The 144,179-nt window shown below is 39.9% G+C and overlaps 2 protein-coding genes and 1 long non-coding RNA gene across 8 annotated transcripts; 2 read left to right on the top strand and 1 right to left on the bottom strand.

Annotated features, from left to right (window-relative positions):
* Window positions 1-276: 276 nt before the first annotated feature.
* Window positions 277-14,958, bottom strand: PAQR9 (progestin and adipoQ receptor family member 9). Its single transcript, XM_033212409.1, has 3 exons — window positions 13,470-14,958; window positions 3,868-3,927; window positions 277-1,684 (listed from the first exon to the last, which is right to left on the bottom strand). The coding sequence occupies exons 1-3, from the start codon at window positions 14,597-14,599 to the stop codon at window positions 1,657-1,659; spliced, it is 1,218 nt and encodes a 405-aa protein (XP_033068300.1). The 5' UTR covers window positions 14,600-14,958; the 3' UTR covers window positions 277-1,656.
* A 28,924-nt stretch (window positions 14,959-43,882) lies between these two features.
* On the top strand, window positions 43,883-49,577 carry LOC117084078. The gene is made up of 3 exons (XR_004437308.1): window positions 43,883-44,326; window positions 45,037-45,173; window positions 49,428-49,577. It is a non-coding gene; the product is annotated as an uncharacterized LOC117084078 (long non-coding RNA).
* Window positions 49,578-52,508: 2,931 nt separating this feature from the next.
* Window positions 52,509-129,532, top strand: U2SURP (U2 snRNP associated SURP domain containing). 6 transcript variants are annotated; one of them, XR_004437306.1, is made up of 29 exons: window positions 52,868-53,023; window positions 62,274-62,318; window positions 63,993-64,124; window positions 66,702-66,800; window positions 68,616-68,730; window positions 69,177-69,310; window positions 72,368-72,435; window positions 72,998-73,092; window positions 73,727-73,762; window positions 73,850-73,932; window positions 75,178-75,343; window positions 75,534-75,745; window positions 76,666-76,709; window positions 79,818-79,922; window positions 81,004-81,070; window positions 81,149-81,312; window positions 85,712-85,874; window positions 86,194-86,273; window positions 87,828-87,915; window positions 88,922-89,044; window positions 90,120-90,276; window positions 91,044-91,139; window positions 91,808-91,874; window positions 95,934-96,093; window positions 101,782-101,892; window positions 104,477-104,595; window positions 105,782-105,958; window positions 129,142-129,274; window positions 129,358-129,532. XR_004437306.1 is itself a non-coding variant. In XM_033212406.1 (28 exons), exons 1-28 carry the CDS (start codon window positions 52,979-52,981, stop codon window positions 129,152-129,154), a joined length of 2,964 nt encoding a protein of 987 aa, XP_033068297.1. In that variant the 5' UTR covers window positions 52,868-52,978; the 3' UTR covers window positions 129,155-129,532. The 6 variants fall into 6 exon arrangements, 5 of the variants coding, with proteins under 5 accessions (XP_033068299.1, XP_033068298.1, XP_033068297.1 ...); XM_033212406.1 differs by having other exon boundaries at window positions 129,142-129,532; XM_033212405.1 differs by lacking the exons at window positions 129,142-129,274; window positions 129,358-129,532 and adding an exon at window positions 107,136-111,076 and having other exon boundaries at window positions 52,869-53,023; window positions 73,727-73,759.
* The last annotated feature ends 14,647 nt before the right edge of the window (window positions 129,533-144,179 follow it).

Genomic DNA, 144,179 nt, shown 5'->3' with positions numbered 1-144,179 from the left:
CTGACCCTAAATCCCCTTACGTGTTTATGTGACAAATTGGCACCCGTATAATAACAAGCTTTACATTTGGCAAGACATAGGTAACACCAGAAATCAAAGTGAGGGGCTTCTGGCAGGATTTCATATCTGCTAGCTTTTATATTTGATGCTTTCTCTAGGAGCTTGGCAAAAAGAAAACACCAAAATCAAAAGTAAAAAATCAAATCAAAAGAAAAAAATCAAACCAAAATAAAGATAACAACAGGAGAGAACTGGGACACCATCTTCTTTTGTTTACTTATTACATGTATCTGTAGAATTATTTATTTCCTTAAACCCATTTCCTTTTGTACTTTATGACATTTCTGTGCAACTAAAGAATCTGAGAGAAAGCTAAACTGATATTTATAGATCCTACCCTCAAAACAGATAGATAGTGAGGTAGGGATGAACTAATGCAGTCAACCACTGAATTAATAAGAGCTGGAGTAAAAACTAGGCCATTAGTTTCACTCAGGTCATCTTGAGGTAGTAAAGTAGCTCTTAGAGAATTACATTTTGTACTAATAAATGTTCACTTCTGCCCACCTTTCAGTTTTCCACATATATTTTTACAACTGCAGAGGATCAAGATAGGGAGAATGGAAATTATGGGAGCAGGCAGGATGTGAAACCTTTTATTAATCCGATGGCTTAACATTTATTTATAAATTGCAAAGCTAATCAGTTTCCTTAAATCTTCCATTTCTTTTAGGAATTTTTCAGCTCTTAAGAAAAAAGATAAAAAAAAAAGAAAAAAGATTTTGGAGGTCAGAAACTGATAGTGGACTTCTGAGAAAGAGAAGAGAGAAAGAAATTATCAGTAATTCAAAAGTCTTGTCTCTATGTGGAATGTCATTTCCTTTCAAGCTGCAGTGTTTGAGTGGGTGTTTATTTGTTAATATCCTTCTGTTCCCCTCTCTGTTTCTTCTTTTTGTATTCCCATTAAGTGTAGGTTACACCTTTTGTAATTGCACCACGGTTCTTGAATATTCTCTTCTGCTTTTTTTCTAGTCTTTTTTTCTTTATTTTTCAGTTTTAGAAGTTTCTAGTGACATAGCCTCAAGCTCACTGATTCTTTGCTCAGCAGTGTCTAGCCTAGTAATGAGTCCATCAAAGCATTCTTCATGTCTGTCACAATGTTCTTGATTTCTAGCATTTATGCTTGATTCTTTCTCAGAACTTTCATCTCTTTGTACATTATCTGTTGGTTCTTGCATGTTGTTTATTTTTCCATTAGAATCTTTAGCATAATTATTTTAAATTCCCAACCTGATGTCATATCTGAGACTGTTCTCACGCTTGCTCTGTTTCTTCAAACTGCGTTTTTTGCCTTTTGGTAAACCTTGTAATTTTTTGTTGGAAACTAGTCATGATGTATAGGGAACAAAAAAACTTGGTACTGGTTCTTGCTGAAATTTCTTCTTGTGAGTTCCTGCTTTGTTAAATTGTGATTCTCTGTGTCTACCTGTTTGTCTCTCCAATTTTGGGGGCAGCAGTTTGCTCTGTGACTTCATGTCTCTGAGGAGAGTTGTTGATTTTTCTGTTCAGCTTTTTACTTGTTAGGATGGAGTGACAACTTCCAAGCTCCTTATGTCCCATACTGGAAACTCTAAGTCCTCAGTCAATATTTTTTCATTACAGGAAATGGGAAACTTTTGATGAACTTAAGGTGGGAAAAAGGAACAAAAAATAAAGAAATAATTTGTTGAAAGGCTATGGGGTAGCCCAGAGAATTACATGAAGACCTGTGCAGGCAAGTCATGGAGAATAAAGAATTGAGAGAAACTCTGGGCTTGCAGGGCTGCCTTGGATTGCAGTCCCACCAAGCTTCAGTAGGAGGGATTATTCTTCAAAGGAAAATCAGGGCACTGCTAGCAGAAGCAGAGGGATGCACCTTTGTCCAGGGAAAGAGGAAACCAAGCAACTGCTGAGATCCTGACTCACTCTAGCCATTCTCCACTGGGATGGAGGACCATGGTTAATTTTTTAGATCAAAGACTTACAGGATTCTCATCCAGTGTTAGAATTCTGAATATTATTTATATTTAGTGAATTTTTTATTAGGGGTTGAATTTTTACATGAACATTGTATAGATGACATTGATACATGAGAATATCATTTATTGTTCATAGGATTTATTTTATTTTATTTTTTAATTTTTTGTAAAGATGGGGTCTTGCTATATTGCCCAGGCTGGTGTCAAACTCCTAGCCTCAAGTGACCCTCCTGCTCGGCCTCCCAAAGTGCTGGGATTACAGGCATGAGCCACCAAACCCAGCCTGGATTTATTTTAGATTTTTTCACTTGACATATATTCTAAGTATCCGTATTGTGTCTCCCTTTACCCATTTTAAGTAAACATTATGGAAAAAAATTCCTAGGTAATTATTTTCCTAGTGTTTCTTTTTTTGCTTTGAAATAGAATCAAACTCTCTGAAGTAGCTGTCTGATTCAGAACCTGCTTTGTTTTGCCAAGGAAAATTAAAGATAAAAAATCCCAGTAGACTACTTGCCAATGATGGATTTGGGGAATAAAGAACATTCCTGATCACCATCCTTTTCTGCTTACCTGATATATCAGTTTGGGGTCAGTTGCAGACAACAGAATCTACTCAAGCTAGTTGGTGCTAAAGGGGATTTATTAGTAGGCATTGGTTGGCTTACAACTCACTAGAATTATTACAGTAGACTCAAGGTTGGGTTTTCTGAACAAGAATTAGAATGTCTCTAAATTGAGCAGGAAAGCTGACAGAAAGTGGCAGAACCAGGAAGCCACTGACCAAAGTCCTTTAACTATACCAGTATAGATGCTCTGTGTTCACTCTTTGAGAAGATTGATGTCAGGCATGAAAGTCAGTAGAGGAGATTGTAAAAGAGTAGTACAAGAGTCACAGAGGCCAAAGGAAGAGTGCTTCAAAGAGAACAGAATGGGAAAGAGGATCTCAGAAATGTCTATCCATCAACAAGGAGGCCGATGGATATCTTAGAAGAATCATTCTAGTGAACTTAATGACGCCAGAAAGCAGTGGGTAAAGGAGTGAGTGGGAGGTACAAAGACAAAGGCAGTGTGCACCACTCTTTCAAAAAAGCCTGGCTGTGAAAAAGAGAGGGGGGTGTTGTTAGAGTGTGACGTAGTGGGGAGAGGGTGATTTTTCTCATTTTAGAAGGTGGGAGAGACTAGTAGTACATTTTAAAATTCTTGTAGGAGGAATCCTATTGAGTAGAAGTAGTTGATGAACATACAGGAGAACAATGTGTAATGGATAGAGTATGGTTCTTGAAAAGGTGGGAAGTAGTAAGATCAGAGAGTTGAGGAGAGGGTGAGAGTGGTAGGGTCACATATTTGAAATATCTACAATAAAGAATGGGAGAGAGCAGTTCAGGCATCACATCAGGGTCACTGGGTAGCTTTGAGTCCTAATACAGCATATCTGTACTTAAAAAATGAAGTATCACAAATATCTAATAGGTAGATTATAAAATGTGAGACTGGATCAGTCATGGTGGGATGGGAGCTGTGCAAATCCCGTTATGTATGGCTGAGAAGTTAGCAAATTTTATGGATCTGTTAAGATACTTCTGATTACAAGACGTAAATATAACTTAAACTCAATTGTAAGATGAACGAAATGTATTGGTTCACATGGAAAAGTCCAAAGGTGTGTGGGCTTCAAGCACAGTTTGATCAAGGCTTCCTTTGTGAGTTACTTTTTTGGCCCCACTCTATGTTCTGGCTTTCTTCTTATCTTGTCTCCCCTCAGGATTACACTGTGACTGCTAGTAGCAGCCAGGGCTGAGGATTCTAGGAAAAAACAAGAAGGGTGGGGAGGGACAGGAAAAAATACCTGCCTTCTGCTACTTTTTGTTTCAATGCAATCTTCCACCATTTGTCCCCTTGGCAGGACCTAACAAAAAGCCAGAGGGCGAGAGAGCTGAGAATCAGCTCCAACACAGAGCAGATGAAGGGAAGTATGGGAACGTGAATCTAAAAGCAAACAAGCAGGTATTTGGCACAGGCTCAAGAGATACTAGACAGCCCAAATGGAGTGGCCCTCTTAGGAGTGGCCCTGGAGCAAGGTAGACAGAGATTCTCCCAGCACACAGAACCTGAAGAACTCATACCACTACCAGCTTGTGGAGGCCTTGTCCATCTTAGGCCATAGGAGATGATGGCTGCTGTGTATTGGTGGCACAGTGCGCCACTAGAAATGGTATGCCTCTCAGTTAGCCAATTCTCTGCCTTTCTACAGTGAGTTGGGGGTGGCTGAATGTTTTGTTTAGCCACATCCTGACCTGAATGAAGGGAATTCCCATCACATGGAGAACCTGAGTGCTGGAAGTTTGCTGCTGTTCTAAGTGAAGGCAGCTTTGGGTTGTCTTTGGGAAAGGGGGCAAGAGCACTTAGATGGTACAAATACAAGTTGTGTTACATTAAGGAAAGCACATATAAAAAAGAAGAGTGTGTGCTAGCCAGCTAGGGGCTGGGCTGTGGTTGCTATTGTTTTGGGCTGTTAGCATCGTTTTCTTCCCTCCTTCTCCAGATGCTCCAGAGCTTTAACAGGGACCCCACACTGGTAAGACACCTGGCTTGGAAAGCGCTTTATACAGTGTACATGGCCCAAACCGTCAGTCTCCCATAATCTTTGTCCACACACTCCTCAGGTGTGGGGATTATAGTGGAATGCCTGTGGACCAGAACGCCAATGGGTTGGATGAATCGGACAGTTGTTGCTTTTGTCTGCCCATCATTCCTTCCTGTGGGAACTAACCTCCAACCCCCATGTGGTTCCGGAAAGGGCTCAAATCACAGGCACCCATACCTTGTCTCTAGAGGAGTCCATGTGACCGCAGGTAGGCCAATCTGATGCTCTTTTCCGGGAATTTGAATCAGGGACAGACACAATAGGGCCAGGAAAAAGCTGACGATGGCTCATCTGGTGGCAGTACCCTGAAGCTAGTTCATCTGGTGGCAGAGCCCTGAAGAGGCAAGATTTACTCACCAGAATCTCTAGCACTGCCCTGCTCTCTTCCTTCCTGAGGCCTGGGTGGTCAGCTATGTGCTGGTCCCAGTGTTCCTCCTATAAACCTTTTCTTCCTTCATGAGAGTTTTCTGTTCCTGATAACCAAAAACTTCTGAAACAATAATCAACATGATTTAAAGACTTAGCCATCACCACAGAGCTTAAGAGTTGAAATTGGATCTCCCTTGCTGGGGTTATTTAGGACAGAGATACTGTAAGTTCACACATATCACCAAGGTTCTGGGACAAGGTTGTGTTGCACAGAAGCCCATGGACCCTATATGCTTTTGAAAAACAGAAAGGTGCAAGAAAACATTTCATATTAGAAGATATGATTTCAAAGTAACACATGAATTCTCTTCTTAATTTATCTAATATTGTAAAAAAGTAATATACTAAAGGTGCTTCTTCAGGGTAAACTAATGCTCTTGCCTTCTGCCTGCTGAATTTTATGAAAAGGGTAATGTTTTTTCTTATCTTGTTTATTAGTGTTATTAATATTTTACTGTTAATTTAGGAATACCTTGTTGCTGAAAGATAACTGTTAGACATGCAGATGCGTACGATCCTAAACACTGTGCTTACAAATAATTTATTCTTATTTCATACATTTGTTTTTCAGCAAAAATGCATAGTTATATTATTTACACAGAATTTCATATTCAAGACTGTAGTGAACAAATGTCTCAGGAAACCAAAATCATAGCAAATGATACAAAAGAAATGTGTCACATTATGTTTTAGCTACATGCACAGAACTGGCCAAAGTGATACCTATTTCTATAGATTATTTTATCACATAATGGAGAATTACGATTAAGTAATGCTTTTCTGTTAGAATATACCATTGATTTGAAACCACATGGTAGTCCATGCCTGGAAGCTCACATATCCTGAGAATGCCTCTCTTGCTAGCTAAATACAGTTCTTCAGGATGTAGGTAAGGACTGGAGTAAGGGTAGCCTAAAAAGAATGAATCTGGCAAGCAATAGGAAAAATTTCTTTATGCATGCATCAGTTTTACTCCCTTCTTTCTCCATCATCACCCTTAAATGAACTTAAAAACAAAAACAAAAAACAGACACATGAAGGTCTCTATTTGATCACTGTTAACTCTTCCCTCTGCCTCTGACCTGAGGAAAAAACGAGTAGAGCCCTTCAAGTATAATGCCCTTTACTGCAAAAGGGGACCTGCTTGGTTGTACATTCTTGCAAATCCAAGGACAGTCACCATATTTAAAACCTTAGTTTGGAAATGGATGAACCCCATAAAGCAGATGGTTAGAGAAGGCCTAAATACACATGGAATCCTTTTAGAAATCTTTTCTCTTCAAGCTGGACATGTGGAAAGTGAAGGCTTCAAGGGTAGTGAAAATGGCCTGGACGATGGCTGAAATGAAGAGAGTTCAGAGCAACCACATGCTCTATACAGATTAAAAAAAAACAAAGCAGCCACAGAATCCTCCCCCAGCCCTGAAACACAGAAAGCCTTTTCCTGGTCCATATAGTGATGGCATGGGGCTTATTCTTCTTTCTACTCTGAAGAAACAAGGGACAGAGTTCCAGGGTTGTACATTTTACTGGCTGTGTTACTCACCATGCTTATAAACTCATCAAAGTGAAAGGTGCCTCATCTCTTTATTGCCTTGGTACTCAGCTGATTGGTTAGAATAATTTTGTTCATAGCCTCCAGAAAAGAAAACCAGCCTGTTCAAAAAGTAGACCTTCTGTGCTAGGTTTTGCTGGGAGAGGGAATTTAATAAAGTTTCTAACCAGAATTTTTAAATTTAGCCATGAGACACACCTAAAACCTATCTCACGTGTTTTCTTCTTTTTTAAAAAATGATTTGTATCCTTCTTTAGACTATACATTATTTACATTTTTAAAGACCTACTAGGTCTTTGTCATTTGGGTAAGAGCTCAAGGTGATTAAACTCCCCAAATAAAGATGAGTCTTTCCAAAAAACTCTGGTTCTCACCTATGTGCTAAGGCCTGTTTTTACAAAAAATGTCTATTAGAAACTTTACAAATATAAAATTAAAATACTTCTTTAGAAAATTTTCCCATGAATTTTATTTTTGGCATCCAGCTTATTAAAAACAGATTATGCTTTCCAACTAGAGATGGAACTAAGAAGAAATGACATTGTGTCCCCACGCTTTATCTAGAAATAAGGGTTTATTTACATGGTGTCTTTCTTCAACATCATGGTGAACTGGGAGAAGCAGGGCCATCTTTACAGCATGGCCAAATGACCACCTGAAGACCCCCAATTCTGCCTTGAGTGCTTATTGTGTATTTTGGGTGGAGGTATAAGGCATGACGGAAAGGTGGCCTGTCACTTCTACACATTCGAGAATAATTTTGCACATTCAAGAAATTTTCCTTGAGAAATGCCATGTTTGGAATAGCTTTCAGAGATTGATTGAGAACAAAAGCATTAAAGTGAGTGCATTACATTTAGAAGCACAATACATTGGGAAACATTCTCAAAAGCTCAAAGAACAGGCTGTTTTTCCATTGAGCTAAATAGTAAATAAGTGTGTATACCGTTGCATATAGGTATATGTTCAGAGCTTTCAAAAGTCACATCCTGCCATAATTAACAGCTAAATGAGCATTCTTGGCCCCTGACCTATAAACAAACACTCTAATTCTGCAACTTGCTCAGAGATTCTTAAGAAGCCATTCTAGAACAAAAATGCCTACAAACTGATTAGAAATCTGCAAACCAGAAATGCAATACAGTTATCCTTTTAAAAATGACAACAGAAATTTGTATTTGCTTTTGGAAGAGTGATTAAGAAGAACTGATACCCATTTTCACAATTAAGAAATAATTATTCACAATATTGAAGAAGCTAAATCTTCAATAAGAAAACACGTGACCTCTCACAAAAGAATACAGTAGCGCCCAGTTTCAACCACTGAATGCTTCCTTTTTCGGTTTGTCTAGGCTTATTCGCTTTTTGTCAGGTGATATATGTCGGAGAATATTTGCAATCCTTCAAGAAAATGATTCAAAAGGTGATTTACAATTGGCTGGTTCTATCCCGTAATGCCTTTTTGCCTCTGTCCTAATTTTATGGAAACAAATTAAGGACATTAAGCCAGGAGATAAATGTACCACTCAAAATATACCTGGGCACTCGTGCTCAGGTCAAATGTTGCAAGATGTGGTTAAGCTGACAAACAGAATTCCTTGCCTGTCTACTTGAACACTAACACCCTGGGAGTTCAAATGCTTTTCTAAGGACAAAATTTAAAACTCAGGCTAACTGCACAGTTGAACCTGCTGCCCCATTCTTACTGTTTGACTCTAAGCCTCTTTGTTCTCCTCTTCCCATGCGTTCTTCTTATTTTTTTTTATCTGACACTTTTTAATGATTTCCTACAGATTAATGTTTTCTAAGACATATTTCATAAGTTACAACACAAAGACCCTAAAAGAGGAAAAATGGAGATCTAAGCATTTACCTTTTTTTTTTTTTTTTTTTTTTTGAGACGGAGTCTCCCTGTCGCCCAGGCTGGAGTGCAGTGGCCGGATCTCAGCTCACTGCAAGCTCCGCTTCCCGGGTTTACGCCATTCTCCTGCCTCAGCCTCCAGAGTAGCTGGGACTACAGGCGCCCGCCACTTCGCCCGGCTAGTTTTTTGTATTTTTTAATAGAGATGGGGTTTCACCGTGTTAGCCAGGATGGTCTCCATCTCCTGACCTCGTGATCCGCCTGTCTCGGCCTCCCAAAGTGCTGGGATTACAGGCTTGAGCCACCGCGCCCGGCCAGCATTTACCTTCTTATGTGTGTGGTTGGTTGGTTTTTTTTTATTACACTATATCAGACACTTGAAGACATCACAATTTAAGCACTTTGGATGATCCACTCTTCATAATAGTATGAATACTACCAATCTTCCAAGTTATTGTTATTAGTGTTTTCATAATAATAGTGATGTTTTTCAATTCTGTACATATGCCGACTATCCCCTCACCTGGATTGTACATTTACATTTTCAAGTTATTTTTAACAATAGGCCTGGGAGCAGACAGAAAAAGAAAAAAGAAAGAAATTGATTGCTGAGGAAGTCAGCATGTGAATAGAAATAAGATTCTATGGATTGCACTTATGCTAACAAAAAAGAGACCCAAACTCAGGGACTTATAGCATTCTGCCTACAGCCAAGGTCAGAGTTTGGTTCCTGGCCAGAGAGACTTTCTGTGGCTTCTCTGTTCCACCAGAAGACAAAAGGGTAATGGCTATAATACGGATGCGTCCTTGCCCAGTGTCTTACACACAGTAGGTGCTCAAAGATCATGAAAGGGATGATATGAGTACATGAATGAATAGCTCAAACAATGTGACAGAGTGAAGTCAGCAGTGGTCAACTTCAACAGTTGAAGAACAAGATGATAACAACCACTTTAAGTGGCTGATAACGTTTTGTTTGAGATATTTTGATCTAATTTCAAAGACAGCCGTATCTTACTTTGCTCAATTTTAAAGTTAGTCAATTAAGGGACTGTATCTATATCTGTTTTTTCCAATTAGTGTCTGTGTGCTTGGCCAGGCATTATAGCCATGCAAACTAGTAAACACAGTTGAGCACACAATGGTCTCTGCATTCTAATGCCAGTTTGAAAACTTAATCCTGTCACCTTGAACCAACTATAAAGCCTTGAAATGGAGATAACTCCTACCATACCCTGTCTCCTATTATAGCTTTGTGCGGATTAACTAATTAAAGTTATGAAGAGATGTAAAGATAAAAAATCTCTGTTTATTATTGCTATTAGTCCTCAGAGTTGGCACCAAATCAGGAAAAAACGATAAAAATCACCTCTGTCCCAAAATTTTGCATTCTTAGAAATGATTCCTACAAAGTATCACTATAAATTAGGCTAAATGGTTTTTTGACTGCAAGGACTTACAAGCTGGATTTATGAATGGAAATATGTGAAGGCCACTCTGTCCAGCTCTGTAGCCCCATACTTTCTCCCTGGACTATTTATAGAAAGTGTATGGCTAGTGGAAAAGTTCACATTTATTTTTACAAGCCAGTCATGACATGACCGAAGAACTCACTTCCTCTCTCTCAGAAGGTCATCCTCTTCACCTGAGCTGCAAGAAGGGCAGGGAAGAAAGGAACCCCATTAGCCAACTAAGTCAGTCTGAGTCAGCCCCAGAGACCAACCCACGGGGTGACAGGCACTGAAGTCAAACACCTTCATTTTCCAGGCATGACTCTATGGCGCTGCTCTTTGAGATGTCATCCAGATCATGACTAACAAGTAAAAATGAAACATATTACATAATATGCCTCAAAATTCTACTGCCAAAATAGGTTGTACATGGATAATGGAGTGAATTCTTATTTATAATTTGTCCTACATTTCAAACAGCTGAACACAATAAAGTAAAACTGAATTTTAATGTGGCAAAATGGAAAGTGTGAAAAATATTTTAAAATATATATTGTTCTTATTGCTGCATTACCTTGAAATATGTAATAAACTTGGATAGTTCCATGCAAATGGGGAGATTCAAAGTAAACATTTGCTTCTAAAACATCAAGAAATTTGATAAATTTAGTAAATAAACGTATAGTTTAACAAATCATCCCTGGTTTTGACTAGTGTATATGGTACCTATTTGCAAACATGGAGTGAAGCCAAACCAGTTTTCAACTAGAATGTCCTCTTGTCATTATTATATGTGGTCTACAAAATCTAACATGGAATGGGAAAGAACAGTGGATGAAGGAAAAGGCAAAGGGAAGAGGAAAGTGAGTTCTCATTCTCTCTGGGACATAGTGGGTGCTGAAACCTGCATGGCAAAAAGTGTGTCATCTCACTGTACTCATGCAGCATAATCACCTGAAAAATGATATGGGTATAATTTTATCCTTAAGTGGCCTCTGCTTAAGGTCAAAGACACAGGACAAGAAGAGAATTCTGTCTGTGGACCTGGAAGAACAACAAAAAATTAAAATGACAAATTTGGTGTTTTAGTTATTGTTCTCAAACTCATTAATCCTTTCTAGAAGTCTTCCTCCTGAAAGCTCCTTTTGAAATTGAGGTCCCATTTTACAAAAAAACTACATAATACGCTTCAACCTGTTTCTCTAGCTTCCAAACCAATGTTCTTTGGGGCTCTAGAAAAAACAATCACATACAAATAAATTTGCATGTGGAAATATCCTGATTTCCACAGTTGTCCTTGAATGCATGTACTGAATTAAGTTACAGCTGAGGAATAACATCTGTGGTAAGTACAAATTAGCCTCTGTAACCTAACAGGAATCTCCTTGCACTTCACAAAGGATGATACACTGACACTCATCAACAACTGTGCAAAGTGTATTTACAATCTCAATGAGAGGTTCTAAATTAAATATAGACATATATAAATTTAACTTCTACATGCAAAGTAACACACACAAGGATACCGGTTCCTCCAGGGAATTGTGCTGAGCTTCTCTGTTTACAGAGAAGTGATTAAAAGCATAAACAAAACCAGCAATTGTTTTAGAAGCGCCAGTCTACCAGTGCTGAGGTGTTCATCTACCTCATATGCATGATCTAAGTTATATCATAAAATCAAGATGCACCTGTGGGACATGATCATTCTGCCCAAGACCTTCAATCAGGTTGTGGAGATCAAGCCCAGGATGATCTGCCACTACCTGGGCAAGCTTTCCATCACCTACAAGCCAGTGAAGTAGAGCTGGGTGGGCATCATGGCCACTCACTCCTCCTGCTGAGCCAATAAAGGCACACATCTCCAAAACAAAACAAAACCAAAAAAACTCCCATTCAATGACTTATTTGGCTTCTAACAAAATGACCTACCGGAAGTGTGATAAGTATTTAAACAAGTCATCTCAGTGGTTTGTATTAATCTAGAGTGGTCATCTCAATTACAGGTTAGCATTTGTAAGAAATGTGTAAATAACATTGGCTAATCTGTTTGTTAGAAAGGATCTCACGGACACGTTCATAAGTGTTTCAAGGATTTAGGGTGACTGCCAATTATTTCCATAGTCTGGACCCAAATGAAACTTCAGCGTTTAACTGGGCAAGTGTAATCTTATTTAAACCCCAATTTTCAGTGACAACTCAATAATGCGCTCCTGCCTTTCATAATAAAACTGCCTCATTTATTCTTGGATGTTATATTTTTAATTTTAAGCAAGGATGGATGGCATCAGTCTGGAACTTCTCCCATGGCTGCATTAGGAACACATCTACATTAGCAGGCTGGCTCTTTGTCCTTGTAGGGAATACAAATGCTCTGCATGCTCCTGTAAACTACTTCCAGTCCTACCAAAAACTTGAAACCAACACCATCTTCTGCCCTCCTGGATGGACTATGAAACCTTGATTTGCAGTCAGGTAAGAAAAGCTTATTCTTACTACTCTCCCCATGTAAGAAACTGCGTTTGAGGACCAGTCATTTGGACATTGCTTCAAAAGGCACATTTATTCCAGTGGCAATTTAAATAAGTAGAGAAGGAAAGAAAAAGATTAAAAACAAAACAAACTAACAAAAACTGGATGGGTTTTGTGGAATACATTAGAGTAAACACAAATCTGGGGTCTATACAAACCACTCGAGCTCCTCACCAATAGTTTAACCAGAGTCCCTAAGGTAGAATAATTCACAGTTGTATCATGACACAGGCCTTCAGAAAACACTGTTTAAGAAAGTAGTTGAGAACTCTCAAGTAGCTTCCCCTGATGTCCAGTTCAAGTGTATGCAATGCAGAAGGCTGTGAAATTCAAAACTACGTGACAAAGAAAATTCAGTGCACATCACAGGCTTTGATAAATTATGAAAAATCAATGTATATATTACTATTTAAATAACATCTGAAAAACGTTTTGAAATAATTAATTTGTGTTCACATTCCATGCATTTCCTAGCAGGTTAAGCCCTGGGTTTGCGTCTTTGTGCCTGTTTCCTACAAAGCTCCATTCTTTTGACAAATCCAAGCATTCCTCAGACTGAAATAGAAGTTCCCAAGGATTCTATTTACCCTCTTTATTGTGTACCTGACCTTATAGGGGCTACTTCTTATTACCAACGGCACAGATGATCGGAAAAGCAAACTCTTTGGGGGCTTTATTTGGAATTTTACTCACTGCCTTTGAGAAATCCCTGGATGTCAAAGACATCACCTGAATTTTTTCCAAGGGCAAGAACCAATGACTATTTCCCTACCGCTTGAACACCCTTGCCAGCCTCCTTCAAAGCCTCCAGTGGGTTGGGATCCCTTTGTAGCAGTGAACTTTTTCCCTATGGTTTTGCAGCACCTTCCTTGAGCAAAGAAGAAAACACAATGAAACTTGAAAACAAACCAACAATAGCAACAACAGAAACTCCAAACAGATGGGCGAACCAGTAGTCTCCTCCAAGGCGGAGGCTCACTTTTTACTGCAGAATTCGGAGTTGTTTAGGAACTTCCTGATGACGAGCCCCAGGCAGACCACCAGCAGCAGCATGTAGCCCACAGTACCCGAGAAAGTGGGTGCAGCAGGCGGCGCCTGGAGGAACTGGCGCAGGCCCTCTTCTACGTAGTACACCTGGTCGTAGATGCTGAGGAAGGTGAAGATGTGGAAGAGCTGGTGGCTGTGGCCGATTATGTCGAAGAGACCCGGCTGGATGCGCTCGGGGATCTTGCTTACATTGAAGAAGGCGGCCACCACCAGCCAGAAGTAGCGGCGGTAGAAGTGCACGAAGAGTGTGGGGTTCTCCCCACGCAGGTCGAAGAGCCAGCTCTCGAGCATAATGGGGCAGGCCATGCTGAGCGGCATGACAAAGACGAAGGTGCGCAGCGCGAACGGGTAGGTACACCAGTCGGTACGGCTCTTGCAGCAGGCCACAGTGCAAGCCACCGCCAGCACGAAGGCCACGGGCAGCACCAGGGCACGGTAGGCGGCGATAAGGCGCGTGCAGTCCACGTGCCAGCCCAGGCGCTGCTGCACGTATGGAGTCATGACTCTGGCATCGAGCAAGCTGAGGCCGGGCAGCAGGTAGTAGTAGTAGGCCACCGTGCTGCCGAAGCCGTAGTAGCTGATGGACGCGTAGTCCAGGTAGAAGAAGGCGGCGCGCAGGCGCAGCGACAGGCAGCTGAACACGTGCGCCGTGCAGCTCATGGCGAAGGTCAACAGCACTCCCGACGCGTAGCACCACAGCGGCAGCAGCCACGGGTGGTGGAAGGGCACGTCGCCGCCGCTCAGGAAGAACAGACGGCAGAACTTGCTCAGGAACAGCAGCAGCGGGATGAAGTGCGTCCAGAAGTTAAGCGTCTCGTTGGTAGGCTTCAGCACCGAGGCTAGGCACTCCTGGGCCGTGCACGGCAGACGCCGGTAGCCTGACAGGATGAAGCACTCCACGAAGTCGTCGGGCACCTCGTCCCAGCGCAGCAGCGGCTTGGCAGACGCTGGGGGGTCCCGGGAGGCGGCAGAGTGGGCGTTCCGGGCGGCCCCCGAAGCTGCCGGGGCCGGGGCCGGTGGGCCCTTTGTGCCCGCGCCCCGGGGCTGCAGGCGCCGCGGCATGGTGCCCGGGGCTCGGCTAGGGCGCGCGCAGGCGACCTCTGGCGCCGGCTCCCGGGCGCTTGGCAGCCCCCGCGGGCCGCCGTCGGAGCCTTTGTGCCCGCGCCGGGGGCGTCGCTGCAGGTTTAGGAGAAGACCCGTGTCTCCAAGCAGCCGCTCCTAAAAATTAAATAAATCAATAAGATAATCAGTTAAAAGGCAGCGGTCGTAAAAGGCAGCGCTGCGACCGCCAGGAGCGCGGAGCGCGCGGGGCTCAGCGGCTTCCTCGCCAAGCCCCTGCTACCGGCGCGCGGCCGCCCGCGCTGCGGCAGCGGCGGCGGCGGCGCGGCTGACTGCGGCGGCGGCGCGGCGGCGGTGACTGGGCATCGCGCGGTGCGGGTGCCTCCGCCGCCGCCCCCGGAGCGGGAGGCGGGGATGTGCGAGCCGAGGCGCGGAGGGAGGGACGGGTACACCGAGTAAGGGCGGGGGCCTCCCAGGCTAGGGTTTCGCGGCCGCTTCGGGGGATAGAGTTGTCCCCTGTCTCGAGTTCCGTACCATCCCCCTCCTCGGGCCGCCGCAGCCCGGGCCGCCCCGTTAATGATTGATGCGGGGACCAAAGGCTGGTAGGCGACGCGGCGGCGCGCGCGCCGAGGGCCAGAATCGGCCCTGGGGTTCGAAACCCGACAGCCACGCGGGCATTCTGGAGGACACTGGGGAGCCGCGTTCGCGGGGGGCGGGGAGCTGCGGCTGCGGGGGGAGGGGAGGGCGTCCGAGCCGGGCAGGGCGGAGAGATGCGCCAGCTGTAATCTCCGGAGGTGGCCGGGGAGGGGGGCACTCCGGAAGTCTGTGGGCTTTAAGCCCGCGTCCGGATCGGGGCCGTGTCATTGTCAGCTACCTGGGGCTGCGCCTCTCGCTCCCTCTCTGGTCTTTGCGTGTGTGTTGGTGTGTGTGTGTGTCGGCCTCTCTACGCACTACTCGAAGCCTTAGTTGGTCTTCTTTCGTCTAGTGGACGCACTCAGGTGCGTCACCATCCTCCCATTTCCCTCGCCCTTGTCCTGTCCGAAAGAACCGTCCGCAAGCTGCTCTGTGGTAGCGCTCACCAGCCTTTCGAGCCGCAGCTAACCTATCTTCTTGTTCTTGTGTCTTTAACTAGGACTTTTATTTGGAACTGAGTCCGACAGCTCAGGACTGGCTGTTCAAACTCCACAATTTAATGAAAAATCTCAGATGACTCAGAAAACCTCTAACGATCTGAGGAATGTATTAAGGAATTCCAAAGTCAAAGGCTGATCGTGGAGGGCATTGATGAGGGGAGACTTCAGGTAGGAGGTGCATTCTAGCAGGAACTGAAGAGATTGAAGTCCAGTTGGTAGAAACAGGGAGGGGGTGGCTTGGATAAATCTTATGTATAATTAATCAGAAGTACCTGGCAGGCTAGGTTGGGTGGCTGGAGACCAGAAGAAAGGAACACCTGAATAATCAAAAGGGTTGTGATGCACTGCAGTGTGAAAATATGCCCTTGGGCCTTAAAGAAAGAGGCTTAAGGCCGGGCACAGTGGCTCACGCCTGTAATCCCAGCACACAGATCACGAGGTCAAAAGATTGAGACTATCCTGGCCAACATGGTGAAATCCCATCTCTACTAAAAATACAAAAGCATCAGCTGGGCGTGGTGGCGCACGCCTGTAGTCCCAGCTACTTGGGAGGCTGAGGCAGGAGAATAGCTTGAACCCAAGAGGCGGAGGTTGCAGTGAGCCGAGATCGCGCCACTGCACTCCAGCCTGGTGGCAGAGCTAGACTGCGAGACTCCGTCTCAAAAAAAAAAAAAAAAAAAAAAAGAAACGCTACTTTCATCACTACTGCACGTCCTCTAAGTAGGTTAAGGAAGATTTACTTAGTAGAGCGTCAAGATGGATTTAAGTTATGGATAAGAATTATTTATAACTAAGATATCATTCAGTATTATGAATGTCTGCAATTACTTAAGGATACTAGAAACAGTCTCTAGAAGTTTCAGCCTTCTCTCTGAAGTATATTTTCCCGTAGTAACTGATTCAGCAAGCTCTTACACAACTAGATCAAAGGTGCGCTTCAGTCTTCTGCCTTTCTGTACTGCCACACATTCCTGCCTAGTGGATTTTTAAGAAGTGAGATTTTGTTGTAGTAATTTAGCCAGTGTCTTATTTTAGTGTTTTCTGGTTTTCCGATGTTTGTAGCTTTGTTTTAAATTGAAATCTAATTTCCTTTTTTATCTGGACTAAGGACCCACGCCTATTTGTAAAAGTGATTAAATTTAGGCGTTTAAATGAAGTGTAGGAATGATAAACTTGAATCCAGGGCAGGCCCGAGCATTTTTTTTCATGTTCCCTTTGTTACTCCACAAACAACCAGAGCTGTCACATGTAAAAAATGTTGATCCTATAATAATTCTTATATTTGCCACACTCTTAGTTGCATAATCATTTCACTTACATAATCTAGAAAAATATAATAGAAGGTTCACTTCAAGCAAAATAGTGGAATTGACTAAGTATGCAAAAACTTGAGTTAGATAAAATATTAATCTTTATGACAAAAAATGGTGAGATTGACTCTAATATGTTCTTTTAAAAAATCAGTATTTTATAAAGTGAAAAAAAATTGTCATGTTAAGTCTTTCAAAAAGTCTTTGCGATATCTGCCTTTGTCCTTTCTCGTACATCTCCTACTCTCCCTGAGGCACAAAACCAGTTGATGCCATGGAGTGAGTGGTGTTCATGAAAGTTCACTGGTGCAAAGCCCAGACAGCTGTCCTTGCTATACCTTGACAAAGCTAAGTAAAAAGGAACTAAGGAAACAGCAAAACTGACCTAACTTATAAAGTAAAACAGCAATATGGCTTTTCCTTAATTGCTACCAATTTATAGAATTAATTTCTCTTACTTTTTAAATTGAGATATAAAAATGTGGCCCCCAAATCCTGCACAGGCTGTGTTTTGTCATTTGTTTTAGCTCCAGCAAACTGTCTCTTGTCAGTGGGAACCATGCTCACATCCTCTGGACTTGGCTAAACAGAAGCAATGAGCAGGGTGCCATTCCCTAAAGGTGCATTGGGAGATAAGGCATCTTTAAGGTAACCAGGACTGACTGCAACGTTTTTGACAGACAAGAATCACCAAGTTACACTGGAAAGCCATTGCTGGCATTTCGAGGCAAAAGCCAGCTAGTTCTGTCAGTTGAAATTAAATCAAGACCACAAATGTGGTGGTGTTAGTTCAGTGGAGGCTCTACATCCAGATGTTGAGGGGTCCTGGTTGCAAGATGCAGTCATGTGTCAGGACTGTAGCAAAAGGGATGAATGCTCTTTTCAATCTGGTTTGCTTTGGTAATGGTCTTATAGACCAACTACACGTTTTTGTTTCTTTCTACAGGAATAACATGAAGTATATGTAAAAATTACATAGCAAATTTGATGTTTAGTAAGGGCAATTAGCTATCTGTAAAACCAGCAGAAAAATATGCTGTGTTATTGGCTAATAATATACCTGTTTTTAGAGGAAATAATTTTTTCTAGTCTAATTTTTAGCCAAAAAACAACCAATAAAAGAAAGAAAAAGAAAAGAAGAAAGAGAGAAAGAAAAAGAAGGAAGGAAGGAGAGAGTCAAGGAAGGAAGGAGAGAGAGAGAGAAAGAAAAGAAAAAGAAAAAAGGAAGGAAGGAAGGAAACAAAGAAAGAACAGCACTATGGACCTAGTGCTTAATTGTATCCAAGATTCCATATTACGAGAACTCTGTAGGGTTCAGTCCCTCTCCTCAGAATATATAGTTTAAACTGGGCACTGTGGCTCACGCCTATAATCCCAGCACTTTGGGAGGCCACGGCAGGTGGATCATTTGAGGTCAGCAGTTCGGGACCAGCCTGGCCTACATGGCGAAACCCTGTCTCTACTAAAAATACAAAAATTAGCCGGGCGTGGTGGTGCGTACCTGTAGTCCCAGCTATTTGGGAGGCTGAGGCAGGAGAATCACTTGAATGTTGGAGGCAGAGGCTGCAGTGAGCCGTGATTGTGCCATTGTGCCACTGCACTTCAGCCTGGGCAACAAAGCAAGACTCTGTCTCAAAAAAAAAAAAAAATATATATATATATTTATTTATTTTTAATATATTTATGAATCTATTTATTTATATTTAATATATTTATATATTTATAAATATTTTAAAAATATTTATTTTTTTAATAAATATATATTATATATAGTTTAAACAAAGTGTTTCCCTTTTCCCCAAATGGGAAACAGCTGTGATCTGACAGGTCAGATATAGTCACTACCAAATCATAGATCTGAGCTTCCTAATTGTGGAACATCTTATGGCATCAGGTGTAACTGTAGCAACCTCTAATGACAAGTGCAATCAGAAAGCCAGGTACAGAAAGCCAGGTAGAGGGCTGGGAGAGAGCAGTGGGAGACTGAGTTATCTGGCACTGTGCCTGCCTGCTACTGATGGGGTTCCTGCCTGCTACTGACTGGGTGACAGGTATCTCTCTCTCTCTCTCTCTTTTTTTTGAGATGGAGTCTTGCCCTGTCACCCAGGCTGCAGTGCAGTGGTATGATCTTGGCTCACTGCAACCTCCACCCTCTGGGTCAAGCAATTCTCCTGCCTCAGCCTCCCTAGTAGCTGGGATTACAGCCACGTGCCACCATGCCTGGCTAATTTTTAAATTCTTAGTAGAGACGGGGTTTTACCATGTTGGCCAGGATGATCTCAAACTCCTGACCTCAGGTGATCCACCCACCTTGACCTTCCAAAGTGCTGGGATTGTAGACGTGAGCCACCACACCCAGCCAACAGGCATCTCTTTTGAAGAAAAGCTAAGGGAAACTTGTTGAGGATTCTTTTAGGTTTTTTTCTGGGGGGGGTTGGTTTTTTTGGTCTTTTAAGGCTTTATGGAGGGAGTGAAAATGCTACACTCCTCCCTCAGCAAATTCACCTGTTTTCTTCATGGGGTCTCTAAAGTGGCTGCACAAGACTAATGAAGGGGAAGAATAAAATATTATAACTTCTGTTTAAATAGATGTCATCCTTTTTCCATGCGCGTACTCTGTGAAGGTTTTATGATGCACTAATATGTAGTCCATGAAGATAATGTATAAATAATATGTTGGGACATGGGGGTGAACCAAAACACTTCACCTGTTAAGAATGTACGACCCAAACTGTTTGCTGACCTCCTCTTGATAGTTCATTGCTCTTGTTTGTCCAGCCTGCTTCCTTCCCCTTTCCCAGATCCAAGATGGATGACCCTTCCTGCCACTCAGGTGACTGGAAAGGGTGTTTGGGGTCACCATCTGTAGACCAACAGTCCCCAACCTCTGACCAGACCTGCCCAAGTGCCCAGGCCTTCAGCCCCTTCCACAGCTTCCTTGACCTAGGATGGTGGTCTCTGCTCTGGAGCTTTTTTCCCAGGTCTGCCCTTCCTGTTTCCTGACTGGCGCCTGTATCGTCTTCCTACAAAGGCCTTGTATTAACTTACTCTATTGAACCTAAATCAGAGTTACCTTTTAGGGAGGAGACTCATTTTATCATAGGCTGTTGCTTGCTTTTGATAGAGCCTTTTGGATAGCTTCCATTTAACTTGAGAAACACTTATGCAAGTGTGTCAGCTAGATTACTGAGTTCCTTCTCCCCATTATTTATCAACAGTTCTCCTTGAAACGAAGCAGTTTGCACATAGTAAGCACTTAACACATTGTGGCTGGGAAATCTTTTCAGTACTGTAAGGTTTTAAAAGGTTAGAACTTAGAGTCCTAGAACCTTAGAATAGGACTGCCACTTAATCCTTAAAGTCATCTAGTCCAACTCTCTTCCCATTCGTGATAATTGTTTTGGTTTATTGATAATATACTATATTCAGGTATTGTGATAGGAGTTTAAATATACTCAATTCTTAGAACATTCTTTGAAAGGTGAATGCACTAATCCAATTTTCAGACAAAAAACACAGAGGCTCCAAGAAGTTAAGCAGCTTGGGTGGCAGAACTGGAGTCAAACTTTATTCATTCCAAACCCCTTACTCTTTTCTTTATAGGGTGCTGCCTCCTGAGAAGCCGTTGTGTAGCCAGCCTTGACCGTGTCAAGAGACTTACTGTCTTACACAGCCTCCCCTTCTATCTTAAGATTTTTTCATTGTTGTTAGAAAACTTTGTAAATAATTAAATGAACATAACTGATAAGAAAAACACCCTGTTGCATCTTGGCCCAAAGCTCAGCTGTAAGTGTTATTGAGTTGAACCAATAAGATCTGGCTAGAAAGTCCCCAAAAATAGTGATACCAAATTAGGCATATGTACAGTACATGTGGAATGTGATGGCTGGACATTGATTAGGCACATTTATTAAAAGAACATCTTCCTCCAAACAAATAACAGCTGTGAATCCCCAGGGGGTTGCCATACCCTAGATCACTGCAAAGAGGCAAATAGAAAATTCTGTGATTTCCTAGATGGTCTTTGCACTTAGTACAATGATATTGATTATAGTAATTGATTAATACACAAAAGAAAGCATTCTGCTATGATGTTCTGCCTACTTAACACCAAGGAGAAGGCATCTCAGTCACTGGGCGCTGTTTGGCTCTTAAACTCACTTGCTGCTCTTTCCCTTTAGTTTTTTACTGTAATGATTTTCCTTTTCATTGCGATTCAATATCTGTCTGTTGAAAACATTTATGAACTTGATTGTCTAGGTGCCAATCTCTAAACTAATTGAAGGGTGTCATATCCTATATATATATAGATTTTTAAAGAGTATGTTTCAGTAATCTCACATCATATGTCCCTTTCATGTGAAAACCACTAGACTTTGGGGTTACCGATGAGTCTCCTCAGTGCACTTGTCATTTCTACCCAGTTAACAAGGATCATTTTTTTCTAGGAAGGTATTTACTCTTGTGGGCACCCACTGGCGTGGCATGAGTCCTTTGTATCTTGTGTTCTGCGAATTCCGTGGTCTAAATGCATTAGTATTGTTTCATTCTTGGTCCCTGCCTTGCTCCTCCAACCTCCCTCCCTCTCCCTACCAATCTCAACTCTAGATGCCCCATTCTCATACACACTTAACTCCCTGTCTGGAGGTAGTACTGGGTAGGAATTATTGAGTAAATCTATAGTAAGCATTCAGGAGACAGTGTCCAGCTTTTTTTTTTTAAGACGGAGTCTCACTTTGTCACCCAGGCTGGAATGCAGTGGCTCACTGCAACCTCTGCCTCCCATGCTCAAGCAATTCTCCTGCCTCAGCCTTCCCAGTAGCTGGGATCACAGGTGCCCACCATAACTAACCCAGCTTTTTATTTAATAAGCAGTAGTAAACACCAATTGTGTCCAAAGCTGATACTAGACGCTCAGGACGTGGAAGAGCAGAGAAGCATAACAAAGTTAGGTCAGACTCGCCCCTGTTCTCAGTTGCAGGGAAATGGATCCACAATGTTTAAATGCAACCATTGTGTGATTTTTTTTTAATTTGGTGCAGCCATTTTGAAACTAGGAACATTTTAATGCTGCACTAAACATTTAGCTTATGATGTTTTTACTTTTAACTAATGTGGTAGACAGACACTTGCACCCCATCCCTGACCTTAGCCCTACAGGGGTCAGGACTGGGGTGAGGGTAAAGCACCCTCTGGCAGGCAAACCATGTAGAACTAAGAGTCACGAGCCAACCACATTTGTTCATCTCTGGGAGAACCATCAGTCCTGAATAATTTGTTTGTCTGTCCTTTGGCTTGCATCTCACATTATCTGATTTCTTCTTTGCAGTAACTGCCTACTCTCACTTACTTGTGATTAACACATAGGTTTGGCTGCTGGAGAATGGAATGGCCACTTTTGCATTTTGGAGGCTTCCTGATTATACCAACCTTGTTTAATGGGGTGTATGTGGGGAGGGAAGGAAAATGGGAATGAAACAACTCTGTGGGCCACGATTCCATTCCATATTCCCAGCTCCAGAGTGCAGTGGAAATCTTCATGTATCATTTCTAACAGGTGCCTCAGCAGTGTACATACCTTATATCTATTGTCTTCAAACTCTTTTATAATAACCACTTAGAGGGACACAAACTAACCCAGGTCTGATAGATGTAAACGCAACACCACACAACACTTTGTTTCCTCAAATTATCAAAACAATTTTTGGGCTGGGTGTGGTGGCCCACCCCTGTAATCCCAAAACTCTGGGAGGCTGAAGTGAGAACATAGCAAGCCTGGGCAACATAGTTGTAAATGACCCCGTCTCCAGAAACAAATGTAAAAGCCAGGTGTGGTGGCACACATCTGTAGTCCCAGCTGTACAGGAGGCTGAGGTGGGAGGATCACTGGAACCTGGAGGTCAAGGCTACAGTGAGTCATGATTGCTCCAGGGGCTGCAGTGAGCCACGATTGCACCACTGCACTCCAGCCTGAGTGATGGAGTGAGACTTTGTCTCACAAAAAGAAAAAAAATTCAAATATCAAGCAATTGAACAATTACTTTCAGAGTAATCGCCAGCAATAGAGTTATAAAGCATTTTAAACAATTCATAAATAAAGTAGAAAATGAAAATCTCTTATAAAGAAAGGGATTAGGAATGGAGAAGGGGTGAGGAAAATCTGTTTTACTTGGGGTTTTTTGTTCATTTAAAAAATATCTGTGTTTTTATACACATGCTGGGCTCTTTTGACTTGGCTGCACAAAATGCCTGCCTCAGGAGAGACTAGCTAGCATGGGTGCAAATACAATAAAGGAAGGGATACAAAGGGGAAGGAGGAGAAAATTTATGTGTGAGACAAGCATGGAAATAGCCACTCGTAAGTTTCCAAATTGGAATGTTGTCGTCATTAGGGCTGATGTGGTTTTAAAATTCTACTTCAGCCTCATAGTTGATGGCAGAGAATTGTCCTCCTAATGGGGGATGGAGTGAGAGCCCAGCGAAGGAGCTGACTTTGAATTCTGTCCTGCATGACTGGAAGTGATTAGTTCAGATAAGAAAAGACTTTTTAAAGACTGAGATTGCTAATTACCACTCTCCCGCATTCTATCCTCTCTCCTCTCCACCAGCCTTCCCGCTGCTCCTCTTACTCCCAAGCATGTGGCACTAGGAGAGGCTTCCTGTGGCTGTGCACAGGCTGTCCCTTGTACAGCGGCCCAGCTGACGGGGCAGAGTGAGGCTGATAGGCAAACCACACTCTGCCGGCCACACTCTTAAACCCAGGCCTGGCTTGTCTGCTCAGAAGAAGGAGCGCCTTTGCTTGATTCCCTGATGGGCTGACAGCTGCCCCAGGGCCCTTGCATTTGCTGTTTCTCTCTACCTGCCTCTGCCTTGGAGGCTTTCCTCCGAGACCTTCCCCTTCATTCAGTTCTCTGCTCAGTCTCTCCACCTCTCAGAAAGGTTTGCTGCCCATCCTGTCCTAAACTGACAGCCCCTCACCTTGCCTCACTCTCTGCCTCCACACCCTGCTTTATTTTCTTCATTATTTTCATGATCTGAGTTTGTGTAATATGTGCTGTAATAGACAGCTACTCATTTCTTTCTTTCCTTCGGAAATATATGTTCTATGAGGGCAAGGCCTTTGCTTGCTGCTCCATCTCCAGCATCTAGCAGAGTGCCTGGCACTTAGTAGGCACTTAGTAAACATTTGTGGAATTATTAAAAGATCCCCCTCACTGCAAGCTTTCTAAGCCCAGAGTTAGGCTCAGCTCACACTATGTGTATTGACCCTGCTGGCAGAATCTTCTCTAATTAACTGACCTCCACAACCCAGAAATGCTAAACCAAAAATAGAAAACACAAAAGCTGTTGGCTGTGAACCTCAGTGACTAGGGCAGTGGTTTCTGCACTTCAGAATCAATCACTTGGATGGGGACCTTACAAACACAACAAAAATGATGGGTGCTGTATCCCCTGTCCCCACTCCTCTGAGTCTCTGGAATGAGGCATGTTGATTTGCTGGACTAGTAATTTATCCAGAAAGAAACAACATATAACATGGGCTATTACGATAGAAAAGGGTTTCAGTGCTTTGATTTGAATGTTAAAGGTCAATTCTAACAAAGTAGTTTGTATCAAAAAGAATTCCTCAAATCTCTTCTATTAATAGCATCAGTTAGCACCCCTGCAGCTCAGCAGAGTCTGTTTAGGATTCTGTCTCACCATGTTTTCACCTTAACTGAAATAGAAGCAAAAGTCAGTGCAGATATAGGGCCATACAGGTATCAAACATTTACACTCTTTGCCTGTGGGACTTTTGGAACTTTTGGAACTTAACAGATCCTTCTCCTGAAAGCGTTATTTGAAAATGCTTAGAATTTTGGGGGAAAAAAAAAAAAAAAAGCCGTAAGAGCTTTTAAGACCACTGCACACTAATTTTTGACCCACTGGTGAGAGTGCAGCTGCAGAGAGAAACTCTAGTTTGCACAGGGGCCCATGCCTACTCCTGGCACTAACACTTGGGATGGCCCATCTCACTGGCACACACATAGTCCCATGGCTGGCCCTGTTTGGGAAGAAGAACAGAAAGAGCAGCCAGGCCTCGGGGCTGCGCCAGGTTTGTTGCAGGCCTTCTCCACATGCCCTCCCTTGAACCTGGCAGCTCCTGTAGGTGCCAAGTGACCTGACAAGTCTCCCAGGGAGTGTGGAGTCTAGCCCAGTGCTGGCTGCAGACACTCAGGAAGGAAAAGAGCTCTGGGAAATGTGGGTACATGAGAGGTGGAGGAAGACTGGAGTTCAGCATCAATAACCAATGGGTGGAAGTTGAACTTCGAATGGCATCCTGCTTGATTGAGGCTGGATTTCATTTCACCTAATGTGCTCCGTAAGACACTTAGGAAAATATAGTCCTGTATTTTTAAGAGAGGTGGTTAGATATCTGTGTATGATGACACAGGAAGGTTGCACCTAGTGGTAGTTCCCGGGGAAAGAACAATTTATGCCTTATTGCCTCACCTTTTCAGGCGGCTTTTATTGCAAATGTAATGCTTCCTCTCATTTGCATTCAGTGTATTTTCTTCCGTGACAGAGCCCGTGATTAAATTATTTAGCCCTGAGTGCAAAAACTACGTCTGGATGTATTTCATCCTTCCATCCCTTTCCACAAATTCAGGGCTCCCCTAACCCTGTCCCAGGAGGACCGCCTTACTGCTAATCCTGTGCCCATGGTGGCAGCCAGTAACATTCCCACACTTTCTGCACATCATGTGGAAAAGTATTTGTATTACAGAGCTTAAAATTGCTACCTGAGAGCTGTATACATCAGAAAGGATTTTCTTTCCATGTGTGTAAGGAGTCCTGTGCTTGTTTCCTCCTGTGACAGCTGGGGAAGAATTACCTATGGTGGCTACCCTTGATACTTTCTCCTCTTCTCCTCTTGAAGGAATCATTGCCTAGAATTGTGTCATACTGGGATCTGGGACAGCCTAGCAGTGGACCCTGGGGTGAAATGGGAAAGGAGGACCTTTGGGGGCCCTTTTGCCCATTTCCTCAGCCCAGAGAATTGAAGAGTCTTGCTCAAGGTCACGCAGCCAGGCTTCTGACTCCCAGCCCAGTGCTTTCCCTGAGGCTTCACAGGGTGCACAGTTAGAGGTGGCTGAAAGAGCCCCAGCTTTGAATCAGATGGCTTGGGCTTGAAGTCTAACTTTGTCATAGACCAGCTGTGTGACTTTGGGCAAGTTGTTTAACCTCTCTGATCTGTAAAGAGAAACCATAATGCTTTCCTGCAAGGTTGTTGTGAAGATTGATGTACAGAAAGTGCCAGACAGGCTGGGCAGGGTGGCTCATGTCTATAATCCCAGCACTTTGGGAGGCCAAGGTGGGCGGATGACTTGACACCAGGAGTTTGGGACCAGCTTGTTCAACATGGTGAAACCCTGTCTCTGCTAAAAATACAAAAATTAACCAGGTGGTGGCACTTGCTTGTAGTCCCAGCTACTTGGGAGTCTGAGAATCACTTGGTGGAAGTTGCAGTGAGCTGAGATGATGCCACTGCACTCCAGCCTGGGCAGCAGGGCCACACTGTCTCAAAAGGTCTCAAAAAGAAAGGAAAAAGTGCCAAAGAATAGGTGTTAATAAAAGCCATTTCTATGCTGCCTTTACTCAATGATATCCAGCCAGGATGTCATAAAACACTGGCTTTAACAGGGTACAACTTTCAATGGTGTTTATTTTTTAATAGGGATCCTTGAAAATGAAAAGCCATTGAGATTTAAAGGGATGAATTTTAGTAATGGGGTGGATATAATCCAGTTACAGCTCCACCTGAAGGTGCTGGGAGGAAGCTCCTGTGGCAGAACAAAAAAGAGACAAGAGGCAAGCAGTCAGCCTCAAGTGTGGAGGGTGGCCATATCTAATGGGAAACATGGAGTGCATAGCAACCAGAAACTCAAAGTTGAGATGCATGCTTGGTCTCAATAAATGACGTCAGGGTGGTCTGTGAGGAGGTGATGGGGCTTCAGAACCTGATCTCATATTCAGGACCTGGAGAAGCTGGAGCAGAGGACAGACAGACAAATTCAAACATGCAGTCAACTGTTTCCGCGCTGCCCTTTTAAGTCTAGCAAGAATACCTTTTGTATGTTGAAATGTCAGTTGCCTTTTCTTATTTTCATAAGAGGGTGTTGTTTATTTTTTTAAATAAAGAATTTTTTGCCAGGCACGGTGGCTCATGCCTGTAATCCCAGCACTTTGGGAGGCCGAGGCGGGCGGATCACTTGAGGTCGGGAGTTCCAGACCAACCTGGCCAACTTGGTGATATCTCATCTTTACTAAAAATAGAAAAATTAGCCAGGTGTGGTGGCGTGCACCTGTAATCCTAGCTACTTGGGAGGCTGAGGCACGAGACTCGCTTGAATGCAGGAGGTGGAGGTTGCAGTGAGCCGAGATCATGCCACTGCACTGCAGACTGGGTGACAGAGGGAGACTCTGTCTCAAAAAAAAAGAATTTTTAGGGGAAAAAAGCTAATAAACTCTAAGTCCATTGATAATATTCTAGTTTATCCTCCAATTATTCTTAATATACCTACAGATGTTTCATAAAATTGTAATCCATGTGTGAATTCTATCTTATGTTCTGTTTTAAATGTAGATAGTTCCATGAGATAACATTGTATACGTCCTTTACATTTTTAATACCTTTAGGATGTTTAATACAGATCACATTATAGTTCTCCATTGGAGGTATTCGGGATGCTAAGAATTTATCATGATTATCAATTACATTATTATGATAATATCTTTGGATTTTTTTTTCTTTCAGGTTGTTTTCTTGACCTAAATTCTCCCAAATAGAATTACGAGATCAAATATATGGACAGTTTGGTGGCTCCTGTTATAATTAACAAATTTCTTTTCGGGGGGGAAAAAGAAAGACTGAGATGTTTCTCCTTACTGCATTGTCAACTCAAAGCCAGAGTAGGTCTCATACTCCCTATTCCATAAAGATTCATCAGATATGCATGGACCTCTGCCCTGGACCCTGGATACACACACTATCTGTGTGCATCAAGGTTATAGCAAGGCCTGCCTTGAGGCAGAGGCAAGCATCCGTGCTGGGCAAGCTGACTCATGCTGGCCTCAGCCCAAGGCTGACCTCAGCCCTAGAGAGAAGGCAGAGAGGAACTGCTGCTTCTCTTTCTGCTTGGAAAACGTGTGCCTTGTATAGTAGTACAGGGGAGCGGATGTAGAATTGAACTGGGAAAGGAATTTTCTTTGTGTAGCATTAGCAATTACTGAATATACTGTTAGTTTTTTTTCTATGGTAAAAGACTCTATTTAGTTCAGACGTATAGATAATCAGATTTGGAGATAACAATTTTGCTCTATTTTGCCATTCCAAAGGAAAGCAAATAAGTCAATCACAATTTTTGTGCAGCACTAACCTCATCCCACTAGTTTATAAGTTCCATGAGGGCAGGGCCCTGTCCTGTTGCGCTATCGTTCTATCCCCAGCACCTGGTACAGCGTATGGTGTGTGTGCAATACATATTTGTTAAATTAATAAATGAATGAATGTATTCCTAGAAATAGGAAACTTCCAATAAATGAAACAACCTAGTTCTTTCTCTCCAGGGGACTTTCAATCCAAGCTATACATACAGCTGTTTAAAACATAGTTGTCCCAGCGCGGTGGCTCATGCCTGTAATCCCAGCACTTTGGGAGGCCGAGGCGGGCGGATCACGAGGTCAGGAGATCAAGACCATCCTGGCTAACACGGTGAAACCCTGTCTCTACTAAAAATACAAAAAAAAACTAGCCGGGCGTGGTGGCGGGCGCCTGTAGTCCCAGCAACTCGGGAGGCTGAGGAAGGAGAATGGCGTAAACCCAGGAAGCGGAGCTTGCAGTGAGCTGAGATCGCGCCACGGCGCTCCAGCCTGGGCGACAGGGCGAGACTCCGTCTCAAAAAAAAAAAAAAAAAAAAAAAAAGCATAGTTAACAGTGATAACCCACCTTTTTTTTTAAGACGGAGTCTTGCTCTGTTGCCCAGGCTTGAGTACAGTGGCGTGATCTCGGCTCACTGAATGCTCTGCCTTCTGGGTTCACGCCTTTCTCCTGCCGCAGCCTCCTGAGTAGCTGGGACTACAGGTGCCCACCACCGTGCCCGGCTGATTTTTTTGTATTTTTAGTAGAGTCGGGGTTTCACCATGTTAGCCAGGATGGTCTCGATCTCCTGACTTCGTGATCCACCCGCCTTGGCCTCCCCAAGTGCTGGGATTACAGGTGTGAGCCACCGCGCTGGGCCTGACAACCCAACTTTTAACAGACTGTTAAAGTGAACATCAGCCACTTGAACAAAATTAAGCCCATGAATTCTCTTTTGAAATGAAACTTAATATTTTCTGGGAAATTACAGGATTGTTTTTTGAATTCAGCTGGTGCACTTGTCCCAGCTGAAGGAATGGAGACCTGATGAGTCAGTGATGCATCCAGGGCTCTATCTCCAAATGGTCTTCCATGAATTAATCATTAGACAGCAGGCAGTGCTCCACCCATGTTAACTTTCCATTTTCAAGATTATCTTTCACGTAACAAAATAATTTTTCTTCTAAAAATTCTCTTAAAATATGAAACTGTTGTATGAATAGGATGTATTTCCATTTCTAACTGGTTATTGTTAGTGTGTAGAGAAGCTGTTAGTTTTTGATATGTATCATGTATCGAGCCATTTTTTCAAATTCTTTCATTTTTTCTTGGTTGAATCTCTTGGTTTTCTAATTATACTCTCATATCATTTTTTAACACACTGCTGGATTTAGTTTGCTAATATTTTATTCAAAATTGTTTACTTCTATCTTTTTAAAATTTAATTTATTTTAATTATAGAAAGTAGAGATGGAGTTTTGCTGTGTTGCTCAGGCTGGTCTTGAACTCCTGGGCTCAAGCAGTCCTCCCACTTCAGCCTCCCAAAGTGCTGGGATTAAAGGTATGAGCCACGGCGCCTGGCCTACTTTGATCTTTATAAGTAAGATTGTTTTATCATTTTTGTGTTATGTATTTTGTGGTAGGTTTTGATATTAAGAACATGGCAAAATCATACAGTGAACTAAAGAGCTTTCTGTCTTTTTCCATGGTCTGGAATGGTTCAAGGAGCATAGGAATGATAACGTAGCTCTTATCAAGAATTGTAGTGTTCTGGGCGGGCGCGGTGGCTCAAGCCTGTAATCCCAGCACTTTGGGAGGCCGAGACGGGCGGATCACGAGGTCAGGAGATCGAGACCGTCCTGGCTAACACGGTGAAACCCCATCTCTACTAAAAACTACAAAAAACTAGCCAGGCGAGGTGGCGGGCACCTGTAATCCCAGCTACTCGGGAGGCTGAGGCAGGAGAATGGCGTAAACCCGGGAAGCGGAGCTTGCAGTGAGCTGAGATACGGCCACTGCACTCCAGCCTGGGTGACAGAGCGAGACTCCATCTCAAAAAAAAAAAAAAAAAAGAAAGAATTGTAGTGTTCTGTAACATTAGGAAATATATCAACACCATCTAGAATATTGCCAACTGATAATGTCATTATGACAATAGATGAAAAATAAAACAAAATTAAGTAGATTTTCAAATAAAAATCCCAAGTATAAGAACAGAAGAAAACTACTGAAACCTGTTAAAGACTATGAATTACAATCAGCAACATCATATGATGGCATGAAAAATTAAAGCTAGTGCCATTAAAATCAAGGACAAAGCTGGAATATCCACATTCATCACTATTATTCAATATCTTCTCTTCGCTTTAACTAATGTAATAAGACTTCCTTTCCATAAATTTAACAACTGGTGTAATTTTTGGAAAAAAGGATAAACTTTTTGCATTATACCTGGAAAATGTAAAAGACTTCACTAAAAGCAATGAGAACAATTAGATTTCAGCCCAATTGCTGAATACAAGATAAATATGCCCAAATTGTTAGCTTTCTTTTATATTAGCAATTGTCTAAATAGATATGGTGGGAAAGAACACATTTACAATAGTGACAGAATTATAAAATAACTTAGAACAAATTCAATGATAAAGGTACAAGAATTGTATTAAAAGAAAACTTTAATATCTTATTGAAGAACCGAATAAATAGAACATTACACCATATTCGTGGATAGAGAGATTTAATACATACATATCAATTCTTAAATTAACAAACACATTTAATGAAATCCAAGTCAAGACATGCAGATATATTTTCTTTGGACCTAGACAAATGATTTAAGTGTTTGTATGGAATAAAAATATGCAAAGGTTTATTGGACAAATTTAGAAGAGTAGTGAGGGAGCTCCTGCCTTACTGGAGAGAGAATAACACTTACTATAAAGCTACTAAAATCAAAACAATATAATTGCAACTCAACTGCAATAGAATCCAGAGACAGACTGATTGTATTTGAGAACTTGTATCATTGATGTAGTCTGGATATTCATTCCCATATTTGATCCCAATATTGCAGACGAGGCCTACTGGGAGATGTTTTGGGTCACAGGGGCAGATCCCTTATGAACGGTTTGATACTGTCTTCACAGTAATGAGTGAGTTCTTGCTCTGTTAGTTCTTGTAAGAAATGATTGTTAGAAAGAAGCTGGCCCCTACTCCTTCTCTCTTGCTTTCTGTCTCGCCGTGTGATATCTGCACATATTGGCTCCCCTTCACTTGCCACCATGAGCGAAAGCTTCCTGAAGCCCTTGCCAGAAGTAGATGCTGGCGCCATGCTTCTTGTAGAGCCTGCAGAACTGTGAGCCAAATAAATCTCTTTTCTTCATAGATTACCAAGCCTCAGGTATTCCTTTATAGCAACACAAATGGGCTAAGACAATCATGAAGTTTGTATTTCAATTAAGTGGAAAAGGATGTTTGTTAAATGCTGTTGGCATAATTAGCTGTTTGTATGAATATTTAGAAGAGTAAGGTCCAGTGTGAGATTGCTTGGGCTCACATCTCAGTTTTGTATCTTCGTAGCTTCAGAGTAGGTATATAATCTCAGTTTGCTGGAGACTTAGTCCACAGCAAGTGGACTAACAAACAGGCTTTCCTGTTGCTGGTGAGAGTTTGACCTGCCACAATCCTTGGGAAAGTTAAATCAGTAGATAAATCAATAAAATTAAACTTGCACTTTCCTTTTGAGCCAGCAGTTCCACTTTTGAAAATCCAGAAATAAAAAATTCCAACAATTAAAGGGTAGATGCATAAAGAAATTTCTTACAATTTTTGTTGTTGTTGTTGTTGTTGTACCTTTTTTTTGTAGACCACATGCTCAGGAAAAAAACCCACAAAATAATCTGAAGGGTTTTTGGTTTTGTTTTTTGAGATGTAGTTTTGTTCTTGTTGCCCAGGCTGGAGTGCAATGGCATGATCTCAGCTCACTGCAACCTCGGCTTCCTGGGTTCAAGCAATTCTCCTGCCTCAGCCTCCCGAGTAGCTGGGGATTACAGGTGCATGCCACCGTGCCCAGCTAATTTTTGTATTGAAGGGTTCTTAAATAAGGACATGGATGAACAAGTTATGGAATATTATATAACTCTACTAAATAATAAATTACATGTATATTTGTGGTGACCTTGAGTGACAAAAACCAGTTCCAGAATAGTGACATAACAGTTAACATTTATTGAGCAATTACACCATGCTAAGTCATTTAGATGTGATGTCCTTGTAAAACACTGTTGCAAGGGTTCTCTGTCAAGCTTCTCTGCATCCTCCTCCTGGGAAAATCCTGGGCTTTGGCTTTCTCTGCTTTGTTTTATCTGTCTTCCAGAAATGTATTGTCCATTGGTTGCTTTCTCTTCTGTTCTCTTTGATGTTGTAATTTTATCCACCCCTACCACTTTTAAAAATATCAGAAATATCTACACAGTGATGGTGTCTGGAACAACAGGGGGCAAATGTGTATGTTCGGTTCACTCTCTTGAGCCAGAAGGCTTTAATTTCATGTTGTTAAATAAGAAAGAGGGAAAAAACAGCCCTACATATGCATGCATTAATTTATATAGATTTGTATGAGGGAAGAGGAAGATATCAGAGGTAAATATGAGAGTTAACATTTGATTTGACACTAGGAAACCTATTGTCCTAGAGTGGAAAGCCCTGATGATTTTGTAAATGACATTGTTTCACTTATAATTATGGATAAAACCTGAATCAACAGGCACTCTGTCTTTTGTCATCATACTACTTTGTCAGTTTTGAATTATATACTCACAAAGGAGGCAGAGCCCCATAACTGCTAAAAACAAGTTATCTTAATTAAGGCATTCAAGCCAGATGAAGTCTTTTAACATCCCAATAGCTCAGACTAAATCATATTGTTTTAGGACTTGTCAGCTAGGGCTGCCATAACAAAGTACCATAGACTGGGTGGCTTAAACAACTGGTATTTATTTTCTCACAGTTCTAGGGCCTAGAAGTCCCAGATCAAAGTCTGGTTGGATTGGTTTCCAAGGAGGGTTCTCTCCCTGGCTTGCAGACAGCTGCCTTTTCACATGGCAGACAGAGGGAGCTCTGGGGTCTTTTCCTCATCTTATAAGAGCACCAGCTCTACTGCGTCAGAGCCCTACACATATGGCCTCATTTAAGCTTTATCACTTCCTCACAAGCTCTATTTTCAAATACAGCCACATGGGGATTAGAGCTTCATCATAGGAATTTTGTGGGGTACATCATTCAGTCCGTAGCAACTATTCCTCAGATTTTTATTTTAAATTTAAAAAAGACCTATCAAAAAAAGCCTGTAAGAAAAGGAAAAATAAGTTACATTTACGTACACCTTGGTGAAATTTAAATATACTGAAAGCATAAGGAGATAGAGTTTTAAAATCTCCTCTAAACATGTATATGTTTATAAATTTATTTTTGTTGCTTTTCTGCTATCCAGTGGAATAAGCTCATTAAAAGTCAGTGGAGCAGCATGTCCCATTATCAGCACACTAAACCACAGGATTAACGAATATTCTAGCAAAAGCAATCACATTTATTAATGTCCCCATGGAGCTGTGGTCTGAAACAAAAAACTTAACCATAATAATTTGGTATCCATTAATCAAATAAATGAATTCTTCCATCTACTATTCCTAGTCTATTTCAAATTTCCTGATAATAAAAGGGGGGAAAAGGGAAAAGAAATAATTTTGTTTATTTTTAAAAAGAATAACATTGGGGAAAGAATAAACCCAAAGGAGTGTAAACAATTAATTTACATTAGTTGGTAACTCATGATTTTGGCAAAACCACATGCAAGGAGCTAATGAACCCGTTGACTCCACTGATAACCACATTCTGTAGTTGGAGGAGGTAGTAGGAATTTAGAATCAAAATGATTGCCTGGAATGGCCGACAGGGGCACATGAAGACAGATGGTAAATAAAGGGGAAGGTTTTTTCCATTCATTCACCCAATATAATTATCTCCTTTTTACCAGTGCTAGGTGCTTTTCAAAAATGATCTCATTTAATCCTCTCACTAACCCTTACAGATGAAGAAATCGGATGAGAGGGAGAGGAGAGGAGGGAGGGCTGGGTTGGGGGGAAGGGAGAAAAAGAGAAGGACACACACACACACACACACACACAGAGAGAGAGAGAGAGAGACAGAGAGAGAGAGAGAGAGAGAGACAGAGAGAGAATTGACTTGACCAAAGGAACACAGCTTGCAAGTTGGGGAGCAGAGTCAGAAATGCAGAGCAATCTGACTTCAAAGCCTCTATTCTCTATTCCCTGTCACACTGTAGGTGGACTGTTGTTTATACCTGCAATTACTTGCTTAATCTCTGTATCCCTTCTTAGAGAGTAAGAGGGCAGAGGCTATGTCTGTCTTGTTGATTCTTGTGTCCATCATTTCACTCCGCAGACTCCTCTCAGTGGTCTCTGTTGGGAGCAGGACACTTCCTGTTACATTTACTTCCCATTTGGTGCAACCTGCTAAGGATTTATTCATTTCACCTCAGCCAGGCCGCTGGTGCCTGTTCTCAGATTGTCTGGTCTCCTGCCTCCACCCCTTCCCTTTAAACCATCTTCCATGCAGCAGCCAGTGGTCTTCTAACATGAAAATCAGATAATTTTGACCTTAGAATAAACTGCAAAACTTTACCATAGCCTCCATGCCCTATTCCAACCCCTGCCCCCACATCTGCCCTGAAGACTCTGACCTCCCCATCACTACTCCCTGGCTCTAGCCACAAAGGCTCCCTCCTGCTTCTCTCTCTGAGCTCTGTTCTACCTGAGAGCCTTTCCACCAGCTGCTTCCTTTGCTCTCTTCATTTTCTTTAATTATTCAAGAGAAATACATGCATAAGGAAGCACATATAAGAGAATTTATTGTAGCATTGCTTGTAATAAAACAGTTGAAAACAACCTTATGTCTTGTATCAGTAGGAGGGCCCTAGACACTTTGGGGTGTATTCTCTGTACCTGGGAATATTATGCAGCAGTTAAAAAGACCAAGATAGGCCAGGCACTGTGGCTCACATCTGTAATCCCAGCACTTTGAGAAGCTGAGGCAAGAGGATCACTTGAGGCCAGAAGTTTGAGACCAGCCTGGGCAACATAGCAAGACGCATCCCTACAAAAAAACTTAAAAATTAGCTGAATGTGGTGGCATGCGCCTGTAGTCCTAGCTACTGGGGATGCTGAGATGAGGACTGCTTGAGCTCAGGACTTTGAGATTGCAGTGAGCTATGATTGCACTACTACACTCCAGCCTGGGTGACAGAGCGAGACTCCATCTCTAAAACAAACAAAAAAGACCAAGATATGCACTGATGGAGTATAAATTGGCACAGCTCCTGTGGAAGGCAGTTTGGCAAAATCTATCCAAATTAGCTATTCAAATACCCTTTGATGGTGCAGTTTCCCTTTGGGGACTTTATGCTGCAGACGTATTTACATACATGGAAAGTAACATAGGCACGAGGTTCTTTATTATAGCACTGATTGTAATAGTAAACATTGGAAACAAACCAAGACTCCATTGACAGGGGTCTGGTTAAATTATAGTATAGCCATCAGGGGAATACAATGCCTCTGTAAAAAGGACAAAGATGCTCTAATAGATGTTCTGAAAGATGTGGAAAGGCACTTCAAGCTGCAGAACAGTGCCATAAAATATGCGTAAATTGTGTGCAGAATGGGGAAAAATAACCTATATTCATATTTGATGGAAATGCATGAAGAATAATTATTTGTCATAAGAAACAAATGATGGTGGTTACCTAGGAAACCAGTATGAGAACTGTGTAGACAAGGAACAGGAATGGGGAGGGAAACTTTTCATTGCACATCTTTTTATTCTTCTTCCAGTTTTAACCATATAAATGTATTACCCCCCATGCATACAGTGAGGAAGAGGTGGATCTGCATATACTAACATGAAAAGGTCTGCAAGACATATTGCTCAGAAAAGCAAGTAGCAGAACAGTGTGCACATGCTCAATTTATGTCTAGAAAAACAAGGGGGATGGGCTCAGAAGAAGGGCTTGAGAGGGGGTCCTGAAATGGTGGGGGTAGGATGGCCAACAGGGACTTCCCCTTTAGCTGCATGGTTCATTTTTTTTCCCCCCAAGAAGAATGTAGTATGCACTACTTGTTAATCACTTATTAAAAAAAGGAATAAAAAAGCTTTCTGGGGTTGGTATTGTCTGGCGATGACCAGATCAAGGTTCAGATCAACTCCCAGATTCTGGGAGTTGGTGACTGAAATGGAATGAAAGTGAGGTTGGAGTTCAGGATGTACAAGAAATGTTCCACCAGGCTGTTACCTAGATGTACACAGATGTTCAAAAGCCCCAGTGTGATGCTGGGAGCTGAGGTAAGACACTGAGGGGCAGCTCTGAAGGCTACAAATAATGAGGGGGAGCCTCTAGAATTCTTTATCAACTGAGGCAGCTCTATGACTTCTAGAAGGGATGGCTGGAGGTTCTAGAGCTGATCTGCATGGCAGGAGAGAGGACTTTTATTTGATAGTGCAAGACAAACAGTCCAGACTTGGACTGTCCAGTATAGTGGCCACTGGCTACATGCAGCTATTAAGCATTTAAATTTTACTAGTGCAACTGAAAAACTTAATTTTTAATTAAATGTAATTTAAATAGCTACATGTTTAATTATGTTTCTCATAGTCTCAGATCTAAACTGAAGTGCCTGAGGAACTGGGACTGGTAATAAGGGGTGTAGAAGAATAAGTGGTCTCTACTAGAAATGCCCAAAGGTTGCAGAGTGACCTTTGGATCCTAGGAGAGTGCCAGGATCCTATTGACATAACACGAGGAAAAGTGCTCCTGGGACAGACTGAATATATGAGGCAGAAGTGCTCCTGGGACAGACTGAATATATGTGGAGACAAGGATCTGACGCTTCCATTATTGCAGAAAGTTCAGTTAGACAGTGCAGGTCTAGCCACATGCTGCCGTTGAGCCCTTGAAATGTGGTTAGTCTGAACTGAGATGTGCTGTGAGTATAAATAAATATACAGTGGATTACAAAGACTTGGTATAAAAAGAGTGTAAAATATCTCGATAATTTTTAATACTGATTAGAAGTTGAAATGTTTTAGATATAGTGTATCTATGTATTTTATTTATATTACGACTGTTTCTACTTTTTAAAATATAGCTACCAGAAAACTTAAAATTATGTATGTGGCTCACGTTATATTCCTTTTGGACAGAGTTGATCTAAAAAAGTACAGGAAAAAGGTTGAGAGGGGCATCAGGTCAAAGCAGGGCTGAGGTTTATGAGGTTAAAAGGCATTTTGGAAATGATGGCCTCACATTTATACATTCTGGTCCCAGGTGGTATTTGGTCTTATCTCAGCTTGATGGGGAGAACTGTCATGGGCTCTGCCAAGGGACTAGGGTTCCAGCGCAGAAGGTGGTAGTATGGGCCTGGCCAGGTAGAGGGGTGGAGGAGTGATGCAGAGGGCCTTGTTATGAGGATAGTTCAGGACTTTCCCTGGATCTCTTTTCCCTCATTAAAATGTACTTCTCCCTCTGGTCTTAACTTGGCTAATAATACCTTAACATTTTAACCCTTTTTATAGTAAAGTTTGGCCTGATTAAGACAAGCCCTTCTCTTAAATGCATGAAAAGGTGCTTAACTTATAATAAGAGAAACATAAAGCAAATATAAGGACATACCATTCTTCACCTAGCAGATTGGCCAAGATTTAAAAAAGAAAAAAAAATCAGGTTCAAACGATGTGGGGCAAGGTATGGGAAAACAAGGGGTTGGGAATCTGATTGGCACAACCTTTATGGAAGACAAATTGGCAGTGTCTGTGACAACTTCAATTGTGTATATCCTCTGACTCAATCCCAGTATTTATCCTACAGATATACACAGTGCAAAATGATATATGTAAAAGGGCATCCATTGCAGGAGTGTTTACAAAAGTAAGAGACTGGAGTCAACTTAAATGTCAATTTATAGAGACTGATTAAATAAATTATGGGTATCATTTCAATCAAATTATAAAATAATATAACTTTAATAGCAGACAGCTGCTAACAATAATAAGCCAGGTCTCTGTGCAGATGTAGAAGGATCTCTAAATTATTGGTAAGTTTAGAAACAGAAAAAGAAAGTAACAACCATGTATGTAGCACACTGCCATTTCTGTGGGGGCAAAAAACTCAATATATTTGCCGACTTATATATTTGCAAATGTATCAATTTTTTTTGAAGGATGTATTCAGGAACAGTGGTAACTTCAAAGAAGGGCAAATGCATTGTAGGGAGAAGGCCGACTCTATCTCTCACTGTATACTTATTTTGTACCTTTTAAATTTTATGATATAAATATATTACCAACCGAATAAAATAAGACGTTTTAAAACTTCTCTTTATGTATGAATTTCCTCTTATCACAACTCCATGAGGTGTCTTTGCCTGCACTTCACGATACAGCTCTTCCTGTTGCTGCAACTGTTTTTGCTTCCTAGAGACTCAGAATTACTCTCTTTCCACTTAGTAACTGAAAAAAAAAATGTATTCATTTATATGATTGTCAACTACAGTATCTGGATTTACCAGTTTTTAGGTTTGAAGAATTATTTTTCCCTCTACTTTGTCTTTTTTTCATACTTAAATGTTTATCATCAAGTTCAAGAAAGTTTTTTTCTAAAATATTTACATTTAAAAAGCACATTTCGGCTGGGCATGGTGGCTCACGCCTGTAATCCCAGCTACTTGGGAGGCTGATGAAGGCAGGAGAATCACTTGAACCCAGGGCAGGCGGAGCCAGGGGGAGACGGAGGTTGCCGTGAGCCGACATCGCGCCATTGCACTCCAGCAAAAAAAAAAAAAAAAAAAAGAAAAGAAAAGAAAAAAGCAGAAAAGCACATTTCTCTTACTCTTTGACACTCTCTTGTAATACACATTTCAGTTACACAAACTTGAAAGACAACCAAGTGCAGTGTGCCCTCTAGTGGTTAAAGAAAATGATTTACAATCCACCTCTCCTGAGCCAAATACACAGATCAAATGTAATTTTTCAAAGTCTAGATTCAGTTATGTGGATAACTTAATTGGTTATTTCAGTGTGGCTTTTGTCCTCATATGAAACCATGGCATATGAAAAAAATGTTCATCTTATAAAATAATCATTTTTCTCTATTTGCAAAAACAAAATGTATTGACCTATTTGTCTGTTTGTTGAATAAACAATATATTAAAATAGACGAAAGAATGGGGAGTGAAAAGTAAATTTCCTCCCACCCCTGACCCTCAGAAGCTAAAGATGCCTTCCCTAGTGGCAAGCACAGTTGCCAGTTTTTAAAGAAATATATTGTGTATATGCATAAACAAATACACATTATATTAGCTATCTACCGTGATGTAGCAGATTACCCAGAACTTAGTGGCTCAAAACAAAAAACATTTATTATCTCACATTTTCTGTGGGTGAGGAATGCAGCAGCTTAGCTAGGCCCCCAGCGCTGGGGCTTTCCCAAGGATGTAGTCAAGCTGTCAACTGGTGCTACAGTCAGCTCATGTCTCAGCTCTGGAGGATCTGCTGTCAGGCTCACTCAGGGGGTTCTTGGCAGGATTTAGTTCCTCACACGTTGTTGGGCCGAGGGCCTCATTTCTTCAGTGGCTTTTGGCCTGAGGCTTCCCTCAGTTTCTTGTTACACTGTCCTCTCCATAGGACACCTCACAGCATGACAGTTGGCTTCATCAAGTGAATAAGAGAGAAGAGCCAGAAAAGGCAAGCAAGACTAGAAGCCAAAGTTTCTTGGTAATCTAATTTCGGAAGTGATATCCTATCACATTTGCTGTGTTCTGTTTGTTAGAAGCAAATTCCTGGGTTGAACCATACTCAAGGGGAGAGGATTAAATACGGGCATGGATACTAGGAGCAGGAGATCACTGGGGGCCATCTTAGAAGCTGCCTGCCACATAGTTGTGTAAGATATATCTATAGATGCCTTAAGAAAAAAAGGTTCTGTACTTGCTTTTGTCATGTGATAGCGTATCTTGGAGCAATTTCTAAGTCAGTACAGAAAGAGCTCCCTCATTCTTCTAACAGTGGCATGGCATTTCAGCCCCACCTCTACACAGAGCATTCTTCGGGCGTGCCATACCTTCTTAAAAGTCCCATATTGATGGATATTAAGGGCATTTTTGGTCTTTTGCTGCACACCTTCTTTACCTGTGTGAGAGTGCATCTAGAAGGTAAATTCCTACAAGTAGAATTGCTGGGTTAAAGGGTATGAGCACTTCACATTTTGATAGCTATGGCCAAATAGACATTCAAGGGAGGTTGTACCAATTTATTTTCCAACTATGAAGTATAAGAATTGTCTAGTTACCCACAGCTTCTTGAAGCATTTTCCCACAAGTTTTAATGAAAAAGAAAAAGATAAATCACAGGAGAAAAACTAAAATTCAAAGTCCAGTAAACCGGACAAATTGGAGTAATTAATTCTTATTAGCCAGAAATGGAACAAAGCTCTGATATCTGCATAATTTTGATCTGGACTTATCAGGGTATTTTCCTAGTTCAATATACAAATGAGAGGAGGGACCCTTTAGTTTAGGCCCAAGTATGCCTGGTGATCTCTTGTGGCTCCTGTCCCTACACTCTTAGATAATGTTTCCCCCCGAGAGTTGTGTGGCTTGCTTTCTTAACAGCATTCAATAGATAGCATATCAGATTCCAACTTCATCTGGAGGATATGCCACTAATAGATAGTGATATGGTTTGGTTTTGTGTCCCCACCCAAATCTCATCTCCAACTGTAATGCCCAAGTGTTGAGGGAGGGACCTGGTGGGAGGTGACTGGATTATGGGGAAGGTTTTCCCCATGCTGTTCTCATGATGGTGTGGGAGTTCTCACAAGAGCTGATGGTTTTAGAAGTGTTTGGAAATTCCCCCTTTGCAGCATTAATCTCTCACCTGGTGCCATGTAAGTTGTGCCTGCTTCCCCTTCTGCCATGATTGTAAGTTTCCTGAGGCCTCCCCAGCCATGTGGAACTATGAGTCAATTAAACCTCTTTCCTTTATAAATTACCCAGTGTCAGGGAAGTTATTTATAGCAGTGTGAAAACGAACTAAAACAGATAGCAAAGCAAGTTTACACTGATTAATTACTTACTTTTGAAAGTTTACAACTGTGGCCACTTTTGACTTTTTTTTTTTAACTGATGTTTCAGTCACTAGAAAAACAGAGAATGTTGGGGGTAAAAAGAAGTCTTATAACTCACACTTAGCTTAAATGCTGCAGCTTTCCCCCAAATTCTGGAATCCTTTCTACAATCAGTCAGCGTCTATGTGTTTTCACACATAAATACTCATTTCATTAAGGTAGATTGTTCCCTTGTTAAACAAGGAAAAAGCTTTAGAGTTTAAAAAATTATTTTGTACATTGGGTTGAAATAAAAAATCTGTTGCTCTCAGCCCACCTGCACCCATGTGAAATAAACAGCCATGTTGCTCACAAAAAAAAAACCAAAAACAAAAAACAAAAAAAAAACAAAAAAAAACAAAAAACCCCAAAAAAAACAAAAAAAATCTGTTGCTTTGTGTCTCTTTCCAAAGCTTTCTTCTCTAAGTGGTCACAAGGAAAAAGTCTTTGTTCCTTGTCAACAGCTCCCATAGCTTCCTCAGGTCTGCTCTTCTCCAGGAGGAGTATTTTTTCTTTTTTTGAGACAGGGTCTTGCTGTGTTGCCCAGGCTGGAATGCAGTGCTGTGATCATAGCTCACTGCAGCCTCAGACTCCTGGGCTTAAGTAATCCAGGAGGACGATTTTAATTGGCATCATTCCTCTTTCCCAAAAAGTAATTTTAAGATACACCACGACCGGGCACGGTGGTTCACGCCTGTAATCCCAGCACTTTGGGAGGCCAAGGCGGGCGGATCACAAGGTCAGGAGATCAAGACCATCCTGGCTAACAAGGTGAAACCGCAGATCTACTAAAAATACAAAAAATTAGCCGGGCGTGGTGGTGGGCTCCTGTAGTCCCAGCTACTGGGGAGACTGAGGCAGGAGAATGGGGTGAACCCGGGAGGTGGAGCTTGCAGTGAGCCAAGATCGCACCACTGCACTCCAGCCTGGGCAACAGAGCAAGACTCTGACTCAAAAAACAAAACAAAACAAAATAAATGAACCACAACACTAATTTTTCTCCTCTGAAGATACTGAAATGGAAAAAGTTCCCTTGTCCCCCTTGCAGGGCATGTGACGAGGGAGTGGCTCGTTTCTTCGGTGCCCCGCTGCTCAGATCTCTAGGGCAGCATACAGATATGCAGGTTATGGGGCTCTAACCCCATGGGAATGTCTAGGGGTGAATGTTTACAGCTCCTGAAGTCCCAATGTGCTACCCTGTGCTTTTTTAGTTTTGCCGCCTGTAGGCGGTTTGTGTTAACCAGTTCAATTAGACCCTCTACCTTGTTGCAAGGACAGAGGACTCTTTGTATCCTGGGTTCTTGTCTTGGTGTACCAGAATAATCGGATCACGCCTGGGCTTGGAGAATGAGTGCAAGGTTTTATTCAGTGGAGGCAGCTCTCAGCAGAAGGGGTAAGTTATAAGGGGAATGGAGTGGGAAGGTATTCCCTGGAGTCAGGCTGCTCTGTGGCCTGGGCTCTCCTCCCGTTGCCCCAGCCAAACTCCAGGCCGTTCTGCTTCTGCCAGTTGGTGGCATGCCGCTTCGTGTTGGTGCGTTCCTCTCAAAGTCCAGCCGCCTATGTGTTCCTCAGCTGATGTGCTTCTCTTGACATCCAGCTGCCTATGTGCCTTCCTGCTAGGGTCTTGGGGGTTTTTATAGGCACAGGATGGGGGAATGGTGGGGCCAAGGTGAGGTGGTCGTGGGAAATGCAATATTTGGACAGGAAAACAAAAATGCCTGTCCTCACCTAGGTCCGTGAGTACAGGTCCCGGGGATGAAGCCCTCACCAGGAACCTGCCCTTCCCTTCCCAGCACTTCCCTGCCCCTCTTCCATATCAATATTTCTGGGCCACTCCGCCTGCTGCCCTAGCAGGGATCCACTAGGCGAAGTCAGCTGGGCGCCTGAGTCCGGTGGGGACTTGGAGAACTTTTATAAGTCTAGCTGGAGGATTGTATATGCACCAATAAGCATTCTGTATCTAGCTCAGGGTTTGTGAATGCACCAATCAGCACTCCGTATCTAGATAATCTGGTGGGGACTTGGAGAACTTTTATGTCTAGCTAAAGGATTGTAAATGCACCAATCAGTACTCTGTGTCTAGCTCAAGGTTTGTAAACACACCAGTCAGCACCCTGCGTCTAGCTCAAGGTTTGTAAATGCACCCATCACTGCTCTGTATCTAGCTAATCTGGTGGGGACTTGGAGAACTTTTATGTCTCCCTCAAAGTTTATAAACACACCAGTCAGCACCCTGTCAAAACAGACCAATCAGCTCTCTGTAAAATGGGCCAATCAGCAGGATGTGGGTGGGGTCAGATAAGGGAATAAAACCAGGCTGTTGGAGCCAGCAGTAGCAACCCACTTGGGTCGCCTTCCAGGGTGTGGAGCCTTTGTTCTTTTGCTCTTTGCAATAAATCTTGCTGCTGCTCACTCTTTGGGTCCACGTTGCCTTCATGAGCTGTAACACTCCCTGTGGAGACCACGAATGCACAGGGATGGACGAACAACTCTGGACACACCACCCTTATGAACTGTAACACTAACCGCAAAGGTCTGCAGTTTCACGCCTGAAGCCAGTGAGACCACCAACCTACCAGAAGGAAGAAACCCCAGACACACTATGTTTAAGAACTGACACTAACCGTGAGGGTCCACAGCTTCATTCTTGAAGTAAGTGAGACCAAGAACCCACCAATTCCAGACACAGGTGCACAACAATGTGAATGTATTTAAAGCCACTGAACTGTACACTTAAAATTGCTAAAATGGTACATTTTAAGTTACATAAATTATCACAATGAGAAATTATAATGGCATATCAATCACAGCAGCATCTCCAAACATTTGAAAAGTAGTTGCATATGTATCTGAAATCTGTTATTCATACAATCGGACAGTTTTGCCCCACCGTTGAAATCTTCACTTATTCCACAGTGAGCTTCTGAGGGTCATTTGGACTTTCTTTGAGCACAACTGATTAGACCAAAAATGAGCGGTTAGCCACAGCTGGACTATTCAGAACCTTATCCTAAGAATTTGGAATTCGGTTTCAGAAACTTACTGTTAGTCTCTGTGTAGGGGTAAAGGTGAGGTAATATGGTTGGGAGTTATAGGGCAGTCATCTTTTTCCATGTTCATTTTTTATTCAACAAATACTTCTTTTTTGTCTACTCTGTGCTAGGCATTGTGCAACGTGCTGGGATTCAGTGGCATCCCTGACCTCCTGAAACAGAGCAAGCCTGACTGTAGAGAGATCTCTAAAGTTATTTCTCATATTTTTGTTAGACCTGATATTTTGCATACTGTTTTTTAGTAAATGAACAACACAGTATGCCATGATTTTTAAAAATTACATTTAAATTCCTCTCTATTTTTTTTAGCACGTTTTTCAGCACCAGAACAAGCGTAATTGCTCAAGGAAAGCTTGGTTGACAACAACAGGAAATTAGAGTCTGAATTGTAACAAATGTGACAAGAGCACCAAGATCACTGTGTGTTCACAGAAAATGTACCAAAGGTGGGTGTTTTGTTTACCAGTGGCAGCAGCGACACCACGTGGCAAAATAGTAAATGATGTCTGTAATTTCTATGCCTGCCTGCATAGAAATTACTCAATTGTTGAAGAGCAAAAAAAAAAAGCAAAAATTGGGCATGAAAGGGGATCTGTATTATTTCACAGTTGGTACTTGAAGGGAGACTTTTAAGTCTGTTTCAAATTAGCATAATTGGAATTTTCTTAAAGTGAGGTAACACTGTGCTAAGGTCTTCATCCTGCCCTCTCAGAAGTTAACCCCAGAGGTGAAATCTTGAGAGCTGGACAGACACTCCCAGTGGTTCTCGAGTATCCTTCATTAGGTCTTTCCTTTCTTCTCCCAAACCAATCTTCTCCTGTGTTTCCATAAAAGTGTTTTTGGTGCTGATTTCATTCATTAACAAATATTCATTGAGTACCTGCATGGTGCTTACTCTGTTCTAGGCATTGCAGATGCAGCAGTGAACAAATCAAACTAAAATTTCAGCCTGTACTTCTTAGAATCTTGTTGTGATACATCTGTCTCTTTTATTCCCTGCAAGCCGTTTGACAACAGGGACCTGTCTTATCCCATCCTCACTGGAACCACACCTTCTACCCATTGAATTCCCCAGTAACAATTTCAGAACTAAATTGATTAAAGATGACTATATTTACTAGGACCATTCCCAACTCAGTTCTCTGGTGGGATCAAAGCTGTGCCCTTTCAGCCAGAGACAAAATAAAAAAACAGAAACTTAATTATAGATCTCATGGTAAAGTGAATAATGGCCCTCCAAAGATGTCCATACCCTAATCCCCAGAACCTGCAAATATATTGCCTTACATGGCAAAGGGACTTTGCAGCTGTGATTAAGTTAAGGCTCTTGAGATGGAAGATTATCCTGGATTGTCATAGTAGAGCCAATGTAATCACAAGGGTCCTTATAAGAGGGAGGGAGCAGAGGTGGAGAAGAGATAAGGGTGGAGGCAAGCGTCAGAGAGAAGATACTGATGGAGGAGAAGGCCACAGACCAAGGAATGCAGGTGAATTCTAGAATCCGGGAAGGGGAAAGAAAAGGATTCTTCTTCAGAGACTCCAAAATGAACACAGGCCTGGTGGTACATTTTATGTTTCTGACCCCCAGAGCTGTAAGATAATACATCTGTGTTGCTATAAGCCACTAACTTTGTGATAATTTGTTACGGCAGCAATAGGAAACTATACAGATTTCTACCTGTCCTCCTCCTAATCTGTGTTCCACACTGCCCATTTTCACTGGTGTGCAGAGTGGGACATTTCTACTTTGTTCCCTTATTTTCCCAAGTCATGGAGATGTCCTGGTTTGTCTTGACAAAAGCCTCTAACAATGTTCCTCTAACAGGGCTGTCTGACCGTCTAACAGGGCATTCTTTGGTGTATCCTCACAGTCCCTGAGTTTTCTTAAGAGAATTTTAAATTCTATTCAGTTCCACAGTTAGCTAAAAAAAAAAAAAAAAAAAAAATATATATATATATATATAAAATTCAATGTACAACCCAAAAAGTTATCCTCATCCTCATAGAAATACTAAAAGCATCTCATTAGAGTCAGGAACAAGATGGCCAGGTGCGGTGGCTCATGCCTATAATCCTAGCACTTTGGGAGGCCGAGGTGGGCGGATCACAAGGTCAGGAGATGGAGATCTTCCTGGCTAACACAGTGAAACCTCATTTCTACTAAAAATACAAAGAATTAGCTGGTCATGGTGGCGGGCGCCTGTAATCCCAGCTGCTTGGGAAACTGAGGCAGGAGAATGGTGTGAACCTGGGAGGTGGAGCTTGCAGTGAGCCGAGATCGCCCCACTGCACTCCAGCCTGGGTGACAGTGAGACTGTGTCTCAAAAAACAAAAAAAAAAAGACAAGCATGTTCATTAGCCCCACACTTAACATTATTCTGGGGGTATTGGCTAATGTAATTATACAAGACAAAGTATAAAAATGGGAAAGGAGGAGGCAAACTGGCAATTATTTGCAAATATGATTGTATACCTGAAAGTTCAAGGGAATAAACTGAAAACCTATGTAAATAATAAAAGAATCCGGTAGACACGTTACACAACATTAATTTATCAATATAACAGCTTATTTAGGACATACATAAATACAAAAACTTGCTATATCCACAGTAACAACAGAAAAGACAAAATACCTAACAAAGTAACAGAAAATATACAAAGTTAATGTGAAGGAAATGGAACAAAACTTGAAAAAGAAGAAAGGTATGCCACGTTGTTTTGATAGAATCTTACCACTATAGCAATGTCAAAATAAAGCCTTATGTGTTTTAAGACCACTGTTACTAACAACTTCTGTTATTAACAGATGAAATTGATAAGGGAAAGTCTTCTTTCATTTTCTTTTCATAACTTCATTATCCACCCCGCCTTTAATATTACCTGGTCTTCTCTCATGCGTTTCAGTCAATATGGGGATATGTAGGCTTTGCACTGGCCAAAGCCAGGTCACAAGTTAAATCCACCTTTGGTGGTCCTTATCTTTGGTGGTCCAAGTCAAGCCCACCTTTGGGTTGCCTGGCCATGGCAAGAGAGAGCTCCCCAGATTTGCCGTGTGCTGGTTCTCACGACCTGCCACAGGCGCCTTGAGTCCTCCTTTATCTCTCTCTCTCTCTCTCACACACACACACTCTCAGGAACACTAATTTACATTTCCACAGTACGCCATCTGGACCCTCCTAGATTTTATTAACCTTGTTGATAAAATAATTCCTACACAGTAAAGGTTTCCTTCTCACTAGGATCATAGTTAGAATGGCAATTTCTGTATCTTCATCACGGTGCCAGTGTATTCTTGGGCTATATACTTTCTGACATTTTTTGTAGAGATGGAGTCTCACTTTGTTGCCCAGGCTGGAGTGCAGTGGCGCAATCTTGGCTCACTGCAACCTCTGCCGCCTGGGTTCAAGCAATTCTCCTGCCTCAGCCTCCTGAGTAGCTGAGACTACAGGTGCACGCCACCATGCCTAGCTAATTTATTTTGTATTTTAGTAGAGAAGGGGTTTCACATGTTGTCCAGGCTGGTCTCGAATTCATGAACTCAGGCAATCGGCCTGCCTTGGCCTCCCAAAGTGCTAGGATTACAGGTGTGAGCCACTGCGCCTGCCTGCCACTGCTAATTATTATTGTCAAAGGAATCTGTATATAATCAATAAGTGAGTTAGGTAATTTGTGTGTGTGTGTGTGTGTGTGTGTGTGTGTGTGTGAAAGGGGGAGCAGCTGGTGTTGCTACTGAAACCTTATTCATAACATTTACATTGTGAGGTGGGTGTGGGGCAGGCAGTCAAGTTCATCAGAAGGAATTTTCCATTCCACATTGACCACACCTCCGTGAAGGCTGTTTCCTAATTATTCCTAGAAGCAGCTAGGATCTCTCTTAGCAGAAGACATTAAGTCTGATTTTTAGTTGTCTCTCTTTTTATCTTCTTTCTTCAGAGCCTAGCACATAACTAGAAACTCAATAAATGCCAAAAAAGCAAATGGAGTGTCCCTTTTACCAACCTATATCCTGAAGCCCAGAGAGCAGGGAAAAGCTGTTTAAAACCTGTCTAGAATGAAAATGCCACCAAGTAGGAGCAGTTCATTGGCACAATACAGGAGGTTGTAGCTTTGGGGCAATCATTTTTTAAGGTCTCTATCTTTTAGCATGCACAGGTTCCACAGCTGTTTGTATTGTTAAATACTCTCTCCACTCCACTTTTTTCCTCCTTGAAGAAATCAAAACATTTTTGGTGGGGAGGTCTAAAAATTATTGTGAGCCCTAGGCATGAGCCTCCCGTACCTGACTAATAAGTCAGTTCTGGTTGGTGCCTGGGGGAACTGGTTGGTAATGTTTTGATCATCACCCCAGGTAAGAATTACACTGTACATCAGAACTAGAAAACTGAAACGCCTACAAGCAGGCTGGGTATGGGGAATTTGTCCACCGTGTATGATGAAGGGGTGGCTAAATTGGTGTGTATAGCTCCCTTCCCTAGAAGTCACTACAGGCTACCTCACCTGGATTGTCCCCCAGTGTTGCCAGACTTCCCCATTTTTCAAGAAAGGCTAGAAACCCTGAGTTTTATGTAAAATCTCTCTGTTTTAAAATGCTAGCTCAAATTTCAAAGAAAAAAATCTCCCTGAATGAATCAAACAAAACGTCTCAGTATTGCATATATATGGCACTACTTTGTAATTTCTCTTGAACGTATCTCCTGCAGGAAGAAGCCTTAAAAACAAATGGCAAATGTGTGGGCACCAGAGAATCAACATATCAGGAAGAGAGAAATGGCATGCTTTTAGTGTAATTGTAAAAAGGTAATACTAGTTGCAGTAAATTGCATGATTCTTACTGTTTATGTGTAGTCCCTTAGCACTAATAATTGTTAATCTATTCAGATTGCATAAAATTCCATTTGGATTATTTTCATGCCATTTCACTTTCCTGAATTTGTAATTTGAGTAATAGGGCCAGAATTTCATGTATCAAGAACTCTTGGTCATAATTGTGATGTTCAATTTTTTTTTTTTTTTTTCCTGAGATAGGGTCACTCTGTTGCCCAGACTGGAGTGCAATGGTAAGATTCCTATGCTCCAGTGATCCTCCCACCTCAGCCTCCTGTCTGGGACTAAAGATGTGTGCCACCACATCTGGCTGATTTTTAAATATTTTTTTGTAGAAATGAGGTTTTGCCCTGTTGCCCAGGCTGGTCTCGAACTCATGGGCTCAAGCCATCTGCCTGCCTTGATCTGCCCGCCTTAGCCTCCCAAAGTGCTAGGATTACAGGCCTGAGCCACCGCACCTGGTCATGATTTTGAAGTTTTAAAAGTGTACTTAACCCTTAATAAAGGCGTATGTATTATTTCTAGTCACATCACATTTGTCTGAGTTGTTTTGGGGCTTACAGTATAAAAAAGAAGTCTGCATTGTTTTTAATTCTTTAGGAGAATTTAGTAAAAATTATTTTAAAAATAAGTAGAACTTTGGGGATTTGCCTGAAAAGCTGCGTATATTCACTCTTTTTTATTATTATTATTATTATTATTTTTGGAGACGGAGTCTCGCTCTGTCGCCCAGGCTGGAGTGCAGTGGCGCCATCTCGGCTCACTGCAAGCTCCGCCTCCCGGGTTCACGCCATTCTCCTGCCTCAGCCTCCGGAGTAGCTGGGACTACAGGTGCCCGCCACCGAGCCCGGCTGATTTTTTGTATTTTTAGTAGAGACCGAGCCCGGCTGATTTTTTGTATTTTTAGTAGAGACGGGGTTTCACAGTGGTCTCGATCTCCTGTCCTTGTGATCCGCCCTCCTCGGCCTCCTAAAGTGCTGGGATTACAGGCGCATATATTCACTTTCTAGTGACAAAATCAGCCTGTGGCATTTTTAGAACACCACAAGGCATACCCAGTCCCACTTCTCCTCTTCATCTCAGCTGATGATTTCACTTTCTAATCCTATGCTGTAAACAGTTAAGATCTAGGCCGGGCGCGGTGGCTCACGCCTGTAAACCCAGCACTTTGGGAGGCCGAGGCGGGTGAATCAGGAGGTCAGGAGGTCAGGACGTGGAGACCATCCTGGCTAACATGGTGAAACCCCGTCTCTACTAAAAAATACAAAAAAATTAGCCGGGCGTGATGGTGGGTGCCTGTAATCCTAGCTACTCAGGAGGCTGAGGCAGGAGAATGGCGTGAACCCAGGAGGCGGAGCTTGCAGTGAGCCAAGATTGTGCCACTGCACTCCAGCCTGGGCGACAGAGCGAGACTCCTTCTCAAAAAGCAAAACAACAACAAAAAAACCAACAAAACAAAACCCAGTTAAGATCTAGTGTGCTGAGCTCTTCAAAGTGGGAAAGTATAGGTTCCTTGGAAACAGAAGAAGGGTCTCTCATTTAGGATTGGTGGGGAGGGAGGACCGTAAGCCTTCCTGGAGGAAGGGACATCTTCACCAAGAGTAGAATTGGATTATACTTCAATGAGAGGTCAGGGCAAGGTTGAGGGAAGAGGCCCAGAACTGAAAAAGTATGACAGAAGCCAGCACTGGAAGTAAATTCAATTGCGTTGGAGGGCGCAAGTCATTCTAATTTCATGTGTAGCACTTGTCAGTTTCTGACCATTTCTTGTTTACTGTCTGTTCTTCTACCCTCATACCCTAATACAGAATAGGAGGCCTGGCCTGCCGATTCCTTAGTGACTGGCACATAAGTCTGTTAATCTTTCCTGAGGGGCCAGCCTTGTGTCAGCTCCTGTTCTAAGTGCTTCCATCGCTCCCCACCCCCGCCATTCAACAAAATTCTACTTCTTCAGAGCTGGTTCAAATGCTTTATTCTCTATGACCACCCTCCCTCCCCCGCCCCGTCTCTTTTCCTCACTCTTACTTTCAGAATTAATTACTTCTGTCAGAGGTCCCTCAGCTATTGGTCCTTCCTTGCAGCATCAATTTAGTTATGCATAGTGTTAGTCTGCGGTTTCCTTGTCTCCTTTATTTCTCATTAAGTTTTAAAGCATATGAAGACAATACATGTTTATCTGTCTCTGTAAGCCCTACAACACTTTGGGCAGGCTTTTACACACAAAACAGGGCTCAAAAATATTTTGAATAAATGAATTAGGGAGAGGTCTACGAACGCCCTCCGCTCCCTCCCTAGTTCTCAGAACAATACTTTAAAATAAAAATCTGACCATTTCAACCTTGTTAAAGGCCGATCTTCATTCTGAGAATAGAATTCTAACTCCTAAGCACGATGGTGACAGGGCGCTGTGTGAACCTGCACCCACGCCCCGTCCAACCACGTCCCTCTCCACACCTGATCTAATGAAACGACTGCTTAAGGTGACCTGCAAGACCGGCTGTACTCATTTATGCCACAGGCTTTTACCTCAATTACTCCCTCTTTCTGGAATGTCCTTTCTTTCCTTGCCTGGCCTGATTCAGGCATAGTCTTCTCAAGCAAGCTTTCCTTCTTTGAATCTAGGTCCTGATTAATAACTTTTTAAAAAAGTATTAAGTACAGAAAATTTAATATGGTGCTCCCCCATTTATGTGATTAAAAATGAAAACAATACTAAAGTGTAAAATGTAATCTTTTAAAATGTCACACAACTTTACATGCATGCTAGATTTAGAATACCGTCTGTATTTACGATTTTCTCTTATTGACTGTCTCCACGCGCACCCACTCCGCAGACGCCCTTAACAGTGTCTACTGGATCACCCTCGGGTTGGGTCAAACGCTCCTCTTCTCGGCTTTTCGGGCGCAACCGTATGTCAACATTCACCATCTTAAGATGAGCAGACTGCAAGCGTGGGAGCTGCCGAAGTGGCGAGAACAGCGTTTCCGTCGATCGAGCGCCAGGCCACCAGTCAGCTCCAGTCCTATTTTGAGTTGAAGTAAAAGCTACTCCCTAGATGGCCAGTGCACGTCTTTAAAAAGCGGCTCCCTTCCCACAAAGGAAATACGACTGGTTCGCATCTCTCAAGGGTTGGCGTTGCGATAAGAGAGTGAAATATCAGCTGGCCCTGGACAACGAGATACTGTGAATTCCCGGACCCAATAACGTGACCAAACACCGTGACTCCCAGGAAAACTAGCGTAGGGAGGGCGGCTGAGGAAATTACTGACACCGGAAGTCACGTGAGCGGCTTCCCCCAAGGTCGCTATCTCGACAGTCGACTGTTCAGCCTTGCAGGCTCCTCTGGCGGGCTTCGCTGAGATCCGCTCTTTCGGTGCTCGACTCGCCCATGCTGCTGCTGCCGCCGAAGGAGGGGCAAAGCTCAAGATGGCGGACAAAACGCCAGGCGGATCTCAGAAGGCCAGTTCAAAGGTAATTTCTGACAAAATTTCGTAAGTCAGCAGATCTACCACTGTCGTCTGGGGCTCACAGACACTTCTGGCCTGTGAGAGGCGACTGGGATTGGGGTCTGCGTTCTGGTCGCGACGGTAGGCCCGGGCGCCGCCGCACCGTGGTGCGCAGGTTGAGAGGCCTGGTATCTCCCCTTATTCCCAGCCTGGATTCAGCTCGAAACTGGCGTGCCCAGGGGGTGGTGGCGTGAGTGCTTCGGCCCGCGCTTGGCGTTGGAGTGTAATCAGGAATTCAGATTGAGGTCCGAAGTCGTGAAAACGCTCTCCTGTATTTCAGCTTCCTGCGCCCTGAGGCCTCCAGACAGCGCCTGGGAGAGAGGCGGGAATCGCTTCCCGGTGCTTAAGTGCTGCTTTTTTCTCGGTTTTGGATCTCACTCACTTCCGGCCTCCCTCAGTTTCCCTCCAAGGAATAAATAATCTTTAGGGTCGCCAGCTGTGAGGGGAGGACCACTAGGGCAAAGACGCGAAGTGGGAAATGCAGAGGCGGGAGCAAGCTCTCCTTTGCAGTGCTTCATAGCCAAGGTTAATGTACACTCTACACGTGGTCTTTACCTTAAGGGGAAGTAAAAAGCACTTTTTAGGGTAGAGGACTCGTGGTCTCTTTCTTCATGTTGAAGAAACACAGTGAAAAGAGACGCCCCGTAGACTTTTAAGCTACATACGATTAGTAAATTGCATTTGTGTTTACAGGGAATTCTGTGCACGTATTGTGAAACCAGTGAGCTGTGGTAGTAGTTTAGCATTAGTAAGGTTGGGTTCTTAGTTGCCATCTTGGGCGGGACATTTAATCGTTGTTTGCTTTGGGTTTCTGGTCTCGAATATATTAATTGGTACTGCCACTAGGTAGTTAAACTTTCCGATGCTGATGCAAAAAGGTGTATAACACTTTTTCAGGTGCTAGGGGCTGTTACATCTTAAAGAGTGTGTGTGACTATTAATCGGTTATTAGAAAGTTAAATTTACGGTAAGAGAGAAGCTTGCTTTTACAGTTCTGAGAAACATCAACTCGTTTTCTACTTGCATTCTCTAATCCGACTGTTTATGCCACTTGGTGAATGATGTACACCAAAATAATTAGTTCATAATTAGTAATGGTCTTACCAGACATCCTTTAGTTACATTCAGACTTTGATAAGGGGCCAGTTTCGGCTGCTTTACAAGGTGTTATGTCAGTTTTTTTCCCTCCTCAGTACATTTCGTCTTCTCCCCCTCTTTGGGGGCGAGGGGAATACAGGGGTAACTCGCTCTACCAACTCTTCTCAACAGACTCATGACAAGAACATACCGTTAGGGAGCTATTGCTAAAGTTAGCTACATTCATAACAAGTCATGCATAAGCCTCACAATTTCTTTTTCTTCTCAAAATAATATTTTAAGTATTCCCTACTTGAGGTCTTGGATATATTGAAAACATTTCAATGTCTATGTTCAGGCTTCCTTCTGAAATAGTACTTTTCATGATTGTGAATGATGGCTGTTCCCTATAAATAAATTATTGGATTATCCAGTAATCTTTTCTGTTTATATTGCCTTAGATTATAATCTCTTGATGCTGTTAACAGATTTCTTACTGATGTCTGTAAAAGGAATCAGAATCTCTTAACTAATTTGGAGGCTGCATAATGTAGTGGGAAGATTATGAATTTTGTTAGCAAAAGAGATTTGGGTTTAAATCCTGACTTGGTCATTAATGAATTTGAGATAATATTAAGGCAGATTGCTTAAACTCTGGAGCCTCAATTTCCTCATTTGTAATGTAGATATAATTCTTTTTTTACAAGGTTGATATAAGGATTAAATGAGCTAGTGTCTATAAAGTACAACATAATAAATTTTAGTTTCTTTCCCCTCTCCTCTTTTGTTTTTAGTGGAAATAAGTTCTTAACTTTCAAAATGTCAGGATAAATTTTAATCCTGTGATTTGGAATCTAAGTCATCAGCCGTCATAATGACTGCCCAGATAGCTGCTTTTTATTTTATTTTATTTTATTTTTATTTTTGTGAAGAAGTCTCGCTCTGTCGCCCAGGCTGGAGTACTGTGGCACAGTCTCTGCTCATTGCAACCTCCGCCTCCCGGGTTCAAGTAATTCTCCTGCCTCAGCCTACTGAGTAGCTGGGAGTACAGGCGCCCGCTTCCACGCCCGGCTAATTTTTTGTATTTTAGTAGAGACGTGGTTTCACCATCTTGGCCAGGATGGTCTGGATCTCTTGACCTCGTGATCCACCCGCCTCGGCCTCCCAAAGTGCTGGGATGACAGGCGTGATTCACTGTGCCCAGCACTGCTTTTTATTTCTAACACAAAATTTGTTAGAGAAAGTGTGAGATCATTTTGGCTAATACTACAGTATTTGGAATTTCTAGCCTTTGATATCTGGTTTGATTTCCTTTCCCCTGGAAAGAACAGATGAGTGGCTTATGTTTTACAATACAGATGGAGTGAACAGATACTTCTGTTTCATGTTTCGTCGTTTTCTTTGGTAGTTAAATTCCTATTAATATGGATAGGGATGCTTATATTCTAGACATTGGGAAAATGGTAATTTTAAAATATACAGTATGGCAAAATTATTAACATTTCTTAATTATAAAAAGATTAGATTAGATAACCTCTACAGGTCTTCTAGTTGCTTTTTTTTTTTTTTTTTTTTTGAGACGGAGTCTTGCTCTGTCGCCCAGGCTGGAGTGCAGTGGCGCAATCTCAGCTCACTGTAATTACTCTGCCTCCCGGATTTGAGCGATTCTTCTGCCTCAGCCTCCCGAGTAGCTGGGACTACAGGCACCCGACTAATTTTTGTACATTTAATATTTTATTATTTGTATTTTTGTATTTTGTTTTTTAGTAGAGACGGGGTTTCATCTATTGGCCAGGCTGGTCTGTAACTCCTGACCTTGTGATCCTCCGGCCTCAGCCTCCCAAAGTGCGGGGATTACAGGCGTGAGCCACTGTTCCTGGCCTCTAGTTTTAAAATGATACTTTATGAATGTATACTTGAATGACTTACCTTTATTCATAATTGTCCCTAATGAAGAGACCCCTATGCACTTTAATTTTCTGTGTAATTTTGTGTGCTTTGCATTTTAGAGCCTGGCAGATGTAGACATTTAATAAATGTTCTAGAAATGAGCTAAAATTTTCCTGTGCATTTGTTTATCACTAGTCTAAAATATTGCTTGGCTGGGGAGGGGTGTTGACATTATGTTGTAGCTTTGATTTTGAGAGGAGAGCGAGCGAGTCTGTAATTGTTTGCTAATAAAATTGTTAAACATATTTTCTTATAATTTAATTTATAAAAAATTATTATTTTTGACTGTCAGTTGTTTACTTAGCAAAATTAGGATATGAAGAAAATTTAGTATTTTCTTTCCTTCTGCAATTTCCTGTGCTGGTAATATTGCTAATGTAATGGAATTGCGCGCCCTGCTATTTCACTCTGTGACTATGGCTTTTTTTTTCTTTTTTGCCGTGTCGCCAAAAATTAAGTTAGGTGAATGGATAAAACAGAAAAAACTACAGACTTTCTTGCACATCCAGTGCTGAATTGCTTTGGAAACTGTTTTGATTGACTGCCTTTGCTGATTAACAAAAAGTATCACTTTTAAGAAATAAGTAAAATGAGGATCTGTTCAAGGCTTGTGAACCTTAGGTATTTATTACTGCCAGTTTTCGTTTTTTGTGGTAACTGAAAGTTTATGAAAAAGTCCAAACAAAATACATACCTTGAAAATTAGGCTTTTCACAGTTTGCCAGTTTTAAACTGAATCTTTATTATGATATAGTTGTAACCTTATCTTAAAATATAAGGTAGTTTTTTTGGCAGAAGGTTTTGGTTTGGTGTGGAAGGTAGAACTGAACTTCCTTCTATTTTCTCGATTGATACTTTCTCGAAACTTGAACCTGCAGCACTGGTGTTAGAATATGCCTGTTGGTACGGTTTTAAAAATAATTCCTATCATTCTGGATTGAATTGATTGTTTTCTGAAAGTGCAGTTTTTATTTTCACTTTTTGTTTTTTAGTTCTGAAACTTTGTTTTCCTTGGAAAGAAAACCTTCTAAGAAAGATACCCATTTGCCTTACTGGGTATCATAGAGAGAAGAGCTCATTTAGTATGCAAGTTGAAGACATCTACCCCTCTACCCCCCACTCTTTTTTACAAGGAGCCATCATTTTTGGAATAAAAAGAAAAACTTGCTACAAGATATTAAAATCAAAAATAGTAATATTACAAACTATTTGCCTCTTATTCTAGTATAGGTAGTTTTAACATTTTATTGCACATCAGCCGTGAGCTGTATATTTTGCTGAAATAACGTTTTTGAAAGCAAGATACATTTGTCAGTAGCACTTGAGGCTAATGGTTGTGTTAGGCATCTATTCCCTGAGTTAAAGGTTTTCACAAGGCCCTTCCTCAGGTTAGATAAGCTATAGGTTATTCAGAGTATACTTAACAACTTTTCGTATAGTATTGGTAGTGTTTTGAGTAATTTAACAAATCATCTTAGGTTTGTTATTTAACTTTATTTACATAGTGCTTGTATTAATGATTTTGTGAATTTTTTTTTAAAGATGGATACCTTGATTTGGCTTGGATAGTGGTATTAAGCTAGGTAGCTGTGGTTAATGAGTGGACAGCCTAGTATGTTGACAGTGTGGAGTGTAATTTTGTTTGGTGGTAGGTACTTGTTCTGACAAATCAAGTATATTGAGACTCTGTCACTTGCCAGATCTTGTGCGTGATGTTGAGTTAGAAAATGGTAAATTAAGAATGTACCCATTTTTAGCAGTCGGGTGCGATGGCTCACGCCTGTAATCCCAGCACTTTGGGAGGCCGAGGTGGGTGGATCACCTGAGGTCGGTAGTTCAAGACTAGCCTGACCAACTAGTCAGGAGATGGAGAAACCCCGTCTCTGCTAAAAATACAAAATTAGCCAGGCCTGGTGGCGCATGCCTGTAATCCCAGCTATTATTAGGGAGGGTGAGACAGGAGAATCACTTGAACCTGGGAGGTGGAGGTTGCCATGAGAGCTGAGATTGCGCCATTGCGCTCCAGCCTGGGCAAAAAGAGCGAAACTCCGTCTCAAAAAAAAAAAAAAAAAAAATAGAATGTACCCATTTTTACCCATTTTTGAGGAGCATGCTGTCTAGTAGAAGAGAGTCAAGACAGTACAATTAAGGTGTTATTATGCTTCCTGCGGGAGAGATTGTTAAACTTGTGGAAATGAAAGTTGCTGCTCTTAGAGGGTGAGAGGAGAAACATGGGAGATTAGGAGACAGATACGAGAATGGAGAGCTCACTAGGCAGAATGGTGGTGTTGGAGGAATGTTGCTGTGGATAGCTTGCTAATTTGGAAACTCAGATGTGGGGCTTTCACTTGAAGTAAAATTGGAGCAGCTGGAAGAAAATTAGTTTTATTCTCAGCCAGCAAGCTATAGGGCAATAGGTAGTGTAGTTGGCTTCACTTTTATCCCCTTAGCAGCCGTCAGAATGATCTTTTTTTCTTTTTAGACTTTCTTGCTGTCCCTCCCCACATTTGTACTGTCTGGTTTCTCTGCTCCAAAATTTCTCTTGTGTATGCTACTTTATCGTCTCAAACTTCCCTTAGTCTTCCTTTTCATTTCTTGCTTTTGTGTCTTTTTTCTTTGCTTGCTTTCTTCCCTCCCGCCCCCCCAAGACAGGGTTCTTGCTTTGTTAGGCTGGTCTTAAACTCCTGGCCTGGAGCAGTCGTCCCATCTCAGCCTCCTGAGTAGCTGAGATTACGGGTGTGAGCCACTCCATCCAGCAGCTTTTGGGTCCTTTCATTTGGATAAGGTGCTGTAGGCTTCAGGAGATCTTTAAGCATCATTCGTTTGTGTTCTTCAGTTAACAATAAAAAGCCAAACTCAAGACAAATAATACAATTCAGTTCCAGGTTAAGAAGAGGGAGAGGCTCAGCTTCTGAAGTAGTGCTATATTTACTGTTTACCTTGACTGTTTGTTATCTTTAGAAGTTGATTATTCTTTTAAAAATTGTGTTAACTGCTGTTTGAACTGTTCTTAACCCTCAAAAAGTTCCGTGCTGAGTGCTGTTTGGCTATAGGTGTGTATCAATGGAAAATGTCTGGTTTGCAATAAATGTGATTAGTGACATCTTAAGCTAATTGAAATCAGCTGGTGCATTGTCCTACACCATGCTGTTATTGCTCTATTTGCAAATTTATCAAATTGTATTATTTTGAAAGCTGACAAAATTGTTACTTTTGAACTCATTTTTGTATTAGAGATTATTTTATTTGATGAATGGTTATGCAAGTGAGATGCTTAAAGATTATAGAGCTTCATCTTTTGATGACGACTTGGAGTCAGGGAAGAGTTAACTGTGTATGGAAATAGGCAGAATGTCTAGGTTCTTGTATCTTTTGTTTTTAAATCCTAGAAATGATTTGGATGTGATGGCATAAAAGACTAAAGAAAGGGTAGCACTTTCTTAGTTATTCTTTTGGATGCTTATTCTTTCTGGGTGAACTTTAGAATTGTTTTGGCAATTCCTTTGCCCCCTTGCAGGTATTCCCTTTGGAATTTAGAGCTGTTGAATGAGATTGTATTAAATAAAGAAATTTAGGTATCATTGACATTATCTTTATATTGAATTTTCCCATCCAGTAATATGAATCTTTTGGAAAGGTGACTTGAGTAACTGGATTTCTCCTAAAGTTTTTGTTTTTTCTTAACAAGGGTTATATACATTTATTAAATTGGTTTCTAGATGTTTTTATATTTTTTGTTGCTTTTATGATTAGGATGTTTTTGTTATCTAGCAAGTTAATACTGGTGTATTGGAAGGCAGTTGACTTGTTTTTGTTGTTATTGTTTGTTTTTGAGACGGAGTCTCACTCTGTTGCCTAGGCTGTAGTGCAGTGGCAGGATCTCGGCTCACTGCAAGCTCTGTCTCCCGGGTTCACGCAATTCTCCTGCCTCAGCGAGTAGCTGGGACTACAGGCGCCCGCCACCACGCCCGGCTAATTTTTGTTATTTTTGGTAGAGATGGGGTTTCACCAGATTTGGCCAGGATGGTCTCCATCTCTTGATACACCTGCCTCAGCCTCCCAAAGTGCTGGGATTACAGGTGTGAGTCACTGCGCCCGGCCCAGGCTGTTGATTTTTTTCAGTCCCTTCAGCCTCTTGCCTGAACTTCTTTTGTAAGAATGGTTGTTTATTCTTTTGGATTTTTAAATTTCTAGATATTTGTAAATTGATGAGTTTCAAGATATGTTTCAGAGTGTGTTTCATAGTTAATACTAAAAATTTTCTTCTTTTGTACCATCTTGACGTTTAAGAAAGATTAGCTGCAAGAAGAAAATGAAGGTGGACACAAAAGTTGGGGACAAAAAAACCATGGACAGAAAGAGTGAGATGGGGCCGGGTGCAGTCGCTCATGTCTGTGATCCTAGCACTTTCAGAGGCGAGCAGATCACCTGAGTCGCGAGTTCGAGACCATCCTGGCCAACATGGTGAAACCCTGTCTCTACTAAAAATACAAAAATTAACCAGGCATGGTGGCACGTGCCTATAATCCCAGCTACCCAGGAGGCTGAGGGAGGAGAATCACTGGAACCTGGGAGGCGGAGGCTCCAGTGAGCCAAGGTCCTGCCACTGTATTCCAGCCTGGTAGACAGAGTGAGACTCTGTCTGAAGAAAAAAAAGAAAAGAAAAAAAAAGAACAAAAGAAAGAATGAGATGGGAGGCGTCCCAGTACTTGGTTGTCCTGGGCTGATTTTTCTCTATGCTAATGTGCAATACAGTGGAGTTCAGAGGAGTAAATTGATTCAGTGCAAAATTCTTACCAGCTGTTCTTAGCCTTATGTATGGACAACATAAATAAAACAATACTGTATGGATCTATATTAATCTTCCTGATTTGCTTTTTTTAAAATAGCATACGAATCTTCAATTTTCTCTTAAAATATTTTGTCTTGTGCTTTATATGACATCTGGACTCGGAGTTGGGGTCAGGTGAGATATTTGTGATCTCAATGTTCTTGATTTCATTTGAACACTTAACACTTAAATATATAAATAAAAACAAGCAAAATTTCACTACCCTATACCCTCAAAAATAAAAACAGCTCAGTGACAGTTATATTTTGGATCCCCAAGTAAAAATTCTTGGAGAATCTTTCTTTCAGAAGGATAGCATATATTTAGTTAATAGCCTTACAGCTTGTCATCTCTGTCTTTACATGCGTAGTGAAAACAAATTATTGCATACCATGTATAATCTGATCAGTTAAGAAAAATTGAAGTTTTAACAGTAGACATTGCTGGCAGATACCATATGAACTCTTTCTCGTGCCACCAGGAAGCCTGTGTCATGCTATAGAATCATCTCCCTTAAAAGGAGTTGTAAATGGTGCCGTATTGAAATTTGATAATATTTTCTTGAACTTTCTGCAGAATTTGTACCTTTTTTTTTTGAGATGGAGTCTCGCTCTGTCACCCAGGCTGGAGTACAGTGGCACGATCTCGGCTCACTGCAAGCTCCGCCTCCTGGGTTCACGCCATTCTCCTGCCTCAGCCTCCCAAGTAGCTGGGACTACAGGTGCCTGCCACCACGCCCGGCTAATTTTTTGTATTTTTTAAGTAGAGACGTGGTTTCACCGTGTTAGCCAGGATGATCTCGATCTCCTGACCTGGTGATCCGCCCGCCTCAGCCTCCCAAAGTGCTGGGATTACAGGCGTGAGCTACCACGCCCGGCCAGAATTTGTACCTTTTAATAGACAGCAAGGATTTATATGTGGATTTCTTTATGTGGCTTTGGGTGGTTAGAGAAAGGGAGAGAGTTCTTGTACTGTGAACCAAGAAGTTGCTGGGCAGTACTGTGGCAGTAAATGATGCATCTATGATTAGGAAGAGCTTTTGCCTAAAACTTCTGTTGTATAAATGGTGGTTAGGTTTCCAGTGTATACTATAAAGAGGTAATTGTGCCTCATATATATCCCACTAGTGTTTGTATTATATTTTTGGAAATAAGCAGGCTGAATTTTAAAGAAATGACTTACACGTTTACTTTGTATCATAATCTTTTCCTAAGTCAGAGACTGCCTTTGCTCAGTTTAATTAACTGAGGAGAAATTGCCAGAAGTTAGGAAATACTAAGTTTGTATAACATGAGAGACATAGTTTGTTAGTGTAAGACATTTTTAAGTTATTGACTTTTATTTTTAATACTTGTAGACGAGATCATCAGATGTTCATTCATCTGGATCTTCAGATTCACATGTGAGTATAAAAGGCAATCTTTGTCTTTTTTCCTTTAAAATTTAATTTCTCCTCATATGGTTCCCTACATCAATGATTTTACTTCACAAATAAGTACAATTATATTGTGTGTGCTTTTTTTCCTTTTACTCTTTTTTTCTAGGTGCCTTCCTTTTTTTTATGTTCTACTTGCATAAGTTAGCCCTCTCAAGCCATGTTAGAAACCTAGTATGTATATTTCCTTATGATTTTTATTGTGTAAAAATCTGTACATACATACGTATATGTACTTACACTTTGACTATCGGAATGCATTATATACATGCTTTTCTCACTGCACAGAACATGTGTTGGAAATCCCTGCAGGTAAACTGTTATAACTCTAATCTGTTCTTTCTTAAGACATCATAATGTTCTATTGTGGGGAGGTGCAGTTGTTTGTTATTTGTTTGTTGATGGGCATTTATTTTTTGTTTAAAGCTTTCGAGTAACATTTTGGATAGATAATACTGCAATAAGTATTTTTTTATTTATGTTATTACAGCAGTGTTCAAAGTGTAGTCTGAAGACCCCTGGGAGTCAGAAGACCCCTGGGAGTCACTGAGAATCTCTGAGAAGGGTCTGTGAATTCAAAACTATTTTGTAATAATACTAAGGCGTTATTTATGCCTTTTTCACCATTTTGGCACTTGCACTAATGCAAATATAGCTGGAAGTGCAAAAGCATTCGGTGGGTAAACTGTTGGCACTTCAGCACAAATCAAGGCAATGACACCAGAATATACGTGTAGTCATTATATTCTTCCCCGGCAGGCACAATAATTTCACTTGAGAAACCAGCATAATTAGAAATAATTTTTACTGCTTGGTGAAGCAGTAAAAATTACTACTAGTTTACTACTTCATCAAGCAGTAAAAATTTACCATTGTCTTGATCTTTTGTATAGTTTGTCTTAATATTCTATGTGATAAAAAATACGTATAACACTTATGCTTACCAAAATGTGATGTTTGGTTGAGTTGAGAAATGAAACTAGTTGCTTTTTTCATGAAACACTAGTTTTACTTGGGAGTGACTGACAGGCAGACTATGGTGAATCAGACTTGGGGATTTTGGCAGACATTTTCTTGAAAATGAAGGTAATGAACCTGTTACTTCAAGGAAAACAACTGTTACCAATATAAAATTCAAGCTTGTGAGTTAGAGTTATTGAAAACTTCCCGTTCTTAAGAACTCTTTTACGCTGGGTGCAGTGACTCACACCTGTAATCCCAGCACTTTGGGAGGCTGAGGTGGGCGGATCACCAGGTTAGGCAATCGAGAACATCCTGGCTAACACGGTGAAACCCTGTCTCTACTTAAAATACAAAAAATTAGCCGGGCGTGGTGGCAGGCACCTGTAGTCCCAGCTACTTGGGAGGCTGAGGCAGGAGAATGGCGTGAACCTGGGAGGTGGAGCTTGCAGTGAGCCATGATCGTGCCACTGCACTCCAGTCTGGGCGACAGAGCGAGACTCTGTCTCAAAAAAAAAAAAGAACTCTTTTGATGAAATCAATGGTGATATTAAGGGATGTGATATTTTGATAATGTACAATGAAATTTGTGAATATCTGACATGGCTTATTTCTAGTTTTCAGTGCTGTATATGTATGTATGTGTGGTTTGTTTTTTCTCTTGTTTTGCTTTTCCTGAAGATGGATGCATCTGGACCTTCAGATAGTGATATGCCAAGTCGGACACGACCTAAGAGCCCAAGAAAACATAATTATAGGAATGAAAGTGCCCGTGAAAGCCTTTGTGATTCTCCTCATCAGAATCTCTCAAGAGTGAGTATAGATAAGATAAGGTAAAGATAGGAAAGGATAGTTAATGATGTTAATCTGTCCTTGATTGAATTTAGTGGTTGAATATTTGGTTTTGTATGTGTTTCATCTTACTCTATTTGAAAATAGCATTCTTTTTGTATTTGGGATAACAGTAAACTCATTTATGTAGGGACATCCTTTTAGCTCAAATGTGAGATATATTTCATTTTAGAGTTTTAAATTTTATTCAAAAAGCAAAGTGGTGTTTGGATTTAAAATGGTTAACTGTCAAGTTTATCTTTCCCCACTTATATCAAAAATTTATTGAACCAAGTACCAAATATCAGTTACTGGAAATGCACAGATCATTGAAACACTATTCTTGTTTCCAGAGAGCTTGTAGTCTCACTTTGGAAAGTAAACGGGAGCAGGTGCTATTCACTCTAATAAGTGCAGTGCCCAGGGTAATACAGGAACACAGAGAAGGAACTTCTTCACTTTAGATCTGTAAAGTGCTCTCAGGCTCTTTTAGACTTTTATTCTATGTGAAGTAATTTTTTCTTGTGGTTAAATTTGTCGCATAACACAGTCATCACCAGCCAGTATTAACTACTGATAACAAATTACTTTTCTTGTTTAATATTTCTAGGTATAAATATATTTTTACTTTGCCTAGATTTATTTTACAAGAACCCATTTTAAAATACCCTGTTTTGGCCGGGCGCGGTGGCTCAAGCCTGTAATCCCAGCACTTTGGGAGGCCGAGACGGGCGGATCACGACGTCAGGAGATCGAGACCATCCTGGCTAACACGGTGAAACCCCGTCTCTACTAAAAAATACAAAAAACTAGCCGGGCGAGGTGGCAGGCGCCTGTAGTCCCAGCTACTTGGGAGGCTGAGGCAGAGAATGGCGTAAGCCCGGGAGGCGGAGCTTGCAGTGAGCTGAGATCCGGCCACTGTACTCCAGCCTGGGCGACAGAGCGAGACTCCGTCTCAAAAAAAAAAAAAAAAAAAAAAAAAATACCCTGTTTTTAGTTACAAATTGTTTTCATTTCTGCAAAAATTCTGTAAGTAAACTTTTAAATGATTGCTTATATTGTTTATTTGAATAAATACTCCATAGTTTCCTTAGCCATATCTCTCTTGGGTGTCTGAATTTAGCCCTTAGGGTATAAATAAAATTTGAGCATGGTGATTTTTCCTTGGGTTTCATTTAATTCATATATAATCTTGCCACTTGTTAACTTTTGAAGTTGAAACCAGAGAGACCGAATGATGGCAAAACGATTTTCTATTTTGAGAAAATGTGTTTTGAATCTGCTCCTGAAACCCAATATTGACTTTTAGGTTATAAACTGCTTTATTTTTCTCAAAGGGATTTTAATTAACTGTAAAATAGCAGCAATGTTACTCTTCTATTCTGCATCTCCCAAAGGCAAGCCTATTTAATGACTAGGGAATTTAAAGTCTTAATTTTGTAATTGGTTAGCTTCTCATTTTAGTAGTGAGAGAAACCTTCAGATTTCAGTATTTTAGGTTGTATTTAATAAACATTTCCTACCTTTTAAGTTTATAAATCAAATGAGTAACTGATTGAACACAAAGGTCTACAGACGGCCGGGCGCGGTGGCTCAAGCCTGTAATCCCAGCACTTTGGGAGGCCGAGACGGGCGGATCACGAGGTCAGGAGATCGAGACCATCCTGGCTAACACGGTGAAACCCCGTCTCTACTAAAAAAATACAAAAAAAAATTAGCCGGGCGAGATGGCGGGCGCCTGTAGTCCCAGCTACTCGGGAGGCTGAGGCGAGAGAATGGCGTAAACCCAGGAGGCGGAGCTTGCAGTGAGCTGAGATCCGGCCACTGCACTCCAGCCTGGGCGACAGAGCGAGACTCCGTCTCAAAAAAAAAAAAAAAAAAAAAAGGTCTACAGACAGTATATTCAGGCTATATTTCAGAAGGAAGTTGCTTCTAAGTTGCATAAATGAAGACTTCATTAAAATACTGTTTTCTTATATTTAAAATTGATATAGTTTTACTTGAGCTGAAACTTTAAATATTGTAGGTGATATTTTAATCCCAGCAAAGAATGAAATTATGTTCATAAATATCTGTATTGATGAAGAATGAGGTAATTTACCAAATTATAAAAAAGAAGTTATTTATAATATGTAAAATGAGGGTTGTAGATGGTAAATTCCTGCCCGGGACCATGGAAATGTTTGCCTCCCTTTGCCTACTTCAGGATCTGTTTTCTGTCATTGCAACTTTCCCCCAGAAACATCTGTACTTTCCCTCCTCAAATGCTTTTATTCTTGTTCTAAGCATTAGTGTCTGTCTCTTTTTACCTTTTTTTAAAACATGCCTTTTGCATGTTTTTGACCTAGAGCTAATGAATGAAGACATTCTTTGATGAATACTTAACATCAGAGTCAAGTAAGATAGGCACCTGACATGTAGAGTAGCCCCAGCTTTTCTTTACAATGAAATTTTTTAAAATGGCAATCTATTCTGAAGACTTAGTTATCGGTTGATGTGTATTAAAGTTTTAGATAGCACTAAGAATGTATATGTAAAGGTATGCTTTTTATTTCTTAGCCTCTTCTGGAAAACAAACTTAAAGCGTTCAGTATTGGAAAAATGAGTACAGCTAAGCGAACTTTAAGTAAAAAGGAACAGGAAGAATTAAAGAAAAAGGTAATGTTGAAAATATATTTTGAATTATCCTTGGAAATGAATGTGTCTGAGTGTATTAGAGGAATGTTTCCTGAAGATTCTTAACCTCTAGGATATTCTCAGCTCCACCTCTGAGTCAAATCTGTAATACAACATATATTCCTAGAAGTTGAGCTTCTATCCTTGTTCCCTCACCCTGTTTCTTTTTTCTTTGTTATAGTTTTGGCTATTTTCTAATCTTCTTTTTGTTTAAGTAAAGTGTGTGTGTGTGTGTATGCACATTGTACCCATTCCCCTTAGATTAATGATAGTATGCTTTATACAGTATACTTTTTTCCAACTTGCTTTTGTAACTTAACATTATATCTCAGAAATTACCTCAAGTATATAGAAATACTCCTTATTGTTTTGCTATGGCTGTGTAGATATGCAATCATTTATTCAACTAAAATTCTATTGCGGGCATTTATGTTTTGTTCTTTTGTCATTACAAATAATGCTGTGAGGGATAATGTTATGCATATGTTTGGTTTTTTTGCTAGTGTTATCTTTGGGATATATTCTTATAGGTGAGATTTGGGATATGTTCTTATAAGTGAGATTACTGGGTTGAATGGTAAATGCATAAATATAGTTTTTCTATATTTGTCGTTGTCAAATTGCTCTCTGTGGGGGCAGTGACATTTTGCACCCCTGTCAGTAGTGTATGAATGAATGTTTCCCCATAGCACTGCCAGTAGAGGAGTTTTGCCAGTCTCCTGCATGAAAAATGGTATCTCAGTGTAGTTTTACATTTGGATTTCTCTCATTATGAGTAAAGTTTAACAGTTTTTCTTGTGTTTGTTTCTGTGAACTGTCTGCTCAATTTTTTTCTATAAGTTGTATTAACACTTTGTTATACAAGGTACACTTTTTTTTTCTCACTTTGTTGATTGTCTTTTTATTTTGCTGCTGGTGTTTTTCTCCATGCAGAAACTATTGTTGTACAATCAGATCAGTGTTTCCCTATGATTTCTGGTTTTTCAGTTTTTTCCATTATCAGCTTATAAGGGAATTACCTACTACTGTATGGTTTCGTTTTTAAGAATATTAAATCAGATTATTTTGTAGTTTATTCTGATATGTGGTGTCAAGAATAGATTCATTTTTGTCTTTTTTCAGATAATATATTCAGTTATCCTAGTGTCATTTATTGAAAAGTTTATTTCCCGTTGATTTGAGATGCTCCTTTTATTGAACACTAAATTTCCACATGCTATTTGATTTTATTCTGTATTTTCTGTTATATTCTGTTGGCCTTCTTTCTGTTCGTAGATGTTTTGGGGACATTTAGAATAATTGAAACTATCAAATTTCTTCTGAGCTCTCTTTAGATCAAGATTCTTCTGAGCTTTCTTTTCTTTAATGCCACTTGTCAGTAGATATTGCTGCTTCAACTTCTAATATGCATGTTTTTGGTGATTTGAAAAATATTTATATTCACTGAATTAAATCATCATGCCTTGGAAACTTGGTAAACGTTACTAGCAAAATATGTTTTCGTATAGTCAATTGTCATACAATTTGATGCTTGAGTAGTCGCTAGACAAATTTACTAGTTAATCTGTACTTAGGGGTTCTTTTCTGGTTCTACAAATTGCCGGTAGAGGAGCAAAGCCTCTCTTGGTTTCATTAATTAATATTTAATATCTACTAAAGATTAGATGTTATTAATTGTTAGGACTGCTTAACCTGGGAAGGGAGGGTTTTCCTCCATCTTATTCCTTGATGAATTTAGCCCTGTGTACATTAACAATTTTTGTATTGTGTGATATTAATATTTTCATGTGTATTTAGGAGGATGAAAAGGCAGCTGCTGAGATATATGAGGAGTTTCTTGCTGCTTTTGAAGGAAGTGATGGTAATAAGGTGAAAACATTTGTGCGAGGGGGTGTTGTTAATGCAGCTAAAGGTAAGTTTATAAGTGTAACTGCTAATAAAGTATAACTGTATTACAGTTTCTGAGCAAACTCCATCTTGGTTGAATGACTGCAGGTAGATAATTATGGAAGGAAGTTTGGTTGCTTTTGAATTTTACATTTTCTGTCGGCACCCTCTAGTGGTTATATTAGCAGAATAAATGGCCAAGTGTCAGTTAATGAGATACTGAAGACAGATTTTAAACATATTTAGTCCCTTTCAAGTTTTAAGACAGCAGAGCACTTGTCACAGATTTTAATGTGTGTTGTAGTTTTGCTACAAAATGATTAAATTAGCATTATTGAGGTGATACTTGAACTTCATATTTGTTAATAGTGATACATTTTAATGCTAAAGGCATTTTACTAATTTTTACTTGTTTTTAATAAAGAAAAATAATGCGAAATTAGTTTTGAAACTTAGTATTTTAAATTTCAGAAGAACATGAAACAGATGAAAAAAGAGGTAAAATCTATAAGCCATCTTCAAGATTTGCAGATCAAAAAAATCCTCCAAATCAGTCTTCCAATGAAAGACCACCATCTCTTCTTGTGATAGAAACCAAAAAACCTGTAAGTCATACTTAAGTAATTGACCATTTATGTTCAGAGATGACATTGCCAGTGATACTTCCACTGTAAGCAAGACTTTGGCTTTTTTTCATTTTTGGCGGGGGCAGGAGTGATAGATGTTAAGTTTTGATGCTTTCTAACCCAGTAATTTACTTAGATGAGAGATGATGAATTAGGACACATAGATGATATTCTTTTTATGCTCTTTGAGCAGTGAACATTTGCTATTTATGCTCATCATATATTGCAAGTCAAAAATTTACTATAATGCAAGTCAAAAATTGACTATATTTGACTTGCAATGGGGTTGTCTTTTTAAACATTTGTGAACTGAGGTATTTAAATTATTAGTATGTGTAGTGTCTGTTTCCTAGAACATTTTTAGAACATTTTGGGAATTACTGTCAGAATTAGTGACACTTAAAATATTCTCAGTGTTAGAAAAAAATTCTTTTTCTTTGAGAGTTTGGTTTTTATGGGAGATGGCAGACAGATGTGGGTCATGTCATTTGGAGCCACATGTGGTGAACAAATGTGATTGCATTGAATAGTAAGCCTGGTTTTTTTTGTTTGGCTTAAAACATGTCTCTAAAAGCAATGAAAAATCCAGCTTTATTAAGATACAATTCACATACAATATAATACGGTTTACCCTTTTTTTTTTTTTGGGAGACGGTCTCACTGTTGCCCAGGCTAGAGTGCAATAGTGTGATTACAGCTCCTGCAGCCTCAACCTCCTAGGCTCCGGTGGTCCTCCCACCTCAGCCTCCTGAGTAGCTGGGACTACAGGCAATGTAGTCCCATGCCCAGCTAATTTTTTGGTATTTTTTGAGTAGCTGGGACTACAGGCAATGTAGTCCCATGCCCAGCTAATTTTTTGGTATTTTTTGTGAAAACGGATTTTCACCATTTTGCCCAGGCTGGTCTCGAACTTCCAGACTCAAGTGATTTGTCCACCTTGGCCTCCCAAAGTGCTGAGATTACAGATGCCTGGCTAAAATTGATCCTTTTAAAGTATACAGTTGACTAGGTGCAGTGGCTCATGCCTGTAATCCTAGCACTTTGGGAAGCTGAGGCTGGAGGATTGCTTGAGCCCAGGAGTTTGAGACCAGCCTGGGCAACAGAGCAAGACTCCATCTTTACAAAAACAAACAAAAAAAAATTTAAATAAAGTGTACAATTGAGTGGTTTTAAGTATATTCAAAGTTGTGCAACAGTCACCACTCTGATTTCAGAACATTTTTATCAACCTGAAAAAAAATCCCTACCCATTATCAGTCACTCCCATTTTTTTTTTTTTTTTTTTCCTATTAACTTCAGTCCCTGACAACCTACTAATCTACTTTCTGTCTCTTGATTTGTTTATTCTGGACATTTTGTATGGATGGTATCATACAACATTTGGTCTTTTGTATCTGGCTTCATTACTTAGCATAATGTTTCAAGGTTCATCTTTGTTGTGGCATGTATCAGTACTTCATTCCTTTTTGTGGTTGAATAATACTCCATTTTATAGACATACCATATATTGTTTATCTGTGCACTACTTAGTAGATGGACATTTGGTTTGTTTCCGCTTTTCTGCTGCTGTAGAAATAATGCTGCTGTAAACATTCATGTGTGGGCTTTTTTTGTGTGAACTTATGTTTTCAGTTCTCTTGGATACATGTATATACATAAACTGAGAAGTGGAATTGCTGGGTCACATGGTAACTATGTTTAGCCTTTTGAGAAACTGCCAGTTTTTCGAAAGTGGTTGTACCACTTTACAGTCCCACCAGTAATGTTTGAGGGTTCCAGTTTTCTCACGTCGTACACTAACACTTTGAGACCAGCCTGACCAACATGGAGAAACACTGTCTCTACTAAAAATACAAAATTAGCTGGGCTTGGTGGTGCATGCCTGTAATCCCAGCTACTCCGGAGGCTGAGGCAGGAGAACTGCTTGAACTCGGGAGGCGGAGGTTGCGGTGAGCCAAGATCACGGCATTGCACTCCAGCCTGGGCAACAAGAGCGAAACTCCATCTCAAAAACAAACAAACACAAAACTGTTTTGTTTGAAAAGTTTATTTTAGTCATTTAGTGTGTGTGAAGTTGTACTTCATTGTGGTCTTGATTTGCACTTACTTGATGATATTGAGCATCTTTTCATGTGTTTATTGTCCATTTATAGGTTTCTTTTGGAGAAATGTCTATTCAAATACTTGGCCCACTTTTTAATTGGGTTATTTGTATTTTTGTTGTTGAATTCTAAGAGTATTTTACATCTTCTTGAGTCAAGGTTCTTATCAGCTATATGATTTGGGAATGTTTGCTGTTCTCTGGGTTGTCTTTGCACTTTCTTGATGGAAGCATGGAGGTTTTAAACTTTAATGGAGTCAATTTTATCAGTTTTTTTCTTTTATTACTTAGGCTTTTGGTGTCATAGCTAAGAAACCATCACCTAATTCAAGATGATGAAGATTCCTGTGTTTTTCTCCCAAAAGTTTTATAGTTTTAGCTCTTACATTTAGGTCCATGAACCATTTTGAGTTTATTTTGTACATTTATTATGTGGTGTAAAGTAGAAGTCCAACTTCATTTTTCTGCATATGGATATTCAGTTGTCCAAGCACCATTTGTTGAAAATACCATTTTTCTGTATTAAATTATGTTGGCGCTTCTAAAAGAAGGATTCCAAAAGTAGATTAAGAAGCAGTTTTAAAAGAGGATTCCAAAGATGTTACTTATTGTTCCAGTAATTCATGTCCTCCAAAGGTGATTGTTTTGAAGAGTGTGTATTTTTGGCAGTTACTTTCCATGGCAGTTCAGTTACTTCATGTTCATTAATTTCCCTGACTACTGGTTGTCATTTTAATTGTCTAATTGTATTAATAATTTGTTATTTTGGAGGAAGGGGAAGGGAAGTTCAATGATAAGAAAAGCATTCTTTCTTTTTAATTTAAATAATTAGAACATACAATTTGTACTGAAATGATGTAAAAAGGCTCTTATTATTGAATCATTAGTTTTGCTTAACCTTTTGTTTGAAGTATAACTTGTCATATCCTTTATAGCCACTTAAAAAAGGAGAGAAAGAAAAGAAAAAAAGCAATTTGGAACTCTTCAAAGAAGAATTAAAGCAGTAAGTTTTATAGTGTGGAGAATAACTATCATAGGTATATTGAGCTGATACATAAACAGATGCAAGTATAAAGAATATACTGTACCAGTTAGTTATTACTAACCACTTTGCTATGAGATTGTTTTAGATATTATGATATTTGGTGGGATATCTTTGAAAATAAATTAGCATTTAGTCCAGCACCTGGGTTGCTTGCATTATGAATATTCAGTTCAATTGATTTATTTAATGTCCAGAGTCCTGTTTGCAGTGGAAACAGTATACTCACTGGGGTGGGAGTGAGGGGCAGCCAGACTTAGCAAGAAACAAATTCAGTGGTTTTAATGTTGAATTTCCTCCTTACCTTTAAAGTAGGCTTTGTGTTCCATTGCTAGTATGATATATTAGAAATTTGCTCGTGGTTGTATTATAGCTGAGGGACTCTCTAATCTTGGTTCTCAGTACCAGTATTTAATTACAGATATTTCTAGTTATTTGATGATAGTAATTTGATAAGCGCTATTCTTAAATGTGAATGAACAAATTTTGGCTCATTATAAATGATTGTAAATATTTTCAACAGAATTCAAGAGGAACGTGATGAGAGACATAAAACAAAAGGCAGATTAAGTCGATTTGAACCTCCTCAGTCAGATTCTGATGGTCAGCGTCGTTCTAGTAAGTGGCATTTACTTTAATGTGTATGTTTGTGATCAATTACAGTAGTTCCCACCTTACCCATGGGGGGTTACATTCCAAGGCTCACCAGTGGATGTCTGAAACCATTGATATATACTATCCTTTTCTTCACACATTCATAGCTGTGGTAAACATTAATTTGTAAATTAGGCACACTAAGAGATTAACAACAATAAGTATTAACAATATTCTGAAAGAAAAGTTATGTACAATCCCAACACTTTGGGAGGCCGAGGCAAACGGATTACCTAAGGTCAGGAGTTTGAGACCAGCCTGGCCAACATGGTGAAACTCCGTCTCTACTAGAAATACAAATATAGCCAGGCGTGGTGGTGCATGCCTGTAATCCCAGCTACTCAGGAGGCTGAGGCAGGAGAATTGCTTGAACCTGGGAGGCAGAGGTTGCAGTGAGCTGAGATCATGCCATTGCACTCCAACCTCGGTGACAGAACAACAGTCTGTCTCGAAAAAAAAAAAAAGTTATGTGAATGTGGTCTTTCTTGTTGTCTCTCGGAAATTGTTACTGTAACAAACTGGGGGAAACAAAGGTGAGAGTAAGAGGGGACTACTGTATTATAAAAACTAATAATTGTTTTCTTTTCTCCCCTTTAAGTGGACGCACCTTCAAGAAGAAATAGATCATCTGGTGGTAATACAGTTTTTTGCTCTTCTAATTGATAAATTTTCCAAACTTTATATTTTGCAGGTTATAATTCTTTTTTTCTTTCTGCCCTAGTTCTTGATGATTACGCACCTGGCTCACATGATGTAGGAGATCCAAGCACTACTAATTTATACCTTGGAAACATTAATCCACAGGTAATATTAAGTAAGATGAATGTTGAGTGATATGCTTTATGTTTTTGGAAGAAAACTACTTTGTCAGTCAAAAAAAAAATCAAGATTCTGAAGCTGACAAATCTGATGGCGGTGGCTCAAGCCTGTAATCCCAGCACTTTGGGAGGCCGAGACGGGCGGATCACGAGGTCAGGAGATCGAGACCATCCTGGCTAACACAGTGAAACCCCGTCTCTACTAAAAATACAAAAACTAGCCGGGCGAGGTGGCAGGCGCCTGTAGTCCCAGCTACTTGGGAGGCTGAGGCAGGAGAATGGCGTAAACCCGGGAGGCGGAGCTTGCAGTGAGCTGAGATCCGGCCACTGCACTCCAGTCCGGGCGACAAAGCGAGACTCCGCCTCAAAAAAAAAAAAAAAAAATCTTTAGAATTGTCTTGTAAACTTGAGACTTACCGGTATGGCCCATATTGTTTTGCCACATATTCTTGTTTCCTCTTTCAGTAACTAGATTGAACTCTGAATTTGAAATGTTTTACTATGTGCTAATTTTATTATTAAATCAGGGTATGACCATTGATGATAATATTATTTTGAGACTATCCACTTCTGATGCATACTTGTTTCCTTGCGGAGTCCCTTTTTCTTCTCACAGTAGCAAACTACTGTTTGTGGTTTGTCTTTTACATTTTAATTCTTTTCCTGCATTGGTGCTGTTAATTATGTTATGGCGAATGTAGTAGCAGTAGTATATAATATACTGTTATTAAAAATTATATTTTGCATATTTACTGTTAACTGTTTTCTCTGCATTTGATTACATGGGTAGTTGATGTTAGAAGGAGAACAGATGATTAGATCCTTTTTTTCTTCATTGTCAATAAATATTTCCTCCTTAATTTAAATGTACTAACCAAGTCTGCTTGAAAAATGTTACTAAATGCCTAAACAAACCGTCACTATAAAACGTCTTACTTAGATCCAGGACCTTAAAGCAAAGGAAGATAGGGAGTAAAAGTGATTTTGATTTCTCTATCCGCTGAACTTGCCCACCCTGGCATCTTAAATAAACCAGAATATTTATAGTATGAAATGATGTATGAATGCCCCACATGGGATTTTACTTGTGTAGCGTTCCTGGTACTTGAATGGAAAATTGAAGCATGTTGCTATGTTGCTTTTCATTTTGTAAAAAACTACTTTGTTTTCTGAAAATAATTTTTTCTTTTCCCTTTTTTGCATAATAAAAATCTCCTACCCTTTTTAATAGATGAATGAAGAAATGCTGTGCCAAGAGTTTGGAAGATTTGGACCATTAGCCAGTGTGAAAATCATGTGGCCTAGAACTGATGAAGAAAGAGCCAGAGAGAGAAATTGTGGCTTTGTGGCCTTTATGAATAGAAGAGATGCTGAAAGAGCTTTAAAAAATTTGAATGGTAAGAATGTTTTTATTACCCATTTATACAATTCAGATATTTCTTTGGTTTGGAAAAGTATTTATAAAAACTAGGAAGGATTGGACCTGAAATGGAGAGGTTAAAATGAAAATTATTTCAACTCACCAGAAAGATTTTATTTGGAAACTTTTGAGAGTTAACAAAGTGACCTTTCATTTCTTTCTTGTAGGAAAAATGATTATGTCTTTTGAAATGAAGTTAGGTTGGGGTAAAGCTGTACCTATTCCTCCACATCCAATATACATTCCGCCTTCTATGATGGAACATACGCTTCCCCCACCTCCATCCGGACTGCCTTTTAATGCGCAGCCTAGAGAGAGGTTAAAAAACCCTAATGCTCCTATGTTACCGCCACCTAAAAACAAAGAGGATTTTGAGAAGGTAATTTTAAAAATGGACATAAGGCCGCATCTAATTTGTAAATACTAAAACTGTGGTAGTATTTCTTTTCAACAATTTTAAAGAAAATGTGTGTGTAATTCTGTTTGGCAACTTTTAAAGAAATAAGTAGATGTGTTCCCTGCCTTAGCCCGTGGAAACCCTATATTTGAAATACTAGGTCATGTTTTTATTTGTGGCTACCATTCCTTTTTTGACCACTCGTTAAGTTTTTTTTCCTTTGTCCGGTGTTCTATCCAGATTTGCTTAAGTGTAGTATCTAAATTTACTTTGTTCTGAGAAAGTGATATTTTGTATTTGGTTAAGTGACATTTCAATTAGAAATTTCAATTAGAAAGACCTCCTAAGTAGTTATTGTTTGGATGGCAGCTAGGTCTGAGGTATTAGAATATTTGAGAAGATTTATGTGGTTTTTAAAAAATAATCTAGTAAAAGCCAAGGGTGAGTATTTTCTTTTTAGTAAACAAAAACCAACTTAATTTCAAGTTATAAGAATTTGTTGGTTCTATTATGAATTAATTACACTTAAAACGACAGGGCTGGTTTTAAAGGCTTGGGAACAAAGTAGCGAACTGTATGGTCAGAGGCAAACAGTTAATTATTTCACAAATTAAAATCTTTATCTGATAATTCTCAGTGTAGTACCTATTTCAGTGCATTGATGTGCATTCTGGCAGGAATGTTCTGATTCTTTGCATTTAGTGAACATTTATTGTTCACTGAACACATCCATTTGCATTTATGTAATTGCTTAGTGTATAATGACTTCAAATGCAGTGATTGCCTGCAAAACTTGTGATTAGATATGTAGTATTTTCAATGCATATGTATATTTTTGCTTGTTACTTGTTAACAATACTCACATATTCTATGTTTATTATCTGATGTGACTTCATATACAGACTCTGTCGCAAGCCATAGTCAAAGTGGTTATCCCAACAGAAAGGTACATGTTTTTCTTTATTATTACTGATCTAAATATAGACAATATCCCCTTCTGAATTTAAAAAGAAATGGTGTTGAGGAAAAGGTAGTATCTTGACTGAGCAATGGTTCCTTCCCAGTACTTTTTGGGGGGATGTGTGAAATTTAACTAACTTTTGTATACTGTGCAATTTTATGGCAATATCTTTTTTGTTTTTATTGTTATCACTGTAGGGAATGTTTATAGTTTGACTAGTTAGAATGTATTAGCTCTGATTTGGAGTCAGACAATAGACTATTGTTATGGGAAAATAGATGTTTTAAATGTATCTTAAATTTCAGATAACATTACAGTTTTACTCAATCTGTTGTTATTTTTTTCTTGTTTTCTGAATTATCTGCATTTAATATATAACGTTGGTTTGAGTTCTCCTTACTGATGGCATAGCTTTGTTTTGTTTTGGTTTTTTTTTTTTTAATTGATTTTAAGAAGAAATTCCTATTATTGTCATGAACACTGGACATACTTGAAACTTTCTTTTCATGATAACAAAGGTATTTGGAATTCTTTTATTTTCCTTTCTTCCTTTTTTTTCTCTTTCAACACACTGTTAAAGCAGAAGAGTTCATGCTGTAGGTATGCTCTTGCTCAGTCAAGCTAAGCCTTTTCCCAAACACAGGAACACAACACTGGTTGAATAATAAATGAACACAAAAGAATACCAAATTCTCTTTGACATTGGCCTTGGTGAGCAACACCAGCTGAACTGTCTGCGGCAGCGGGGGACCAGGAAAACATCATGGGATGGATTGGGAAAGTATACAGTTTTTGACCAGACATTGGTACGATCAACTCCAATAAATGTGGTTTTATTATAACTGAGAGACAATTTTTTGTTTTTTTTTTTGTTTTTTTTTTGGTTATTGTTGCCCAGAATAAGATAATTACCATTTTAAAATTATAATGCACTTTAAATATATCATCTTTTTGTACTACACTGTTTAATAGAAAAGTCACCATTTTTAAAATAAACACAATCCTTAAGGAAGAAGAATGTGATTACAGTTCTTTAGTAATCTTGAAATCAAGTTAATAATTAATTGTCAGATTTTGATTTTAAATAATCATGAAACATTTTAAAAATACTTATAAACTTTTAATTTTATCAGTTACAAGCCTGTTTAAAACTAAGTGGGTTTTTCCCCACTGATAAAAGCATTCACAGGATAGTATTTTTGTAGCATTCAAAAAAGCACATATCTAGTGGTAGCTTTACATGTATGTGGCTCACCGTATTTCTAAACAATATTGAGTGTGCGTTTTGCCGAAAGTCTTCACTCACCATTAGGATGAATCCTTTGTTTTTAAACTTGCTAAACAATTTTCCTCTATCTTAAATGCTAAAGTCAAGTTGCTTTTGACTTAATTCACACAAGTTTCTGGGTGTATAGCGTTTGTCCACCTAGTAATTAGTCTTATACATAAAATTTCCCTTAGCTTTAATTTGGCTCATATCAGTGGGGAGTTTTGGAATTGAATCATAACTTTACATTATCTCCCTTCCTTCAAAATAATGTCATTAATCATATGAATGTTGAGGAACTGCGTATTTGCAGAGCAATTACTTCTGTGAAAGAAAAATAATTTTTAAATTTAAAATTAAGCAATGTTTTTAGTTTTTTGTTTTAACAATTTAGGGTTGAATTAGTAGTTTTAAATGCATAATTTCCCCTTTGTAAAGATTTAAACTGTGATACATTTTTTTTTTTTACTTCCTTTAGGGTTAAATTTTTTTCACTATGTAGAGATTTCATTTTAAGTAGGTTTGTTTGAAAGCTATGAGAAAACAATTATAGCCACCATGAGATAGATTATTTTATTGTTTATGTACTCTGAAATAGGGCATTATGGAGCCAAAAAAGTCTGTCTTATTCTATAACTATATATTTATTTACATTCTAGCAGTTATATGAAGTAATTTGAGCTGGGAATGCTAAAGGTGTAATTTAGTGTGTGCCATGTACCAAGAGCCAATATCCTTTTGCTTTTCCCGATTGTTATTTGCCAACTGTGTATGCTGGTGGACTGGTGAAATGAAAAATCAAAAGCAGCTTATAAATAAGCTGAGTCATTTTGAGCCCGACGCCATAATCAATGTCCAAAATTGTGTTTGGAGTCTAATAAAATATCACATGATTTTAGGACCCAGCTTCAGATAAAGACTTCCTATGAGTTCAGTCAATAAAACGACTGTACTAAAAAATTACTCACATATGTTTATTTTGGTATTTGGAAAATAATTGTTACAGAAAATGGGAAGGGCATCTCACCATGTGCCCCATTTTGCAATATTTTGGAAAGAGTAGTATAAGTCTTTGGCAACATAATTTCTTCATTGATTTATAGTGTATAGGCATACCAATCTCTCTTGTTTTGGAGGGAAAAAAGATAATATACAGGCAGAATTATCCATTTCATGAATCGTGAACTAGTTTGAAGTGTGGTCCAAAGGGATGTTGCCTCATTAAAGGTCAGATTTAATAAAAACTCCATCTGGTATGTGTACCAGAAAAACACAGGAGTTGGATGGATTTTTTATTAAATCAGGCCTTAAACTTGTTAGGTAGTTTTGCATTTTTATAAATTATAGTCATGGTTATAACATTTCAGTAGCACCACAAAAGTGCTTGGTTTAGGAATTTTTTTTTTTTTTTTAACTGAGATAGTGTGAATTTCTAGATGGCTGTGATAACATGCAGGCTCAAACTTACTGATTTTATATATCAATATTTACAACTTTCCAATTAGTTGTGATTTATAATTTAATGTTTTACTTTTGGAAAATAAAATTAAGTGACATTTAGAAAAGTAAATATTACTATGAGGTTATATTGTGGTTTCCTACCCTCCCTCACCTTTCCATCCCCTCCCACTTCCCTACTCCCACTGCCCCACACCCTCTTAATGCACAAGGCATTAACGTATGCTCCAGGTTACTTTTTTGGTATTAAATTTGGTGTTAGTCAGCAGAATAATCATTTTCTGCACAATTATAGTAACTTAGGTCAAGTGTAGTTTTATATAGTGGTAGGTCTGAATCCATTTTCTTTAACTGTGTTGTTGTTGTAGGAATTTGCTCGCCCTGATACATCGAATGATAGAGTTTGTTGTACGTGAAGGGCCAATGTTTGAAGCTATGATTATGAACAGAGAAATCAACAATCCTATGTTCAGGTGTGCATTTTTAAAAAATTGTGTTGAAATATATGTAACAGAAAATTTCCCATTTTAGCCATTTTTAAGTATACAGTTCATTGTCATTAAGTACATTCACGTTGTTGTGCAGCCATCACCACCATCCATCTCCAGAACTTTTTTCATCTTCCAAAATGAAACTCTTTACCCGTGAAACAGTAACTCCTCAGTCTTCTGGCCCCTTAGCCCCGGCAGTGCCATTCTGTTTTCTGTCTCTTAGTAATTTGATTAGGTAAACTCATATGAGTATAATCATACAATATTTATCCTTTTGTGACTGGCTTATTTCATTTAGCATAATGTCCTTGGGATTCATCCGTATTATAGCATGTATCGGGATTTCCTTTTTTAAGGCCAAATAATATTCCATTGTTTGTATTTGCCATATTTTATCTTCAGGCATGCAGCTTAAAACTACTTTTAATTTATTAGAATTAAAAATATTTCCAAGAATAAAGTTCTAAAAGTATGGGATTAGTTCTGCAATGGGATGGGAAGGCAGTTTTAGTAATCAGAGTAGAATGTATTGAGACCAATTTTCCATTAGATTTTGATTTGGTTAATTGAATAGTATTGTTTTTAGCATTCTCTAGGAGGAAAATACATTTCATTATGCTTTTCGGTGAAGGAATCATAAGTGAGATACAGTTGAACAAATGAGTTTTAAAATAAATTGCTTATCCTCTGAACTGTTACATAATTCTAAAACAATAGTTTAACCCTTAAATAGTATAAAATCACTGCTTTTGTAATTATATATTGGGAAAATCTCTCCATTGCCAGACACAGTATCTGCCATGCAAGTGTTCAATAAAAACGATCGTAAGACTCAGTATGATGCATGCCTTCTGATTATTAATGTCAGTCACTAAGGCAGTTTAGGACTGGAGTAAGGGAATGGGGATAGGTAGTGGATGGCAGTGGGTGAGGTTCTCTTTAGGGATCTTTATTTTTGTTTTATTTAGAACTAAATAGGCAAATAGTACTTCTCATTTATATTTAATTGAAGATAGCTCTTTGTTGAAGAATATGGTGTTTAATGTTTGTTTGTTTTGTTTAGGTTCTTATTTGAAAACCAGACACCAGCCCATGTTTACTATAGGTGGAAGCTTTATTCTATTCTGCAGGCAAGTAGAATCAATTACTTTGTTAATTTTGACTCTGAGTAATTAGACCTTTATAATAACTCTCTAAATGTTTGTTAGGGAGATTCTCCAACTAAATGGCGTACGGAAGATTTTCGTATGTTCAAAAATGGATCTTTTTGGAGGCCACCACCGTTAAATCCGTACTTGCATGGAATGTCAGAAGAGCAAGAAACAGAAGCTTTTGTAGAGGAACCTAGTAAAAAGGGAGCACTTAAGGAAGAGTAAGATATTTTTCCTTTCTATTATATATTCAGAAAAGTCACTGTAATGGTTGCTTTAATTAATGGTCTTGTTAAGATGTTAACCCTAAAATAAATTTTTTTTCACTTGTGAATGTTTGAAATAGTAGCATCTTTCATCATGTGCTTTATAATTTTAAACATCTTAACAAGTATAGGTATATGTCCTATTGTCCTTGACTTTTCTCCTGGTAAAATTAGTGATGATCTCTTAAACATGGTTGACTTCTTTCTTTAGCATTGGAGTACTTCAGATTCTTACAGAAATTATTGGGGGATTCCTAGAATTCTTGATTCTCTGAATGCAGCATAAAGAGAAAGAACTATTGTGTGGCTAGTGGGATCATATCGTGGCTATGCAAAGCCCCTTCATGGTAACTTTCACACTTCATTTACGTTGTGTGGTGAGCTGTGAGATGGCTACCATGGAAGTATGTGTTGTTATTAGTCTTACTTAGCAATTGTACAGTGCAAGTAGCTGGTTGAAGAAGCAGAAACATTAAATGTTCAGAGGACATCCTGTATACCTCATGGGAAAAAATTGGCTAAAAGCATTTTTAGAATATATAATTAAATACAGACATATGTAGTTTTAGTGTGCTTTGACTTACTGTGCTCTGCAGATAGAGTGTTTTTTATAAATTGAAAGTTTGTGGCAACCCTACGTCAAACCAGTCTGTTGTCATTTTTCAAACAGCATGTGCTTACTTTGTGTCTCTGTCACATTTTCATAATTCTCACAATAGCTCAAACTTTTTCATTATTATATCCATTATGGTGATCAGTGATCTTTGATTGTTTTGGGGCACTACGAACTGTGGTCTTATAAGAAGATGAACTTAAAAAATGTGTGTTCTGACTGCTCCAGTGACTAGCTGTGTTCCCATCTTTCCCTCCCTTTAGGCCTCCCTATTTCTTGAGACATAACACTATTGAAATTAGGCCAGTTAATAATCCCACAATGGCCTCTTGAGTATTCAAGTGAAAGGAAGAGTCTTACTTCTCTCACATTAAATCAAAAGCTAGAATGATTAAGCTTAGTTAGGAAGGCATGTCAAAAGATGAGGTAGGCTGAAAGCTAGGCCTCTTGCACCAAACAGTGAGCCAAGTTATGAATACAAAGGAAGAGTTTTTAAAGGAAATTAAAAGTGATCCTCCAATGAACACATGAATGATAAGAATGATAAGGAAGCAAAACAGCCTTATTACTGATAGAAAGTTTTGGTGGTCTGGATAGAAGATCACACCAGCCGTAGCATTCCCTTATGCCAAAGCCTAATCCTGAGCAAGGCCCACTCTCTGCAATTCTGTGGAAACAGAGGTGAGGAAGCTCCAGAAGATAAATTTTGAAGCTAGCAGTGATTAGTTCATGAGGTTTAAGGAAAGAAGCCATCTTCATAATATAAAAGTTCAAGGTGAAGCAGCAAGTGCTGATGTAGATGCTGTAGCAAATTATCCAGAAGATCTAAGGTCATTGATGAAGGTGGCTACACTAAATCACATTTTCAGTGTAGACAAAACAGCCTTTTATTGTAAGAAAATGTAATTTAGCACTTTTATAGCTAGAGAGGGGAAGTCACTGCCTGGGTTAAAAGCTTCAAAGGACAGGCTGACTCTCTTATTAGGGGCTAATGCAGCTGGTGACTCTAAGTTGAAGCCAGTGCTCATTTACCATTCCAAAAATCCTAGGACCATTAAGAATTATGCTAAATCAGCTCTGCCTGTGCTCTATAAATGGAATGACAAAGCCTGGATGACAGCATATCTGTTTACAGCATGGTTTACTGAATATTTTAAGCCCACTATTGAGACCTCAATAAAATGATTTTTCTCAAAATAATACTGCTCATTGACAGTGTACCTGATCACTGAAGATCTCTGATGGAGATGTACAAAGAGATTAAGTTGTTTTCATGCCTGTTAACACGTTATCCATTCTGTATCCCATTGTTCAAGGAGTAATTTTGACCTTTTAGTCTTATTATTTAAGAAATGTATTTCATAAGGCTGTGGCTGCCATAAATAGTGATTCCTCCAATGGGTCTGGGAAAAGGTCAGTTAGAAAGCTTGCGGAAAGCATTTACCATTCCAAGTGCCATTGAGAACATTTGTGGGCCAGGTGTGGTGGCTCACATCTGTAATCCCAGCACTATGGAAGGCCGAGGCAAGAGGATAGCTTGAGGCCAGGAGTTCAAGACCAGTCTGAGCAATATATTGAGACCCATCTCTATTAAAAAGAAATGAAAAAAAATCAGTTTCAGTTTTTTTGTGTATAAAATGAAATCAACATCAACAGGAGCTTGGAAGAAGTTAGTCCCTCATGGATGACTTTGAGGGATTTAAGACTTTAGTAGAGGAAATAACTCCAGATATGGTAGAAATAGCAAGGGAACTAGAATTAGAAGTAGAGCTCAAAGATGGGACTCAATTGCTGTGATCTCATGATAAAACTTTAATAAATGAGGAGTTGCTTGTTAGGGATGAGCAAATTAAGTGGTTTCTTGAGATGGAATCTACTTCTGATGAAGAAGCTGTGAACATTGTTGAAATGAAAGGATTTAGGATAGGCATACACTTAGTTGATAAAGCAGTGCAGGGTTTGAGAGGATTGACTACAGTTTGGAAAGACATTCTCCTCCTCTGGCTAAAATGTTAACAAACAACATCTCGTGCTGCAGAGAAATCCCCTGTGATGAGTCAGTTGATGCGGCAAACTTCATTGTTGTTTAAGAAATTGCTGCATCCACCCCAACCTTCACCTACCACCACCCTGATGAGTTAGCAGCCATCAGCATTAAGGCAAAACCTTCCACCAGCAAAAATACTATGACTCACTGAGAATTCAGATGATTGTTAGCATTTTTAACAAGAAAGTATTTTTAAAGTAATGTATACATTTTTTTTTAGACATACTGCTATTGCGGACTTAATAGATTATAGTATGGTATAAACATAACTTTTACATGTTCTTGGACACCAAAAAACTTGTGTGATTCTCTGTATTGCGATATTTGCTGTATTGCGGTGGTTTGTGACCGAATCCATATGCCGTTATGTACTTCACTGCAGTCTATAAATCTTAATACTTGCTGCATTGATTCATTGTCTATGAGAGCATTTGCCAATGGAGCGCGATACTATTTGAGTGTATTTACTTCTGAAGATGTATGTGCATAATCACTGTAATCCTAAGATCTGCAAACTCAGCTCATAGGCTAAATATGGCTGCCTCCTGTTTTGGAAAATAAAGTTTTATTGAAATACAGTCAGTCCCCTTCCGTACATGTTGTCTGGCTGCTTTGGTGCTGTACCAGCAGGAGGATAGAGATCATATGGCCTTCAAAGCCTAAAATATTTATAATCTTTTTTTTTTTTTTTTTATCTAGACAGAATCTTGCTTTGTCACCCAGGCTGGAGTGCAATGGCGCGATCTTGGCTCACTGCAACCTCCGCCTCCCAGTTCCAATCTGTTTTCCTGCCTCAGCCTCCTGAGTAGCTGGGATTACAGACGCCCACCACTGCGCTTGGCTAATTTTTTTTTTTTTGATAGGAGTCTCACTCTGTTGCCCAGGCTGGAGTGCAGTGGCGTGATCTTGGCTCACTGCAAGCTCCGCCTCCCGGGTTCCCGCCATTCTCCTGCCTCAGCCTCCCCAGTAGCTGGGACTACAGGTGCTGCCACCACGCCCGGCTAATTTTTTGTATTTTTTAGTAGAGACGGGGTTTCACCGCATTAGCCAGGATGGTCTCGATCTCCTGACCTCGTGATCCGCCCGCCTCGGCCTCCCAAAGTGCTGGGATTACAGGCTTGAGCCACCGTGCCCGGCGGCTAATTTTTATATTTTTAGTAGGGATGGGTTTTCACCATGTTGGCCAGGATGGTCTCGATCTCTTGAGCTCATGATCCACCCACCTCGACCTCCCAGAGTGCTGGGATTACAGGCATGAGCCACTGCACCCAGCCAGTCTTTTCCTTTACAGAAAAAATTAGCCTGTCCTAATCCCAGGCAGAAGTGCTAAAGTAATAGACATCCTTCAAAGAAGGGGAGTAAAGAACATGAAAATTTTTTAGTATCATGGGATGGTAAGAGTGGGGTGCTCTTAAAGACTCTTGAAGAAATGCCCATGATTTTAAATTTACTTAATTTGTAAGCGGAAAACATTGGTATCTTTTATTAGTTCTACGGAGTATTCTTTCTTATATATGTTCTTCAAAAAATTATAACAATTTTGGGGGACACAACACAAGTCAGACTTAACTTATTACAGTCTTCAGAATTATTTTATGTGAGTAGGTTTTAAAGAAGTTAGTTTGTGAGCAAAAACTACAGTGGCATTTGAAATTGTATCTAAGTATTTATAAGTTAAAACAATTTATGTTCAGACAGAGGGATAAACTGGAAGAAATCTTGCGGGGATTAACTCCAAGGAAAAATGATATTGGAGATGCAATGGTTTTCTGTCTTAATAATGCTGAAGCTGCTGAAGAAATAGTGGATTGCATTACTGAGTCGTTGTCCATCTTAAAGACACCCCTTCCTAAAAAGGTATGGGAATGAATTTTAAGAAAAGGGGAGATAGTTGATGTCTTTAGGGATTAGAAGTGGTTTCCTTTTTGCACAAAGAACTTGACTGATGAAATTTTTCCCATGCAGTCTTATGTTACTTCTGCTTGGATATTTAGATTCATTAACATACAAGTTGTAAACAAATTGAAATGTAAATGAGTTAACAAATTTCATCCCTGCCAAAGTCATGGTTGTGGTGATAGTTTCATATAACTCTTCTAATTAGTAGCCATTATTAAATTATAGCTAAACATTAGCCTTATATTAACCTATTTTGTGTTATCTTTTGGTATTATAGATTGCCAGATTATATTTGGTTTCTGATGTTTTGTACAACTCTTCAGCCAAAGTTGCTAATGCTTCATATTATAGAAAATTGTAAGTATAATGATATAACTGATATTCCTGAAATAAAGCGTTTAAGGGTAAGGAGTTCAGAAAAGAGGATTGTTTTGTTAACATCCTCCAAGAATAAGAAATACAGCCAGCCCTCCATGTCTGTGGGTTTGTTATCCGTGAATTCAACCAACCACAAATTGAAAATATTTGAGAAGAAAAATTGTATCTGTACCAAACACGTACAGACGTTTTTCCTTGTCGTTTTCTAAACGATACAGTAATGAAAACTCTGCACAGCATTTACATTGTATCAGGTATTGTAAGTAACCTAGAGATGATTTAACACATGGGAAGATGTGGATAGGTTACAGGTGAATATTATGTCATTTTCAATCAAGAACTTGAGCAACTGGATTTTGGTATCCATGGAGGGTCTTGGAACTAGTCCCCCCATGGATACTGAGGGAAGACTAATTTGAATTTCTTCATGGTTTGTAGAATTTTTTTAAAAAATTGGCTTAAACTTAAGCTAAATTACCAATATTTTGGAAAGATTTTATATCATATCACTTTCTTAGTTATTGACAGTAGAACAAATAGGTGGTGTTAAAGAGAACTTTATTTTTATTGCATATCTAGCTATTCATATAATAAATAGAAACAGTATATATACTGGCAGACATAAGAAACCAAAGACATACTATTAACTATAGAATCTGCATTCTCTTCTGATCCTCAGCATATTGATTTTAGTTCATTGCTAATGTTTCCTAAGGCAAAAGGAAGTTATGTTGCTGTATTATAATTAATGTATAACTTAGCCGGGCACAGTGGCTCACACCTGTAATCTCAGCACTTTGGGAGGCTGAGAAGGGCTGATTACCTAAGGTCAGAAGTTCGAGACCACCCTGACGAACGTGGTGAAACCCCCCTCTCTAGTAAAAATACAAAGATTGGCCAGGTGTGGTGGTGTAGCCCTGTAATCCCAGCTACTCAGGAAGCTGAGGCAGGAGAATTGCTTGAACCTGGGAGGCGGAGGTTACAGTGAGCTGAGATTGCGCCATTGCACTCTAGCCTGGGTGACAAGAGCCAAACTCCGTCTCAAAAAAAAAAAAAAAGTGTAACTTTTTCTCAGTTCCCCAGAGCTCTCTGTGTTTATTTTTTGAATTAGGCAAAGGGAAGCTTTTCCCTAGGAAGTTGCTCTGAAAAGAAATTTAGAGATCTGAGTCCTACTCATATGTCTGCTATTAGTTTTTTTGGCTTGGATGAGTCACTTTTCTAAGTTTTCTGTTTCATAAAATAAAGAAGTTGGATGAGATGGTTCAACATATCCTAGATGTAACGTTTCTTGCTTATAAAGGAAGATAATAGGGACTGTTGGGGAGTTTGTAGGAGAAAAATTCAGAGTAATAAGAGTTAAAGCAATTCAGTTACGGTTTTAGAGTTTAAACACCTAGTTTTTGATTTTTAATAATTTCTTGATTAATTCATAGGTATTTTAAGTTCAGGAGGGGTTTTCGTTGGCTGGCATGCTGAAGGGGAAAGGAATTTTAAACAGATTTTATTTTAAAGAATGTATTGTTTGAATTTCAGTTTTGAAACAAAGTTATGTCAGATATTTTCAGACCTCAATGCCACCTATCGTACAATTCAAGGCCATTTACAATCTGAAAACTTTAAGGTATGTTTATTGTTTTACTATTTTTGCCCTAGTGTTTTAAATGGGTCGGGGGAGAGGGCCTTGAAGGGCTAGAAAAGTACATAAGACAAGTATGAGACATAAAATTAAAACTTAGATGTTGCAGAAGTTACTGTTTTAAAATTCTGTCATTTTTGTTTTTATCAAAATCAAAAATTTAAAAGATAATATTTTGACAGTAATTTAATTTTAGTTTTTAGTTTTAAGTATTGTTTAAATATTATAAATGTTAGTCTTTTTCATAAAACAGCCAGAAGAATCACTTGTTTTGTAATGGTATATACTATTTGGCTGGATTAAAGACATACATTTTAATCATATTTAGAAAGTCTACTCTGTTACCAATTTTTTTGTAACCTCTTAAGCTGTAGTCCAGTGTTAAGAAAAGCCAGGTGGAGTACTTTATTTATAATTGACTAAGTCAATATGCTTTCATGGGAAGATGACTTTTTTAAGAAAAATTTTTAGTTTGGGAAGATGCCCAGTGACCCCACCATTTAGGGCATTCAGACAACTCCCATTTTTAAAGTTTTTGACCTTAAATTTGGACCATAAGTTAGAATTTTAAAAAAAGTTTAGGGAAGATACAGAGTAAAATGTTAACCAGAATTAGGAAGTACTTTACTGGACCATAAGGGGATTCAGGTCAAAACTTGGCTACTTTGGTTTTAAGTTTTCATAAGTTTCTATGTAAGTCTTTCCTGAATGTGGCTCATGTGTAGTACTAATGGTATGGGAGCTGACCTTAGGTGGTAAAGAGCAAATAATTACTGTTTATTTTTCATTATATTTATTTTTAGGGTTTTTTTTTCTTTTAATTAGAAGGTGACATTGATTTTTTTTTAAAAAATGGTAATATATAGTAATTTTCTTTAAAAATGTCCGTTTAAAGGCAAATTTAGCAAATCTTGATGGTCATTCTCATGAACTGAAATTTGAGACATATAGCCCAAAATAAAAATTTGTTAACTGTTTCCTATTTATTTAGCAACGGGTGATGACTTGCTTCAGAGCATGGGAAGATTGGGCAATTTATCCAGAACCATTTTTGATCAAACTACAAAATATTTTCTTAGGACTTGTAAATATTATTGAAGAAAAGGAAACAGAGGTAGGCAGTCTGTATTTGTCTGGTTGTTTTTAAAGTTCGTTTCTGGGGTGGAGGTTTCTTGGAATTATGCTACGTTACATATGCGAGGTATATTTCTTTGTGAAAAATATCTGTTGCTTACCACTAAATAGTGGATTTTTATTGCTGGAACCCAGGAGTCAAAATTACATACAGCAGGAATTCTCTCTCTGTGTCCTTATGTGAAAATTGATGAGTGGTTTTTTATTTAATGACCTAAGACTTATGATATTAACAGTAGAAAAAAAGTAATAGAGCAGTATATATGTAGCATGACTTTATTTTGTTAAAGATAGCTATATAAGTAAAATATGTGCATGAAAAGATGCATCACATGATAGCAGATATACACCACCGTTTTGTTGTTTTTCTTTACCTCCTAAATAATTACTGAACCCTTAATGTTTAATTCTGCCTTACTAGTCAAGCTACTATGTTTTCACTTTCACTCCTGCAGGGTCTTCCTAATTGACCTTACTGTTGCAACCCACATGGTCCTTGTTTCAGTTTCCTAAATGTATGTTTTCACCTACCATTGGCCTGTATACATGTCCTTCCCTCTTTCTGGGATTTATCTTTACCTGAGATCCTTCAGATCTCAGCTCAGATATAACCTTAGAGAGCCTTCTCTGACCTCTTTAAGTGAAACTTATTATGTTAATAGTATGATATGCCTTTTTGCTGTAGCAGTTACCATAGTTACAGTTAAGTATATATTGTTGTGATGATCTGATCCCGTGGTTCCTCCACCCCCCAAAACAACAACAAAAGCCTTTACTAGGCTCTGTAACAGGGGGACCAAATTTGTTTTTGCTCATCATTGCCTTACATGGTACCCGGCACCAGTGAACACTTGGTAAATATTAGATAAATGCACAACTGACTGCTGCTTTAGCAAACTGGATGATAGAATATATATTCTTACTATGTTCTTACAATGTACCTTGGATTGTGGGTATCCTGGTATGTTGGCTTGTACTGGATTACAAATTAATCTTACAAGCAGTGTGACTTCAGCAAGCAAAGGAAAATGTTATAATAGTACACATTTCCATAGGATGTTCCAGATGACCTTGATGGTGCCCCCATTGAGGAAGAGCTTGATGGTGCACCTCTGGAAGATGTAGATGGAATTCCTATTGATGCTACTCCCATTGATGATCTTGATGGAGTCCCTATAAAAAGTCTTGATGATGATCTTGATGGAGTGCCTTGTAAGTTCAAATTTCAAACTGATTAAATCGAGCTAATAAGTTTGGTGACCAAAACTCTAATTTCCATACATGCTGATATGGAAGAAGGTTATAGTTTCTCATGAAGGTATCAAGTTAACTATTTCTGATTTTTTAAAAATTCAAATACCCAGTAATACATTTATTTGTATGCTATGTATATAAAAGATCAAGAAGAAGCATTTTTTCTGGTCACATTTCTTTGCTGGGACAATCAGCCTTCTATAACATTAGCAAGTTTCTCTTTTTGTCTTAATTATCAGGAAATTATAGGCAAAATCTTGTGTTCAATTATGCATAATCCTGGGTACCTGGTTTTATCAGTTCTGTATTATTAGTTTTTCTAACCTACAACTTCAGTTTTCCTAGCTGCCTAGAACCATTTCGAAAATAGGAACTGTACACAGCTCTTTGGTACATTTGAATTATATGTTTAAATTTGAATAATGTATGCAGTTTTGTAGAGATTAGGTAAAGGTATTAAAGATTTGTTTTACTTCTCAACTTCTTCACTTGCTTAATATATTACTAACCTGTATTTTCTGAATTGATATAATATATACTGTTAAAAATTTTGCCCTCAGATGCAGAGGATTGATTTAGTCATAGTCCTTGTTCTCAGGATTACTGTTTGTCCATCCGTGTCCTTATTTTACTTTGCTTTTTAATAATATGGTGAACACCCATGAACGTAATACTTCGCGTCATCCCCTAGTCGTCAGGGTTAATGGCTTATCTTTCCCTAATAGTGGATGCAACTGAAGACTCAAAGAAGAATGAGCCTATATTTAAAGTTGCCCCATCAAAATGGGAAGCTGTGGATGAATCTGAATTGGAAGCACAGGGTGAGTAAAAGTAAAATAAGTATTTTTTACATTAAGTACTTAATAAGTTATTTATTGGTGTGCTTGTATATATGTTTTCCTTTTATGTTTTATAACACATTTTAACCTTAATACTCAATGTTATCGTATTTTATGTCTAATGTACACTTTTATTGTGGTTGGTGTTGCTGTTACAATTTTCTTAGGTCCTTCAGTTTGGAGGCTTTGAGAGTAATGAGATATCACTGAAAACCTTTCAGGTTAAGGCATTTTAGTAGTAAATGTAGATAGGAAGCTGTACCTACGTAGAAATCTACATAGAGGTCAGTTTCAGAGAAACTTTTTGATTTGACCCTACCATAATGCTAGACTGATTAGATGCCATTTAGACCTGTCTCGCACTTACTTAGACCTGTATCCTAGTGCTAATAATCTGTAATTGTTACTATTTGTAGGTTCTAATGAAATCTTAATATTCAACACAAACAGGGATGACATTATTCATCACTTCATGAATTTGAATTATACTGTAGGTGTGAGGAAAGAGATTTGGCATATAAATAGCTATTTAGATAAAGGAAACTTCTGTAATATAAACTTTTCAGTTCTAAAGCTTGAGCTTCCACTGTGCTGCTGCAAAAATGCTAGTTTACCTCATGGAATTACATCCTCGTTTTCCTTCTGTTCAGCTGTTACAACTTCTAAATGGGAATTATTTGACCAGCATGAAGAATCAGAAGAAGAAGAAAATCAAAAGTAAGAATCTAAGTTCCAAATACACTGTTTCTTGTTCATATACATTCCCTTTTTCATTAAGAGATATAGTTGAAATAATAGTGAAGTGGAAAACTTCACTTTTGCTTTCTGGTCTTGATGGATCTGATTTCATTTTGCTTGTGAGTTTTTTACGCTGGGTTACATTCTCACTTTGTAGTTACTAATTTGTCAACTGCATTTGTTTCAAACCTTTGCCATCAAATATTGTTTTGGACTCCACAAAAAGTGGTTTTTAAAATGTGAGTAGGAAAGGTTATACTCCTTTCTTTTGGATTGTACATTGCTAAGAAAAATATTGCATTATGGCCATTGTGTTATTTAAATATAAATCTTTCAGAAGAACTAAGAATGAATACAAAGGAAAAAAAATCTTTTCTTTTGAAATATAGAGAAATAATTTTGATTTTGCTGTTTGGTAATCACCCCAAAATTGTTTCTGTATTTGACAACTCTGCTCTTAGATTCTCCTGCAAGTTTATATTGGTAGTTTTTAGGAAGTGCTTGACACTTTTCAAAATCATTGCAAAGGGAGTTGATTTTTTTTTTTTTTTTTTAATGAGTAGAAGAGATGGTTATCACAAACACAAAGCACAGGTTACTGTCTTTTAAAATTTTGCATTCTTCTATTGTTCTCAGATGGAAGTGGGAACAAAGAGAAAGCCCCTGTGTGTCCTAGCACAATATGGGCATTTGTGTGGATTTAATAAATGGGTATTTGGATTGTTGGGAAAATGTGATCAGTCAGCAGGCTATAGAAACACAGTTTGATATGATGGTGAATACTTGTCTACAGTGATGTTTTTCCAGAAATGTTGGTGTGATTAGAACAAGTCAGCAGTGATGATGACAAAATATTTACAAAATATAGATGTGGCTTGCTAATGGAAATAGCTATCTGAGGCTGTTTAGGAATACACGAATTGAGAACAGTTTAGTTCAGTTTGCTTTAAAACAGTGGTTTGCTGAACCCTTTTTATGTTCATGATCCTATGATTAGTAACATCATTTTAAAATCACTGCTTTAAAAGTAGTATATTTACTCATAAAATAATTATTTAATTTAGGGGGAAGGAAGGATAGAAAAGCCATTGAACTGAAAAAAGTATTGTTGCATTAGTTTTATTTCTAAAGGTATTAGGTTTTTTTTTTGGCATAAAACTGATATTTGTGTTAATGTTTGGAATATGAGTACATTTTAGCATTGATGTTGAAATAATCATACAGTGATGGAAGCCTGGATCACCAGAAGTATAAGTTTAGATTTTTCATTTTTCGTAGGAATTCTCGGTAAATCATGATAATGTAAACATAACTGAAAGTACAAAGCAAGGAAAAAAAGCTTTTGCGCAGCTTCTGATCCTTGAAATTTTCTCATGCCTCACTACTACTCTCTAGTGGCTGAATCCTAAATGCCTTTTTACTTAAGGCTGATTTTGTAACTAGTAATTATTGTATTTTGTGGCAATATAGTGATTTGTGGCAGAAATGTGATTTTTAAAGCACGTTTTGGAGAACAGTTACAAAAACCAATTTCATTTGTATCGAATACTGTATGGATTTAGAATCTTGAATTTGCATGTCTTTTTAAAGAACAAGAGGAAGAAGCTATGATATGATTTGAACCTCGAATTGTGACTAAAAGCCAAGGCCAAAACCAGTTTAGAAAAACTGCTTAAGCCTTGAAAAAATTGTAATAGCAATTTAAAATATTTACATATTTTAAATCATGAATAGAGCTCATTTAAAAAGTCTTAAGTAATATGGTTAAATGTTAATGTTCAACCATCTAGACCCTTTCTGTGTATATAAAAACATGCATAGCTCTTTGAATGTAAATGATGTAATACTACTGTACATACTATTCTGTGACACGTTTTTCATTCAGTGTCATTGGTATTATTCCATTTTAATCTGTTTACCTGTTCTGTGTTCATCTATGATTGAAAACAAACATTTGGGTAAGCATACAAGGATGTTTACCAAAGAATATTTGAAATTACAAAAAAATTAGAAAAAATTTTACAGGCTAGAATTGGTTAAGTAATCAATATCTGCTGTATTGTATTTTATAGTAACTGTGACTCAATTTAACAAAGTCATGTCCTTATTGACTCTTCTAGAATAATTCTTCAGTAAACATCCCTGTTTACGTAAACAGACATACACTTTAACAATCTAAAAGCATCTGAAACACTTGTAAAATTTTATGTACCATAAAACAGGAAATTCTTGTGTTTAAAAAAAATTAACTAAAAACTATATTTAGGAAATTACAAATCAATGAGAAATATTAAGTAAAACTTTTTTTCCAAAAAGAATATTTTTAAAACTGTTGGTTTGGACTTTTTTCTTCCTTAACTAATATTGTATTTAGTTGTACCCATATGGTGATATTAATGATTTGTGTGGTTCCGAAGATGAAGTTAGTAAAATATTTTAGTAATGTCTAGAAAGGACCTTTGGTTGAGATATTTAAAAACTAGTATCAGAATTTTCTCAGTATCACATCTTTTCTGATTCTGAATTGATAGCCTTTCTTTTTATCTGCCTGGCGTAAATTTTTCTGTCATACAAGGAAGGTCTTATTACGTAAGCCTTCAATTAAATTTTATTTGGAAAGAATTTAATTATAACTGTCTTTACATTGTTAGGAATAATTCTACATGTGTATTAAAAGGAATCTTTCTGCTTATTGTAGAATGTCCTTAGTACCCAAATACTAACATAGAAGGGCTTGTGAGGTTCAAGTATTAAAGACAAAACAGCGTTTTTTCTGGGTTATGCCAGTAATGTTGTTATCACAGTCAACATTGTTTGTAGGAATTTTGTTTGTATATACATAAACATTCTGAGTTTGTTTGTACATGGGTATCTTGTTTTGCCCAGATTTATTTGCCAATAATACATACACACACACAACCCAGTCCCAGAATGTAAAATATATTTTTTAAAAAACCATTCATTCATTGTGCTTCAAGAACGTTTTCTTAATCCTGTACTAGCATTGATGACCAGCTTTACATATAGTTGCCTGTTTGTGTTTCCACTAGACTGCTTCTGGAAGGACAGGACAATTTTTCTTTTTTGTATTCTAAGTGACTTACTCATGATAGTCTCTCAGGTTTTTATTTTCTTCCTGTCTGACCCAGAACCAGTGCAACTTTCAGAATCAACTAAAATGTGAATACTGATATTTGCTAATATATAAAATGCATACATTGCTTTGTTATTAAGGTTATGTGCTAATCAGGTAAGGTCTTTACCAGCTGTATTGATTATTTCATAGTAACTGTGACTCAAGCTCATATATTTTCTAGATTGATTATAGGCTCTGCTGAAGTTACTAAAGTCTCACATATAGCTTTTTTAATTTTTATTTTCATTTTAATAGTTTTTGGGGTACAAGTGGTTTTGGGTTACATGGATATATTATTTAGTGGTGATTACTGAGATTTTAGTGCACCTGTCACCTGAGCAATGTACACTGTACCCAATATATACTATAGTCTTTTATCCCTCACCCCCCTCCCATCCTTCCATGTCCCAGAAGTCCATTGTATTATTCTTAGGCCTTTGCATCCTTGTAGCTTAACTTTCACTTATAAATGAGAACATACAATATTTGAATATTGTTACTCACAATATGAGTGAAGTAACTCGGGGATGGAAAACATGAAGCTTCTTGAAATCACTCTGAACTGTGAAGTATGCAGAAACTAGATTATTCGTTTCATTTAACTGCTGCCAGGAAAGTTTGTTGCAAATGGAAGGCACACAGATAACATAAGCAGAATTTATTAAAGTATGCTTATGTTGAAGCTCACATATTTTCTGTGGAGGAAAGAAGTGTTTTATAAAATTGTCTATAAAATATTGATCAAATATTTTGCAAAAAAAATGCTTGAGGTATGAATTGTCCTATTATGTTTTGGTTGCATTATTTAAGCTCTAAGACAATGAAAAATAAAATAGGTGGACTATAAAATATAGTACACTCTTGCTGCCTTGAGATATAATGTATTCTGCTTATTTCTAAAGTCAAGAAGAAGAAAGTGAAGATGAAGAAGATACTCAAAGTTCCAAATCTGAAGAACATCATTTGTACTCTAATCCAATCAAAGAAGAAATGACTGAGTCCAAGTTCTCTAAGTACTCTGAAATGAGTGAGGAAAAACGAGCCAAACTTCGTGAAATTGAGGTTGGTGTTGCAGTGAAACTTAAATTACACTTTATTGGTTTTTCACTTTCTCCACCAGATTAAGCTGCCTCATTGCATTATATCTTAGTGCATACTGTTCCGTCTCTCTGCTTAGAACTCTTCATACCAGGTGACTTTTCTTCAGGCCTCTTCAACCATCTCTTCACTCACAGTAGCCTTTTCTTACCCTTTTGGACTTGCTTGCTTCTTCCTATTTATTTCTGTGTGATTTTATATGTATTGTGAGTTATGTATGTGAATGTGTATTTTGTTCGTTTGCCTACTTGCTTATTTAATGTCTCTTCCTCATTAGGCTGTACTTTCCATGAAGGGAAAAGACCATGTCTGTTTTCTCTTCATCATTGTATCTCTAATACGTGGCACATAGGAGATCCTCTGAAGAAATGGATTCTAATATATAGGTTATATGTGTATATATATACATGTAATACATTATATGTTAGGTACTATGAGAAATCCATTTCATTTTGAGTGTTCATAGTATGTAACTAGGAAAAAGTAAAATATTTTCTGGCATGTTCTAGTTATGTTTACATTTTATTAGGCTCATTTTTAATGTCTGTACCTGTAGTATGGAGGAGAGTAGACATTGAGTGGGTCTGTTTTGTTTTGTTTTTTTTGAGACGGAGTCTCGCTCTGTCGCCCAGGCTGGAGTGCAGTGGCCGGATCCCAGCTCACTGCAAGCTCCGCCTCCCGGGTTCACGCCATTCTCCTGCCTCAGCCTCCCAAGTAGCTGGGACTACAGGTGCCCGCCACCTCGCCCGGCTAGTTTTTTGTATTTTTTAGTAGAGACGGGGTTTCACCGTGTTAGCCAGGATGGTCTCGATCTCCTGACCTCGTGATCCGCCCGTCTCAGCCTCCCAAAGTGCTGGAATTACAGGCTTGAGCCACCGCCCCCGGCCTTGAGTGCGTCTTAATACTAAAAAATGAGGAAATGTATAGAAGAGCCCAGACTATCTCAGGCAGACATTTCCCTCCCTTCCCCCCCTCTTCTTTTTTTTTTTTTTTTTTGAGACAGGGTTTCTCTCCGTTGACCAGGCTGGAGTGCAGTGGTGTGACCATAGCTTACTGCAGTGTCAAGCTACCAGGCTCAAGAGGTAGCCTCCGGAGTAGCTGGGACTACAGATGTACACCACCAAGCCCAACTAATTTTTTTTTTTTTTTTTGCATGGAGATTAGGTCTCACTATGTTGCCCAGGCTGGTCTCGCCCTCTCCTTTTTAAATGCCTTTTGTTTTGTCCAAGGCTATTCAGACATGTCAGAGAGAGAAGGGCTTTGTAATGCCCTCAAGGGGATGAAATATTCCCAGTAGATGCTAGCAGGAGTTTAGCAATCAGTCTCAAACCTCTAAAGAATGTATGAGAGTCAATTTTCATACTGTATACATTCATTGAACAGTATTTTTGAATGCCTACTGTACGTTAGCACTGTCTCCCTTACTAACTTATGATACCTGTCACATTGGTTACCTCATTGACACTTCTCCACATAACCACTGTTGGGCTGATACAAGTTTTTGCCCACCTCTTTGTCAGACATCACCAAACTGAAAAGTAAACAGAGACAGCATTTTGTTTTAACCTTACGTAGAGTCAGCGTGGTGTCATTTATAAGTAGAGATGAAGGATTTTCAGAGTTGATTAGTTGATTTATTTTTTCCTGGGATGTATTCATATACATTTTAAATATGATTTTTAGGGGGATAAGATGTGTGTCAGTGAACACACTCACCTGTACACGTTTTCAACCTACATATGCCCCTCTTTTACGCCTCTCACCTTATGAGAAGCTCTGACTTTCTCTGACCTGATGAAACTGTTGGAGTAGAAACAGACTCGAGTTAAATAAAAATACATTTTCTTGATAATAGAAGTTATTCCCTTATATAAATGCCCCAACTGTTTAGAATGTTCTATTTCCTGATTAACTTAAAGAGAGGAAACCATATAATTTAGCTTTTTTGTTAACTTAGGTGGTTTTTACAAACTTTATTTTTTCCACCTTGTATATGTGTATATGCGATACACGTGCATGCACATTGCACACATACACCTCATATGCATACATTTCCATACTACATGTGGTCTTTTGTAATCTAGCCTCTCCTTTATGTATTCAGTGATTATTTCTCCTGCTTTCATAGGTACTGCCTCTCACAACTTAGTTGTCTTTCCAGGATTTGGACTATGAACTAAGTCCTGATTTTAAAGTGTGTATCTTGGCTTCATCTTAGAATTATCTAATCCTTCTCCTGTATTTCCCCTGAGAGATTTAGTCATATGGAATAAAGTTCCACAACAAGTGGCAAACTTGGACTAGAACTCAGGGCTCATGAGCTTTATCCCAGGGCTTTTCACAACTAGCTCTCTTCTCTGCCCCTAAATTTGGATATCCATTTCGAGATTTAGAATCCAGTGAGTACTGACCCTTTTATTGGAGAACCATTAAATAAAGAATTAAGTTCTAAATTAGTTTCTCTAATTAGTTCTATTATATTCTATAGTATATATACTATAATTTTGCATCTCCACATGTGTCCTAATAAAGATACCTATAGCTGAACATTTTTTAGCATGGAGTAAATAAAAACCAAATGATTCGTGTTATAAAACATGCTTTGTAAAAACACAAAAATCTTGTAGCTGTATGATGGGGTGGTGGCCAGAAGCCAGTTCTTAATCTTTCAGATACCACTGAGAGCAGTGCCTAGGCTGGAGTTACCTTTTCTCATTCTGTTGTCCCCATTTCTACCAACAAGTAGAATAGTGGATGGGGAACCAAGTGGAGGGTCTTCTATCTTGTTGGAAGAGAGGGATCACTTTCTGTTCTGGTCCCTGAGGAAAGAGTGAACAGTTGAGTCGGAAGGTGATAACTGTCTGTTGTCTGAAGGCAACAAGGGAGGGATGGTTAAGCCATTGCATGGGCCACTTCCTTTTGTGTTGAGACCCTTGATCATCTGTTTTCTGTGTGTCTTGGACTTGTGCTTGAGCCTCAGTTAGACTATATTAACAGGAACTATAAGTAGGGATTGTATAGTGATTTTTAAAAAGATGATCTTAGGAATCCCTCCCCTCCCCTAAGTAACATTCAGGTCTATTGTTTGACTCTTTTTTTTAACCCAAACCGATTTACTACAAATACATTCTGTGGAAGAGTCATCTTGGTCATGAGAGGCTTCACACAGTGATGAACTTAGCTATTTATGTTGCCCACCCCACCCCCTTGCTTTCTTAGCCTTACATCTTATCTTTTTAAATGCAGTCATGATTAAAACACACAAAAAATGTAGACTTTTAGAGAGCTTTGAAAGAAGAGAAGGAGACAACATCAAAGATCTGATTATAAAAGACCCTGATTATAGACGTGAAAATATGTCTGAAATTCCACCACTTTGGGAGGCCAAGGTGGGCAGTTTGAGACCAGCCTGGCCAACAGGGTGAAACCCTGTCTCTGCTAAAAATACAAAAATCAGGCGTGGAGGCTGAGGCAGGAGAATCACTTGAACCTGGGAGACTCTGTCTGGGAGGTGGAGGTTGCAGTGAGCTGAGATAGCTGTCACTGCACTCCAGCCTGGGTGAGTGAGACACCGTCTCAAAAAATAATTAATTAAAAAAAAAGCGAAAACAGATGGAAAAAGTACAAAATTGGAGAATGCTGCAGAAGAAACATTCTTGAAGTCAAAAATAGTGAAAATGCCACTTGGGGCCAGGCATGGCGGCTCACGTCTGTAATCCCAATACTTTGGGAGGCCGAGGTGGGTGGATCACCTGAGTATTAGAAGTTCGAGACTGACCTGGCCAACATGGCGAAACTCCATCTCTGCCCAAAAAAAAAAAATTCAAAAATTAGCTAGGCTTGGTGGCATGCGCCTTGTAACCCCGCTAGTTCGGAAGCTGAGGCAGGAGAATCGCTTGAACCTGGGAGGTGGAGGTTGCAGTGAACCGAGATTGTGCCGCTGCACTCCAGTCTGGGCGACAGAGTAAGACTCCATCTCAAAAAAAAAAAAAAAAAAAAAAGAAAATACCACTTGGAATGGGGAGAAATGGTAAAAACTAAGTTGTAGTAAAGAGGGTAAAAAGCAAATGAGGTCTTGTTTTGAAGTATAAATAAAATGCTGTAGCAGCGTTTAGTCCATTTAAAGGATATATCAGTGTCTGAATAAAATAGGGTAAAATGTTAGCATCTACAGCAATTTCGTGGGACAAGAATGCTCCCTGTTTCTCTTTGAGTGAAACAATATTGAGCAGATTGACAGTCCAGTGGTACCATCCAAGATCCATGTGCTTTCTACCACTTGGAGGATCTTCCAGGTCCTCATACTTGTCCACCTTATTAGTCCTCTCTTAGAAATCAAGAAGAAGGTATTTTCACCCTTGTAAATTTTTTGGGTAATTTAAGCTCCTTTAAGCCTTAGGGTAGTTTTTATTTTAACTACTTTGTGAAGTCTTTTATTTTTAAATTCAAAACCAATAATGAATTTATTCTTTTTACTATTTTTATATAGTACACAATTTTAAGATACTTATATCTCCAGAATAAAAAGCAAAGTTAAGCTCACTTATTGCAGGTTTTTTCTCTCCCTGTAACTGATTTTACTAGTTTTTTCACATTTTTATCCATTGCCATTATATAAGTATATTATATGTATTTGTTTGTGTGTAGGTGTATTGGCCAGAAATCTCTGGGTAAACATCTATCTAGGTGGTCTGTTTTTACAAACAGTGCTACAATGAATATTTTGTACAAATACCTTTGTCCACTTATATAGGTAATAAGAGATGGAAGTTTTTCTGTTTTGTTGGTTTTTTTTTTTTTTTGAGACGGAGTTTTGCTCTTGTTGCCCAGGCTGGAGTGGAATGGCACCATCTCGGCTCACTGCAACCTCCACCCACCGGGTTCAAGCGATTCTCCTGCCTCAGCCTCCTGAATAGTTGGGATTATAGGCATGCACCACCATGCCTGGCTAATTTTGTATTTTTAGTAGAGATGGGGTTTCTCCATGATGGTCAGGCTGATCTTGAACTCCTGACCTCAGGTGATCCCCCTGCTTCAGCCTCCCAAAGTGCTGGCATTACAGGCGTGAGCCACTGCGCCTGGTCTGGTCTGTTTTAATCAGTATTTGCTCTTACTGTCTTATAAAGTACCCTCCAAATATGATTTAACCTTTTCTTTGTGTTTTGATGTCTAGTGGTTGCACTGTGAGTGAAACCTTCAGACTGTGTGCAGCTTTGTGTGTTTGGTCTTACATGAGCTGAACCAGAATGCCACAGCCCTCCCACCTTCCACCCCTGCCTGTTTTTTAAAGATGTTTATCTGCATTCTGCTGACTGTCATATCTTGCTGGCAGTGTGCTTGCCTTTAGCAACCTTGCTTTTCTGATTTGGGGAACCGGATAGCAAATTTGTTACAATTGTGTTGAGAGTAAGTGGGTTCTTACAGCCATGAAGCACGACTCATGGTTTTTGAATCCTCTCATGACCAGAGAGGCCTCCCATCTGATCAGCTGACTTTTGCCTAGTTGGACTTGTCTGACAGTTGGCCTTCAGGTGAGGTTATATTTTGACTGAGTACTAATTAGTTACTACTTTGCTATAGAAAAGAAGCAAAACAGTGCTTGAGAATCTAGAATGATGAAAATGCTTATTTTTAAAATGTTTTATTTCACAGCTCAAAGTTATGAAGTTTCAGGATGAATTGGAATCTGGGAAAAGACCTAAAAAACCAGGCCAGAGTTTTCAGGAGCAAGTAGAACACTACAGAGATAAACTTCTTCAACGAGTAAGGAATAAGTATACCCAACAATACACATTTTTTGAAGTTATTTATTTGACTTCCTAGAATACTGGTATACCTAAAGATGATTTCAAATTATATTCTTTGTATAAATTTTGAATACCGGTAGGCAATTAGAAACATTTGAAATTTGATATTTTGAAAGTGTTTGGTTTGGAAAGGAGCTGAAAGGCAGCAGCACACTGTTTTATTCTGGATACTACCTGTGGACAAGAAGATTAATTCTGCTAACAGCATCCTTTTGAAACTGGAAAACCCTTCAGGACAAGTCACATTTGTGACGGTGAGACACCAACAACCCTGAGAGGTGGCACAGAAAGAAAAAGATGGAGGCAGGGTTTGGGAAGTTCTGGTGTTGAGAAGTTTATTTCATTTCTCTTGGTTTCCAAGGAGGGACAGCAAGTGGTGGAATACCTCATTGGTGAGCTTTGAGTGTTTGAGGGACTTGATCTTCTCGTGCATCACAAAATTTATAGGAACATGCAGAGAATTTTAGAACCAGGAATTCCAGGAATTTTGTTGAGACTGCTATTAATTTTGACTGTCATTGCAAAGAATAATAATAATAATGAGATTATATAGAAAGTGAAATAGGAAAGAGCCATAAAAAGGAACTTAACAATCACTATGAAGTTGTTAATGTACAAAACTGGTGTCGGGGAGGAGTCTGGTAGAGCAACTGTGGTGCCGCTCTCTGCTGCATACTCCTAGGCAAGTCACTGTAGTCTGCTTTTTCTCTGAAACTGGGTTGATATTCCCAATTTTGTAAGATTATGAGTTAGATAATAGCTACTATTATTACTGTTACTCTTCATTTTAAGTATTTTAGCTATACTATGATTCCCATAAAGTAGACATCTGAATCAGGAAATCATTTTCATTATCAATCAGGAAATGCATCCTACAGATCACCAAAGGAAGTCAGTCTGCTCAGCACCACTCTTTAAAAGTTGCACTCTATATATTTGGAAAAAAGATAAATGAGATTTTGTAAAAGATGCTACTTATGGCCGGGCGCAGTGGCTCACGCCTGTAATCCCAGCACTTGGGGAGGCCGAGGTGGGCGGATCACCTGGGGTCAGGAGTTCGAGACCAGCCTGACCAACATGGAGAAACCCCGTCTCTACTAAAAAAAAATACAAAATTAGCGGGGCATGGTGGCACATGCCTGTAATCCCAGCTACTCAGGAGACTGAGGCAGGAGAATCACTTGAACCTGGGAAGCAGAGGTTGCAGTGAGCCGAGATGGCGCCATTACACTCTAGCCTAGGCAACAAGCGTAAAAAACTCTGTCTCAAAGAGAAAAAAAAAGAAAAGATGCTGCTTACCTATACCCCCATAGGAAATTACGCCTTGAGATGCTCACTGTTCTGATGGTAGCAAGCACAAAATGAATAATACTTATATTACCACTTTAGTCTCATTGCACTCTATCATTATAATTGGAGAAAAGGAACATGATCCTTGCCTGATTCTATAAATAGTTGTATTAGAACACAGCCATGCACATTGACTTAGGTATTTTGTAGGGTGGCTTTCACTCTGCTGTGGCAGAGTTGAGTAGTTGTGACAGAGACTGTATGTGGCCCACAAAGCATAGAGTATTTACTGTCTGGCTCTGTATAGAAAGTGTTTGCCAACTTCTGGTATAGGCTTTTTTCACCTTTTAAAAATTAGAAGAATCAGCTATCACATAGCTTGCTTGATGCATATAAATCATAGAGAAATTAAATTCCTGTTAATGAAGAACTTAGTTAGTTTTGTGGATTTATTGTCCATAGCCACTCCTTTATATGCAGAAATCAGAATTTCAAATGAGAAGTGGCAGTTGTAGCATCTGGGGATAAGCAAATACGTTATTTTTTTGATTTATTGTAGAGTCATGTAGTCAGTTTGTATTTAGGATTTAAAAATTGCAGTGTAATTGGTACTTGTTTCCCACTAATAAAATTTTGATGGAAGATACTGTGAATAACCATTTTCCTTTTCCAGCCTTTTTTCTTTGGTAAGAGCTTTGATTAAATTAACTTGTTTATAGTTAGACGGATCACTTTCTACTGACTATTTTATTGTAACTTATGATGGAAAGGGCAGTACATTGTTGGCTTTTTCTGATTCGAACTTTTCGGCAGGTGGGACAGTAGGGGAAGAGCTCTGATTCTAGAGCTTGGTCTCAAATTCTGACCTGACTCTCCTGTGTGACCATGGACATGATACTTACTCTTTCTGAGTCTCAATTTTCATCTCTAGAATGAGGATAATAATAATTTTCTTAGGGATGCTTTAAATGATTACATGAAATGGTCTGTGGAAAGTTGTTTAGTACGTTGTTTGGCCTATGGTAAGCACTCAGTAAATGTTTAGCTGCTGTTGCTAGGATTAGTTTTATTTAGTATAAGCAAAAGAAATGACTAGTTTTCCCTGGAGGGGTAGATTTTTTTTTAAAACAGTATTGTACCTTAAGTAGTAATTTAAAAAATTATTTCCTATAAGAGAAAATATTGTTACATAAATGAGATTAACCCAGATTGATATTTTTAAACAACTTAATATTTTCTATAAAAAACAGGAGAAAGAGAAAGAGTTAGAAAGAGAACGAGAAAGAGACAAGAAGGATAAAGAAAAATTGGAATCTCGCTCCAAAGACAAGAAGGAAAAAGATGAGTGTACTCCGACAAGGAAGGAAAGGTATAACATTTCTCATATTTAATGCATTTACTGGTTTCAAGATTTGCCGTGGTGTTTTATAATATTTTCATTATTGATGCCAGCAAACTGGAAATGTTTGTTCATGATAAACTTGTTTGGGTCCTGCCTGCAGAAGGCGGAAGTAGCGGAGAAATGGGACATTTAGTTGGCACTTAGTTAACTGGGTGCATCATCCCTTCACATGGTTTATATGGTATCCTTAGCCTTAGTTCAGTGCAAGATTTCAATTACAGTATTAGATATCAAACCTGAGGCTTGTGTAACAAAACAACTTGCTAGATCTTCCTTGTTGCATCCAATTTAAGCATTTTTTCCCAGTATTGGTCCTTGAGGCTGCTACTTGTAAACTTGAGTCTTAGTCTTATCTTTAAAGGAGATTGTTGCATAGGCCATAGGTCACTTTAAGTCTTCATTCTAATCAAAAGCATTTCTCTTTCAGTTTTTATTTCTTACTCTCACAGTTCCTAAATCTGATTGAGTAAAGAAAATTGTTTCCTTTAACTGAACTGAGGTTTTCCTAATAAAAAGACCAAGCCATTGCAAATAATAGTCTAGCTTAGTCACTCTACAGATAGTTACAAATAACAAGTTATGCCAATTGGTTAAAAGTTTGCCACTTTTTTGTCTTTTATTACTATTTTGACATAATTTTAGATTTACAGGAAAGTTGCAAGAATAGTATAATTGATAGTTTACCCTTCACGCACATTACCCAAATGTTAAAAGTATTTCTACTTTCACTTTATTCTTCCTCTTCTGTCCCATCTCCAACCATTTAAGAATAATTTGCCAACATGATGCCCCATTCTCTTAACCACATTCATTTAATCACAATAAAAAGAATCAGTTTAGGAAATTAACATTTAAAAAAACTGATATTTAATCCAGAGACCTTAATTGAATTTTGCCAGTTGTTTTAATAACCTCTCTTATTGCAAAGAGAAAATCCAATTGAGTTGAATTCAGTTGTTGTCTGTTGACAGCCTGTCTTTAGGACTTACTTGTTCTTGTTACAAAGGACTTTGAATATTGTTAAAAGTAACATTACATGGTTAGAATAAAAGTTAGAGTACGCTGGTAGGAATTAATAGTTAATTTAGTAAAGGAAAATGAATACCTGATCCTTTGCTCATTTATGGAATGTTTTGGGGGCTTTGTTCCATAGGAAGAGGCGACACAGTACATCCCCCAGCCCATCTCGCAGTAGCAGTGGTAGACGAGTGAAATCCCCATCACCAAAATCGGAGCGATCAGAGCGTTCAGAAAGATCTCATAAAGAGAGCTCACGGTCCAGGTCATCTCACAAAGATTCTCCTAGAGATGTTAGCAAAAAAGCCAAAAGGTAAATGCAAGTCATTTTTGCTAATATTTCAGATACTAGTTTCCTTGTCATTTCATCAGCTTTTGAAAATAATTTGGTTGGCATACATTTTTTTTTAAGGATTTTAGAAAACCAAAGAGGTACACTTTCATTTTTGGTTATTGCTCCCCACCTCCTCATCCCAATCTCTTTCATGACTGAAGTGAAGGCTTCCAACAAGTGAGAACCAGCCAAGAATTTTAAACATCATATCCAATGTTTTCTGTGGAATAGGGTTAGCTGCTTTACTTTTCATTCTCTTCTTTAGTTTCTATAGAATATTATTGGATTTTTGTCAAAGCTGAAAGAAACACACATTTTTCCCCCATAGCAATATTATTAGCAAGTTCTTGGGTAGATACTTTTGGAAATACATATCATAAATACATTTTTTTCAGTATGTATTTTAGTATTTCATATACTTTTTTTCCTTTAGTTCCAGAAAAATGGTTCAGAAATGTATTATTTATCTGGTGATACATAGAGGAATTTTCCTAAGAGCTAAAACTGCTTCATATGCTAATACTTTATTATTGTAACTATTTTTAGTGAAATCTTTATAGAATAGATACCTTTCTCCTTTTCTAAATGGCACTTGCATATATATGTATGTATGTGTTATATATGTATGTATATGTACATGTGTGTTTATTGGTTTGAGTAATCTTCATGCACAGCACTTACAAAATTATAATGTCTTAAATGATGCCCTTGAATGATACTGCAGTAGTTGTTTGCTTCAAGATGATAAACTTCAAAGCTGCTGTGTTTTTTAAATTTTGTGAATGATCATAGTTGCAACTTTGAACTTTATCTTGTAGAAATTTGGAGATTATTGGTCACTTGGGGAGCTTTTTAAAAATGCGAATTCTTAGTTCTAACCTCCAGAGATTTTGATTCAGTAGAGCAGTGATAAGGCACAGAAATCTGTCTTTATAAACAAGTGCTCTACTGATGATCATTGATGCAGTGCATAGTAAGTACAAAATAAATCCGTGTGTGTGTATGTACAATAGAGTTTAAAGTTTAGAAGTTCATAGTCTTATTCCAGTGATTTTTCACCATGCTGTGTTAAAGGTCATTTTCAATAGTTTAAGGATAATCAGTTTTGATCACATGAGTTCTTTCTTTATCAATTGGGATTTTTTTGTTTCCTTAGATCACCATCTGGTTCAAGGACACCTAAGAGGTCTAGGCGATCACGGTCTAGATCCCCTAAAAAATCAGGGAAGAAGTCCAGATCCCAATCCAGATCTCCACACAGGTCTCATAAAAAGTCAAAGAAAAACAAACACTGACGTAAATTTTTAAGATGCTGTCACTTATTGGAAATGCGATTTGTTTTGTGCCTGAACGGTCTGTTTTTTAAAAAAACAAAAACAAAAAATCAAATGAAAGAGCATTCCTGGGGTTTTTTGTTTGTTTGTTTGTGTATGCATGTGTAAACTCATGAGCAACTGCATCTGTAGATGTCATTGTTTTATATTGTGTAAATTACTTTCATTGTGGCTATTTCTCAAGATGAAATTTTTATTGTTCTAATGGATTTCATCAGAAATGTGTATAATGGATCTGCTGATAGTAGTAGTATTTTGTTTTAGGATGTTGTGACTTAGCAAAAATAATACAGATGTCTTCCCCCCTTTTGTAGCTTTGACAATTTGAATTAGATTTCAAATAAAATCTGAACAGAAAACTTTAATGTTGTTTTTTTGCCCCACCGGTGGTATTAAGTCCCTTAAAGTCCTACTGAGTTTCACACTACTGTTGTGTTTCTTATACCTGATGCACTTTATAAGCCCCAGTGTTCAAGTAGCTTAAGTTTTATATTTACTAAGATGACTATCCAGATTAAGGAACCTGAGACTCCTATTTGGTGGTTTGCTAACCATTTTGTTTGATAAGTTTCTCTTGGGTAATACTAATACCCAGATATCAAAGACTAGGGAGATATGGCATGGCGTTTTGTTAGTGGAATGCCTGGATAAAACATTTTTTCACAGAAGCAATATGATTTCCATACATCCAACCTATGTTCTGAGCAACTACTTACTTTTAGGGGGAAATTAAATATCTTTTCAATTCCTCTTCTATTATGAAAGAAGTTTATTTGTCAAACAAATTTTCTAACAAGGTTTGCCCATAGAATTCTCTTGTATGATCGTTGACCTTTTATAATCTTCTGTAGGCTGTCTTTCAAACACTGGCATCAGAATATTTTTTACAGGTTTCTGTTCAAACAGCTTAGTTGGTTCCCCGCCTACTCCTCCACCCCTGCCCCCAAGAGACTTGGGTTTAGTTGTAGCTTTAAGTAAAATTTAAAAATAAAATGTATTTCAGGAAACTTAGTGTCTAATGGTTTGTAAATTCAAGGTGCAAGAAGTTGATTTAAACCATTTGCAAAGTTGAACTCTTATGAAAATAAATTTGCTACGGTATGAGGAAGAAATAAAACTTGTGTAATGTTGGTCATAATACTGCTATAAATATAATAAAGGGTTATGTAGAATTGAACTGACACTATTATTTGTGAATCTTGATTTCAGTTTTTTATGTAGACACTTTATACAGTGGTTTGATGGGGTTTTTTTTTCCTCCCTAAAAGAGAAAGTAGAAAACTATTCTAACAATGGATTATTTTGATTTAGCTTGCTTTTTTAAAAAATCTTTTCAACTTGTTTTACTTAATCTTGCCTAGTCACAAAATAAGATATGCTGTACCCATGGTTTGAAGAGTAGCTATATTAGCTGAGCAGTGGGATATACTGTTTCCAAACGGTGCACACCCACAGTAGCTTTGGAAATGAGCCAATCACTGTTTTACTTAATGGTTCTTATCAGCATGGAAATATTGCTTGAAAGTCATTTCCTTATTCACTGTTTTGTTAGTCCATTTTGTTAGGAAACATTAATTCCTAAAAATTTGTTCAGAATAATTAAAAGTGAACATTTGGTGCTGATACTCAAAAACCTATAAATGTAGCCATTTAAAAAATAACATGTTTTTCTCTCCTGTTCATTGCCTGGGAGAATGGAATTTTATATAACTACCTTTCTTTGCAAAAATAATGGTAGTGTCGAGTTGGTGGTGATTTTGGCATTCCATCTTACACTGGTTTCTAGTATAGGCTTAGAAATAATTGGTCAGGTAATAATCTTTCCAGTCAAGTTGCAAGGGATGCTTATTTCTCTCTCTTTAAAAAAAGACATCCTGCAGGATTGAGTAGAAAATTTTAGGTCAGTTTTGGGTGCTTATTTGTAATATTTTTCCTACTGCATTGGAGTAATAGCAGTTCTTTTTTTCTGGATCCACATACAAGTATCATAGTTTATCTTACAGTGGGTGAAACTGACTTTCTTTTGGTTGGGTGGGTGAGGATTTCTTAGGCCTGATAGAATATATATTCTGTGTAATTTGTTAATGTACGTATTAGATTGTATTGGATTTTTTTTCTTGAATTTTTAGTGGTATTATTAGATAGGTTATTTCCAGTTTTACTTCATGACAAAATATCTAGAGTAAACCTACTCTAGATAAATCCATGAGTATAAAATCATAGAGTAAATCCATGAGTAAACCTCATGGATTCTGTGAAAGTTTAATGGGATCAGAAATTGGTGACTTATAAGGGGGAAGATATTCTACCATATTTTTATAATAACATTATTCATGTTTCTTATCTGAAGGACACTCAAGTTACAGAGCAAAATTTCTATAGGTTCACTAGAATGTTCATAGGCATGGTCTTCCAGTTACAGGAAAGGTCATGTTCTATCTGTGGACACTTATTGGCCTCTACCACAGCTATATGCCAGAGTTGTTTCCCACAGATCTTATAAAGGGCATGATTTAGGCTCTTTACCCTCCAACTTAATGTTTATACACAGGGATTGTTTACTAGGTTAATGACATTTAACTCCCCTCTCTTCTGTAGGTAAGGGAAAATAAGTAAGTGTTGGTCTGTTTCTTACCAAAGAGAGACAGACCTATGATGGAAAATGATCATGTCTCTGAATTTTTTCTTTAATGTTATAGTTCCTTGTTATAGATAGTAAGCATATGGGAATTGCTGAGCTATAACATGTTGAGAAGTTAGAAATTAAAACTAACACAACAAAAAGTGCTGAATCAAAAGATGCTTTTATTTGGCTCAGAATATTTTTGGCTTTTCTGCTAAAGGTGGCAGACGTTACTCTACACAGACCTGATTTTTCTTTATTGCAGACCATTCTTGTGGGCTTACCCTGAGATTTTATCCCAATTAATGAATCTTGGAAGGAATACTTGCTTATTTATGACTTATGTATTTCCCCCCAAACTTTAATATTCTTGAGCACTTGAAAATACTTTTGAGAAATTTTAACTGTGATTAAATTTAGGTTTATTTATATTAGAAATATTCTGTACACATTTGCCTCCATGGTGGCATAAGTTCTGAAAAATATGACCATGACAATAGTTTATCATCATCATTGTTATTCAAAATAAGGGTAAATAAATCTCTATATTGCCAAAGTGACTTAAACTGTTATGATGACCACACAGTGTGATTTCTTTAGCAGAAAAAGTTGGTTTTAAAAATAAATAGTACCACTTTTCTAAGACTGTACAGTTTAAAAATAAGGTTTTTTTGTTTGTTGTTTTCCTCTTCTATTAAGTTTTAGTGAAAAGCCTTATTACAGAAAATTGTGCAGATACTAGTGAGGATACTAGTATAAGTTTAAAGGAACATGTGACCGTAAAATCTCACATTTACAAAGTGCTTGGTCTCTTCATATTTCACACGCATGTTTTAGAATAGATTTTAGGGAGTGTTTAATTCATTATCCTTTTGACTTTTAAAATTTTTGTTACCAACTTCGTAGGACTTAGATAATATATAAATAAGTGCAAATTCCAGGGGAAGTGTTGTGATGATAGACTAAAAGGTGGGAATGTGCTGCTGTTCCGTGAGCCTTGTTCCATTGTTGAAAATTTGATGCCTCAGTGTTTATTCAGTACCACCTCATGGAGCTTCAATGTAAATGGATTATATGTATAATTGGTAATTTGTATAGTTTTGTAGATTGTAGATTAAATGCACTCATCATGTCACATGTAATTGTGCTTGGAGTATTTGTGTTTTATTATTTTACTTCAACGGGTTCTTGTCTGTTACATCTCTGGTGATTTGAAATATCAGGAAAGACAGTTTGTCAGAAATGAGAATAATATAGTTGAAATCAGTTGGGCTAAAATATTCTACAGCAAGACAATTTCTTTTGGGTAAACTGACTTACTTTTGATGTAAGGATTAGGTTTATTGTTGAGCTGCTTTCCAGATCAGATTGTCACTTTATAGTTTTTCTACATAAAGATTATATAGTTGCAAACAAAGGTTGTGAAATTTCCCTTTTGTTGTTTTTGACTTTTAATTAATAAAAGTACATTGTTTTCATAGCAAACTTAGACTGTCCATGTAATTTTCTCCATATTGTTTTTCCGATGCAAGCCCAGTTAATAAGTTTTTCAGCAGCTTTCTCTCAAGTGAAATAAGTGATGTGACATGTTTATCAGTTATGGCTAAAATGTTACATTTTACATGTTTAAACTATAATCAAGTATTTTCATGCTAGTGGTTCTCTTGGTTAGGAAATTTCATTTCCTTATTGGCTGCCTTTTTTAAAAGTTATTTTATTCTGTTTATTTCATTGAGGAAAATTTTAAACATTCTACAAAAGTGAATAGTACAGTGAACCTTACATACCATCAACATGCAGATAACAACTTATATGTATCTCTAAATACTTTGTTTTTAAAACATGCCTGCAATGTCATTGTCACATTAACAAATCATTGGGTCCTTTTAAAAAATGACAGTTATTTTAATTGTGAGAAGAGGCTCATAACAAAATTTACCTCTTAACCACATGGTGTTAGGTATACTCATATGATTATGTAGCCTATTTCCAGAACTTTTTTTGTCTTGCAAAATTGAAACTCTGTACCCATTAAACAACTCATTTCCCTCTTCCTCCCCTGTTTCTCAGTATCATCATTCTACTTTCTGTTTCTGAATTTGACTACTCTAGATACAACATATAAGTGAAATCATACAGTATTTGTCTTTTTTTGAGAGTGCTTTATTTCACTCAGCATAATATCCTCTAGGTTCATCCATATTATACCATGTATATTGTTTTCCTTTACAAAGCCCACTTTTTCTTTGCTTCCATATTATGGAATTTGAAAATGATTTAGCCCAAATGGTTCGTTAGTATTTTCTATTTTTGAGTAAAAACTTTAAAAGAGAACATGTAATACTGAGTGTCTATGCCAACTACTCCACTTTCTTTATTTTTTAACCATTTTCACAACTTTTTGTGCTCTCTGTTCTCTTTAATGGTTACATATGATGTACTTTGATAACACTTCATATAATGGGGTACAAAAGACACTTTTGAAACAAACTGATTGTGAAATTTTAGTGGATTAATACTATTAATGACCATACTTGAATGCTTTTTTAGTTTTATTTATTGCCCAACGAAAAGAAAACTTAAAATTTTGACATGTAGTAAACTCGCTGATTCGATTATTCATTTTTTTCACAGAGAAAGGAAAAATAGCTTTTTCGATTTTTTTTCAAGTTATTTTCTCCCATCCTTAGGAAACAGTGTGTCAAACTGTTTTAGAATAAATAACTTACTTTTTGATTTTCAAACGAGATGTGGCATGGCACAGTGGGGAAGGAAGAGGAAGGGCCTGGACTGTGGAGTCATATTTGGATTTGTATATCAGCCATTCCCTTTTATCACCTGGAAAGAGGGGATAGTAACCTTGAATGGTTATTGAAAGGATGAAATCACATGTACATCACTGGCACAGGGTTGTCATGCAGTGGCGCTTAAATAAATATTCATTATTCCTGAAAACTAAGGGTGGGAACATCTTATAACTAAAACAAGATAAAGAATAACACTATAATTCCATAGCACTGATACCTTTAAAAGATTTCCTTGTACTTGATTTGTATTCAGTTAACAGATTTTATAAATAAAGTTGGTGATATGTTGGCATATTTATTGCATATGGAGTACCACTTCATAATCTGCTTTCCCAGTGTTTTAGATGGCATTTAATTATTGATCTCTTATGAGAAAAACTATTAAATAGATTTTAAAATATACTTTTTATTAGTTGTCATTTATTATTGTGAATTCCCCTAACCAAAGTTCCTGGAAGGAGGAATCCCATAAAGGAAAATCTAAATGTAAACAGCTGAAATAGGGGATATGTGGAAAAAGCCTGGACAATAGTATGAAGGATGATGAAGCACTGGATTCTTTGTCCAAGTTCAAAATAAAAGAAAAATCTACAGATTATCAGAGCAGAGCAGCAGTGTGCAGTTTTCACAAAATGGGTGGACAGAAAACAGTATCCTGTAAGAGAATTAAGAGGAGGGCTAGTATTGTGAGTACAATTGAACTCCTGTGTTTTTGTATATCTGCAAGTTACAGTTTGTATTTTCAGATTATCCAAGAATAAGAAATGTACCCTAAAATTACTTTTAGAATAGAGTTCAAACCATATGGAATTTGGAAAGGAAATTACAGTTTAAATTCAATTCAGAAATTAACCGCTTTGTAGTAACGTCCTCAGGACATGTGAAGTTCTTTGGAGTTCTCACAACTGCACAAACGTAAATCTGGAAGAGCACAACTTTGATTAGAAATACTATTTTGTCCTCCAAATAGCTGAAACATTGACTTTGGAAAGAATAAGCGCCTTGCTATATAGTTTGGCTACCTAGGCCACTAAATATTCTTACTACATGAGGGTGGTATTAGATGATTGATATGGTTTGGATGTTTATTCCCTCCAAATCTCATGTTGAAATGTAATATTCCCAGTGTTGGAGGTGGGGCCTGGTGGGGGGTGTTTGGATCATTGAGGCAGATCCCTCATGATTGGCTTGGTGTGGTAGTTCACATGAGGTCTTGGGGGAGCATGGCACCTCCCCCATCTCTTGTTCCTGCTCTTCCCATATAGTATGCCTGTTCTCCCTTTACCTTCCACCATGACTGTAAGCTTCCTGAGGCCCTCACTAGAAGCAGATGCCAGCACCATGCTTCCCATACAGCATGCAAAACCATGAGCCAAAATAAACCTCTTTCTTTATAATTTGCTCAGCTTTGGGTATTTAGAGAGATGCAAAATGACCTAGTAAAATTATTTTTGTTTCAGCATATTTTGTTTTATTGCACTGTGCAATAGCTACTGGATATGAGGGGTTTATTAAGAACATTTGGGAAAATGCTTTTCAGATGACTTGGCTGTGCTAACATTTTAATAAAGGATCTGTCATATCCTTCACTTCTAGTAAGCAGTCTCTCTTACAGGATGTAGAAAGGTATCAAAAACCAAAAAACATTCTAAGTAGCTATTTTATATTTTCTAATCACAATAACTTTTAGCTAACATGAACTTAAACTGTAAATTTCGAAGTTACCTATTATGAATAGCTTACATATTTCATAGGATGCTTTCCTCAACTTTGGATACATCCTATCTTATTTTAAGAATGTGTTCTCCCCAGAAAAATATGCAGTATGTCTAATTCTGTGCCAAATACTATATATGTGTAAGTTCCACAAAGCAAAAATATCAAGTATTTCTACAGAGACATTTACATCCAAAAATACTGTTTTAATTCTGAATTGATTGTCCTGAAAGCATGTGTAATTTGACTTAAATAGCAGGTATGTTAGAGAAAGTCTTTAAGCAGGGAATGATTTTTGTACTTGTTCTCATGACTGACATGACATGGAACTTGTAAAAACTCAGAATATTCTTTATTTGCATGTATTTTGTAATAAGTATTTATTTTGTCTATATTATATAATAAAACCATGACTAATAATTTATGAAGAATGAGAGAACAGTTTGGTGTTAAGATAAATAATTACTGTCCACTGTGTATTTCAGAGCCTGTCATGCCATTTATAAGTTGCAGAACTCAACTGTCTAGATCAGTTTAGTTTATTTCTAGAATAGTTTATCTTCATGACTAGCAATCAGTGTATATACTGATATTGTCCTCTCAGTGAATGACTCTCTTCAAGTGCCATAGTGAAATTCAAAATACTAGCTACACAGATCACCACTTCGTAGCTTTGTATCTCATATGTCCGTATATAACTTTTTTTTTTTTTTTTTTTGAGGCAGAGTCTGGCTCTGTCGCCCAGGCTGGAGTGCAGTGGCGCGATCTCGGCTCACTGCAAGCTCCGCCTCCCGGGTTCACGCCATTCTCCTGCCTCAGCCTCCTGAGTAGCTGGGACTACAGGCGCCCGCCACCGCGCCCGGCTAATTTTTTGTATTTTTGGTAGAGACGGGGTTTCACCATGGTCTCGATCTCCTGACCTTGTGATCCGCCCGCCTCGGCCTCCCAAAGTGCTGGGATTACAGGCGTGAGCCACCGCGCCCGGCCATATAACTTTGATTATAGGGAAAAAGCCTTCAAGCTATTTTAGTGTCCAAGTGTACTCATACCTACCCTTCTTTATTCCACACTTGGACCCTTTGTCAAGTGTCCTTGCATAGCACCTACTGGGCATCTAAGGACCCTTGAGAGTCTTGCAAAGCTTATGACTGTATGGAAGACGGTTTACCTCTGGTGAAACAGACCCTTTGGATGAAAACAGAGGAGGATATAATAAACTTTTGAAGAAAATAGAGGACTTGCTCTGCCCTACTTGCCTCTTCTGATTGCCTTGCAATGCATTTATTCTCCCCACTTTCTCTGCAACTTTTAGTTTTTTCCTTGCAGAGTGTTGGAGACAAGGTGAACGTGATCAGCTGCCTGGTCTTGAGTAAGATGGTATTTCTCTCTATTAAATTTGTGCAGATTCTTACGTTTGACTGAAACACTGCCCACTACAAAAAGAAAGACTGGGGCAAAGAGATGAAGTATTAGATATAATTACTTTCATAATCTTACATGTAAATAAATCTAGTTGCCAAACCTCAGGATCTTTGAGTTCTTTGGATATTTTTGTGGAAAGTGATTTCTGTAGATTAATTTTGGACCTTGATCATCTTTAATGAATCTAGATGAGCTCATACAGGGCTTGAAAAGACAAGGTTCACAGAACCAGAGTGCCTCCTTGAAAACCTGGCTTTTTGTGTTGCGTGGCCCAGCGGGACTTGCCCAACAATAGAATAAAATACCTGGACTCCAGAGACCCAAAGACTCCCTTCAGCCTTCAACCATTGCAAGGCAATCACTTCCCAGCTGTGTGGTCTCAGTCAAGATATTTAACCAAGGTCTTTTGAGCCCGTTTCGTCATTTGCAGCATGAGTGTGTCATCTGCTTTACAGGATTCTTCAACAAGTTGAACATCTACTATGCACCGGGCACTGGGGAAATATATAGTGATGAATAGAACAGACAAGGTCCTTACTGTCTTGGGACTTACATACAAATGGGAGGAACCAGACGAAAATTTGAACAAGATAATTTCAGATAGTAAAATGTACTGAAAAGCAACAAGGTGGTAGGATAGAAAGTGAGGGAGGGGTACCTTTCTTAGGATGGTCAAGGAGAAACACTGGTGGTGAAGTTGAGTAAGACGGTAGAGCTGGCTGTGTGAAGATAGGGCACCAAGTGTTCCAGGCCAAAGGTGCTGGAAGTAAGCACATTTAGAGGGAGACCATGTTGGCGTGCTGAGAAATGGAAAGTAGTCAGTGGAGTTCAAGTGCAGTGAGGAAAGGACGGTTTGGTATGAGATGAGATTAGGTAGGGCTTGACAGTTTTAAGCAAGGGAGTGAGTGACCTGATGTAATTTCAAAAGACACGTCAGCTGCTGTGTAGAGACAGAATGGGAGAAGGACAAGAGAAACAGGGAAACAAGTTAGGAGGTTCTTGGCTGTGAAGATTAAATGGGATTATATAAATACAGTATCTAGCATGTCCCAAGCATATAGCAGCTCTCTAATAAATAATTTAACTCCTCATTTCCTTGGATCTTGTGATTCCTTTCCCTGCAACAGAGGTTGTATTCACCCTAAGATTAACTTCACTTTAGTGCTGTTATACAGAAATCAAACCAGTGGATGATCAGGACGTAGCACTCCTGTTGTTCTTAGGCTGGTATAGGAGGAAATTATAAATTGTGTAGACTGCAGAAGCAGTCTTTAATGCTTCTGTAGTCACTGGCACAACTACCTACTGCACGGTGGAGTGTTAATAGATGTTACTTGGAAAAGGGAGTTGTGTGATAAACTAGGTTGGGAAATCCTGGACTAAATAGGCTTCTTTATAGCAGTACTTCTCAGAACCTTGAGTATGTACTGTGTATCCTCAGGCAGGAGACATTACGTATTTTCCAAACGTAACTGATCTCAGAGGTCTAAGGTTCCACAAACACTTTAGAAAACACTTTAGAACTGGGATTGGGCAACTTTGTTTTTCAGAGTCTGATGATGTAATTAATGGGTTGGCTAGGTGTGTCAGGGTCTTTGGGTACAAACAACAGAGACCATCTGTAGCTAAATCAAGAAAAAAGGATTCGTTGGAAGCCTATGGAGGCTCAGAGAATTGACAGTGCATCTGGAAAGCCAGATGTAGGAATCAGCAGGACAGGAGACAGTGGCAGGACAAGGAAGCCAGAAACACAGATGGGGGCAGTCTGGCCAGGCTTCAGCCTTCAGCCTCTCTGTCCATCTGCTGGAGGTTCCAATTCTAGGAAGGGGGCACTTGATGGACCTAGCCTTTCATGTTATAAATTTTTAGAAAATGTAACTTTAATGACTACAAATGATCATTTACTGTAGGTTACTTTGCCAAGACCCTGTTGTTAGAAACTGGGTTGTTTCCATTTTTTTCTTTTCTAAGGAATGCCGTGATGAACATCATTATGCATAACATTTTTGTTTTCATTCATTTAAAAATTATTGGAATTGTTGGGTCAAAGAATATAAACATTTCAAAGCTCATGTGATGCATGTTGCCAACTTGCCTTCCAAAAATGTACCATTTTTGACTTCCTCTGATGTTGAGGAATGGGTGCTTTGCTGCACCTCTGCCAGCACTGGGAATTTATGACATGTCATTTTAAAAAGTAATTCAAATTGGATGCAATTACTTGCTCCCAGCTGTTAAGGTTTCTGGGGTCTATAAAACAGGCAAATTTTGGCAGGCTATAAAGATGACTGAAGTAACTGGTCTAGTCATCTGAAGACATTGGTGGGTCTAAAGCAGTTCCACCTGCATATGCCATACTGTGTGGCAGCCTTGTCCCTAGATCATAGATTCCTTTTGACAACCAAGATAGAAGGCCAAAGACTCCCAGTATGAAGCTATTGTAATAAAATAAGTCTCTATGCTATTTTTAGAAAAGAGAAATTGTATAATATAAACTTAAATGTAAGTCTTTGGGTATCTTCATCTGTTTTCAGTTTTTATGTGTAATTTTACTAGGTTAGGGTTTGTTTGCTGGTATATGGTCACGGGGAACCTTCTCCTCCCCTATATGACTCTTGAGCTGGAATCCTCCTGCATTGGAAGTTAATCCGAAACTGGACCTTAATGTTCTTGTCCTCTAAATCTTATCTTGTGAATCATACCTCTCCTAAGCTTCCCACCCCTATCCTCATGGGTGATGAGACACCTCCCACCTTCTGGGCCAAGGAGGAGCCAGGGCTTTTGGTGTGGGTGTGCCCCTTTCCCAACAAGGGTCAGGTTAGGAGTGAACCTCCCTTAAGCCTTTACTTCCGTCACCAAAGGTCAAGAAGAGAGACTTTCACTAATTAAAAACTGATCATGAGAAAACCACAACACCTAGCCCTCCCTCCTCTCCTTTCCCTCCTCAGCTTCTCAAAACCTCTCCTATGTCATTTTCCTACATTTGACCAAGAATGAACCCAGCCCTTCATCCCAGGTCATGCCAGTTATCACGAGAAGCCCAGACTCAAAGGTTACACCTCACCTTGGAAATTCTTATGTCCTGTTCTTAGCAAAAGCCTCTGTATCTTCATCCTCCTTTCTGAACGTTCCTATTACCTTCTGGTGTGATATCTGGACTCTGAATTTTGGAGGAAAACTGAGGAAGGTTTGTGACCTCTATGTATTATCTTGTTTGGAAGTTTTACGTTTGAGTTCCCATGTGCAGGTGCAGCTAAAGGGCTCCCTCCCTTTCTGTAGTAGACATTGAGGTCTTCATGGATCAGGCAGCCCCATGAGACTATGATTTCAAGGGTGATGAAAGATCCTAGACAACTTCCAGGGCATTTTTTGGACACATGCATTTAAACTGGGTCAAAGCATCATGTTACCTAACAGGAATACATTCAGAAGCGAATGCATTTGCATTCAAAGGGCAGCCTATTATCTCGAGAACAACCCTGGATCAGAGTCAGGCAACTTGGCTTCTTGCATGAACTGACTGAGCTTGGGCAATTTATTGTCCTTGTATCCCAGTTTCCTTGAGTCAAATCACTGTTTCCCAGACACCAGTCCACTGACCAGCTACATCAGAATCTTATGGGATGCTCTCAGAACTCAGTCCCTACCTCTGAGGTTCTGGTTCAGCAGGTCTGGGGTGGGGCCTAGGACCTGATGTACGTATAGTTTCTTTTAATTATGGAAAATTCAAACATATACAAAAGTAGAAAGACTAGTATAACATGACATTTACAGCCACTCTAATTTGTGCTAAAATTCCATACATAATTTTAATTGTACATATTTTTGTATGTTTCTGTACAAGACATAGACTTTAAAAGTACCATTAGACACCAGAAAAAAAATTAACAGTGGCTTCTTAATATCATCAAAAATCCTATCAGTGTTCTGAAATCCACAACTATCTTACAAGTTTTTTTTTTTTTTTTCAGTTTGCTTGAAGTCTTTCAAATGAAGTTCATGCATTATGATTGGTTAATATATCTCTTAAGTGACTTTTGACCTACTGATGTTCCTCAGTTTCATTTTTGCCCTTTAAACTTGTTACAGAGACTCAGTGGTTTGTCCATGAGACTTTCCCACAGTCTGGATTTTGCTGAACACTACACCCACCACCCCGCTCCCCAAGTTTATTTTCTGTAGATCAGTAATTTAATCTAGAGGTTTGATCAGATTTAGTTCAAAAATTTTGTCACGTCTACTTTACAGATGATGCGCACTTCTTTCAGGGCCACATAATGTCTGCTTGTGTCTCTTTGTGACATTTGCAGCCATTGATCATCATTGCCTGAGTTCGCCAATTCATTAGGGTCACAACTGGTGATTCCTAAATTTATCATTTCTTTTTCACTTATTACTTGAGATAATACAGAGAAACTTCCTCACCTACTATTGACTTACTCCACAGTACAGTTCATATAAGAAAGGCAGCCTCAACGCTTTTTTCCTTTATTTTCCAGTTTTCAACATCACTTTCATGCTGGGATATTATTACCATTCTCTAAAGTGACCACTAAAGTTTTATTATTATTTTTAGTATTATTATAACCTCATGGATTTTAATGTATTTGATGTGCTTTAATCCATCACAATTTTTTTTTTTTTTTTTGAGACAGAGTTTCACTTTTGTTGCCCAGGCTGGAGGGCAATGGTGCAATCTTGGCTCACTGCAAACTCCGCCTCCTGGGTTCAAGCGATTCTGCTGCCTCAGCCTCTCGAATAGCTGGGATTACAGGCATGCACCACAATGCCCGACTAATTTTGTATTTTTAGTAGAGACGGCGTTTCTCCGTGTCAGTCAGGCTAGTCTTGAACTCCCAACCTCAGGTGATCCGCTCGCCTTGGCCTCCCAAAGTACTGGGATTACATAGGTGTGAGCCACCGTGCCCGGCAATCCATCACAATTTTTATCCTTAGAATTCCCCTCTTTGGCCAATGAGAGCCTCTTCAAGTTGGCTCCTGAAGTCCCTTTGGCACGTGACATTACTCTTTCATAGCTTGTTTTCTGAAATGACAAATTCTCCAGGCTCATCTTGTACATTTTTTACTCCACACCTAAAGCAACCATTTCTCCAAGGAGCTTTTGGGAACTCAGATTAAAAGACTCTTCAGGTTACCCTGATGTGCAGCTATGTTTGGGAACTGCTAGGCATCTGAGGTTCTTCCAACTCCAAAACACTGTTTTGTTTTTTCCTCTTGTTAATTAAAGTAGCAAACATATTTGAAATGATTGTTAAGCACTAACGTGAAATAAAAAAATACTTCAATGACATATTCTTTTCCTTTGTGCATTGCACTTTAAATTGGTACAATGTTTTAAATGCAATTTGACCAAATGTAATATGCTTTAAGTATTTTCATACACTTTGACCCAGAAATTCTACTTTTAGAAATCTGGTCTAAGGACTTTTTTTTTTTTTTTTTTTGGAGACAGGGTCTCACACTCTTGCCCAGGCTGAAGTGCAGTGGCATACATGGCTCACTGCAGCCTCGACTTCCCCTGACTGGGATGATTCTCCCACCTCAGCATCCTGAGTAGCTGGGACTACAGGCGTGTACCACCACACCCGGCTAACTTTTGTACTTGTTTTGTTTGTTTGTTTGTTTGTTTGTAGAGACAGGGTCTCCTTATGTTGCCCAGGCTGGTCTTGAACTACTGGGCTCAAGCAGTCCTCCCGCCTCAGCCTCCCAAAGTGCTAGGATTATAGGCAGGAGCCACCGCACCTGGCAGAAAACAATTTTTAAGATATAGAAAAAGAGGCAGGCATCAGAGCTTATTTGCAAATTGTAAACTTTAGACATAGCTCTAACATCCAAAAATGGGGAGCCGTTTGTAAGATTGCTAAGAATTTACTGCAAGGAATATTAAGAGGTCATTAAATGATGCCTGGGAGGACTATGTAGCCGGTTGCAAAATTGTATTTGTGATATGTTAAAATATGCATACGAATAAAGTTTAAGATGGAATATATCAAAATGATAGTAGTAAGTTAGTAGACTTTACAGATTATTACTCCCTACACTCTGTCCTTTTCCACAATTTTTCCAAAAATTACTTAAAACATGCACTTTAAGATTCTGTAAGTCTAATATTACATGATTAACTGACTTGCAGTCCTTTGTCAATTAGAAAGAACAGGGCTTAGGAAAGGAGGGGTCACAGAGTACAAGTCACAGCTCAAAGTCTGGGGCAATACCTGGGGAGTATTAGGACTGGAGGAGGAAGTGCCTGGCTGAGAAAGGCTGGTGGGCGTGACAGTGGACAGGACTCTGCCTCCCCTGCAGTTTTCCCTGAGCCCGTGTCTTTGTTTCGTTCATCAGTGCTCATCAGCTCATCAGCTATGAGCAGGGGCTTGGAATCTGAAAGTTCCTTGGTCTCTCTCTTGGACATCCCAGACATTTTCCCCACTGGGGAGTACTGTGAATTCGTTTTCACACCAAGAACATCAACAAATGCAGCTTGCTGGGCATGATGACTGTCCAGCCTGGCATGCTAAGGAATTTGGTAACCACTGGAATCAATAACAATTTGGGCTTGTACTTTTAATGATCTAGACTTTGAGCAAGCTCCTTTGGATTGTGTTTATTGGTGTATGAGGCAACTTTTCTCAAATCCTTTCTCACATCTGGAAGCCTTTGCCTGGCTTTCTCTCTCTCGACAGGAGGTGGTGTCTGAGGTGAAGCTGAGTGGGAGGAAGGAAAGAGAGAGGTCCTGGGACTGCTAGCACCCACCCAGGTCCCTTTGACCCCCATCTGCTGGCGTCTACTCCGCTTATCACCCTAGCATTTCACCCTCACAGGAGAGATGATGCTTGAGGAAAGGCAGACAGGAGCCACATTACAGAGGACATGGAATGCCAAGCTAAGAATTTTGGACTTTCTTCTGTAAGAGCCACAGGAACTTTCAAGCAAAGGAATGATGTGGTCTGGCATATAAATTAGGAGAACCACGCTGGTGTAGAATGGGGAAGACGTTGGCGTGAGGTGAAACCAGTGTGAGGGCGCCAAAGCCAGGCCAGATAAAAGGCCGTAGGTAGTAATATGGTAGAATGGTAGTAATATCCCAGGATGAAAGTGACAGAACTGGCTGCAGCAGAGAGGTTGGGGTGGAGTCATCCATGGAGGAAAAGGCTGCTGTTAGTTACCAAATTCTGTTGCCTTTTCCTCCTTGGCACGTGGCTGGACCACTTGTCCTATGACTGCTGTAACAACAACAAACTTAGTGGCTTGAAAGAACATACATTTGTTTTCTTGGAGGTCTGAAGTCTGAAAGTGCTGGCAGAGCTGCTTTCTCACAGGGGCTTCAGGAGAGAATCCTTTTCTTTGCCATTTCCACCTTCAAGAGGCCACTTGCATTGCCTGGAGTGTAGCTCCTTCTTCTGCTTTGAAGGACAGTCACTCTGAGAGACAGGACTAGCTGGATTTCCTAGGCCGACGAAGAATCCCTAAGCCTAGCTGGGAAGATGACCACATCCACCCTTAAACACGGGGCTTGCAACTTAGCTTACACCTGACCAATCAGAGAGCTCACTAAAATGCTAATTAGGCAAAAACAGGAGGTAAAGAAATAGCCAATCATCTGTTGCCTGAGAGGACAGCGGGAGGGACAAGGATCAGGATAGAAACCGAGGCATTTGAACCGGTACTGGCAACCCCCTTTGGGTCCCTCCCCTTTGTATGAGAGGTCTGTTTTCACTTTATTTCACTGTATTAAATCTTGCAACTGCACTCTTCTGGTCCGTGTTTGTTACCGCTGGAGCTGAGCTTTTGCCCCACATCCACCACCGTTGTGCCGCCATCCCAGACCTGCAGCTGACTCCCATCCCTTTATGGCAGGGTGTCCACTGTGCTCCTGATCCATCCAGGCGCCGGCGCCCATTGCCACTCCCGATCGGGCTAAACGCTTGCCATTGTTCCTGCATGGCTAAGTGCCTGGGTTCGTCCTAATCGAGCTGAACACTAGTCACTGGGTTCCATGGTTCTCTTCCGTGACCCAGGGCTCCTAACAGCGCTGTAACACTCACCACATGGCCCAAGATTCCATTCCTTGGAATCCCTGAGGCCAAGAACCCCAGGTCAGAGAACACGAGGCTTGCCACCATCTTGGAAGCCCCTGGCCAACATCTTAGGAGCTCTGTGGGGGCCCCCACCCCCGCACAACTCCAGCCTGTTTCTATCTTCACGTTTCCTTGTTTTTGTTTTGTTTTGGCCCTCTGCCCACCTGTATAACCCAGGATCATCTCATATTGAGAGTGTCATGCGCGTTTGTGTGAAGAGACCACTAAACAAGCTTTGTGTGAGCAATAAAGCTTTTTAATCACCTGGGTACAGGCAGGCTGAGTCCGAAAAGAGTCAGCTAAGGGAGATAGGGGTGGAGCCGTTTTACAGGATTTGGGTGGGTAGTGGAAAATTACAGTCAAAGGGGGGTTGTTCTCTTGCGCACAGGGGCGGGGGGGGGGGGGGGGGGGGGGGGGGCGGGTCACAAGGTGCTCAGTGGGGGAGCTTCTGAGCCAGGAGAAGGAATTTCACAAGGTTAATCGCTCAGTTAAGATGGGGCAGAAACAAATCACAATGGTGGAATGTCATCAGTTAAGACAGGAACCGGCCATTTTCACTTCTTTTGTGATTCTTCACTTGCTTCAGGCCATCTGGATGTATACCTGCAGTTCACTGGGGATATGATGGCTTAGCTTGGGCTCAGAGGCCTGACAAAGACTCTGACCTTAATCACTCCTGCAAAGTCTCTTTGGTACTTAAGGCAACATGCTCACAGGTTCACATGGGGATGAGGACATGGACATTTTTGAGAGCCCTTATTTTGTCGATTACACCACTGTTGCCAGTCTGGCCAGAGGAATGAGGATGTCTTTTCAGGCCTGGCCCACAAGATCTCCCTTGTCTTTCCTTTTCTCTGTGCTGAGGACCCAGAGGGGAAGCAGAGCCAAAAAAAAAAAAAAAAAAATGTTGGCGTCTGGGGCCCTGGATGACCAAGCAGAAGACTCGTCATTCACAACCGGAAATTTTCACTTTATAGTTTATACACTCTAAATTTTTAACATTCTTATTATCTCTTATTAAGTATGTGTAGAATTTAAAAATACCACTGAGGAACATAGACACTGGGCCTCGTTCAGTGGAGAATAAGCCTCCGTGTTAAGCCGCTGTTTAGTCAAGATAAAGATTAGGCTTGGAGTCTCCCTTGGAACCCTTTGCCTTTGAGGTGTCGGGTAGGCATCCCAGTCCATATCCAAAGTCCAAATGTGAAAGTAAGAATACATCTGCTACCTCAGAGTGAAAAAATTAATAAGGCAATAGATCTAAAAGAAATTTCATAAATGTTTCTCCTCCTTTCTATTTTTAAATTAGGTTTTCATGGAGCCGATTTCTGGGGAGAACAACATATTTTAGATGCAACAAATTCATCTGCAGTCAGTCTTAGATCAGGTACCCGAGAGGCTCTGCGGTAGTGGGGGTGGAAAATGGCAGGAATGAGACCATGATGGTTTAAGAGGGGAAGGACTGGAGGAACAGGGCAGGGGTTTGGGGCAGCCCTCACTGGGGGTCGATGTTTCTGGAGGAAAACAGCTTTGGTTAAGGTCTGAAGTATTTTTCAATTCTATACATACTCAGAAATAATATGAGGTAATAAGAATGTTTAAAATGTAGAGTGCATAAACTGTAAAGCGAAAATTCCCAGTGGCAATGGCTAACAATTTTTTGTTCAGGTTTCCTGAATTTTTTTTCTATTCACGTACTCATACACACACGCCCACCCGCCTCAACGTTTTCAACTTGCCTTTGATACTTATGAGATCTTGGGTATACTTCCTGATCATTACCTATAAATCTGCCTCATTCTTTAATTACTATTGAGAGACATTTAAGCTGTTGTTATTTTTATTTTTTTTTATTACAAGCACCATAACAGTGAATAGGCTTTGAGCACTGGGAGAGCACCTCGGGGACTCTATCCACAGAAGAATAAATCTCTTGGAGTGAAATTGCTGCATAAAAGAGTAGGAACATTTTACAATTTTAACAGCTATTTAACATTTCCTCCTCAACTATCATACCAATGCCCCTTTCTTGAGGGGCAGAAGTTGTAGAGTCAAGGAGGGGCTTGGAGCAGAGGGAGGATGGATGCTTGTTTGAAAACCTGAGGGAGACGGGAGGCTGGGGCCCAGAAAGAATCAGAACTCACTGCTCTGAATGGCAGGGGCCCAGGGGCCAGGCCCTGGGGAGAAGGGCCATGCTTGATCTAATGCTCCACTGTCACTGTATTGAAATTCTTATTTTTACAAAGAGAGGCCCCACGTTTTCATTTTACACTGGGTCTCACAAATTACATCGCTGATCTCCGCAGGAGGAAAACCGGGGTAGGGCCAATGAGTTCTTGTCCTTGTGGTGAGGGAGGAGCCACATGGACCACAGTTGGCTTGAGGTCTTGGGAAAGTTGGGCTCCTAAGGAGGGGGCGCTCAGTGCACCCAGCTGGGGGCTGAGGGCCATAGACCCAATGAGCAGCTGGACTCGGGGGCCAGTAGGAACCTTTGTATATTGGCTACCTTAGAGGGTCCTGAAACAGTGCCCCAGTGGTTCTGGAGTGAGGTCCCCAAGCCAGTGGCATCAGCATCCCCAGAAACTGGTTAGAAATGCAGATTCTCAGGCCCACAGACCTACAGAACCAGAAATTCTGGCAGGGCCCAGCAATCTGTGTTTCCACAAGCAAGCCCTCTGGATGATTCTGACAGGCACTCAAGCTTCAGAGCCACTGTCTAGACCAACCCTGAATCCAAGAGGGACCTCTCAGGGTTGGTTTCTAGAAGAGCAACAGTCTTCTGGCCTCTCAAGGCAGAAGTGAGCCCTACAAGAAGACACTAAGGAGCCTGACTTTTCTCTTGCCCAGGCCAAGGCGTGTGAAGGAAAAGCTTTGGACCATTACAAGTCTCCTGAGACTGTTAACTTGCTCTTTCTCCCCCTGCATCATGAACGTAATCTACGGGGCTAATAAAATGTCACTTAGGCCTCATTTCTGTGGGTCCCCTGGTGGACACATGATATAGTCTATAGGTTCTCCCCACATAAGGGGATAAAGAAAAGCCATGCAAAGACGAATATTCTAAAAGACTTATTAATGATGTGAATTCTGCTTTCAAGAAGCTAAAAGCCGCCGTGTTAGCTAATAGCTTTATGATCATATTTTAGACTCCTGGAAGTTACACACTTCTAAGGTAAATATCTTTGTCAGGAAAGGGGCCTCATGGGATGCACTGAATATGAGAATATTAGAATTCTAAAGGGCAGCTAGAGATGGTAATAAAGTTGTGTCTCATCTAGGAATAATTTTGAAAAATGCTAACGCAAATTGTAGAAACTCTCTGAAGAGTTAGTTCTTCGTGCTTTGGCCCAGTAGAATGAGTTATGAATGCACTGTATAGAATAGAAATTACAGAGCCACACTGGGTGTGGGGGGGTGAGCCAAGATCTGCACCATCCCCCACCACTTCCCCACTAGCTAGGCAGAGCAGATGCCATTTGAACTTGCAGTGGCTGAAGCTCAGGGGGTTGCACACATTTATTTATTTATTTTTGTTTATTTTTTATGTTTATTTTTTAATTGAGATGGAGTCTCGCTCTGTCACCCAGGCTGGAGTGCAGTGGCACAATCTCGGCTCACTGCAACCTCTGTCACCTGGGTTCAAGCGATTCTTGTGCCTCAGCCTCCCAAATAGGTTGGACTACAGGTGCGCGCCACCATGCCTGGCTATTCTTTTTTTTTTTTTTTTGTATTTTTAGTAGAGGTGGGGTTTTGCCATGTTGGCCAGGCTAGTCTCAAACTCCTGACCACCCACCTCAGCCTCCCAAAGTGCTGGGATTACAGGTGTGAGCCACTGCACCCAGCCGCACACATTTAGAAACTGTGCAAAGGAAGTGCCCATCTCTGGTTGAGTGGAGGCCTTTCCCTGTGCCGTGGGTGAAGGGCATGGCAAGCTGAGGGCAAACCTGGGGTGCCCAACTTCCCTACCCTGGGAGCCGGGGCACCACAGGCCCCTGACAGTCCTGAAGGGGAGCCATTTCTGCCTGGACACTTCTGTGCTGCGGGGAGAGGTCAGAGCTGGACCCTCCTCACTGCCTATCTTCTTTCCTTGGAATTCTACAAGCACTTCCTGAGTTCATCTGAACCAGGGCACTCCCTCCAGGTGTGTGGGAGTATGGACAAACTCAGCCTGCAGGCTGGAGAACAGTCTTCTTTTCCCTGCTCTCTGTTCCCCATAAGAGGTGCCTGGTTCATAGAGACAGAGGTCTGCAGGTCTCCCTTACATGTGCCCAGATTTTGATATTCTCTCAGTAGCACTTTCCCCTAAGAGGAATCTCTGGGTTTGCTATAGACTGGCTGGCTGCAGCCACACCTGTGCCTGTTGGAAATATGTGCAGGCAGGTGGGTGACAGACTGATTCACAGAATTTTCTTTAAGCTGCAGGTGTGAAAAGAAGATGAATTCAGGGTATCATAACTGATGAAAAGGCTGCATGGATAGAATGGACTTTCCAAGTCATTAACACCAGCAGGAAAACATTAACTGGTCAGAGCAGCTTGTTGGGTCAAATGCCCCAGAGCCTCTGAGGGCTCTTTTCCTTCTCCTTGGTGTCAGCCCATTGGCAATCTCTTGTTCATCTTCTCCAACACATTTGCAGTGAAAGGGGACATGATACTGTTGGACAGATTTGCAAATGAAAGTATGTGATATTCTCTAAAGTTTGTGGGCATCTTCTCAACCTTGTAAGATTAAAAAGAAAGTCTTTTTTTTTTTTTTAAGACAGAGTCTCAATCTGTCACCCAGGTTGGAGGACAATGGTGCAATCATGGCTCACTGCAGTTTTGTCCTCCTGGGCTCAAGCGATCTCCTCCTCAGCCTCCCAAGTCACTGGGACTGCAGTTGTGTGCCACCATGCCTGGCTAATTGGAATAGTTGTGTTTTTTTTTTTTTTTTTTTTTGTAGAAATAGAGTCTCAGTATGTTGCCCAGCCTTAAAATGAGAGTCATAATAAAGGAATATTCTCCAGATACACTGCACTTATTTCTTTTTAAAATTTTCCCTCTTTAAGTGATCTTTTCTTTCAAGAACGGGCCTCTGACGTTGGGTTTCCTTGGGTCTGCTACTTTTCCTCCTTCTGAGATCATTCTTTGTGACATGATCACCATGTCCCTCACCTCTACCTCAGATGCTACGATTGAAGGTTGCAGGTGGTGAGAAGAAAACAACTTGCACAGATGAATTCTTGAGACCAGGGCCCTGTATTTATCTCAGTGGCTTCAATACAGGGCAGGGAAGCTCACCGAAGTTGTGACACACAGGTGAAATTATGGTTAAGTGGAATGCTTTTCTAAACTTTAGATGGCATTGTTGGGTTTGTGAATAAACTATTTTCTGCTCCCAGGTGGCTCCCAGGAGCAGAGAAATTCAAGCAGGCTGTTGTGTAGGCTGGATTCCCACCTACTGCATGGAGAAACTGGAACATGGACATGGAACAGCATTTCTGCATGAAATCTTTTTTTTTGTTTTTCTTCTCTGGCTTTGAAATGTGCATTTCTTTTAGTAAAATAAACTGGTTCAAAAACATGTACACATCTTTGTTTTTTGTCCATGTCACTTAACAATTCCAAAGGATTTTGCATTTTTACAGGTTTTTTTTTTTTTTTTCCAAGAATTCAGTGAAATAAAACTAGTGTTAGCAGCTCCATATTTTAATTGGGAAAATGGGGCACATTCAAGGCCTGGCATCTTGTCTAAGCACAGTCTCTCTCCACTGTATGAATCACAGTTTAGTGCTGTCCGAATCAGAGTTCTTCATTGCATGCAACAGAAACTGTCTCATGCTGACTGAGAGAAGGATAATCGCCCGGTAGCTCTGGGAATTGTCAGGAGGGCAGGCGAGCAAGGCTTGGAGAATGGCGGAAGCAGAGGCACTGCAGCAAGGATGCTCCGCTACCACTGCTGCCACTCTCAGACCAGATTCTCATCTGCCTCTGTCCCTGAATGGCTGACTAGCCAGATGGAGGGCACAAGCTGGCCCGGGGCACAGAGGGGTCCAGGAATGCAGTGTTGGCTCCTCTTTGGCATCTCCAGTGGAATGTGGACTCTGCTCTCCTATTGGGGAAATTTCCAAATATGGGAAACTGATTTGGTTACTGATATATGCTCAAATCTTTTGCCCATTTATTTCTTGGGTTGATAACTTATTAACAAAAATTTATTTCTAAAAAATCCTTCTGCAACATCTATCTTTAGGAATTTCTGGGAAATAAAAGCATAAGGAGTGGAGAGTCAGCTTATCCCCAAGTCATAAATTTAACATTATATACATTTCTCAGACTAAAATATTTATGGTCAGCTGTATATTACACAGGATTATTTGGAAAATGTTGGTGTGTAGAATTAATAAGGAACCCTAGTATACCTTGATCTCTTATTTTCTAGTTGTCAGGCACAATCCCAGAGGTGAAGGAAAAATAATTAAACAATGGAAGAAAAAAAATCTCATTTGCTGTGTTTTGATTTTCAGAAAAGATAATGTTCTAAAAGCCATAACCTCAGGAAACTAAGAAACAGTTTCTTATTTTGAACCAATTATTTTAATCTGTTAGTTTTTCTGTAATTATAATAAAAACATTTAACTGAGAGTGCATTGATCTGGTAGAATTTTGTACCACTTGCTTTAAATTGCACAATCCCGTTCTTCCTACCACATCAGTTAGAATGTATTGAACGTTCATTACAACCTATCATTAAGGAGATGTATAAAGACCCAATCTTGAAGTGTTTAGCAATTAGGTAAAGTGGGTTGGTTCCCCATGAGAGCGCTGCATTTAGCTACCACATTTCACGGAGGAGCAGGGCTGTTTAACCTCCCTGCCTATAAAGAAGTCAGGCAAGGACCTCACCACTTGATTTCTGGCTTGATAATCTAGTCAAGGTATTTCACACTTTCCTAATGTTCACATGTTGGATTTCCCTGCTGCCTGGGCCCACGACCATTCTATATTCTATTTTCTTCCTTATCCATTCTATATTCAAACTCCACACTTAACCTGACAGCCACTGGGCCATGGCCTCTGTCAGCACATTTTATGAGAAAGGGGAAGCAGCTCTCCAGTCCTTAGTGCCTCAAAAGACCAGGGTTAGCCAAATGCGAAACAAGGGAAAACTTGGAAAGCTTGCAGATCAAGACAACAAAATCCAAAGACGCCTAGGGGGAGTCCAGGCTTCTGGCTGGAGTGGAATTTGCTAAAGTTAGAACAATTCTACGGTCCATTCTCAAGTAAATGCTTCCGTTAGTTCAGTGATAGGCTTTCTTGTGGAAATCATGTAGACTTGCATCTGCGAACCCAGTGACCGGTGTTGTGTGAAGAATTGGTTTCTGTGATCATTAAGATCTGTTTGTTAAGATGTGAGTTTGTGGAACTGCTGTATTGAAAGAGTAGGAATCCTGAGGACTCATAAAAACAAACAAACAAACAAAAAACTCCACGTATTTTCACTTTGGGAGGCTGAGGCTGGAGGATCACTTGAGCTTAGGAGTTTGAGACCAACCTGGGCAACCTAGTGTGACCCCTTGTCTAGAAAAAATTTTAAAAAATTAGCCGGGCACGGTGGTATGTGCCTCTAGTTCCAGCTACTTGGGAAGCTGAGGAAGAAGGATCACTTGAGCCCAGGAGGTCAAGACTGCAGTGAGCCAAGATCGTGCTACTGCACTCCAACCTGGGTGACAGAGTAAGACCCTGTCTCAAAAACAAAAAAACCCACATATTTTCTTCTCTTGCCCCTCAACGCCCTACAAGTGCTCTCTTCTCCTCATAGAAGGAGGGAGAGGAAAACATTCACATCTCAACACTCGCTTTCCTCAACCTCAGCTCTTTAATACCCTTAAGGTGGTATTGGGCTGATTGAAATTCCTGATCTCTTCTTTTGCAAGTCTTGTGTGAGGGGTCTATACCAACCTGTGAAATGTGGGAGTACTTGACACCTATTGACTCGAATGGAGCTTTGACCAAAACTGACCCATTTCATCCTGTTGGGTCTGTGCAGGCAAATTATCATCTTCACCACCATCATCATCATCACTACATTGCCCAACTTGTTTTGCATCGTATTTAATTAAAATTCCAAAAGCAAAAAACATTGCATAAGAGAAAGTGGGTAGAGTTTCGGAAGTAGTGATGCAAAAAATAAAAAACAAGTATGGATATATAAAATTGGAATAAGGCTAAAAATCCACTCACTTACCATCAGTGGGCCAAAATTTGGCTCTGAGCTTTTGAGTTAAACCAGGAGGAGTCCAACTGGTTTTAGAATGTGAGCCAGAAGGAATATTTTTGGGGTTCAGGTAATCAGTAGATTGTGATGATGACAGCATTTCTCATGTATTTAAATTGAATTTGCTTTTAAAAGCTAGACAATTATAATGCTATTAATTTCCTCTATTGCTCACCCTTCCTTCTATAAAGTTCTAACATGAAATAAATGAACATAAAAATCCCCCGAAAAAAACCAAATCTGCCCAAGACACAAAATTATGTCCACCTTACATGTGAAGTTGTGAACTGTTCTACCCGTGAACGTTGTTACAGAGCCCATTTTCAGTAAAGAGGAAACAAGAGTCCTCTCACGGTAACAGCAGTTTTTTGATGGTGCAGTAACCATTCCATAATCGCACCCAAGGGGTGGGCATGGGATCCAAGCAGGCTGATGGGAATTCCCTCACTGAAATTTAAATCATAGAGTGATGTAGAGACAGAAAATGCCCGGCTGTCATTCATCCAGTTCCTGCACCTCGTGGGCTGGAGTCCAGTCTCTGAGGCCCCTCGACCCCTGGGCAGACCTACTGGTCCTGTCCTTTGTGAGCTTGGACCTTCTGCCTTCTTCCTTCTCCTGTGAGCTACCAGCCTTCCCCTGCCCCCCTCAGCCTCCTATAACATCTTTCTTTACTTACGATAATCAGAGACTCAGTTCCTGTTTCTTGCAACCCAAGTATTCTGACTGGTGTGCTTTCAATACGGTTTCAGAGTGAAATACAGTCAGTGGGATGGTTTTAGGTGGCACACAAGGAACATTTACATTTTTCAGTTATGTAATTATTTTAATGCACATTCCAAAAAACTATAAACAGCACATCAAACCCACAATGTCATGGGTATTATTGCTTAGAATGACTTCAATACATTTATTTAAGTCAAAATGTGAGTCATTTAAAAGAAAAACACTACGTGATAGTACAGGTGTCCCTGGCTATGGGGGAGAAGCAATCTCAAATGTGCTGTTCTAATAGCTTGCAGAGGCCATGAGGACGTCACATTTTTGTAAGAGAGGGAGCGCTCGATCTGAGTGTTGAGGAGTTCCCTCTACCATCGTGGGACACGGTGAGAGATGAGTGGTTGGGGTGGTCAGAGCTGAGGGGGAGCCTCCTGCCATGGCCCAGAAAGAGGGACCAGGCACGGACTGGAGAGAAAGGGATGGAAGCTCTGAGCCCTGCAGATGACCCTTCCTCCTCCTCCTCCTTGGCTGGTGGGCATAAAGCAGATCGACCAGGGGAGGAGGGGTGCTTCAGGAGCCCTCCCTGGGTTTCTTTTCTTTCTCCCTTTTCCCTTCTTCCTTCCCCATTTCCTTCCTGTATCATTGAGTGTCCCTTAACCACCCCCCTTCCCCCACCTCAGGCCTGTCTGGCTTTGCTGGCTGAGCGGCCCAGCGTGGTGGTTATGGCAGGTGTGAGGCTTTGGAGGCCACCCTGCCCTCAACAAGGGGATGGCTGTGGAGCATCACCTCCATTCTGCAGCCTCTCATCTGAAGCTCAGGCCATCAGGAGGGAGCCCTCAGGCTTCTCTCTGATGTTTCTTCCATTTGTCAATCTTTAAGCTCAGGCCACAGACAAGGTAGAGGAGCCCCCAGCATGTTTAGGCAGGCTCTTTCCCTGTCGCTCCTCACCGCCGCCCACCATACACTAACCTGGAGGTCTCCTTGGTACTTTGCCAAGTCAGGGAATGGGGAGGGTCTGACCCTGTGGCTTCAAGCTAGAACTCTCCCCATTCTCCCCCACCTACTTGGCTCTGCTCCCTAAGCCAGCTGCCCATCCTTCCAGGGCACAGTGGATGCAAACCCCACAATACCCAGTGGCTTCTTTAGCACAGATATTGTTCTGTCTATATCAAGACCCCAGAACAATGTCTGTGCTAAAGAAGCCACTGGTTTTATTGTGGGGCTTTATCTTTTCTTTCTTTCTTTTTTTTTTGAGAGGGAGTCTTGCTCTGTCGCCCAGGCTAGAGTGCAGTGGCATGATCTTGGCTCACTGCAACCTCCACCTCCCAGGTTCAAGTGATTCTCCTGCCTCAGCCTCCCGAGTAGCTGGGACTACAGGCACCCACCACCATGCCTGGTTAATTTTTTATATTTGTAGTAGAGACGGGGTTTTACCATGTTGGCCAGGCTGGTCTCGAACTCCTGACCTCAGGTGATCCGCCCACCTCAGCTGCCCAAAGTGTTGAGATTACAAGCGTGAGCCACTGTCCTGGCCTGTGGGGCTCTATCTTAATTCTGCCTTTAAGGACCTAATAAATCACTTTACCTCTAGTTCCTCAGCTATACAATTAGTGGGCTGTGTTATCCAAGCTCTGTGTCACTTATTTATGGCTGCTAACAAACCACCCCACACCTTAGTGGCTTAAAGCAACACTGGTTTATGATTTCACAATCCTGCTGGTTGACTGGGTTGTTGTTAGCGGGTCTTGCCTGTGTGACCTTGACAGGTGGGTCTTCCAGGGGTGGGCTCATCTAGGACACCTGGGACTCTCTCCCTCCCCATGGTCTTTCATCCTGGGCTTCTTCCTCCCATGGTGGCCACAGGTGTTCTGAGGGGATGAGGTTGGACACTACAAGGCCCTTGAAAGTGTAGGCTCTGAGGCTGCACAACTTCACTTCCACTGCATTCTCTTGGTCAAAGCAGCAGACAAGGCCCGCCTGGACACAAAGAGTGGAGAGGTGAGCTACACTCTTTGATAGCCATCGGAGTGGCTGTAAACCCTTGCCCTGCCCCATGGGGCTCCCCGTGGGTGTTGATGGGGTGTCTTGTATGCAATATTTTGTTTTGTTTTGTTTCAGACGGAGTCTTGTCCTGTCGTTCTGTCGCCCAAGCTGGAGTGCAGTGGCGCGATCTCGGCTCACTGCAAGCTCCACCTCCCGGGTTCACGCCATTCTCCTGCCCCAGCCTCCGGAGTAGCTGGGACTACAAGCGCCCGCCACCACTCCCAGCTAATTTTTTGTGTATTTGTAGTAGAGACGGGGTTTCACCGTGTTAGCCAGGATGGTCTTGATCTCCTGACCTGGTGATCCGCCCGCCTCGGCCTCCCAAAGTGCTGGGATTACAGTGGTGAGCCACCGAGCCTGGCCCGTGGAATCTTTTTTTATCCCGGCTGACTGCCTAATGTTTAAGTGTCTGACCATGCCCCAGGCGTCTCATACACAGGTTTATCCTGGCAGACGCCTTCATTGCTCCTGTCCCATCTGTGTTCAGTTCATTCCTACCAAGACAGCCACTCTGTAGCAGAGCCCTGACGAGGAAAGAAGTTAGGTTCAGGTACATCCGACAGGGGAGACACAGAGGAGGCCTCTCAACAAAACACGTGAGTTAATAGAAGCGGAGCATTCCACAGCCCAGAGAAGAGGGCGGCGCACCTCTCAGGACCCATAGGAAGTGGGGAGCCATCTGGGACATGGGAAGCCCACCGGCGGGCGGGGAGCGAAAGAGTGCGGGTGACCTGCGGGCCTGTGTCTTTTTTGGGGGTCCAGGGCATTACCTAGGTGGGAGTTCCAATTGGTGGGTTCAGAGCAGGCAGGCACGAGTTCCCTCGAGTCCTGCTGTGCCTGAGAGGTGGCCACTGGGGCGTATCTCCGCAGTGCATGTATTGTGTCTGATTAGTGGAGCCAGTCAAGTAGGTTGTATTTAGCTGTCCCACGGGGAGGCGGTCACCAGGAGGGGGTTGTATGAGGCAGATATCTGAACTGACCACATTGAGGAAATGGGAGGAGACAGAGAACTGGGACAGTGACTAAGCCCTGCTTCTGGTATGGGAAATTGCTTAAAGCTGTATTCAAAATGGACGCTGAAGCAACACAAAATTATAGAAACTCACTACAAATAGCAAGACAACTCATTTCTTTTTTTGAGACAGGGTCTTGTTCTGTTGCCCAGGCTGGAGTGCAGTGACCTAATCACGGTTCACTGCAGCCTTAACCTCCTGGGCTCAAGCAATCCTCCCACCTCTGCCTCATGAGTAGCTAGGACCACAGGCATGTACCACCACTCCTGGATAATTTTTAAAAAGCTTTTTGTAGAGACAGAGTCTCTCTGTGTTGCCCAGGCTGGTCTCAAATTCCTGGCCTCAAGCAATCCTCCTGCCTCAGCCTCCCAAAGTATTGGGATTACAGGTGTGAGCCACCGCACCTGGCCAAGACAACTCATTTTTATTTTTCCTGCTCTATGAAGATGCCAGGGTTATAGTGGAGATATCAGGAGAGACACAGTTTCCAATGATTTTATCAAAATAAACATGGAAAGGGCCTTGGGGACATTTCGTGTCGTTAAGATCCTAGAAGCCACAGGGGTTTAGAATTTCCTTAGGACTTCTCTCTGCTCTCCAGTTTCTCATTCAATCCCAATCATCATCATCATTAATGATAATCAGTATTATCATCACTGAGCACCTGAAGAGCCTAGCACTCAGAAAAGAGAAAGAGGATAAAGCACTGCACATGTTTTTCCTTAGTAGTGGCATGAACTATTGGGGGCAACAGTCATTGTTTTGGAGGCTTATGCTTGTAGTCTACCTGTGCTAATTGTGTATATATTTTAGAGTTCTCACACAGCTTCTCATTTTTTTTTTCTCTTAAGAAAAAAGAAAAAGAAATATCTGAGACTTTATTTTGATCTCTCACATCCAGCTAAAGAAGGTTCTTTAAAGATAAGTGGGTTTTGCAATCTGGTGAAGGCAATGAAGCTATTCAGTTCAGTGAGTTCCTATCAACTGCATCTGAAAAGAATTGGTGAAGACTACAATACTAAAAATTCATTTTTTTACTTTTAAAAAATTTCATAAGAAATATGTACTTATGGTAAGATAAGTTTCAAACATATCAAAACATGAAAAATGGAAATTAAAAATCTGTGCTCTCAACTTTTATAGCAGGGCCCCCAGAGGCAGCCGCTGATTGTAGATTTTGTCCTGAATTTTTCTGGTGCTTGCTGTCCTAAATTGATATAACATGCTTGTACCTCTACTTCATGATTTATCAACTTTAAGTAGAACCCTTTTACTTTTCTCAATCAAGAAAGATGTTAGCTCACTACATACTACTGCTCTGTTGCCTGTTATTTTGCTTAATTCTTTTAGGGACTGTCAGCTGGGGGAATTCCTGTAGATTACCAACCCACTCTTCCTTTCATCTCTTCTGTCTCTCTTTTTGACCTCTTCTCCACCCTCAATTTATGGTTGGTATATTTACAATGCCATGGTTTACCACAACTGCATTCCATTTATGTAATTATAACCAAGGCCATCATCTTATCTTTAGATTAATTCTAAAAGCTGAAAACCTGTTAACAGTATTTGCAATGATGCCATTATGTAGGTATTGGCTACTGTGGAGCCAACTATGATTTGAGCCTTGTAATAGAGATTTAATCCTTTTTTTAAAATATGTTTTTGCTTGTTAAAGAGAAATTTTTCAAGCATGGCAACCTAACGCATTTTCCCTTAATTCTCCCAGTTTCCTTCACTTCTAGGAGATCATATTCAATGGCCACTCTTTGATTTACATAATATGTATTTTATTTCACTTAATTTTGCTTGCTTAGTTCTTTCATATGGAGGATGTAGGTGATAAATCCTTTGTTACTCATTTGCCTGGAAATGTCTCAGTTTTACTCTAATATTTGCCAGGGCATAAAATGTTAGGTAGAAAATGATTTTTTCATTGGATGATTAAATACATCGCATGATTGTCTTCCAGAGCCCAGTGCTGCTTTAAAAAAGCCGGATTTTTGTTCCATTTTGATAATCTGATTTTTTTTTTTTCTGGAAGCTTTTAAGATTTTCTTTTTATCCTTGGAGTCAGGAAATGTTAGCAGGATGTGTCTAGATGAGGGTTGTTTTTTTTTAAATCTTGTTTGGAACTTGATGAACCCTTTCAATCTGAAAATTCTCATCTTTCTTCAGATGAAAGTTCAGTGGCAACTTCTTTTATTTATTTATTTTTTTGAGGCAGAGTTTCATTCTTGTTTCCCAGGCTGGAGTGCAGCGGCATGATCTCAGCTCACCACAACCTCCGCCTCCCGGGTTGAAGCGATTCTCCTGCTTCAGCCTCTGGAGTAGCTGGGATTACAGGCATGTGCCACCAGGCCCAGCTAATTTTGTATTTTTAGTAGAGATGGTGTTTCTCCACATTGGTTAGGCTGGTCTCGACCTCCCAACCTCAAGTGATCTGCCCGCCTCGGCCTCCCAAAGTGCTGGGATTACAGGTGTGAACCACTGCCCGGCCACAACTTCTTTATTATCATTTTGATTATTTCTTCTCTTCAGGTATAATTGTACACTTTTAGTAGAATTACTATTAGATAGGTGTAAAACTTTCTGAATATGTTTTCCATGACTCCAATTTTCTGCCGTATTTTTTCTTTATTTTTCTTAGAGACTGGGGTCTTGCTATGTTGCCCAGGCTGTACTCAAACTCCTGGGCTCAAGCAATTTTCCCACCTCAGCTTCTGGAGTGGCTGGGACAATAGATACATACCACCATGCTCCACATATTTTTTTCTCTCTTTCTCCCTTCCCCTTTCCTCTTTCTCCCCATCCCCCCCTCCACTCCCCTCCCCTCCCCTCCCCTTCCCTTCCCTTCCCTTCCTTTCCTTCTCTGTATTTGGGAGACTTTAACTCTGGCTTTAAAATTAACAACTGGGTCTTCAGTCTTTTCCATTATTCTCTTTTAAAAAAATTACTTTTGTGGTCATATTTTCAAATTGCTATGCTCTCTTTTATTTTTTCTGATTGATCATTTTCCACACACCCAGTAGCTGACATGAGTTTGCCTTTCAGATGTGGAGGTCTGAGTTTTCCTGAAATTGGAGGCTCGTGCTTTTGTGTGAGTGGATGGGGCATGTGGAAGGCCTGCCTTCTGGTATATTGACAAGAAAAGCCAGGCAGGTGGCCAGGAGCCCCCCTTGCCAGCAACAGGCCTCACTCCACTGTGGAGAGCTCCAGTGTTGCCAGCTGCCCTCTGCTTGTCCCAAATGCCTTCTCTGCATTCTGATGATTTGCTCCAGAGCAGCCCTGTGTACCTAGCAGAGCAAATCTCCACCCTATGCTTCACGCTGCTGTCTGGCAGTGACTTTTTCTCCTTTCCTTTATCCTGGGTATCACCGCTTTTTAGGGAGTCCTCAAAGTTTCATGTCTGCTGTTGCTGCTGCGTCCCCTCATGGCTGGGAAAGGGGATAAGTTCACAGGCATCCTTGGTCCTCCATCAGGAGCCAGAAGGCTGGAAAGTTTTTATCTTGTGTTGTTCAAACTTCTGCTATAAAATCTCCCCTCATGAAACACTTTCCCACAAAGAGCCTATCAAGTTTATCTGCGTGCTGTATCTCTAAGGTAACGAATACGCCTTGGCATCTAGATGCCCAATTAGCGGGAAGAAGATGCAACTTCTGCACATTCTTTGGTTAATTAGATCTGCTATGAAATCATTCATTTGATGACCATCCTAATGAATCTAATAAGAGCCTCTTCCGAAGCCATCTATTCTTTGTACCTTAAGTACTGTACCTTGCTCAGCTACGTTGGCACCAGAGCTAACAGACTCATTATCTTCCAAAGTCTGATGTCTGTTTTCAGGCTTCGCTGGTTTCATTAGATACAAAATAAAATCACTACCTATTAAAATTGCATTAAAGCACTAACGTAAACTGACAAAAGCTTAGAAACATTGAGCCTGAGTTGTTGTTTGGCCTCCTGGATATGGGAAATTCCTGCCTTTTGCAGACTGAGTGGATCAGGCCAGCCCAGACTTTATGGCCTAAATGTTCCGTTTCCCTCAGCTTAAATGGGAGCTAGCAGTGCCAGCTGCCAATGAAATGACTTGGTTTCTCATCAAGCAGTGATTCAGCTATGTTTTAATGGTTCAGTGATTATTCTCTGATTTTCAGAATCAAATGAGGTGAATGAAAAGATAGGAAGATAGACAGGTTTTACACAGCAACTGTAACTTCTTCAGAGAAGATCACAAAAGGATAAATTGATGGTTTGGGGCTACCGATAAACAGGCCGATAGAGTGGTTATACTTCTAGCATCACATGGAATCAAAGTTACTATCTGCACAGATTTAAAAAACAAAAAACTTGTATGGTGGTTCACACCTGTAGTCCAAGCACTTTGGGAGACTGAGGCAGGAGGATCGCTTGAGACCAGGAGTTCAAGACCAGCGTGGGCAACAGAGTGAGACCTCATTTCTCCAAAAAATTTAAAAAATTACTCGGGTTTGGTGGTGCACACCTGTGGTCCCAGCTATTTAGGAGGCTAAGGTGGGAGGATCGCTTGAGCCCAGGAGTTTGAGGCTACAGTGAAGCATGATTGTACCACCACACCCCAGCCTGGGTGACAGAGTGAGACCCTATCCCCACCAAAAATACTAAAAAACAAAAACCAAACAAATGAACAGAACAATTTTGGTCCTTGTAAAAAAAAGTAGGAAGAGAAGGTTAACTGTCCATAGTTTTCCGAAACCAATATGTAACCCCACTGTATGCAGGGGCGTGAGGCACAGTGAGTGTCTAGGGCATGCTTTGGAAATATGCAGCTGGCGGCTGCAGAGGGAGAAAGGCATTGGCTAAGAAGAGAACAGTTCCTGGCCTGGATCTTGTGACCTTCAGCTAGTCATTCTGTGGACTTTAGGATCCTCATTTGTAAAATGGGCCTGTTGCACGATTACTCTTATCAGCCAACTCAGTGTGTGTGTGTGTGTGTGCGTGCGTGTGCACACACATGGTCATGCCTGTGTGAGCGTGTGTATGTTTGTGATTTTTAAAAGCTTCCCTCCACACCAAATTGCCCCTCCTCAAATTGAGTACCACTGTTCTAAACCATTCTTCCTGATGCAAGCTGGTAAATGTTCCCTTCAGATCCCACATTAAGAATTTTGTTTTGATTACCTTCAAGACTCTTTGTAGCTCTGGCAGCCTCTGAATCTGTGCTTAGGAGGATGAAATGGTCTGTGCTCACAGGCTTTGGAAGATAGAAAACTGCCTCTCTTCTTCCCTTCTCCCCATACTTCCTCATCCCCTGATCCCCACTGGAATCTATCAGCTGAATTCTGAGTTTGTGTCCCCAAGGCAGGAATCTGGGAGGTGACAGGACACTGTCCCTCTTCGCAGCTTTCTGTGAGCCATAGCATTCTAGAGAAGTCATGCAGTTGAAGAATATAATTCACAAATAGATAAACTGGTTATTGACCACTCGTTACGTGTCAGGCGCTGTGCTAATTCCTTACATATACATTTCTTAAACCCTTATCATAACCTAGTAAACATAATGACGCCATATTATAGATGAGAATACAGACTCGGACAGGGCGAGGAATTTTCCCAAGGCCTCAGAGCTCCTAAGTGGCTGAGCCAGGATTGAAGGCAGCTGGCCAAGGAGGCATTGTGGAGCAGACTGTTTTTCAAAATATGGGTTATAATCCATTAATATACCATGAAAATAATTCAGGACTTAAGAATAGCATTAAAAATAGAGTAGAATGGATGGCGGCCACCTGTTGTCCCAGCTACTCAGGAGACTGAGGCAGGAGAATGGCGTGAACCTGGGAAGCGGAGCTTGCAGTGAGCCGAGATCGTGCCACTGCACTCCAGCCTGGGAGACAGAGACTCCATCTCATAAAAAAAAAAAAAAAAAAAAAAAGGAGTAGAATGGAAAATATCAGAGTGCATCTTATGCAGTATGTAAATATTGTTTTGTGAAATTTTGTGTGTGTGTGTACAGGGTTGTGACATAAAATCAGCTTCTTACTGTGGGTGGTCATAAACATTTTCGTTTATAATAAGAGTCTGCAAAACTCCAGTCTGGAGAAGTTAATAAATGAGATGGAATGAAAAGGGCAAGGTGTGGGGTGTTTGGGTATTTCCCCTGCAGAAATTGACCTTTTGTAAACTTTTTTTTTTTCGTTTTGTAGTTTTGTCATTTCAAATACCCTCTTTACATCTCTCAGTCTCTTTTCCTTATGGTTCCTTCTTGTTCTGAAATTCTATGACCCTTTGAGAAGCACAGGTAATTAATTTGTGTTCTGGCAGGGTAGAGAATGACACAGTCACTGGGCACTGGGAAACTTTGCAGGTTGCTTTCCCCTGAGCGGAGAGGAGGAGGCTGGTTTCTCTGGGCGGAGGGACCAGCACCAGCAAAGGCATGGAGAGGGGACTCCAACTGCTCAGGAGTGGAAAGGTAACTCACAGGTGGGGTAAGAATGCTTAGTGCTTCCCATGCTGGGCAAAGGAGTTTGAGCAAAATATTGCTGGCAGTGAAGAAAAAATGAAATTTTTGAGATCAAGAGAATGGATTGATAAAAGTGCATTTATTCGGGACTTGCAATGCCTCAGAGGCCAGGCAGGTACCATGAAAGGGTGAAGTGGGCCTGGTAGGGGCTATGGTGAGTTATACATCACATGGCCCCTCTGTGGGGACAGCCACTACTCAGCTCTGGAAGATTATCATATATATATATATATTATATATATATGATATATATATGATATATATATGAGATATATATATATCTGCAGATTTTTCAACACAAGCCAGACAATCTGAATTTTTACATTAAATCCCCTGATTTGCAATGTAGACAACTGTATTAGTTAAGATAAAGCTGCTATAACAAATATACCTCAAAACACAGCGGCTGTAAGAAGATAAAAGCATATATATGATATATATATATATATCTGCAGATTTTCAACACAAGCCAGACAATCTGAATTTTTACATAAAATCCCCTGATTTGCAATGTAGACAACTGTATTAGTTAAGATAAAGCTGCTATAACAAATATACCTCAAAACACAGCGGCTGTAAGAAGATAAAAGCAGTATCCCAGATTGGCAGGGTAGCTGTGCTTCACATGGTCATTCAGGGACCGTGGCTCCTCCATTTATTGCTCTGCCATAGGGCGTTGTCCTCATCTACATGATCAAATCTGGGTCACAGGCCTGTCTGTGTTCCCATGGCTCTCTTGAGCTGAGGCCAACCCTGAAGGAGCTGACAGCTAAAGGAGGCCTGCCAACCACACTCTGCAACTGGGTAGCATGACCTTCCTTGAAGGGGTATCTAGGCAGCACACTTCTGTGTCTACCATACTAAATGATCCATGATTTCAACACTCTATTTCTATACTATCATTTAGAATAGTTACATAGACTTTGGTCATATGTATATAATCATCTGCTGCCTTGTTTTTGAACTTATAGATCGTTCCCCTTATTTGAACAACATTGTTATGAACAGTCCTGACTAAAACTTCAGACACATCCCTATCATTTTTGTTGCACATATTTCTCTCTCTCTCTTTTTTTTTTTTGGAGATGGAGTCTGGCTCTTTTGCCCAGGCTGGAGTGCAGTGGTGCGATCTCAGATCACTGCAACCTCCACCTCCCGGTTTCAAGCTATTCTCATGCCTCAGCCTCCTGAGTAGCTGGGACTACTGGTGCCTGCCACGATGCCTGGCTAATTTTTGTATTTTTAGTAGAAACAGGGTTTCACCATGTTGGCCAGGCTGGTCTCCAACTCCTGACCTCAGGTGATCCACCCACCTCAGCCTCCTAAAGTGCTGGGATTACAGGCATGAGCCACCGTGCCTGGCCTATTATACATATTTCTGAAATAGAATGTTGGGCAGAGTTTCAGTCTTTCTGCCTCCAATTTCTTTTTCCCCCTCCCTATACCTCCCTCACTCTTTCTTTCTTTCCTTTCTTCCTTTCTCTTTTCCTTCTTCTTTATCACTCTCTCTTCCCCTTCCTTTGTTCTTTCCTTGTCTTACCTTCCTTCCTTCTCCTTTTGTTTCCTTTTGTCTAATAAAATACTCTACACATAAGAAAAGTATGTAAAATGTACATTGTAATTAATACTGATAAAGTAAATAATCATGTACCATCATCTAAGTCAACAAATATAATA

The sequence above is a fragment of the Trachypithecus francoisi genome, unplaced genomic scaffold (genome assembly GCF_009764315.1).
Source record: "Trachypithecus francoisi isolate TF-2019V2 unplaced genomic scaffold, Tfra_2.0 Lachesis_group0, whole genome shotgun sequence".
NCBI lineage: Eukaryota > Metazoa > Chordata > Mammalia > Primates > Cercopithecidae > Trachypithecus > Trachypithecus francoisi.
This window is presented reverse-complemented; position numbering and strand designations above follow the sequence as displayed.

Excerpts from the sequence above, each read along its gene's own strand:
- PAQR9 (XM_033212409.1), bottom strand. The coding sequence starts at position 14,599 with ATGCCGCGGCGCCTGCAGCCCCGGGGCGCGGGCACAAAGGGCCCACCG. Across the intron at positions 3,928-13,469 it reads TCCGAATTCTGCAGTAAAAA|GTCCTGCCAAGGGGACAAAT; the intron begins GTGAGCCTCCGC and ends GCTTTTTGTTAG. Across the intron at positions 1,685-3,867 it reads CAAAAAGTAGCAGAAGGCAG|TTCATCAAAAGTTTCCCATT; the intron begins GTATTTTTTCCT and ends TCCCACCTTAAG.
- U2SURP (XM_033212404.1), top strand. The coding sequence starts at position 52,979 with ATGGCGGACAAAACGCCAGGCGGATCTCAGAAGGCCAGTTCAAAG. Across the intron at positions 73,093-73,726 it reads TGATGGTCAGCGTCGTTCTA|TGGACGCACCTTCAAGAAGA; the intron begins GTAAGTGGCATT and ends CTCCCCTTTAAG. Across the intron at positions 81,071-81,148 it reads AGCTTTATTCTATTCTGCAG|GGAGATTCTCCAACTAAATG; the intron begins GCAAGTAGAATC and ends AATGTTTGTTAG.